This window comes from Talpa occidentalis, unplaced genomic scaffold (genome assembly GCF_014898055.3).
Source record: "Talpa occidentalis isolate TD23 unplaced genomic scaffold, MPIMG_talOcc4v2.1 talOcc4.5, whole genome shotgun sequence".
NCBI lineage: Eukaryota > Metazoa > Chordata > Mammalia > Eulipotyphla > Talpidae > Talpa > Talpa occidentalis.
In genome coordinates this window covers 131,530,755-131,674,933 of record NW_023604861.1, presented here as the reverse complement: position 1 = coordinate 131,674,933, position 144,179 = coordinate 131,530,755, and the positions used below count along the sequence as shown (strand labels likewise).

The 144,179-nt window shown below is 42.0% G+C and overlaps 1 long non-coding RNA gene across 3 annotated transcripts; it reads left to right on the top strand.

Moving 5' to 3' along the window:
• The first annotated feature begins 29,675 nt into the window (after positions 1–29,675).
• On the top strand, positions 29,676–127,934 carry LOC119259531 (uncharacterized). Of its 3 annotated transcripts, XR_005128481.2 has the most exons (6): positions 29,676–29,812; positions 32,355–32,494; positions 81,702–81,851; positions 121,350–121,482; positions 124,926–125,127; positions 125,644–127,934. It is a non-coding gene; the product is annotated as an uncharacterized LOC119259531 (long non-coding RNA). The 3 variants fall into 3 exon arrangements; XR_005128482.2 differs by lacking the exon at positions 81,702–81,851; XR_008554161.1 differs by lacking the exons at positions 121,350–121,482; positions 124,926–125,127; positions 125,644–127,934 and adding an exon at positions 92,518–94,601.
• The last annotated feature ends 16,245 nt before the right edge of the window (positions 127,935–144,179 follow it).

The window sequence follows — 144,179 nt, the reverse complement described above, 5'->3', positions numbered from 1 at the left end:
TATGAATTTGTATGCACGTGTGCATTGACATATACTTATGCACATGTGGATGTGTTATGAACTTAAACAACTCCAAGGTTTCTTCTAACCTTTCCAAAGGAAAATGGCATGTCCCTGAGGTTTAAACTGTGATCCCCTGTATTCTCACATTGGGCACATATTTTTTCAGGCTGAGGAGTAGCGTGTTCTGGCTATACCTCAGTAGACCCATTGTGCTGCTGACAGCTATTTGGAGGTCAAGTGGGTTCCTTTGAACAGCACCTGCATGTCTTTGAAGGTGCTATATTTTCCTCTTTTGATAATGAATGATTAAACATGTTTCCATGGAAAATATCCCAACACTACTACATCTCTTAAATGCCTTTTCTGAAGTCCTTACCTTTCTTCCATGTGGTTTTTCCCAGCCAAAATCCTCTTCCATCACAGCAACATATTTAAGATCATCTCACACAGTAGTCCCTTTTCTGGCTTCCAAAACTTGTGTTCAAGTTTAGGACGCTGATCTTGTCTCTTCTCTGATCAACTAAAATACAGGCTCCTGAAGAAAACAGAGCATCTCATCCATCTTCTTCTGCAGAACGTACAACATCTGGCATGAACTAAATTCAAAGTAACTGCTAAGAATTACTTATTGACTGATTCTTAAAACTCATTTTTCCAGAAAAAATAATATATTGAAACAGCTTCCTTTCTCTTCTAAATTGATAGAACTTACTATTAGTCCTTGATCTTGCAAACTTAGGGATGTTTGTCTGCATTTCCAAAGGGAGGCTGGGTGCTGCAGGAGGCCTTGATACCCCAGCCAGATAAGACACTGGCAAGCAGCTAAGCTAAAGGACCTCACACCGTGGGGCTGAAAATTCCTTGTGCCTCACACCGTGGGGCTGAAGATCTAATATTCCTTCATTTTTTGTTCTTGGTCATAAAGAGAGACAAAATTTCTCAAAAAGTACATTAGGCTATAAATTATATGTATCAGCAGACGGCAAGCAATTGGCACGGAAAATTACCTGTTTAGAAATTAGTTACTACACAATTCGGCCCAATTAACAATGGGAGACAATTTATTGTATATATCTGACAAGCAATCCAGCATAACAATTATAGTAAATCCTTCTTTTGTTTTTCAGAAGTTTCCTTTTTATTTAGAAATTTCTTAGGAAAGTTTTTTTTTTTTTTTTTAATAGAGGCATGTTATTTATTTATTTATTTGTTTGTTTTGTTTATACATGCACTGGGTACAGTCAGAAGCGCGGGAGGGTGAGAGAACTCACCAGAGCCAGAGCGGGGAGCAGAGCAGGCAGAAGGACCGAAGTACACTGCTGAGGGGAGCAGTGGGCGGCAGGAGAGGTCTGCGCGCCATGTGGGACCCTCCTCCAGTGGCCGGAGAGCAGCCGGGGATTGAACCGGCGCCACAGAGGCCGCGGGCAGCTTCGCAACCCAGCGCTCAACCGCTGCGCCACCGGGGAGGCCCCTTAGGAAAGTTTTTAAATGAAGTTAATTGTGTTAAGAAGTTTGTAGGTAGAAAAAGTTCTGATAGCTGAGCAGCAGCTGGTCTCCGGCTGAAGGCCATGTGAATAGAATAGTCTTTTGATGCTGAGGCTTTGGCTGATAGGGATGCACTGGCAGCTATCCATTGTCTTAGGTAATTGTCTAGCTGAAATAATAAGTTTTAGTGTTAGGTTTGGTTTTTTATCTATTAACCTTGAAGGTTACCATCTAGCTGGGACCTGTAGGAGCCAGTAGTCTATGGGAATATAATACACTAATTGTTTCTGCTTTACACATGATAATGTGTTTTTTTGATTACTAATAATGAATAAATAAAGACCTGCTGAGTCTCTCAGCAGAAGATACTAACACCTCACCAAGTGTCGGTGTCTCCTCATTCTACCTCATCCCCTTTCCTCAGCCCTTAAGTTTCAGCCCTTAACGTGTCGCCGAGGCCGTCTCATCCTTTCAGGAACCCCTGACATGACATTTTGCCGGAGGCTGGTCCCTGGCAGCTGGGCCCCACAAAAATAAATTGAAAACCACGTATAAAAATGAATCATCTATTTTTATTGAATACACTTTCAAGTTAAACATCTTTAATGCTTGGCATTCATTCCTGCTAACCTTAGAAACCAAAAATGGTTTATGCATTCAATTTATAACTTTCATTGAAAGGGAATCTATTTTTAATTTTCATTTTGATCATTTAAATATTTAAAGATGTTGCTTCTGTTCTCCAAATTTCTTTTAATCATTTTGGGTATGTCTGCATAGGGACTTTTGAGACGATGGCCATATTTATTAACAGTCTTCCAAAAGAAATGCATTTTCAACATGAAAAATGTATTTTCTAACCACTAGTTTTGACTTTGAATTCCATCAAAGGTATACGTGCATCTTGTGTTAATGTGCCATGAGGGTATTACTGAAAGAGATAGTGGTTGAAATGTGCCTTGATGTTTAGCCTCAGTGATATTGTTATAGAGCAACCCCGATATTAAACGGGTTCCTGGCTGTGGGTCCTCACCCGCGCACTTTAAAGGGACTTATGAATACTCTACTACAGACACACGCAAAAGGGTTAATAAAAGGTTTATTTACAAGAGAAAAAGAAATAAGGAAAATATACAACTCAGGGAGAAAATAGGGAAATAAAGTCTTTAATGCGTCCTACCCGATCCGACGACCTGGAAACCCAAAGTCACTCTCAGAGCTGGCCGGATGCTGCAAGCTGGCCAAGAGCCCAAAAATGGAGAGCCCCCCAAAGCCCACGTGTCTGCCTTTTGTATCCACCTGGCTGCTTAACCCCACCCTCAGGTCCCAGCCACCTTCCCTTTGGTGGTGATGGGATTTGGAGTTCCCAGTGTCTTTGGCTTTGACCTGGGGTGGGGGTGGAGTCCACAAAGCCTATATGGAATTTGCTTTGGGACATCCTTTTCCCCCTAACAATATCATGAATTGAGTTCTGCTTTAGCTTCTTGCTGCTGCTCAATCCATGTCCACTGCTTGGCACTCACCCTTCTCACAAGTGATAAAATGTATCTGCAAATGTTTTTGATGGTGATTAGTAAATTGAACTCTGGAGTCATCAGTTCAGTCTATCAAGTATCTTTGCTTCCAGCCTGATCTGAGTCCAAACTGACTTGACATAGACGTCAAACAGACTTGGGTTCCAGCTCTTTCATTTACTAGTTTTATGATTTGAACAATTTACTAAACTTCTTTGAGATTCAATTTCCTCATCTAAAAGAAAATCTGCTCTGCAGAGTTTATGTGTGAATAAGCGGTATTACATGTCTACTTCATAGAAGGGCAAGTGGTCACCATGAAAATGTCAAATTTCTCATAGGATGAGAACCTTGACATAAGGAGATGACATGTGGATGGATCCCCAGGGGGCCCTCAGTTTATCTTTCATATATCTCCTTCCCTTGTTTGTAAGTTTAGATACCTTCTTACTCCTAAAAGGACAACGCTGTGGCCTCCTGGATACTTAAAGCACTGATCTATTGGGGTTCTGCCTGTGATCAGTGAGTGAGACAACTAGACTCTGCCCGACTAATGGGGAATCACCATTGTTTTCCACAGAGAAGATACTGAGCAAAGAGACACCTGGGCCATGGATATTGTGACCATTTTCCATTCCCATCCATACCAGAAACACACTGTACTGTTTTTACCCCTGACTGGCCAGCATTATGTCTGGGGATAAGGTAGACATGAGACATATAGGTAGATGGGGATTTTGAGGGTGATGGGAAAAACACTCCGTCACATTTGAAACAGTCCTATCTCTGTATTACTTTAGAAGGAAGACTTGGATTTTATTGGTTGAAGAGAAGGATCCAAGTTCCTTCCATCCAGTAGGGAATTCTGCCTTGTCCTTGTTATGTTCATTGTTCTTAGAAGTAACAAGGTTGTTACTCAAGACATTTCTTCCACTGCCTGTTGTGGTGTTCCTTCTGGTGAAAACTGTCTTTGGCAGTCCCTTATTCTGAGTCTACTGCACTCAGGGAATGAGTATTCATTAAAATGCTCACTATAGTTGCTATTGCACAAAGGACATTACATACCTGATCTCACTCAATCCCCATAACAACCTTCTTGCAGGAGAGACATAAACTACCTTTCTGTGCATGAGAAAACTGAACCATAAGGTTTTGAGAGTTGGCCAAGACAGTACAATGAAAGAAGGCAAACAAAACTTTTCCCCCCAAATTTTGTTTATTTATTGCATGGAAGAACTGGGGTGTAGACTAAAGATGTGGGGGGTGAGAGGACTCACCAGAGACAGAGTGGGGAACAGAACAGGTGGATTTACTGAAATACACTGCTGAGGGGAGCAGCGGGTGAGACAGGAGAGGTCTGCTGCACCCTATGTGGGTCACCTCCCTAGCCAGGGATTGAACACAGGGTTTAGTGGTGATAGCACTGAGACATATTCCCTAGGCCACCAGAGAGGCCCCAAAGCAAAACTTTTAAACTGAGTTTGTGTGACTTCAATGTTCATGTTTTTATGTTATATAATGATGCTATTTGCTTCAGGGAAAAAAATGAGATTCTCTGAATGTTCATTCCTCCAACCAAGTGTGCTAGAATGACTTGTACTTTTGAAAGTCAGCTAAGTGAGCAGAACATTTCAAATGCAATATTTATTTGTTGTTGTGCTTTTTAAGTTGCTAAAGCATTAGTCATTGGTTTTGACCATATATCTATGTCATATTTTTATTTATCAATATCTGTGGAAAGTTTGGACAGAAAGCATTAAGAAAAAAATTCAGAAACTGCAGTGAGAAGAGTTAATACTTTGGAGCTAGATTCCATCCATTCCTATCATTAACAATTAGACTAGGGGGATTGCAATTGTATGGGGAATATAAAAATAAAATTTATTAATTAAAAAAAAACAATTAGACTGTAAGCTGGTTGCTCTGTTCATCTAAGTCTCAAGTTGTTCATATAAAAATTGGGACAGGAGGAATATCCCACATGGTTGTTATAAGGGATAAGAGATTATATAAGATATTATATAATATATATAGCCTATAATTATGTGTATATTATAATTATAATAATATATATAATTACATATAATATATAGATTATATAGAATATTTTATAAGATATTATTAAACAAGATAAGTAATATGATGACACAGAATCTGGCACCTTGAGGCATGTATTAAATGATAAAACTTATTATTTATCAACATAGTGGCATGTACATATGTATAAACAATATTCAAATACTATTCAACTTGTCCTTGTTTCCCACCAGACTCTGTGTTGTCTACCACTATGGTCTTAGCACAGTACCCAGCATCTAGTGGGGAACTGCGTATATATTAGTTGAATTGAATTGAAAAAAAGTAATAACTTAGAAGACTTAGATCAAGAGCTAGACTTTATTAGGCTATTTATCAATTTCAAGTATATCAAATTAAAAATAGGGGCTAGAAAATCCATAAGGTTCTTAGCATTCAACATGCAACACTTGAAAGTCCCTGAAATGAAATTTATAGGGCATTTTTGTTTAAGCATCAGTTAAGTCGCATTCAACCAAGTAAGAGGCATTCAGGGCATCATGTAAAACCAATTCTCCCTCCTTTGATTAATCTACTTAATGGCAAGGGAAAACATGATGACTTTTTCAAGAGTGAATTTGAGGTCACCCAGTGTATTAATATAACAAAACCAACCATCTGATGGATATATAATGAAATAGAGACAAAAATGCTGCTGAAAGCAATGATCCAAGGTGCTGAAGAGGGGGAATTCCAATTCATTAACCATCACTAATAAGATGTTAGCTGGCCAGCACAGCTGAGCAGAGCGCAGACCTATGCCTGCCTGACAGGGCTGAGCGAGGCTTTTGGAAACTCAAGAATGAGTGGAGATCAAGAGTATCTTCATATTTATTTTCTTCCAATTATGTTTTATGCTCCAGAATTTTATCCTAATTGTATAATTTTTAATTGTCTAATATGCACATGTTAGATAGTCTTTGAGATCAGAGATGATGTGAGTTATTGTATTATTCTTCACAGTTTTCATGTTGTAACACCAAAATGGGTGTGATTATTCCTATCTTATGAAATTTTGCTGAGGTTTGAATGAATCTGAAATGTCCCTGGTAGTTCAATGAATAAACTTACTGATATTCTTACTATTATTGCAATCATTAGTGCTTGAGGCTTGTTCCTTTCCATAAGTATGCCTTAAGAATTTACTAGAATAGTATACATTAAGGAGGCAAAATATGAGGGTGACCAAAAAGTAGAAATATCCACTAATGACGTTCTTATGTCTTTCCTACCTCCATACTTATTTAAGCTCTTCTGCTGCCTCGACTTTAAATAAATTTGGAAATTAAAATCCCTTAATTTATCTCCTCCCACGGGAAGGGTTTTTTTTTTCTTCGTAACTTGAATCACTGAAATGTTTAAGCCTTCCTACATTATTTTTAGTTTTTTAATTGAAGTAACATTGCAGTGTAATATTATATAAGTTTCAGGTGTGTATCATTGAAAATCAGCATGTGTCTATCCTATATTAAGTTTCACGCTAGAAATCCAGTTCTATCCTTCACCATACAATTGTCCCCTTCGACCTGCTTTACTCACCCCTTGATCCCTTTTCTTTCTGCTAACCACTAACTGGTCTGATAGTCTAAAAGTTTGCTTTTGTTAATACGTTTTTTTTGTTTTATCTATACACCATATGTGAATAAAATCATACAGTGTGTGTATTTCTTCATCTGACTTATTTTACTAAGGATAATACCTTCTAGGTTCATTCTGCAAAGAGCAGCATTTCTTCTTTATTGCAGCTGAGTGGCAGTGCACTGTGTATCTACTTACAGCATTTTCTTTATCCATTCTTCAGTTGATGGGCACTTTGGTTAGGGTACTTAATGCCATGTTTCCAGTTCTTGGCTATTATAAATAATGCTTCAATGAAAATAGGTACTCCTATCTTTCTTTGAATTAGTGTATTTATATTTTTCAAGTAAATACTCAAAAGTGGGTATTTTAATTTTTAAAGAAATCTCCATACTGCTGTCTATAATGGCTGCCCCAATTCACATTCCCACCATCAGTGGACAAGGGCTTCTTTCACTGAGAATCCTCTCCAACACTTGTTTCTTTTCCATAATCACCAGTCTCACAGATGTGAGATAATATCTCCTTGTGGTTTCAATTTGCATTTCCTAATAAGAGATGATGAATATTTTTCATGTGCCTGTTATTCATCTGTATGTGTTCTCTGGAGATGTGTTTATCCAGAGTTTCTATCCAACTTTTGATTGGGTCGTTTGTTTTTTTTATTGTTGAGCCATATGAGTTCTCTGTATATTTTAGATATTAACCCCTTGCTGAACATATAATATGCACATATTGCCTCACATTAGGGTCTTACACTATTTCTTGAGGAGAACATTTTCTAGTACATGAAACTTCCCCTAAAACAAGCTCCCCTGAAAGCAGAAGTATAATTACCTCTCCCTCATCTTTTTTTTTTTTTTTTTTTTATAGAGGCATGTTATTTATTTATTTGTTTGTTTTGTTTATACATGCACTGGGTACAGTCAGAAGCGCGGGAGGGTGAGAGAATTCACCAGAGCCAGAGCGGGGAGCAGAGCAGGCAGAAGGACTGAAGTACACTGCTGAGGGGAGCAGCGGGCGGCAGGAGAGGTCTGCGCGCCATGTGGGACCCTCCTTCAGTGGCCGGGGAGCAGCCGGGGATCGAACTGGCGCTGCAGAGGCCGGTTATCTTCGCAACCCAGCGCTCAACCGCTGCGCCACCGGGGAGGCCCCTCTCCCTCATCTTATCTGTACCCCTCTTGTGGATGAAATGAGGCTATAATGATCTCTGTCTGGCCAGGAGATAGTCCTGGCTTGTTCTATCACTGAGTTTCACACTGAGGTGTGTAGTAGAATAAATTTGCCATGAAAAGCAACATAGTACTGACATACTTTAAATTTTAGAGGTTCACAATTTTGCAAATCTCATCACCTAATCTGAGAGATGACATATTTAAGCACTTAGAACTATTTAAGAGATGCACATAAAAAGAGAAATATAAAAACGGAGCATGCAAAGACACTTTATGGAAAAAATACATATGGCGAAATAAACAAAAATTATGGGAAGAAATTGCTTTCTCTTTCATTACTTTTCCTCCTTTTATTGCAACTTGGTGCTCATGTTACACAAAGCATTTTGGGAAATTTATTTGCCATGTAGGTGTTATATCCATCACAAAGCATTACGCCTTTCTTTCTCTAGTATTTTTGATACCATGGCAACAGAACGTCATTCTTTAGTCTAGACTCTCACCACGGAAGAATGCATTCCTATTTTAATATATGAAATTCTGTTTAGAGAATGGTCCAGTCTCAAGGACACCAATGCATTTTCACACAGACCGTCTGTGTTATAGCATCACACCCACCTCCATCCCTAGAATCTGCCTGGGGAGCAGGACATTTTCAACTAACTCTTCCCTGGGGAAAGGATCTATAAATGCAAAGGGGCAAGAAGTAAAGACACAGTGAGTTACAGAAGTTGGAATAGGGACTGTGGCATATAAATGATTCAGCTTAGATTAATAAACTGAGACATTGAAGTCTTTTGAGTTGGAGTCTCTTTGGAATCAGCCTGCTCCTGCCCTTCCACAATGTCACCCTCTTGGTGATTTCAATTTGTTCTTTTGGTGCAGGCTCAAGCTTAATGTGCCTCCCTCCAGTGGAGTAAAACTCCATTGAGAAGCAGAATTTGGGGGTCGATTGTCACTCAGGGCTTTGGGGTTTCTGATGAACTGATGGCATAATATTCTCCAAGGCTTGTTTATTGCATTTTTTTTAATGTTATGATCTTCTATATAGAAAGTCTGGTATGTACTTCCTGGGATAAGGTCTGGCAGCATCTTTTATTCTTATCACATCAGACCATTGAAGTGAGTGTTTTGGAAGAGGTTTGTAATTCACGAATTAGTTGCCTGGCTCTCTTCTCTGGCTGCTTCCCAAGGCCCCCCCAATCCTATACCTGTACCCTTAGCCCTCGGCAGACTCCACTATCAATACCATTCTCTGTGATACCTGGTGGAGGGGAGGCTTCCTGGCAGCTTTAGGTGGAATTTTATTTATGTTACTGTTACTGTGCTTGTTTTTCCCATGTCCAATATTCCGTCTTGTAGCCCAGAGAGCTCTAACCACATTTGTTTAGTTGTACAGACCTGCGGTCTCCTTCAAATACCACAAATTGTAAAATAAGATGCAATTATCAGACACAGCAGGTGTCTGAAACCACGGCAGTTTCAGGGAACTGTACCTCCTCAACCCTCTCCCAGCCTCCTGCTTTCTCTATCAAACGGCGTCTCTGGTTCTCTCTGAACCTATTTAGTTCTTTTTTCTGTCCTGGTCTGTGTCCTCTACTTCATCATGATTCTTGATTTCTAATTGTTTCTCACTTTTTTTTTTTAAAGATTTATTTTTATACAAGAGCTGGGGTACAGGCCAGAGGCGTGGGAGGGTGAGAGGATTCACCAGAGGCAGAGTGGGGAGCAGAACAGGCAGACTGATGAAATACACTGCTGAGGGGAGCAGCGAGCATGACAGCAGAGGTCTGCTATGCCATGTGGACATCTCCCTGGCTGGCTGGGAATCGAAGCCACCTTGCAGAGGCTGTGGACAGCCTCACAGCGTTGCACTCAACCCGCTGCGTCTCTGAGGAGGCCCTGCCCTTGTCTTAACTTTATTCTTGGTCTCCTCTCTGTTTCAGACTCCAACACTAGCTAAGTACTTTCCAGCAATATCATTGTGTAAATTTCTGATAAAGACCCACTTGCACTTTGCCATCCTTGATTCAGGTGCCCATTCTTGAGTATCTTTCAGAGCACCACTTCCCATGCTTATATCTTCTCTATTAAACTATTCAAATGTTTTCACCATTTTAAAAATTGGACTGCATGTTTAATTATTTAATTTTTAAAGTTCTTTATATATTGTGGGTATAAGTCCTTTAGCAGAGACACGCTTAGAAAATATTTCTCTCAGTCTGTGACTTGTCTATTAATCTTCTTAGTTTTAGTCTTTTCAAAAGCAGAATTTAAATTTTTGAGCAGTTTAAGCTGTTTTTCATTGCCTATGCCCACAGCCTAGAAATCCATGCTTCTTAATTCATATTCATCTTTTGACTGTTTTAGGCTAGTCGGTAAACTGTTTTAGGCTAGGCTAGTCTGTTACTCCACCTTGGCCAGAAGCAGAAGTTCTCAATCATAGGCTTGCTGAGGGTAGAGAATACTTTTACAACCTGCACCTTCTACCATGTGTTGCAATTTATCTTGCACATGTTAAATATCCCCAATAAATGCTGTTGAGTAGCTGTAATTTGCTTAAAATGTGAAAAATAAAATAAATCTCCTCTCTCAACATTTTTTTTAAATCTACAGAAGCTTTCTCTTGAAAGCAGAGTGCAGTGAAATGAAAATTCAGTTCAGTTCAAAGCCCAGAATAATTGGAATTTATTTGACTGAGCTCTCGGTGATTACCCTCGAGGCAGACTTTTATAGTGACAAAGCATTTTGGTTTTTGTTTTATAATTAATGAATAAATATTATTGTTTTACTGCATAAAAATCAGTGATAAGCTTAACAACATTCATGGAAGTTTGTATTGCTAGTAATAAACAAATGGCTCTTAAATAAGTCTGGGTGTAATTTAAATTTTTTTGTTAGTAGTTTTCTTTTTCTAACTTGTTAACTCTTCAGATAAAAAATACTCATGAAAATAACTTTTTACTCATTAAAATTCACAAACACTCAGACACATTGACCTGCTTCATGAACTGAATAAGTTTATCATAGATCACATGTTAATCCTAAAGTCCATGTTCTAAACCAATCTTTTTATTTTTATTACTGTGACTAAGGACAGAAGCTTCAATTCTGATTTTTCTTTCTGGAATTTTCTTGGAAAGGATGGTATGAAATATCAGGTAATGCTTAAAAGACACATTGGTTTTCAGTTAACTGGGTTCAATAAAGGCATATGTTTCAAGTACCTGACAGAGGGTCTAGCATATAGAAGATGAACAAAACTGGAAATCTATTATTGTTGTTGTTATACTGATGTGGCCTGAACGACTGTATTAGACTTTAGTATACATTTTGCACCCACTTTGCACTGCCTCTCTGGCCTGGTTACCAGTGCTTTAAGCTCTAGAACTTTTCATCTTACCTCTCACTTCAGGGCCATCACACAAGCTGTCTCGTCTGAAAATTCTGTCTGTCTCTTCTGGTTAACTATTATCCTATTCTTCCTTTAGCTCTCAGATTAAGTGTTGCTTCTCAAAGCTACTGTCCTCTACCACATAGCCTAGGTCAGATTCTTTTATGTAACCACTCAAAGAATCATTTCCCTTAACTTAATTTGTAGTAATAGATCAACTAATGTAATTATCAGATTACGCTGTCTTGTCCACTAAGTTGCAAACTCTGTAAGAGCACACACCTGGTTTTTATGCACTGCCGTGCCCAGCATATGGTAGATCTCCACTAAACACTAACAGAAGTGAAAGAAAACAAGGCTTGTGATAAAAAGTTATGCATTTCTATATATCCCCAAAGCTACTCATGCGCGAACAGGCTTATCACTGTGTTATTTTGTGTAGCATCTGTGAGAGGATTTGCTGGGTAAAATGCATTCTCCAAACTAGTCTTATGTCAAGGAAGGGGTCCATGTGCACGTTCACTTAGATATGGGCTCCTTTGCAAAATCCCCCTTATCCAGGCTCTTTGACACCTGTCTTTTGTTTTCTGCCTCTCCTCACTGCCACTACAGCTTTTCCCTTTACTTTTTGCTTCTTTCTGGGCTTAGCCATTTGCTTGGATCCATGGGCTGCTCTCTGTCCAGTAAATCTGGTTTCTCTCACTTGGGACTGAATGCATCTAAGTTTCCCTGCTCATTGTCCATCACTGGCACCAGGATGGGCAGTAACACCAGCCTCCAGGATGCCCAGTGTCAAACTCTTCCAATCAAAGACATTGAGTTTAGAGTTAAGATTCCTTACATGTATTCATATTTTAATTACATAGCAGAGTCTAAAACCTTAAAAACTATCTTATGTGAAATAATTTAAATAAAGTGTACACTTTGAAATTTATTTTTTAACTCTATAATATTGTCACGATGGCAGTATAATCTATGTTTATAATTTGTCATAATCACAGTTGATGGACAGATTTTTGCACTTTTAATTCTCAGAAAGTTTAAACACTTTGAAATATATTCTCAGTGTACTTTTATAGATCGCTATTTTCAGGTTTTTTCTCATGTTTGAGAAACTTGACAGCACATTCTAAATCCAATTCTTCCTCTCTCTCTCTTTTTTAAATTAGATTATGGTAGGAAGTCTTGCTTCTCATTGAATTTTATTTTATAATTTATTTTGGAGGAAATAGAATGAGACATGGAGTGGGATTTAAACAACATTGAGTGAGAGGCAGAAGTTTGAAAATACTAGTGAAATTAAATTGTATTAGTCAATGGAAGCTGGTAAACTACTTGGATTTTTGTTTTATTTATAAATTAATATTCACATGATGAATAGTGCTTTTACTTGGAGTTGAACATGTGTTAGATGTTTAGAGTTAGCCAAGTGAAATTAGAACTATGCCTTTGCCTTGTAAACCTCATAATCTAGTTTGAATGTGGTTAACTTGTGAACAAGGGTGTGTTTCAGAGTTTTCTGTGAATTCCCTAAATCTGGGTGTGTTTCTCTCTCTCCAATTAATAATATTGTTTTACAGATATTTAAACCAATATATAAGAGCGTGGATCTTAAATGTTTTTACCATAAAAAATTTTAAAATGTACTATGTGAGATGATGGATATGAGTTAGCTGGGTTATGACAATCATTTCATAATGTATGTATTAATAAAAATATCATATCATCTACTTTAAGTATATATAATTTTATGTGTCAATTATGCTTTAATAAAGCTGAAAGATAAAAGAAAATGAGAGATAGACAGATAGGTCATGCTAAGAAGCATTAAGTTATTTCATCTTATGTGTGGTGAAGAGTGGATGGTGCAGTGATTTGAACAATGGTTTTATTAAAAAATAATGACGGTGAGTATGACAATAGCTAAGATTTAGAAAGCATGTACAATGCATGAAACTCTGTGTTAGTTGATGTACTTGAACATCAGCCATAATCTACCAATATCTCTATATACACACAAAGCTAATACTCTTTTTTTTAAAAAAAGATTTTATTTATACAAGAACTGGGGTACAGGTCAGAAGCTTGGGAGGGTGAGAGAATTCACCAGAGACAGAGCAGGGGAGCAGAACAGGCAGATGGACCGAAGACACTGCTGAGGGCAGCAGCGGATGAGGCAGGAGAGGTCTGCTGCGCCATGTGGGAAGCTCCCTGGCCAGCCAGGAATCGAACCTATGCTGCAGAGGCTGTGGACAGCTTCACAGCATGGTGCTCAACCCGCTGCGCCACCGGGGAGGCCCCAAAGCTAATATTCTTAATTATCTATTTTTACAAATGAAGAAACTGTGGCTTCAAAACATAATTTTCCTTAAGTCACATAGCCAATTAATGGCAAAGCCAGGCTTTGACTACCTCAACCTCCATGCCCTACAAAGCAAAAAAAGGAAATGCATCTCACTTGTATTCTGGTCACCTAAATAATTTGGAACTTTCAGAGAAGCAGTTGACTTTGAATGTTTTAGTTTTACTTTTATATTTTGGAAGAAAATACAGATGGAAACTTCCATGATTCATGTGATAAGTCCTCCCAAAATTGATAGAGACAATTGTGTGATACATGGTCACATATACTTAATAAAAGTGTGTGATCATTATGGCAATCACATCAGATGTCAGAATTGGTTATGAGCAAATAAATGAGTGTGGACATTAGACTTTGTGGTTTTTGCCCACTTGTTCAGACAAATCAACCATAATTTGTGAAAATTGCAAGATGGGGTCAGATTAATTGTATTAAGACAAAAACAAAATTGGAAACTATCTAGAGGTTCATTAATATAAATTGATTAAGTTCTGGTATTACTGTTCAATGAAATAATGTTCCACCAACAAAAGAGAGCTGTAAATAAATAAATGTTGACTTTAAAAAGGTAAAAATATATTAAGTGAAAAAAGCAAATCAGAAAATGTATTCACACATGCTTATATGTTGGTTTCTTTATGCAAGTTGTCTACACAGTAACTTCCTCTAGTGTACTCAAGAAGGGAGAAGGGAGCGTGGATGGTGTTTAAGTCATGTGATTGCCTACTATTGATATTTGATTTTGTTTCAACAACAAGCCCAACTTCATTTTATTTTTTTAATATTTTATTTTATATAATTCTTACATCATTTTTCATCTTTGCACAATGTGTGCATTTTCATTTTGCTTATAGTCTCACTCATAGCAGGAATTTAGAAAACCTAAATAAGAGACCAGGAAAAATACTAACCAATACAAAGTAAAAATCAAAATCAACAAGCAACTATAAGACCAATTTTATTTTTGTAATAGCAAATTTAAAGTTTTGCTTCCACCTAAAACTATACAAGTTCCTTTGGCATTTTCTGTAGTCTAAGACAAGTACAAAAGGAAGCTGAGAGATCTTTTCAATCCTCTGCCCAAGTGTTTATAGACTATTAAATAGAGACAGAAACAGTATAAATATTTACAAGCAAAACTCTTGCAGTCATATTATGGAGAAAAAAGACTTTTTTGTATGACTCATATTGAATTTGCTAAAGCATGAAATAAAAATGCAGGCTTTCTTTACAACCCACAAAGCAATGAAAACGCCATGGGAATGCATCTTTATAGTGATTTTGAAAGAGTGGTGTTACAGTGAGAAATCAGAGCGTGTTCTCCAGCAGTGGTTTAATTTTGTTTCTTTAAAGTAGTGATCAAGTTCACTAAGAAGCTCGGTAGATGCTCTAAGTTTAAGCCTCATGGAGAATTTTATTGAAATATTGATGCCAACAGACATAAGATTTATTTAAAATGAGAAAAAATTCCTATATTTTGATGGTGATTCATTCTGCTGAAATTATGGAAGTCCAGTTTATGATTATCCAATTTGTTCAATTAAAAAGAATTGTTCTAAATCTGAGTCTGGCTAATGAATGAAAACTTTGAAAACCACTTAGAAGGAATAATTGACTACTCTTAAAGTCCATGGAGCATCTCTCAAGACCCTCAGTGGACTACCATGCTGTAGGGGTTCAATTCTCTCACATTCTATATAAAACAGATAAAGTTTGCCTTCAAGTATCTAATAAAAACTCATGGTTAATAATGATGCTAGAAAATTATGATTTAGCTTGCTTTCAAATAATGTATTAACTTATTTAAATAATATAAAAATGAATGACATCTTTTGGTTATATTACTTAGCTAACTTCTTCATATCCAGTTAGGCTTCAGATAAGTAGGAAGCATAATTTTTTTTCTGTATACACACAAGATTTAAACTACTAGATTAAGAAGTCATATTTAACAGCCATCAATAAAAACCTACATCCAACTATTTGAGAATATACATTCTTCTCAAGCCCACACGGGTATTAACAAAAACGAACCAGATTACAGTTCTCTATTCCTGAAACCAAAAAATGCTAATATTTAAGACAGAGTTTAGAACAGTGTCAAAAGCTTCAGAGAAGGCAAATAAAATGAGATGGAAAAGTTTCCACTCACTCTCAATGCTATACTACTAAAAACTAATGACATACATTAGTGCTAAAATCCTTTAATTACCATTTATTACTTGTGGATTAAGAACCCCTTGAGCATCTTCAAAGGCTAGTCTTGGCATCATCAACACAATAGCACTCCGTGGGCAGTGGTTTCATTAAAATATCTACTAAAGATAAGTTATTATAGACCACGAAAATATTAGATGATTGAGATGGACTAAGAACCACCATTTACCAGACCCCCTCTATGTTCTAGACAATCTACATATTAACTAAATTCAACCTTACAACAACCTTATGTAGTAGGTATAATTTTACAGATGAGAAAATTATTGATATTCACATTTGAATTACTATTTTCAATGAAAGTGACATGTGAGTGAATTAAAGTTTTGTTCCAGCTCCGTTGGTCCCATGGCCCATGTTTTTTCCTCTGTCATTGTGCCTGAAGAATTCTCAGGTTCTATTAGATCACTCCTGTCTCTGGTACTCATTCCTGAGTATTAAGAAATGCAGCTAACAACTGCTGGGTTTGGGGGGGTTTGTTTTTTGGGTTTTTTTTTGAGAAATTATATGGCCTTCTGCTGTGTTGACCTGGAATGACCCTTGTTCATGCCACCTTCTCCATCAATCCAAACTCATTATAAACAAAACTGGGGCTTATTTTACAATGTAGACCCTGCCAGGCAATCTAAGTGTGGTGTTTGTTTTCATAAAGGCAATGATTATTGCCCTTAAATCAAGAATGCTTTATTGGTCTCTAAATCAAATGTTGGATGCTAAATTACTGATCTACCAAGTTAGAAGTCAAGAACAAACATCATTTTAAGAAGTTGTAAATTTTCCACTACTACCCAATTTTCCATAAACATTGGACCTTAACTTTCCTCTCTATTTTAGAGACAAGCCCTAATTCTTTTGCTATGTATGGGGAGAGTATTTAAGTTCCCAGATTCTGTTATTCTGAAAGAAGTTTCTAGCATTGACCTGACACTTGATTATATAATAAATTCTCTATTTTTGCCTACGCTAATTTAGAACAAAAATTTAACAAACAGCATCCTTTCATGATAAAAATTCTCAAAATGTATATAGAAAGGACATGCCTCAACAGAATAAATGCCACATATGACAAGGCCATAGCTATAATATTGAAAGCTTTTCCTTTATGATCAATAATAAAACAAAGCTGCCCATTCTCAGCACCCTGCCAACATAATGCTGGAAGCCCTATGCAGAGAATTCAGGCAAGAAAAGAAATAAAGGGTATTTACATCAAAAGGAAGAAGTAAAATTGTCTCTGTCTGCAGATTTTATTATCTTATATGTAGGAAGTCCTAAAAACACCACAAAAAATTAGAACTAATCAAAGAATTCAGTAATGTGGCAGGATACAAAATCAATGTGCAAAACTCAATTTTGTTTCCATATGCTAACACAATATTTGAGAAAGCTGTTTAAAGAACAGTCTCGTTCACAATAGCATCAACTATAATAAAATACTAAGGAATGAATTTAATCAGGGATCTGAAAGATATGAGTCTTGAAAACTAGACATGAACATGATGTTCTAGTCCCAGGAAAAATCTCATGTATTTGTAAAATTTAATAAAAATTTATTCTTCCCTCATCTTGATCTTTGTAGCTCATGTTTTATCTCCTCCTAGTGTGTCATTATTTCTTCTATAACTTTTGTCTATTTTGCTTTGTGTTTCTGTGAATACTGTGTCTTTAGTTGCAGGAATCAAAACTTACAGTGGGTGGGTAAAGCAGAAAGAGTTCCTAGGAGGGTGGCAGAGGACTGGGGACTTAGGCATCCACGTGGCAGGAGAGTCTTCAAATGCATAATGCAACGTTCCAGCAGGAGTCCATTGCTGCCACCTCCCGTGTGCACACTTAGGACCTGAGGACCATCCACTGGAAACTCTGGGGCATCTGTGTCCTAGAACCAATGACCTCCTTCCTGTGCTTGCCCCAAGGTCAGTTCATGTGTGCATCCCATCATCTGTTTCTTCTCCAAATCTTAGGTTGGTAAGATTGCTTAGTTGATTTCTGCAAAAGGCAAACCTATGAAGGAGTCTGAGAAATAAAACTTTGTGTTTTCCAGTCAGCTAGAAAAGCTCCAAGGGGATTGGAATGGATATTAAATCTGTCTATAGCATATCCATTAATTTATAATTAAATGTTTCATCACCATTTCCTTTTTCTCCATGGCTATATTTTTCTGATAACTATTCTTTATCTACTGGTTGTATATTCTGTTTCTCTCATTTTCTTCTTGTTTCTTCTACAACCTATATAGTGCTTGTCTTGGTTTCTTGTTGATTATCCTAAACAGGGTTCCTGGACAGTTGTTTGTAGGATCTGCTTGTGGTGAAGGGACAGAGATGTATTCATGGTCAGCAGGAGGTTCCCCATGGCCCAGTGTGGTATTTGTGAGTTCTTCAAGCCTTTGTTTCTTTCCACACACAGAGAGAGAAATCTGTAGGACTGTTGGAAAGATCGAGCTTCCCTATGCTCCTTGTGTGAGTTCTCACGGGTTTCTGCTCCCAATATTTCCTGATCAAACAGTGTGCAGTGTGGCTCCCCCTTCTAGCTGTGCAAGCAGGGACCAACTCTGCATCTCAGCACATCCTACCTGGAGCAGTGCACCTGGATGGCTCTTCCTGAGTCACCCAGCCTTGGATGTCAACTCTCCGCTGTGTCCCACAGCCCTGCTCAATACTGAACACTTGGGCCGCCCTTTAACCTTTTTTATGTGGTTATAGCTGTTCCATTAAAGATGTGTGCATGATTTATGAGAAGTGAGGGGAAGGATTGATTTCTCACTAACATTTTGAAAAACCACTCACTTCTTAAAACCCTTTCTTCTCTCTCCTTTGTGTTCCTCTTCACAACTGACTGCCTCTCATGCTCAACTTTCTAGATTTATTTTCTTTCCCCAATCTCCAGCTGTAGGATGAGAATCAGCTCCTGGAACATCTCTTCTCCATCGTGTTTACTTCCATTCCCAAGGCTCGGTGTATGCTGACGACTCCCAGGTTTGCCACTGCATTCCTAACCTCTGTACTGAGCTCTACTTCATCTGTCTGTTCAACATTGCTGCTTAGGTGTCTGCTAAGAATCTCAAATGTATCACGTCTCCAAGCTTCTACTATATGTCCCCCTAAACTTATAGCACCACCATTTTTACCTAATTATGCAGACCCAACCCTGGAATTCTCCTTGATTTATCTCTCTCTTTCTCCAACTCCACATCATTACTGTAATTCTGTTGATTCTGTCTTCAACATATATCTGGGGTCCTCCCACTTATCACTGGTTCCACACATAACCTTACTCCAATCCACCACAATATCTCCCTTGGCTACTACAGTGACCTTCTGGAAGACTTCTTTAGCCATTCTGCTCTGTTCCAATCTATTTTCCACAACCAAAGTGATCCAAATATCATGTGATTTTCTGTTGTTCCAATGACTATTAAACTATAACTCCCAGTCACTTTTCTATAAGATTCTTAAATCTAAGAAAGAGTCAAGAAGAGTAAGAAAAGAAAGGGGAGATTAAAAAGTACATGGAAAAATTGGGGGATAAAACAGAATAGAGCAAAAGAAGAGAGGAAAATGTAGATATAGCTAAAGATCCACCCCAGGTCTTGCTAGAGTTTGCGAGATGACTGATCTCTGCGCCGGAAACCTCCCTTGTGTGTGATGCTATCTTATGGAGGGCCGAGGATGCCTCGGAGACTGTCAGCAATTCAGGGATAGGGACCGCCCACTGACAGCTCATCTCAGCTCTGTTAATATTTCTTGGCTGGATGGATAAACAGTGTCCTCAGAAGGACGTGCCAGGGGAACATGTCCACTCCATGGAGGAAGAGGCAGAGGATGGTTGTGGAAGGCTTCATAGAGCAGGGAACATGTACGCCACATCTTGAAGGAACAGTAAGACTTTGCTAAGTGTGTGTGAGGTGCGTTTGGAGAAGGAAGCAGGAATGTGGTTATAATAAGTGCTCATGTGTTTGAGCACCACCACAACACAGCTTCACTTCAAAAAAACTTAGGTGGGTTTGCTCGCCAAGTTCTTACAACATACTGGGGAGGTATATTTAATTATGATGATCATTTCACTAAACAGAAACCAGGAGAGGTTCCCTCAGGGGCCCAAGATCAAGCAGATCCTAGTGGAAGAGGTGTCCGGCCAGCAGCTGCTTAGAACCATACTTTGTTCCATGTCTTCCTTCTGCCCTTCAGAGAGGAAAACATTCTATATGGAACAGTGATCCAAAGCGATGGTAATTTGGGGGACAGTCAGTTTGTGGTTGAAAAACTCAGACTGGAAATTCAAAATGTCTGTTTTTTTACACTAGTGTTATTGTTCCTCTTCTGTGCTGCCTCCAGCATAGAAAACAATATTTAAAAATCAATCAAAGAAAAGACCCAGGCCAATAACGATTATATGAGCATTGTGATTGATATTATTTACTCTAGCTAGATTAAAATGTTCCTTAGGAAAAAAATCTATAAAGACAACATGAGCTATTATATAAAGCTGTATGAGGCTTCCAGATAGTAAAATGGATGTCGTAAATTATTTCTGCCTCTGCGGAGAAGCTAAATCTCTTTCTTGTCAAGTTAGAGAACTTGAAAACAAGGCAACCAGGAGAGTTGTCCTAACAGAGAAAATGCACCAGTTCCCACTTTTTATGCCCCTCCTGGGTGCCTTCCTACACTGGGCCCAGCCTACCCTGGAGATCTCCAGGGAACTACGTGGGAGAGGGAAGTGCATGTGTTTTTCTGTTGTGCCTACAGAACCCTGACAGCACAACTGCGGAGTCTGGCACTCATCACCACGCTTTTCCTGAAGGTCACAATTGTCCAATTTTTACAGCAACCCTGTATTTTTTTTAATTTTATTTTTATATTCCCCATACAATTGCAACCCCCTTATTTTGACCCCAATCTCTCCTTTCCCCGCCTCCCCCCCTCCCCAGAGTGTGTCTCTGGTTCATAGTTGTTTGTTGATTTTGATTTTCACTTTCTTATAGTTATTCTTTTTCCTGGTCCCTTATTTAGGTTTTCTAGATTCCTGCTATGAGTGAGACCATCCGGTATTTTTCTTTTTCTTTCTGGCTTATTTCACTGAGCATGAGCCCTTCCAGCGCCATCCATGTTGCTGCAAATGGCATGAGTTTATCTTTTTTGAATGCTGAGTAATATTCCATGGTGTATATGGACCACATCTTCTTGATCCAGTCATCTGTTTTGGGGCATTTGGGAACAACCCTATATTTTTACAAATTTTTACAGCACTGCCCACCTCTACTTCCCTCACCTACCACTCTTCTCCGTGGAACCTAAGTGTGTGTGTGTGTGTGTGTGTGTGTGTGTTTCCATAGATCTTGCAGTGGTGTCTCCTCTTCTCTCCTGTTCCCCAAGGTAAATGTCATTGCACCTGGTGCCCAGGACTAAACTTTCCTCTCACTGGGGAAAGGAAAGGGTCTCTGTGTGTGGACAGCTGGACCTGGGCCTGAGCTCAAGTTTCCCCTGACCAGCTGTGTGGCCTTGGCCAAGTAAACTCCTCCGCGCCTCAATTTTCTCGTCTACAAAAAGAAATCAGACATTTTCCCCTCCTTCAAGGTTATGCTAAGGAGCAAATGAGACCTCTCATTTAGGAGTCAACAGATAAAATCAGCATCAGTTATTACTTAAAGATCTGTCTATACTGTACTCATCAAAGAAATCCTGCGTTCAATGCTGTTTGATGAGGCAGGTGAATAAAAGGAGATGAAGAAGTTTTGTGCACACCTGAGGCTGGGCAGACATGAACTTGATTTCCAGCATTAGAATTTTACTCAAATTATGCAAAGAAGGAAGCTGCCCTGGGAGGAGCTTTGTTTTCCATCAGTAAAGCAAAGAGGCTTATCCTGGCTGCCAGTGACTGCAACAACTATTCCCCAAGTCATTAAATTATCTTGCTGAAAGTCACAATGAAATGATCTTTCAATGTGAAGTATGAAGCTTCACAAAATGCTCTCAAAAATTCGAGGAAGTGCTTTCTCTTCTGAAGGGAGCGCATGACTGCCAAGTGGGAGGGTGCTTTTCTGGAGGCCACAGTGGCCCCTTCCCTGGGAAGGGGGCAGGCAGTGGTGCCTGAGTTGCAGACACTCTGGGGCAGTCCTGGGGGGCAGGTGAGTGGGTGGAGCGGAGGACATGGCAAGGTCGACAACATTTTGCCCTAAACTCTCCTCCTCCATGCTGTCCTCGGTCCCACCTCCAGGCTCCCCTCCTGCTGCCCACATTCTAACCCATCCTTCCAACCCATCATTGAAGAGCAGGCTAGAAGGTGAAACTCTTACCTGTTCCATGATTTTTGGCATTTTTCCAAGGGAACCAGAGGGACCTGCAGAATAAATCCCTTCAATGGGGTAATTGGAGGACAGGTGGCTCAAAAGTACAGACAACCCCCTCTTTGGCCCTCATGGCCACCCAGACAAAACCTTAAAAAGTGGTGTTACTGGTAGTGGTTTCCCCAACCATAATTAGGTCCTTTGCATCTCAAAGGCAATATCGTAGAGTTCTTTGGGCCTAGGGATGCTGACTCAGCCTAATAACATTTATACGAGACTGACGTATAAAACCAAAATGACCATTGAGTGATGTCTCGAAAAACAGGCTATCAGTTATACAAGATTTTCTTTTAGTCTTGATCAGGTTAAAATTTCTCAGTAATCAAGTGACATAACAAGTCCAACAAAAAATCATCTGGTTGTGTGGTATGTGTGAAACCAATTGTCCCATTCAGTAAGTGAGAGACTCCTGTTTGATGTGCTGTGTTATATTCTAAAGTTACACCAGAGACGAAGTCCAATGATAATAGTAACACAATAATAACCTGATAGACATGTATGTGATTACTTACGTAATATTCTGTATGCTGTTGCGTATATTGTATATTCTATTTTACATCTTCTATTTGACAAAGACAGCACTCGCCCAGTGTTCACTTTGTGTCAGAAACTGTTTTAAGTGCTTTATGAACATTAGCTCTTTTGCTTTTCATAAATGGCCCCATGAGGTCATTGTTATCATCTCTAGTTTTCAGATGAAGGACCTGGAGCAGAGGGCTTGGAGCCATCATTTCTGCATTTAAAGAGACTGCAGAGTTGACAGTGGGTGGCACAAGAAGCAAGTGTGTCTCACGCACCCATCACAGACGAGGGTGCGTGTTGGTGCTTTGAGAATCCATGCAGGGTGCCCAGCCATCCAGAAGGTGAGGTCCCCATGGAGGGCACCGGGACCCATGAGTGACTTCCAGAGGAGAGGGCAGGGAGCAGTGCAGCGCACAGGCCTGGAGAAGGTGGCAGAAGATTACCCTGGCGTGCCGCTGCAGAGATTGGCTGGAGCCAGCTTAGAAAGCCTCTTAAGCCATGTTGAGGTGTTTGGATTTTACACTGGGCTTACTAGGAAGACATTGGAGGGTTTTGAGCAGGATAGTAATATACAGTTTATGGTTTAGAAAAATCCTTCTGTCTGCGGCGTGTAGAGGGATTAGAGGGAGGTGGGCGGAGTGGGTGTGGAAGCAGGAGGAAGAGTCAGGAAGCTGCTGCAGAGGGACATAGTGGTGGCTGGAGCATGGTGGTGGCTGAAGAGATGTGGATGTGGTCACGTTCAGGCTACTTAGAAGGCAGAATAGATAGATTAGACCCATGAACTCAAAATTCGGAAACTTAAGCCACATTATCAGGAATTGCAGAAGCACCGAGCTTGGAGAGGCCTGGTCTGTGTTAGGGATTCATTTGCCTGGCAGAGTAGAGACCTGGGGTGCACCTGCAGGTGCCTCACTCCTTTCTCACCATCCTGGCATCACAGACACCTTGGGGGACGTAACCTTACCACCATTAATGCTCGAAATGTCTCTCTGCAAAGCACATGCCACGTCTTCACAGGGCGGTCCCTGCGGCAAGTTGGGAAGTGGAGAAATTGGGCAGGATCAGGGGAAATCTGAAAAGTTAAATGGTGTTCAATAGTGCTTGGCTCAAATTTCAAGGCCTCTGCTTATCCCATGGGGCTGCAGAATGTTGCTTGAAGGAAACCTTTAGAATTGTCTCCTAACACATGAGTGGAATGAAAGCTATGCACTTACTGTGCTCACATCTCTGTGTCCTAAACACACATCACGTGTACATATGTACTTGTTCACACACATACACGCACACACATACATTCATCTAAGTAATCTCCATGAGGGCAGAGCTCACACTGGTATGTTTATCTCATGCTTCATTGCTCCCTAAGCCCATCACGTTGGGGATGTGTTGAAATGAATAGCCATGCAGCAGCTTACATTATCCTCATTCCCTAGAGTTCTCAGTCACCTTTTCATGAAAGACGATCCCTTCTTTAAAAGAACTCACATAGCACACTGGTGGCATGGCTGATGCTGGCATTTTGCTTGGCAGTGACCACTTCAAGTCTAGGCATGTCTTTGCACCCCGCCCACTTTGTGGTACCAGCTGAAGGTGGTCCCGAATCCCTGTCTCATGGGCCCACTTGGCTTGATTCACCCCCGCTGCATGCACAGCCTCCGTGTCCTGACCTCCCTGCACGGAATCACAGATAATCTGACATGCTGCAGGTGACTGGTTTTTTCTTCCCTGGCTCCCTGTTTTGGTGGGGAAAGGTTAAGGCCCTCAGCTGTCATTCATCGCGTGTCAACTCTCAGAGAGGCTGGAGCCTGTCAGTCACCTCCCCCAGCCAGTGACATTTATCAGTCTGGATTCCTCAAAGGTTAGAGACCAATAATAGGAAATGTCTGTTTGCTTCATCCATAATGAGAGCTGTGTCTGCCGCAGCTAAAACTTGGGACACGCCACAGTCCATCCCACAGAGAGCCCAAGTTATCAAGAAGCCTTCAACTTAGAAGGACCCAGTGAATCAGGGGTTCTGTGAGGGGTAGGGAGACCCTTGAAGGCTGGGGATCATGAGATTTTGAGTCCTGAGTTCATGGCCACATGGTCTTATAAATATCAAAGAGAGTGGACAGAGTTGGCCTAGAGGTCAAGGATGACTTTTGCCTTTCCATGTGCTTGTGAAGTCCCTGCCTCTTCTGTGCCTCCAACACCCTTTATAAAATGAGGGTGTGATGCCAGATTAATAAGGTGCCATCCAGGTCTGGTTTTCTACTTCTGCTTTCAAAGGGCCTCAGGCATATTCAAAAGAAAGCCGTAGAGCATAGACCTCAAGGGTGGTGTGTTTTTTTGGCAGAGGTAGCTGAGAACACAGGTTTAGGCAGATATTGATTGGGAGGCTAATTTTTAACCCCAAGTTCTGAGAGAGAGTCCATCTCATCACGCAAGGTAAAAGGCATTAAAATAACTGGATGAGGCAGTCTCCCCATGCCAGGGTCCTGTAGTGGATGGATCGGGTGGCAGCCACAGGTGACATCTGTCTGGCAGGTGGGCAGCCATCACCTTCAGTGCCTGCTGATAGGTGGCAGCTCTGCTGTGTGCGATGCTGGGAGAGTGGAGAACTCAATCCTGGAGCCAAGACCAGAGCAGGAGCACATGGGACACTCACAAGCAGACCCTTTGCACGAGGAAGGCCTCTGGGGCTGAGATGTGGGTGTCCCGCTGGGCCCCAGCTCTGCCCATCCAGCCTCACCAATGCACTTCTCGTGTTTTCTCCCCACTGGCCCCATCACCTGATGCTTTCTCCTCACCTCTGCTCACTCAGAGATACTTCCTGATTCACCATCAGGTCATAGTTCTGATTCTTGCACGATGCCCTGCACAGAGGAATGTCTCAGGAGAAATGAACAATCTTCATGAAATAAATGACTTCTGAGACCACTTTCAACTATAGGAATCTGTGATCTTTAATTCTGAGAACAACAGACTAGTGTCGGAAAGACCACCACCCTGCTCTTCTGCATAGGGCAGGGTATTTATCCAAAGTCCCAGGGGAGTAGGCAGGGGTCAGAGTGTCCATCCCTGTGCACAAGCCTCTGGAGGTTGTGGTTGATGCCAGCTTGCTTTCACTCTCACCTGGTGGTCAGCAATTTAGCTATTACCTTCCTCATGATGCTCTTTTCCCTCTGAATGTAAGAGAACAGTTTGTTAAGCCCATAAGGTAACTAAAGGACATGGGAGAGCTTATCTGGTGATGCAGAAAGAGAGACCTTATCCCAGGCAGACTAAAAAGGAAGAACTGAAAAGTTCCAGAATAGTTGATCAGTGTCCCTAGACTTGGTTGTCTTGGTTCAATTGTGCTGAACTTTGAACTAAGGTAAAACAAACACACCTATTTCTAAATTATCTTTTTTTTTTTTTTCAGGTCAGATTTAAAATACTGATAGACAAATTCACACCATATTCTATATTTTAGGTATGAACACTTGCACTCTGTACAATTACAGGAAGAAGGAGAATATTTTGACATTCTATTCATGTCTTCTAACAGCAAAGGGATGAATTTTCAGGTCACTCAAAGAAATTCCTCTACGAGCTTGGGCTTCACAGAAATCAATGATAAGAATTTATTGGTAATGAACCACACTGCACCAGGGTGCTTTGATTTCATTTGACCCTCCATAACTAATCAGAAATATTTTCTATTCGGGTAATTGTGCTGAACTGGGGCACGCAGGGGGCCTGTTAAATATTGGTTATCTGGGAATTAAATGCTGGTTACCTAGTAGTGCTCTGTTTTTCAACAAGCTTCACAAACATTTGCATTTTAATGTGTCAATGAATCTCAATTAAATGCCTCTAGTCTGTTTAAAGACTGTTTCCAGCCACATTACCATCTCCTTGGAAGTACCAAAGTTACAACTGTGATAACCTTGAAAGAACTGCTGGTGAATCATGGTGTTGACTTAATTACAGAAAAAAAGACAAGAGGAGTGACCCCAGAGGGGGTTTTGTGGCCCAGCTTTCTGCAGTAATTTGAGAGAGAACAAGAGAATTTGTTCTCTTGGTTTTGAGAATTTTGAAAGACTTTGCTTTTTGTCTGGCAAGAGTAGTGAAGTAACATGAACTAAAATCTCTGCTACCCATCACGTTGAAATGAAGTAGAAAATCTTCACTATTCCACAATTAATTCGGTCCCAACGTCATGCTACCATCTCTGAACAATAGGTCGGAAGCAATTTTATTTTTACCAAATCAAGGCTGATCCAAAGTTGACAAAGAGCGAACTCTTTAAGACGACAGTTGAAATAAGCATGGAGAAAAGATAAAGATCCTGAAGTCTTCTGCCATCTCTCCATGCTTGGTGGTGATGAGCCTGGAGCATGGACACACCACATAAAGGGCAGAAAACACTTTTTAGGTCATTCCAGTTCTATGGCACTGAGGCGGGTGGGCACCAGCTTGCTTTTTTAACTGCTGTGTTCCTTGGAATGCAAGAAGACAAACATGTCAGACAAGGGGGGAATTGCAAGAAATATGGGAAAGACAAACTTGTTAATGCTTATGAGACACAGGGCAAGCTAGGAATTAGGCAGCTTTAGGGACACTGCAGGAGGGGACCTCGAAGAATTGAGAAAGGCTTCAGAGATAAGGGCAGCAAGAGGAGTGTAACCAATTCCACTAGGAAAAACAAACATCTCAGGCCAAGGACAACATTGTTAACGCTGGTCCTGGTTTCCTTCAGGTGGTAAAGGGAGGTAGAGATTGGGAAATGGAGAGTGGTTTAATTTATGGACACATTAGAAGGGGAGCTGTTTAACTTCAATGCAGGGATGCCCATCCAGAAGACTGGGCCATAAAGATAAAGATGTAACAAATGGGGAAAGACAGACCTGCTAGATAAGGAATGTGAAGATCCCCCACTCAGTAGCAAATTAAGTGAGACAGCTGAGAACTAACCAATCACCAAGAGACTAGTGGAGCTTTAGAATAATTAGGGAAAGAAGGTCTATATTCCCTGAGACACGACTCCACTTTGGCTTCCTTGCCCCTCCCAGGCCTGGTTCCCTGGTCTGGGAGTCTCACTTTATTTCTGTTCTTTTTCTCCTCAATAATCTTTTTCTTTCTCTAAACAAACCTGCCTCTTCTCGCTTGCTTGCCTGAGCGTCTGCGAAGTTCCTGCTGTGGCTTCGTGAGACACCAACCCATGGGCGTCTAGTGGCTGGGGCTCAGCACTGCCCTGCAGCCTGGGATCTGTTCCTGGCTGGGAGACTAGGCCTGACAATTCCAGTATCACTTATCTCAGAGCCCAGTCATTTGTAATTGCATCAGAAACTGCATGTCCGCACTTACCCTTTGCCTTCTCTGTGCAGGTACCAGACAGGAGAGGTGATCATTGGGGTATAATTTGGCTAGGTTAATAACTAAGCCCCCACTCCTGACCCAGCAGGCTGGTTTGGAGGCTGGAATAGATAAAGGAATTTGATGAGGCTGCCCTGGGGACAGGCCATAAAACTGACCACCAAGACCAGAAAAACCAGCCGAGCTCCAGGAACACAGACACTGAGGCCAGAACCTGTTTCTGTCAAAGGCCAGCACCTGAGACCAGGCATCCCTGCAGATAACTGGTGCAAACTGGTGCCCCAAGTTAGAAAGCCCGTGAAAACGGAGTATAAAAGAGAGCCTCAGATCCCTCTTAATGCACAGACCTCTCCCATCTCACCCACTGCTTCTCTTAGCAGACTATTTCAATAAATCTGCCTGTTCTGTTATCCATTTATTGCAGGGCAACCCCAATGTGAAATGGGGTGGCCTGACTGTGGGTCCTCACCCATGCACTTAAAAGGGACTTATAATGAGACTCAACTGCAGGCACACATGAAGGTTAATAAAGGGTTTATTTACAAAAAGGGGAAATGAAAAAAGGAATCACTTAGGGAGAAAGACAGAGAGAGAAATTGGTGAATGAATCCTTCCAGTTCCGTTGAGCTGGAACCCCAACATGCTGAAAGCCAGTGAAAAACCAAGGACCCCCAAGGCCCACATGTCTGGTTATATCCCAAGCCTGGCTGCTAACTCCACCCTCAGTTCCCAGCATCCTCCCTTCGGTGGGGATGACATTATGGGATTTGTAGTCCATGGTGTCTTGGGTCTCTTTGGTCTGGGGTGGGGGTGGGGACCATAAAACCTGTTCATGGAGTCTGTATGGGACATCCTCTCCCCCAACCAATTCTGTCTCTGGTGAATTCTTTCACCCACACACCTCTGGCCTCACCCTGCTCTTCTCTCCACAACAGTGATGTGTGGGCATGAACCAACTCTTCAACAGCAGGCCTTTTCAGCAGCAGGAGAAATTATCCATCTGCTATGCAACTCTTCACCAAAGTGAGCAGCTGACCAGGGCTATGTGATAAAACCCAAAGCCCACAGACCTCATCCTGGCAAGATTAAAGGGTACATTGAAAAACAGCAAGTGTTCTGCAGAGAGACTCAGAAACATCACCAGGGTGAATACGCTCCAGGCATCAGCCAAACCCCTCAGGCAAACTTACTCAACATACAATTTTCACCCCTTATCTAAAGAAGGAGGCACTGGTGCCTTTGTAAGTAAATAAGGGAGGGTGCCAAGGCTATGCATCCTTTAATATTTGGGGGAGGAAATAGCAGGCTGTGTGTAAGTGCCCCAGTCAAAGATAATTTAGCAGAAACATCCTGAGCCTCTCAAAGATGCATAATTCGAAAGCAAGTCTATGCATACATTAACAGGGAACATAACGCAAAGTGATCATGTCCTAGCTGGGAACACATTTACTTTCCTGCCATAAACAAGAAACCCGACCACTGCATCTAGACCCGGGGCAGGCGGAGCAGATGTGCATTCAGCCCTCAGAGGACCCCGCAAGAGAATGGAGCTTTGGGAAGGGGCTGGAGAAAAGGCGAGTAATAGGGAAAGGGGAGGTTCCAGTTCCCTACCCCACCCAAGGGAGGGTGGAGCTGAGGTGGGAGAGAGAGAAGCTGGGGAGGAGACTGGGAAAGGGAGGAAGCAGGATGGCGAGCAAGGAGGAGAGCTGGAGGAGGCACGAGGAGCAGAGACGTGTGAAGAAGCTGCTCTTGCTTCTTGGTCCTGGACTGGGTGACACAGACGTGGGTGAGACCTGTGGGGAGGTGACTATGATTCTGATTTTGCTCCTTCTGTCCCAGATGCGCTGAGCCCCTTCTGCCCTTTTCCTAATGCACCTCACCAGGAGGTGCCTTAGACTTGGGGCAGCTCTCACGCGCTCGGTGACCTTGCTCTGGGCAGCCCTGTTTGGCTGGACGTTTCCCACGAGGGGACCGGTAACTGGGTGCTTGATTTGGAAACTATTTTATGTACACTTTCCCTTCTTTTTAATGCACACTAATTGTATTAAAGTTCCTTTCCATCAAAGGTCTTACGCAGTAGAGTATGTTTTGTCTTGATGTGGCAGATAGCACACCCATTCAAGCAGGCAGGTTTGGGGGTTCTGGGGTGCCCCTCACCCTGCCCTGTAACAGATTGGATGTAGATAAAGAGGCCCAGCATCCTCTGGAGTCTTTCACTGAATACAAATCTGTGCTTGGCAAGTTGAACCTCCAGGTGGGATTTATAAAATTGGTTCGAAGTACTCCCAAATGATATATCTAGGTAGACAGATGACTTTCATTCTGAAATAAAATTCTAGAATAAAAATAAATGAATAAACCCAAATTCTCTAAGGGTTCGAGTGAGACCGCAACAAAACAAAAATGAATATAAGCGCTGGAAAACAAACCAACAAAAGAATCTATGAAGGTGCTGTGCCCTGTGTTGGTTTTCTATTGCCGATGTAATAAATCACCAGAAGTTTAGTGGGTTAAAATAATACAAGTTTATCATTTTACTGTCCTGCAGGTAACACGTCTGACACAGATCTCACTGCACTAAAACGAAAGGGCCCTGACGCTGTCTCCTCTCCTTGACCTGGGGGTGAGCAAGGGTGTTGGGGAGCATTGCTCTCCTGGTTCCTTCAAGATCTTGGCAGAGTCCCCAGCCCCTGGCTCCCTGTGTTTGCGGTACTGACATCTCTGCTTCCTTGAGGGCTGTTCCCAGCTTCCCAAGGCCTTTGTCCTCCTTGACTCATAGTTCTCCAACTTCAAAGCCAGCAAGCAGTCTGGGTGCCCTCCACACTCCACAACAGCCTGACCTGCCTTTTTGCTCTTTTCCATTTTGAAGGATCGAATGGTCAGGCTGGGCCCATGTGAGTAACACACGCTCACCTCGACTTCAGATCTGTGGGGTGAATTGCTTCCCAAGTGTCTTGTGCCAGGTAGGCTGACACAGTCACAGGCCCAGGGCCAGGTCTGGACAGCTTTGTCCCGCCATGTCATAATGAGAAAGTGGAGAGGGGGAATAAACAAACTGGAATCATTTATATAAATGTGATGGCATTAAACATTCTATCATCATTAACTGCTCTTTAAAATGAGATCTTCTTTTTCACCTGCTGAATGGTATCTTTCAAAAACAATCCTATGGAAAACATGTTTGCTGATAAAATATTAAAAAGCACTTTCCCAAAGATAGGAAGAAAGACAGGATACTATCAACTTTATTAACCACTTATTGACTGTCCTAGTGGACAAAGTGACAGAGGGAGAAATAGAACAGGGGCATGAGATTTGAAAAGAAGAAATTAAGCTATCATATTTCCAGGTAATATAATTGTTTTCTCAAGGACCCCAGACACAGCTATGAGAAAATCGTCAAAATTAATAATTGAGATTAATGATGTTATATGTTAATAAACATAAGTCAATTGTATTTTGTATGCCAGCTCATGGTTTTAAAAAATGTGGTTGCACAAAAATGAATCATTTGCAAGAGAAATTAGAAACCAGAAGTATCCAGGACTAAATGTAGTAATCAAACTATGTAAGGTATGTTTAGAAATGTTTATAAAGCAATTTTGGAAGAGTTTTTAAAATCCTAAGGAAAAAAATGGAGAGTCATATCTTATTTAAGAATGGGAAGGTTCAAGCTTATAGTGTGATCTATATGATCATATAGGTATATCTGTAAGTATTGATTTGCTCAGTATTATATATTATGATCCATATGAACAAAAGAATGCACTACAGCAATGAAAATAAGTCAACCATGGTTACATGCTTTGGAATACACCCTACAACTGCTTTCTTCTCTTGTCAATGATCCACCCTTCAGTGCCCCGAACCTTATTGCCTCATAAACAGAAGACAAGTGTATTTTTGATACCAGCCCATGAGACACACAATCAGAGTCTGGATAAGATCATCTCAAGGAGACGTCTGCCTGCCTTTGATGTTTGTGATTCCCTCTATCTGCTTATTTTTCTGAGAACATTAGAAAGAGTTTCATGTATGATTGCTCCTTGATTGTGTCCATTCTCCTGGCAGGTATTCTGCCGACAGATTTTATGTGATCGCGTTGCTTTATGTAATTAATCTGCCAGGCTCCTTGCCGGATGCATGGAGGCATAAACTTGACCAGCAGTGGACATTGAGACACGATGCATGTTACTAATTTCTCCTTGATCGTTATGAGACACTCACTGGTACCTAAGTTAGTGACTTTCAGACTACAGATACTGACCTTCGATGGAGGGAAAACCTACTGTGTTCTCCTATTTTCTTGAGGTCCTTGACCTTGACCATCATATTTATTTCCTAGTGACCTCTGGCCAATGAGCGCAGAAGAGCCGCTGTGACCTCGATGGGAGGATGTCTGGAGGAGCTCCTGGAGGTGACAGCCTTCCTGGAGTAAAACATTTTCCTCACTGCCTCAGAGATTTCAGAAAATGAAGCACAGAGGTAGGTGAGCTAGAATGTGTCTTGGGTATGTTTCCTTGTGCTTTGGAGCTATTTCAGGAGTCATTATCTCCATAGTTTTGGATTTTACCATTGCCAATTATTGACAATCTTTATTCCAGCCCGATAATTCAACTGATTTTAGTCTTGAGTGACAAAGTTCTCTGAAATTCAGTGCCCTGAGCCTGCGAGAACCTGACAGTCTCTGGGATCAGAATATGGGGCTTTGCTGCCCTCTACTGTGAGGTGGGGCTGATGCGCTACCCAGGAGGATGGCGGCCAGCAGCCAGGCCCTGTGGTACCTGCGGACAAAGCCTGGGAGGGTAGGGAGGGGAAAATGGTTCTTGTTCTGGACACGAGCACAAGTGGTAGAATCTTGCACATTCCCACAGTCACAGGCGGAGGAATTTCTTCAAACTTCCAGGGATTTAACAAAGAGTATGTCCTCTACTATCAAGCGCCATGAGATTTTTAAAATGTACTGAAATGCTCATTAAGAGTTCTTGTTTTTTTTTTTTTGTTTGTTTTTTTTAATAAGAAAATCTCAGTGCCCACCCGTTTCTCCTTGGTCTGCTTCTTAGACCCACTGTGACACTCTCTTGATTGGTTTCCTGGAAACCACTCAGACAAAAAGTTAGATACAGAAGACTAATTGTTGATGGCTTTTCGGAGCTATACCTACAAAGTTAGGTAGACAGAATTGGGCGAGAGAGAAGACAATAATGCAGTTACAGTGATGCCTCAGCCACTTCTGAGAGCTCTGTTGTTGAGATGGCCTTTCAGATTTGTTCCACACTGAGACAAGGGAGTTCGCTTTGTGCGCCTGGATGGGCATCAGTGCCCATGTGCCACCTGCTGTGAGGGGCATGACTCTGGACACAGCAATTCCCTGAAGTCAAGGGCCTCTCCCCAGCAGAGTCATATGCATGAATTACCAGCGGCTCGTATTTCCAGACGCCGAGACAAGTGTGTTTCAGCCCAAGAGCGGACCTGGGTGGCATTGCACTCCCTGAGGATTTCTGGTTAGGATATTACAGAATCTTAGGATTGTGTAACCCCTAGTTGGAGAAGGGTCACATTCCAGTTTGAGGAGCATATTCTCTACATAGATTTGGTGTTATTTGAGCAAAGCCTGGAGCAAAAGAGGTCTTTTCTCAAAGGGCTATCAGAGAAGAAGAGAAACCAGGCAGAGAGTGTGGAGACAGCAAGGGATAGGGTTAGAACATGCTAGAACTCTCTCAATAGCAAGATTCTAGACATATGGATAACTATTTGGAAGGGGAACGGCTGGCTGTCAGGGCGGTAAGATTATTTTTTTCTATTGAAGTAATGAAGATTAAGAGAGATTAAAATTGGGCCTCCCCAGTGGCGCAGCGGTTGAGCACTGGGTTGAGAAGCTGCCCGCAGCCTCTGCAGCGCCGGTTCGATCCCTGGCCGCTGGGCGAGGGTCCCACATGGCGCACAGACCTCCCCTGCTGCCCGCTGCTCCCCTCAGCAGTGTACTTCGTCAGTCTGCCTGTTCTGCTCCTGCTCTGACTCTGGTGAATTCTCTCACCCTCCTGCGCTTCTGACTGTACCCAGTGCTTGTATAAACAAATAAATAAATCTTAAAAAAAAACAGATTAAAATTATATTTCATGACAAGTCAGTGACTGACCCTAGTGACAACAAGTTCAGTCTAACCCTGGCCTCAATAACATCATAGCAGGTGCCTGCAGGTGACACCTGAGATCGCCTTTGTCATCTCTTTGAGATGATTTTCTTGAACTGCTAATGCTAACTCAAAGTAAGAAGTACTAATCAAGACTGAAAACACTGTGATGAAAATGAGTCTGCACAGGCCCTTCCGAGCCTGCTGCTCGCCGCCTCTGGGGACTTCCCACGTGTTCTTGGAGTTGGCTCTCGTCCCAGTGGGGAGGGGATGTTAGTTCAGAGAGGAGACACTTAAGCTGGAGTCACAGCAAACACCTGTTCTGTGCCCCCATGGACACTGTTTCAAGAATGGGGGGGCAGAGTTTCCTTTTCTCACCTCAGTCTTCCAAACCACCAGGCCCACTGGGCTTTCCAGCAGGTTGGTCACCACTGCCTTGCCTTCCATCACCATCAAGTACTATCCCGGGGTCTTTGGGGTTTCGGCTGGGTGGACGCACCACCTGCTCCCTCACTTTGCCGACCAGGTGGGCAGTCACGTGACCGTTTGCTGAGCGTGTGCTGAGACACGGAGGCCTGAACACTGGGAATTCTGACCCTTTATTTTCCTTCTGCTGGAATTTCTTGATTCCTTATTCCTTCTCCCTGGAGGGTGTTTACACACATGAAATTAACCCACTTATGTCTTTGTCTTTCTCTGCCAACGGAAGTCTGGACCGCCCTGGCTGCAGCTAGCTCTGGTTTTACATTGTCAGCAGTTTTCCCTTGTTCTTTGCATCCCAGCTCCATTTCTGCAAGTTCATCAGCCTATTTATTGCACTTTAGTTTCTCATCCTGCAAGAGTTATTAGCATTTATTGTACTTTTCTGTTCTGTCAGCAATTTCTCTAGTTGTTTCACAGACTTGCATTTCGTTTCTGGTCGAAGCCTGTCTCGGCTGCAGGAGCTGGTGGCTGCCCATCGACAGGAGGTGTGTTCACAAAGGTTTGGGAAGGCCTCCTTCTCTTTCTGTTCATTCCCAATTTTCTCTGTGTAGAAATGATTGTGCCTGGTTGATCTGAACGTTTGTTTCTGGAACCTCTGGCCTTCCTTAGATTTTTCTTTACAGTGATCCATTGTCATCTGAAGACAAAGTTTCTAATCTTCAACCTCTCCTCTTCACTGTGTTCCAGCGCATCATTCTTTTCCTGGTCATTTTTTTTTTAAAAACAGTGTTAATTTAAGTCCTGCCATCGTTAAGTTCAGGCATCAGAGAACTGCTCTTTCCCAGCATACAGTGTATCGATTTGCCATTGTTTTCATGCACACGTTTTGTTTCACTAAATTCTTTGGCTAGAATGATCACTTCTAGCCAACTTGCCTGTTCTTGTGATTTACAAAATTGTCCCTTCAAAAATATACCCTCCATACTTGAGGTTGTAAGCAGGAAAGCCCTTTGCAGATTTTCCTTTTCAGCCAAATGCAATTGCGATCTGCTGATACCTTCTTTGAAATGAGTGATCCTGCTTTCTTTCCCCCTCTAAATGCTTGAAAATCTGGACTTCGAGGGCAAGCTTGGTATTATCTATTTCTGCGTCTTCATATGTACCTTGTAAGGTTCCGTCTCCTTTTTTTCCATCTGCAAGTGACATTCAAGCTGTTCCTTTTCATGCCATGCCTTTCTGAGTCTGTCCTTTAAACTGTCTCATTCAGTTCCTTTTTCAATTGCTTTATGTGTCACTGACATTAGCTCTTCCTCAGGCTGGGCCCTTTTGGATGTAGCGTCGTTGTGTTTCTTGTTATTTTCTTTGACTTAATGACTGGCTGGGTCGGTTACTGGCGGTGGGAGGGTGAGGGGGACATAGCTTGGGTCCCTGACTGTAGTGTCCCTGTGGTTTTCCAGCCGTCAGGCCTGAAAGGAGATACTTGCAATGACTATCAAGTGCCACTAGGAGACAGTCTTTGCCTGTGGGAACAACTACCTAAACAACCAGTTACAGGCTTAGATCTGGGATATAACCCTGATCATTCCAAGAAGTGGGAATTGAAATATTCCAATGATGTATGAACTGAAGGATGCTGCTGCTGATTCTCTCCAAGTCAGGGTTCTAGTTCAGTCTCAGGATGACCACAGCCGCCGACCCTCACCTGCCTGTTACTTGAATAGAAACCCCTGCCTAGGCTCAGAGGTCTAGTCTCTGAGCTGTCCCTTTTATTTGTTGCTGAAGAAATCTCTTCTTTCCCATCTCATGGGGTAACACTATCAAGTTCGAGAAATACCAAAGGAGACAGGTATAGGGCACAACTCTTACCCTTGACATTATTTTTGAGATTAATCCCTATGACAAACTTCAGATTCTTTAATTTGGTCCCTACCCAACTGCTTAGGAGGAGTAGAGACTTGGGGTTCAAATCTCAGCTCTTCTATTTATTAGTAGCATGTACTTTGGGTAAATTTTTTACTCTCAGACTTGTTTTACTCATTTAAAGACATACACACTCACACTCTCAAGCTCCTCCCCATTTATTCATGGTAAATATAAGATCGGCATAGAAATGAACGTTAAAATTAGTCATTAAATGCTGTTTAATGTCTCAACATAAATGATACATACATAGACCATATCAAACTGAGGGTCTGCAGTGAGCCTTCCTAGATAATTTTGATAAGTCCTTGTAATACACATATAAAAGGAGATTAGTGACTTCAGTCATCACAACATGAACATATTTAGAGTCATAATCGAATATGCAAAGAAAGTGACTCTTCATTATTCCATTATTTCTCAAAAACTAATTTGATCTCTTGGTCATATTCCCATCTACTAATTCAGTCCACCTTGTAATTTCAACTGTCTCTTCAGAAACTCTGGTAAATGATCAAAATAAATTCTCAAGTTTTAGATGGTTCCTCTCTGGCACATGGCCGTGGTGCAGGGCTGTGCTTTTATGACCTGGGTGGATGCACCTGCGGTGTGATGTCAGTGAGGGGTGATAATAATGTGCTGCTGAGGCCAGGGTCCAGAAGGCCCTCCTTGAGTCTCACAAGTGTAATGAGAACTTAAGACCTACTCTCAGTAGCTTTCACATAATACACCGCAGTACATTAACTATAGCCACCACGCTGTGTATTCCATCCCCAGGATGTGTTGCTCTTCATTCTGGAAGCTTGTACCCTTTGTCCACTTTTACATGTGACTCCAGGCCCCAGCACCACCTCTGGTAACCATCCATTTGTTATCTGTTTCCATGAGTTCAGTGTGTTTTTGAGTCAACATGAAATTTGGATCAGCAGAATTTGTCTTTTTTCTGTCAGTCATATTCCACTGACCCTACTGCCCTTGATGTCCATCCATGTCACAATGGACAAGATTTCCTTCTCTTTTATGGCCCATTGTAGACAGAGACCACATTTTCTACATCTGAGGGACTCAGTGTCACTGATCATCAGGGAAAGGGAAATCAAAACACTGAGGTGTCGCCTGACAATAGAAAACAGAAGTTGGTGAGGCTGGGTGAAAAGGGAATCCTTGTGCACTCTTGGTTGGAATAAAAGTTTGTACAGGCACTGTGGTCCTCAAAAGCTGAAGATTCCTTAGAAATTAAAAATAGAATTTCCATATGATCCAGCACCAACTCTTATGGAAATATATCCAAAGGAAATGAAATCGCTAATTTTGAAACAATACTGGCACCTCCATGCTCATTGCAGCTTATTCACAGTAGTCAAGACATAGAAACACCCAGGAAGTGTTTTATCTTTTTTTTTAAATGTAGGCTTTTAATTTGGAATACTTGTAGGTCCACATGCAACTACAAGAGCTAATCCAGAAAGGGCCTGTGTACCCTTCACCCCACTGGTGCATTTGTTTTAACATCGTGAAAACCATTGCTTGTTGCCAAGGCACCTGGGCTGAAGTCTCACAACTTTGTGCAATTGGATAACATATCACTTTCATTGATTGGACAATGAGAGCTGCCCTTCTTTTATAAGTAGAACCCAAAGACCGCAGTAGAAGAATACACTGACTTGAATGACTAAATTGTACATTAAGACTTGCATGCGATATCTTTGTTTTCACTTGTCTTGGATAATTCAGAACATTGGCTGTTCATGGAGGCATGGAAAGGCATAGAACCTTTAGAGTAAGAATATGCTTGCCTGTGGTGTGACATACGATGACAACTCTTTGGAAATATTTTTGGAAATAAATGAAGAAACAAATTGGTGAGGGTCAGACATTCCCAGGACCAAAGGACCAATCAGCTGAACAGGTAGGAGTGCCTCTCTGTTGTCAGTCTGGTGGAGAGGAAGCTTTATTTCACCTAGTTATATGGGAAATATTTGGTTTTTCAATCCATCTTAATTTCATCAAAAGGGGCTTCTAGGAAAACCCATAATTCAATTTGTGCAAAAGCCATCTAAGAGTTGACTCTGAGCAAAAAATATAAGCATTGAGAATGTGCTACCCTAAATCAAAATTCATTCGGCATCTGAAGCTGACAGATTATAAATCAAGAATTAAACACTGGTCCGTAAATCCAAGCAAATGCACACCAACCTCAGAGTTCTCACAAACCAAACAGAAGCTTGGAAGGTAAACCTGCATAAATCACGTCTCTAAACCAAAGGGTGAAACAATGATTTTTCTTTTCCTATAGGGCCAGAGAAAGGAACTCTCTAAACCCCTATATGCAGATAAAAGTTCTGGTTTTTAAAAGTTCCAAGTTCTATATATATATATATATATATTTATGTATATATATTTGATATATTTATGTATGGAGGAAGCACTGCCTGAAATTAAGCAAGAAGAGTGAAATATGGTAATGAGCTCACAGGGACGCCGCCCAGCAGGCAGCTTCGCAGTTGGGTCATTTACAAGAATGTTTGAGAAAACACTCAGTGAGCCATCAGCGGCTCTTCGCCAAGGGATGGCAGGGGGCGAAATGCTCGCAGAATCTTGGAGAGGTGTTAGTCAAGGCAGCTGCCCAGTGGCCTACGAAGGGAAAGATCTCCTGCAGCTTGGGGATGAAGTCTCTGTTCCTGACAGACTCCACATTCCACCTCTCGGGAGCCTGGAGTGTTGGCCGTGCTGCCCCCAGCCCTTCTTGGCTCAGACTCCTCCGCCTCAGACTTTAGGGCTTTGGCATGTTAATATCACCTTTATAATGCAATTTTCTCTCCTTTTAGAAAATTTCTGACTTCTGATTTACTGCCCTGTGTTTTCACCACCCCTCATAAGACAGCCAGACCCACAGATCAATCTGCATATTGATTAAAGGCTGAAATCCACGTGCCCAGAGAACTCTAGTTTTGGTGAAAGGGCGCTGGGAATAGTCAGCCCAATAGCCAAATATTGCTTCATTTATTTGCCCTCCTTGGAAGGACTTTAAGGTTTTAGCATTTCACGGAATGCACAGTAGGAAGCAAGGCCCTTCCCAGGGCTTCCCAACTTGCGTTAATCTCTGATTCTGAGCTGATCTGTGCACAGAAGGATTTCTAACTCCGAATGGAAAATCTTGCAGAGCAGTCTTGGGGGCTCTTTGCAAGCCCCTGTGCTCCTTCCTTACATATCTGCTTGCATGTCCAGGTACAAGTCGCTTGCACTGTGTGAACCCCAGCTGCAGCTTGTCAGTGATTCTTCTCCGCTAAGTGGTTCCTTTGGAAGCAAAGTCATCAACAATAAGCAGGCACTTCTCCCAATTGCCCCCACTTGCAGCCGTTCCAGGCCCCCCTTAATTAGCCAGACTGTGAAGGGAATGTTTGTTAATGTTCTTCATTCTTGCTCCAAATATACAAGGAACGCTTTCGAGTGCCTGTTACTGTTTGGGGAGCTGGCGATACCGAAATGAACAAAACAGATGAAAAGTTAAGTCCCCCCCCACCCCCATCAACTGCTTTTCCTGATGAATCATTGCAGGGTAAATGGAATTAATCAGGCTTTTTTTTGCGCCACTAGCCTCTGTAGCTACCCCTGCAGTCCCGATTGTGTTGATGCAGAGGACACTTGGCTCATGGCTGATTGTGGACACCTGGAGTGTGGGGGTGAGCATGCATTAGTGTTCACACCTGAGCCTGGGGTCAGGGATATAAGGGCGGTATCATTCAGAGATGGGACAGCTATGAGAAGATGAGCTTGATGTTCCTGTGTATCTGGGACCCTGAGGGAGTATTAAAGCTTGAAAAATCCACTGAGGGCCCCAGAACTCCCTTTATCCATCTGTCTGGGTCCATCGTGGACCTGTCCGCTGCTTGCTGGTGCCTAGAATCATCTTGGGCTGACTGTCTCCTTCATAACTCCCCTCTCCTGTGCAAGGGCTACAGGGGCTTCCCCTCTCACCCCAAAACTCCAAAAGGTACTTGTATTGGGTAAAACTACATCATGGGCAGGGGATAAAGAAATAATTCAGAAAAGGAATGAAATAGCTCAAGTTCTACACACCAGATAGTGGCTGGATAAAAAGATGGCACTATAGAGACTGAAGCTTGGCAAGCAAAGTGGAAGGTGTGAGGATAGGACCCTGTTCTTCTAGAGATGCCAGCAGCGTCTGCTTCTGTAGATGAATTCTCAGCCCCTCTTCCCCACCCCACCCCTCACCCCACCTTAGGCTGAATCAGAGTCTTGACTGAACTAGAAACTGGGTGTGGAACTCAACACCTGCATTTTGAGGAGTCCTTCAGGCGATTCTAATTCACCCTAGAATTTGAGAACCACGGATATAGGCAAGGTTCTTCAAAAACCTTTCAATGGTGTAATTACAATCATAAGCCCAATTATTTGACAAAACTTGTCAGGTTCCAGAGGCAGAAGACCCTCTATTCAGGCAGATCCACACAGACACGCTTGAATTGGCAACTCAGCCAGTGATTGGGGAGTTTTTTCATTCAGAAAGTTGCTCTTTATGAATCGGCAGTTCCTGATACTCAGAGGCATGAGCTGACGCTGGTGAGGCGTCCAGACAGAACCATACCTGTCTCTGTTCTCCAGCGGCTGAGACGCAGCCTCGGCTTAGGCTGATCAAGGCGAAGCTATGAGCCTGGTTCTGAGGGAACAGAACAGATGCGAGAGGGCTGCTGAGAATCAATCAGCTGGTTAGATTTTGTCCCACTGCCTTGTGCTGGGCACCCACCTGGTGTGTAGGAGAGCAGATGGTGGAAGGACGAGGCGGTGCCTTTGACCCAGAAGCCACAGGGAATTTCAGACTCCCACATGTGAGAAAAACACCCAGCACCCTGGCTCTGAGCAGCTGCTGTGCACAGCCACAGGAGGACAAGCGGGCAGGGGTGGGTGCTCTCAGAAAGCTGCTCAGAAACTACACTGTTGGGCCAGGGGTTGGCAGGAAAGGTCACGTGAACCTGGGCCATGGGTAGGAAAATCCAGAGCATGTTGAGGGAGAGCTCTGCCTGCAGAGCGTCATGGTGGGGGAGGAGATGGAATGGCTGTCTGAGCCAAATGGAAATAGACGTTGGCTGGTAGCCCACAGACAAGACAGAGCATTATAGGGTTTTGGCAGGGGTGTGCTGAGATGAAGATGAAGGTACAAGACGTCAAGTACAAATAATTGTCTCTATGTCCCCCCTGTGCCGCACCGAGTTAATCTGGGCTTCCTAAAGCCGGCATGAGTCACTCAAGCTGTGAAATGGGTCCATTTGTCAGGAAGGGAGAGAGGTGACAACAGCTAAGAAAACGTAGAACAGCAGGCTTCCCAGTCGGAACCTGGCCCCCGAGAACGCTCCGTGTTCTGGTTGGAGATGAAAAATGCTTTCCCTGGACCATCCATCACCATCACCCACGGAGACAGCCCCTGCCCCCCAAAAGGGCACGTTTCTCCTGAAAGGAGAGGCCGTGGTGCCAGCCCTCGTGGGCACTTCTGGCTCATGGCCTGGGGCTCTGGGCCTCTCCGGGGGGACTGTGGCTTGGGTGGGAGACACGGAGGGCAGGGAGGCCACCGTGCAAGCTCCTGCCTGTCTCCTCCTTCTGAGCTCTGGGAGGGCCGGCAGCTCTCTGACCTTGGTCCTCCTGTCGCTCTCCAGCCCTGTGCTCACTTGCCTCTCATGGGATGTTTGTGGCAGGAATATGTGAGTCTAACAGTGGACCATGGGAAGCTGGCTTCCCCTTCTCTCTGTGAGAAGCATCCTCAGTCACCAGGTCACCACTTGATGGGAAATTGAGGAAACTGATCGCCAGAGAGGACGACTGCCTCCACCTCTCCAATAACAGCGTAACGGTGATAAGGCTCTTCTCTCCTGCAACCCACGGACTGCTCAGGGATGTTTTCAAATGGGGGCTCCAAAAAGAAATGCCTCTCTCAGATCTCTGGTAGTTATCATTTTATTAGGGAAGCCTTCTATGATCATCCTATTGGAAGAGTATCCCCAAATCTCACCTCGCATCCTGGCTTTCCTTACCTCTGCTCCTACCCAGTCTACTCCATTTTTCTTTATAGCACTGTCACTGATAGTCCACATATTTTTTTTTACAGTTTTATTTATTTATGCATATAAGAGCTGGGGTGCAGGCCAGAGGTGCGGGGGCGGGGGGCGGGTGAGAGGATTCACCAGCACAGAGTGGGGAACAGAACAGGCAGATTGACTGAAATACACTGCTGAGGGGAGCAGCAGGGAGACAGGAGAGGTCTGCTGTGCCATGTGGGTAGCTCCCTGGCCGGGGATCGAACTCATGCTGCAGTGGCTGCCAGTAGCTTCATAGTGTTGAGACTTAACCCTTTGCACCACCAGGGAGGCCCAGGACCCTAGTTTGGATACCATCCCCTACAAGCCCTTGGGTGGGTCATAAAATGGGCATGACGTGGGCAGCCCTTGATCAATGGATCCTGGACACATTGGCCCTTTGCAGCTGCTGCAGCCACACCACTTACCACTGTCCTTCCAGGATTTGTACATATTCTTTCCTCTGTGCCTGAGCTTAGGTTTTGCTACCTGCTGCAAGGAAATCTAAAACAACAGCGACTTAACTGTGATAAAGTACTATTTCCTGCTTGTGTGAAAAGTCTGAAAACAAGAAGGGGATCTGTAGGGAAGATGGAGGGGCTCAGGATCTTTTTCACCTCCCGCCACTAGCCTCTGTGGCCTCCACCTGAGGCTTTGTTTTCCGCCGCGGGTCCATTACCCACACGTGATGTGTGTTGTCAGAGGGGCGCTTGGGAGTGTGAGCATGGGGCAAGTGTGCCTGTGATTACGGACACCTGGCCGAGAGGCTGGAGCACAAGGGGTGTGCATACCTATAAATGCAGACATCGGGCAGAGAAGGAGAGACTGGAGAAGAAGAGAGGGAGGGAGAGAGAGCATGGAAGTTGCTGGGTCTGGAAGGCTTGATTGCTGCCTGCCTGCCTCCCTGCTTACTGGTCTGCCAGTATCTGGTCCCCTGCTTCAGCTTTAAAGGCCAGCCACATCTCCCCAAGGCTCCAAGATTCCTTATCCATTTGCCTGAATCAACATTGAACCCGCGTGCTCTCTGACTGGCTGCTCACGGGGTCCCACCATCCTGGAAATATGGCCCCTAAGATGGCCCTAATCACAGACAGCTTCCCAAATCCCAGCCAGCAGAGGGGGCGGAGCACTGCAGAGATGCCTGGAAAGTTGCACACGCCACTCAGTTCAGCTTCCTCCTTTTACTACCTGAAATCATCCAATAGCCACGCCCGGCAACAGGAGAGATGCTCAGCTCTGTGAATCTTACTCAGTTCATACCTGTTGGCTTTACCTCAAATCTGCCCACTTATCGCTGTCCTCTGGCCATTGTCTTCTGACCCAGGTCATCTGTTGGTTGTCATTGGTCCAGCTTCTCCTTGGTTCTCATTTCTGAATCTCATTCTCTTCTGATTCATCCTCTACATAAAAAGCCAGAGGAACCTTTTGAAATATAGAACTGATCATATCACTCTGTGTTTAAAATTTTAAATGGTGAAATATTGACTTCAGAGAAAAGAAATTCAAAAACCAAACACCTTCCAATGTTATCCAACGCCTTTCTTTTTGGCTCTACCCAATTTCCAACTTATCTTGCTCAAGTGTCTGGGAAGCAGCCGTATTGGCACATTTTTGGTCTTTTTAAGGGTGGAAGAAATAGGAGCTAAATGCTAAGTCCTTGACAGCTAGTTTCCCTGGGATAGAAAGAAAACACATGTGTTTTCTATCACTCTAGCAAAATTCAGCATTGTCCTCTCTTCAAACAAATGTGGAAACTACCTATTGGAGACCTTTGGTTTCCCAGGGCTTCCAGAAACCTGGCTCTTTGTAGGACTTCTTGGGATTTTGGAATCTAGCTGTTAGGAGAAATATTTCCCATCAGTTTATTCCCAAGACCTCTACACAGAGCTGCCCTGTCCCGGAATATGTGCTCATAGAAAGTAGAGGGAGGTCTCTTGTGTATTGATTTTTTACATACAAGTCTCTGGCATTATTTCAAATGAGTAAGGCACCTAAGGGACCAATGTGGAAGATACTTCTATCTGCCAACCTGCTATTTTTACCTGGGCCTCAGTTTCCCCACTTAATATGTCTCCCCCCACCCCTTAAAATGAAGGTGTTAGGCTAACATGACCTCAAATGTCCATTCCAGCACTGCTCACAAATGATCAGTTAATTCATTTAATACTTATATTTGAACCCCCTCAATGTGTCCAGAACTACTCTATGTGGTGAGGATATTATGTTGAAAAAGACAGATGGAGAACTTCTAATGGAGATTATAGTTGGCAATGTTGGGATCAAATAGTCACATACACAGATAAATAACACAGAACCAACTGGACAGAGATGACCCTGGGTAATTAGTAGAGGAGTGTATGGTGAACATGAAAGGAAGCCTCTCTGTGACATTAAGATTAAAAAATAGCCATGAAGAGAACAGACAGAAAGGGTGCCATGCAGGAACAAATCAAGAGCACTGGGCTTATTATGTCTGATGAAATGAAAAAGCTCTAAGGAGTGAGTTAAGGTTGATAGTTTTCCAGAGAAAGTGAAGAAGTTGGTCTGGGCCAGAATATGTAGGACATCTACACCAGGGTGTGAGGTTAATCCTCAGAGCTATTGAAAATTCCTGTAGGACTTTGAGCTTAGGATAGACAGGCCCCTATTTAAGTTTGGAAAATATCACTCTTTTTTTATAGAGTATGAATTACGAAAGAGTGGAAATAGAAGGGGAAGCTACTTAGGAGTTTTCTATAGTAGTCCGGGAGAGAGGAGGTGGCAGCATGGATTGGAATGGGGGTAGAGGATGGGCAAGAGTAACAGATAGGAAATGGGTGCATGGAGTGTTTGCAGAGAACAAATAAAAGAAAGGTAAAAAATATCAACTAGTGGGCCTCCCTGGTGGCACAGGGGTAAAAGTCTCAGTGCTATCAAGCTACACCAGTCACTGCAGCCTAAGTTGGATCCCCGGCCAGGGAGCTGACCCATGTGGCAGGGCAGACCTCTCCTGTCTCCCCGCTGCTCCCCTCAGCAGTGTATTTCAGTAGCTCTGCCTGTTCTGCTCCCCACTCTGTCTCTGGTGAGTCTTCTCACTCCCCACACCTCTGACCTACACCCCAATTCCTGTATTTTTCTTTAAAAAATATGTCAACTAGCTATGGAAAGGTCATTTTCTGAGATGATAAGGACTGGGTTTAAGAGAACAGAGTAAAGTTTGTTTCTTCATTTTTGCAACATAAAAACTTTAAGATACTCATTACATCTTTGTGTAGATGTCTCCTAAGCAATTGAGAGAGGTTGTTGCAGGGAACGTCAGTGGAGTCATTTGCAAATGGGTTGCTTTGCAAACTAAACTGGATAAGATCACATGGGGAGACAATGTAGGTAGGGAAAAGAACAGGTCCCTTTAATGAAACACACTCCTTCATTTAAAGATGTGCTAGGGGAAGCTAGTCCAGCACAATATACTGAAAATGGACAAGGAATGATGTAGGAGAAAACACAGGAAAAGGTGGTTTCACTAAATCAGTAGAGGAAATGAAAGTGTTCAAAGACAAGTCCATTTGTTCTGCATACTTCTGAGATATCAAGCAAGACAAATACTGTAAAGGAACTATTAGATTTGACAACATGGAGGTCATTGGTGACTTTGACAAAAGGAACCTCGTGGAAGGGTGAAACAGGATCCCAATCAGAAGAGATTAAGGATAGAAAATGAGGTGAGGAAGAAAGTGGAGAAAGCAGTAAAGTTCAACTATTGTGAATTGGAGCCGGGATAGAGTGGGGGTGTGAGGGTGAAAGACAGCTTGAGTTTTTTGAAGATGGGAGAAATTACAGCTTGACTTTACAGTGATGGAGAGCATGCTGTGGAGAACGAGAAATTGATGGTGTGGGAAAGAGAATAATCATGGAAGATAAATCTCAATTAGTCAAGTGGGATGAGATCCAGTCAGGGTGCTGCCCTTGGGTTGGATCTGGCTCACTCCTTCCAGGGCGACAGGAGGGAGTCAGATGGGAGGGCATGGAAGGTTGTGGCAAGACGAACAAATTTGTCTCTGGTAACTCATTTTTTAGTGAGCTCAGGGAGATGTAGGTGGGGAAGCAGGGATACGAGAGATAGTGAGGCGAACGCATCTGAGCAATAAGGAGACTAAAGGGCTCTCTCAAGTCTTCTCATTATTTATTTGCAGATAAAATCAACAAGGTATCCAGGACATAGCAGTCTGCCAGGCCCTTTGCATTACTATGCATGCATAATCATATTCTATATGATTATCCCTGTCACAGTCCAAACAGACAGAGGTTACCTCCCCTTTACAGAAATGCAGCCTCAGCCTGATTAAATAACAGGAAGAGCCTGACTTTCTTTTCAAAATCATTGCTTTTTAATTTTTTAAATTTATTTTTATTTTTAAATGTATTTTCTTACATCATTATTCGTTTTTGACAGTAAATGGTTGCTTTTTGGAAACCTATCAGCTTCGATGAGGCTGCTGTTAGTGTTACCAACTCATTTATCAATTCACTGCAGGAGGCATTTCTGACCAGCTACTAGGTGTGGGTTAGACTTCAGGGTACCCTTTATTACTACATTTCTCATGAAACTTTCCCTCTATTATGTTTGGAGAATCTAGGCTTTAGAAATAGAAGTGACAAGGAAATAGTCACTCTTTTCCAAGTGAAAATAGAAACAGGCAGAAATGTGAGCTGTTACCTTAGTGAGTCCAAGGAGTGTGGACATACTTCGTGGGGGCCAATGAGAACCTCAGGGAAGAGACCTCTAAGCTCTCAGTCTTAGTGGCCATTTGCTCACTGACTCTCCTTAACTACTTAGCGCCAAGTTTTCTTGGCCTTCACCACCAGATTCCCTACCCCTGCAAAACTAACTCACTCACCATAGTCTCCTGCTGATGAGATGAGTTTCTAATGGAACTCCAAGCTCAAATTCTTTATCCTCCATGATTTCACCTCTTCCCATCTATCATCTCAGCACCTCATTTCCTGCCCACTGCCACCCTACCCCTTCCACCTTATCCAAACTCTAGCCAGGACTTCTTGCCATTTTTGCATTCTGCCAAATTTTCTCTAGTTTTGGGTCATATATTGCTCCTCAACCTGAAGATCATTTCTTCTCAGTTCCATGTGGCTACTTTCTCTTTGTTCTTCAGAACTCAGCTTAGACGTTACATTTTCCTAGAATCCTTTCCTTGTTGATACTATCCCCTCCACCTACCCCTCATAGTCTCCCCTCTCTCTACCACTAAGCTCCACAGGACACCTACCTCTGCTTCAATCTTAACACCCCCAAATTGAGATCCTTTCTATTTCCACCTCTCTCATTGTACTGTCAATGATGACCAGCATATAATAAGAACTCCATATATGTCTGTGAAATAAAGAATAAATGATCAAATAAACAAATGAACACATTAATGGTCACAGTTCTTCCAAACTTGCATTGAATTCTTAGCCTCTATGCCTTTGAATATTCTATTCCATCTATTGAAATACTCTTCCCTTCTCTGTATTTTCCCAAGTTCACTTGAAACACTATTCTTCCTGAGACCCAGAAAATTTACAATGCACCCACACAAAGGCTTCTTAGAAAAACAGATCTCTTTTTTTCTTCAAAATTTTATTGACTTGCCATTCTTTTAAAAAATGTGGAAGTTTGGGAGTACAACTCCACACCTCAACCTGTCAAGCATCACTTTATTATAAACTAATCCTTCTGAATCATTTAGCTTGAGACCCTTGGAGAAAGTAGTTCTATTAAAGTGGCTTTGAACACTGAGTTTCAGTCCTTTTTGGGCTACTGTTGCAGAAGTTTAGATGTGCATTCCAGAAGGTCAAGGATCTTTTAAGTGTCAATATATACCTCCCATCCCCCACCAATCACTCCCCCGAGAATATTCTATTTTACAAAGCATTTTTTTTAAATAAACCTACACTTCTGGACCAATTCATCTGCAATTTGCTATACTTCATAGGGCTCAAAGCCCCCGCGTGCTTAAACTACTAGGAAAGATTTCTGGACACGTCAATAAAAGTATCCTAATGAACAACAGCTGCTAAGAACATGTCTTTAACTAAATTGATTCCAAATTTCCCTGCATGTTTCTGTGATTTTGCTTTTTAAATGGGCACCACTGACTTTAAGTTTGGCTATCTAAAAAAAGATGAAGGGGGAAAAAATCATGTGTTGTTTCAAAAAAATGTCATTTTCTTAGTTTTCTTCACCATTCTTTGTTTGAAGAGGTTAATGTGCATTTGTATCGATTACTTCACTTGTGCTTGTAATAGCTCTTTGGAGCCAAAGGAGGCAAGTTATCGATCTTCTCATTTTGAACTGGAAACAAAAAGAATGGCACAGTTGTCTGGATTGGGAATCAGGATTAGAACTCACATCTTCTGATTTTGAGGGTCATGTTTAGACCTTGGGCTTCATTACCTCTTAAAACAATACCAAACAATACCCACGTCCTAACAGAGAACACATATGATGAGACTGTCCTATACCCTGTTGCATGAATTTCATATTTAACATGGATAAATAACATTTGGTTCAAACTTTGTGTTCAATTATGAAATGAAATGACATCTGAAATTTTTGTCCTCCAAGAAGTAAGCTGCACCAATTTACTTAATCTTCGAAAAATAATCTTTGAAATCAGCTACTTACCATTTACTTATTTGCAACTTCAATTATATTTAAACTTTATACAAAAGGGATTTGTTTTCCTAATCATCAGTAAATAAAAAAAATGGTGTTTGGAAGAGGACCGTGATAGATGCTTCCATTTTGGGTTTAATAGCACAGCAGATGGCCTTTTTTTTTTTTTTTTTTTTTTAAACGGGAGGTTAGAAATCAAATTTTGGCTCTGCAGCCACATGAGTTCCCTTCTCTGATCTACTGCTCTGGACATCTGGGTTTCCTGTGGATTGTGTTCAATCAGCAGTGTTGAGGTTGTAAATATTTCACCATCCAGTTCCCTTCTTTTATTCTTACTGAATAAAAGATGGGAGATCCTGGGATATAACTCGTTGGAGAACCCTCCTCTGTCACCTCACATCCGTCACCTTCACCATTTGAAAAGGCAGTTTGTGTCATTGTTTTGCTAGAGAAAAGACAAATGCATAGTGGTGGGAGGTAGGATGGAGAGAGGGAAGGGTTGAATTAGGACCCAGAAATTGTTGAATAGAATAAAATGAAAAGCTGTTCCCAATTTGAAAAGTGAGTTGACGTCTGTTACTCTGGTATGCAGTAAAACATGTTTTTCATCTAAGACATAATAAAAGCTACAAGCATTTTACACTGTGCGTTAAGGCTGCATCTCTAAGGGAACATCTCTTCGTAGAGAGCACGTACAGAATTCTCTACTTGCTGATGCTTTTGAACATTTTATTATTACAGTAGATGAAATATCCCTGAGTCATGATAAATCCTAAATGAATTGACAAAACACCTTTCTAGAAATGATGGTTATGGGTATACTGGCAGTACTTTCTTTTTCAACTTGGCTTCTATAAATATAAAATTTCTGTTCAAGCTGAGTGTGGGATTGGACTTCATTGGGATGGTATTAATAGAGGAGCCAGCTTCTGTGTTGTTGCCAATGAGGAAGGGAACCCTAGGATTCAGGTAGATGGAAGGTTTTGAGATGACCCAGAAAGAGAGGTAGGAGCAGGGGCTTGTTCTTGATACTTACTGTAAATTAGGCAAACATGCTTGTGTTGAAGGGGGGGGGGTTGGGGAACCCATTCAACGCTGCTCCACTCTGGAGGGTTCCATTCTATTGTGGACATGAGTGGCATCCCTTGAGTTGGGCAACTGTAGTGACCTTGTTGAGAAAAAGGCAAAAATGTAAAACATCTCTGTGTGGTATAAGAAAGTGTAAATATCTAGGAATGTATTTTTTCTTTTGTCTCTGATACTCTCTTAGGAAAATGACTTCGCCTGTTCTCCAATCACTCTTCCTCACAAGTCCCTCTTCTTTATGAGGTGTCCTTGTCACCTGTTCCTTACATATGGGTGTCTTTCCTTCCCATTTGTCCTGCTTTCTCTTTCTGCGTGGTCTTCATGTTCAGTTTTAACTGCTCACTACACAATATGCCTTCACATTTTTATCTCAGACTTGCTTCTCCAAAAGGAGTCAACTCTGTATCCATCTGGTACAGAAACTATCTGGATAGCCAATGGGTCTATCCTCAATATTTCCTAAACTGAACAAATGGTCAATACCCTGCACCTGCTCTATCTCATGCCCATCCTAGTCAGTTGCCTCATGATCAGATTCGTGTAGGCTCCTGGCTCAGAGTAAATGCTTGGAGATTATCCTAATCTGTTTCTTTCCCTGTGCTCTGAATATCTGAGTGATGTGCTGCCAGAGGTAAGGGGCCTTTACTGTGTCTTGCCTAGGTTTTTGTAACTGCCCAGTTTTCCAGTCTACTTATGAGTGTCACACACAGTAGCACTTTGTATGTCGTGGCTGGGAATTAGCTGGCATCCAATTGTGTGAACCAATGGTGAAATTATGGTATCTGCATGGACTTCTGTGCCCTTGGCACTTTCCGAAGAACATTTGCCAATAATTAAGTGATAGTCACTCAGCATTTGCTTATTGAGCACCTGAGTAGACACATTCCCTCTTGAGCCCCCCATATGCTATATGCCTCACTATAACGTGTGGGAAAGACATATAAAATATATGCTTCATGTTAAGTGTAATGCATGTTAAAATACAAAATGAGTGCTTAAGTTGGGTCTATTATTTGGCAGTATGGACAGTGCTGTTATGAGCGCAGGAGTCCATAAATCTTTTCATATTAGAGTTTTCATATTCATGGGTAATAACCAGTAGAGGCATTGCTGGATCGTATGGGATTTCCATTTTTATTATTTTAAGAAACCTCCATACCATTTTCCTTAGAGTGTGCACCAAATTGCATTTCCACCAGCAGTGAAGGAGAGTTCCTTTTTCTCCACATCCTTGCCAACTTTTGCTGTTTCCGCTAAGTGCCCATTGACAGAGGACTGATACAGAAATTGTGGGATAGGTACTCAATGGAATACTACTCAGCGATCAGGAAAAAAAAAGAAAAAAAGAAAAATACCTTACGGCACAAAATGGGTGGACATTGAGGTGATTATGCTAAGTGAAATAAAACAGAAAGTGAAAGATATCAGATGATTTTGCTTATCTGTGGAATATGTTTCCTTTTTAAATTTATTTTTCTTGAATACAAAGGGGATCAAAAACCTGCAGGTGCTAAACAACTTTCATTGGACATAAAATAAAAATTAGAGAGTTTTTTCTCTGATGCTATCTTTGGTTGCCCGAAAGAGAAGTTCCCCTATGCAGATCATTTCTAACATAAAAGTGATAAATAGATGAGAGTGGTTTATTTAGTTTAGCAATATAAGTTTTTGAACTTAATGAAAACTGTATTTTATAAAGGAAATATAAACTGATTCAAGCAGACAATTTCCTAGGTCAAACCCCTGAAAAGATACATTTTCAAAGCGAAATACTGTCTGGCTGTTAGTAGAAAGCATATAATGGGCTTATGTGTGAAGTCTAGTTATTCTTATCCTCAACAAATTTTAAATTCCAGATGAAAGAGTAAATGAAAGAAGAAATCCTGAAGGTGAACTTAGAATGGTGGCATGTATAGTAGATTAACCGAGGATTGTTTTCTTGTTATCCTCAGATTTTAGTCTTTCATCATTTATTTGTGTTTGTCTTTTTAAAGTAATTGTTGACATATTTCTAGGAGAAATCTGCATGAGAATCTACATGGGAAATTAGAGTCCATGTGTTCCAAGGAATCAGATTCTGTTGGACAAAGTTTGAATTTTCTCTTTCACTGTTTTCTTTTATAAAGTAGCTCTTGTATGAAAAGTTAAACAAATGAACAAATAGACACATGACACCAGCAATAAACCAAAATAGAAATTCAGGTTAATTATATGACAAAGGCTTCCCTTTCGGCTAACAAGTACAAGAGTAATCTATATCCTATCAGTTATGATACATTTTTCCCACATACTCTTTCTACATAATCTTATGCATAATCTTAATAAACTCATGGTTTTAACCACTTTTTTTAATATTTGTTCTACATAGTAACTAGAACAACAGTTGTTAATATTTGTGGAGTGGTGTACTAGTCCAGGATCAGCCACTGCTGGCCTGAGGTCCTGCAGCTGGCTCTCTCAGTCTTTTAGAATTGATTGTACAAATCTTTTCAAAACTCAGCATTCAACAATATCACATGGGTAACATGAAACTGGCCGTGGTGGGAATATTTATACCGTGGAATCTGGAAAACACTACAAATCACGGTTTGCTTTTCAGAGCATTGGTTGCTAAACATTTATCATCAAGAGAAACATAAGAGATAACAAGTGTTGGTGAGGATGTGGGAAAAGGGAACTTTCATGCATGTTGGTGGGAATGCAAATTACTCTAACAAACAACCCCCAAACCTCAGCGGCTTAATAAAGCAGAGGTTTATTTTTCACTCTAGTAATTTTCAAGGTGGGGATTTGGCAGACAGCCTTTCATGCAGTGATTTAGGATCCAGGATCTTTCCGTTTGTGGACTGACCAATTCCAAGGTCTTAGTATCCTCTGTTGGGCTCTCTATATGCATCTAGCAGATGAAGGAATATATGGAAAACCATGCAAGAGGTTTTCGTCGGCCGTTCCTGAATTTTCTATACATTACATCTGTCTATTTTGGATTTTCAATCCATGGCTACATTAATCTGAAAGGAAGGGCATTAAAAGAAGTCTCAATTTGTGTTTTAGAGGAGAAAATAGTGGGAAGAACAACTCGCTGGCCTCTATCATGAGTATTTACAATGAACCAAGCACAGGCAGAGTTCAAAAAAGTTTGTCCACACCACAACCCTCGAGTGGGCACTGTTATTATTCATGTTTTAAGGATGAACAAAAGAGCCTTGTAGGGATTAAGTAATCTGCAAAGCCAGGCATCTGCTAAATGGCAGAGACAGGACCCATCCTCATAAGTTATCTACTGATGGGAGTTTCAGTGGTAACATGACTGACGAGAACCAGTCATCCTGGGACTGATCGTATAACATTATCAAGTGATGCCTGCCAAAGGCAGCTCCGAGGGGAACACTTAGCCCCTCTTCCAATGATAGGATTTCCCACTAGAAAAACTCAACATTATTAATTGCATAGTGCAGAAAGAAAGATAGATGAATGAGCAAACATGGCCAAAGGTTAAAACTACCCGACTGGCACTGGGAAGGCATTGAGCTTCTTGGAACATCCTATATTTAGTTTGGATTCTGGTCCCCTAATGCCTGCTTCCAAGATCATAATCCTGGTTATTACCATTCACTGAACCCAGAAAGTTATGAGAGAATCTGGAAGTTGCCTTGGAGATGTAGAACATGTATTGGAGAAGAAAGCAGAGGATGGGGACAGATTAGAAGATAAACTTTGTTGACATTGTGATGTCACAATGTCAAGACATCACAATGTCTTATCATGTCTATTTATGAAAGTCTTATCCAATGAAGACAGTTTAATGAATGACATCTGCCTTTTGAGTACTTGATGCACCAAAGACCTCTTGAAGTAAGGTTTCCGTATAGAAACTGATTCTTAGAGATGGGGAAAGGGTTGTAGTGACGCACAGGCAAAGGGTCATGGACGTCAGACTCTGCAGACCTCACTCTGCATACGATTCATCATGAACTGCTCCCACTAATACTGCTGATGCTCACTGAGTGCAGAGGTGACGATCCTGATTTTAAGTCTTTGGGACCATGTATTATCTAATTTAATTCTTGTAACAATTTTATGAGGTCAACGCTACGATGGAATATAGTATCATTCAGTTGGGTGAAATTTTAGCCTTTGCATTTTGCTCAGCAGAAAATGTGGGGACATGAACAGGTAAGGGGAATCAGAAAATTTGCCATGGGAAATCAGCCATGAGACCGTCTGATGCCCAAAAGGCCAGTGTGAACTCCGAGCGCTGCTGGACTCATCATGACCAGATGCCACAACGGATCATGACTGGTGAAAACGGATACCCCGGTCTTCAAGAAAAGCCTGCAAAAACAATATAAAGAGATCCTGGAGAACTTTCTTGCTCAGATGATTTTTCTTGTCTGGCCTGCTCCTTCCCTTAGCAGTGTGTTCAGTATCTCCACCTTTTCTGCCCTTCCCTGTCCCTGGTGACACCCTCGCTGCTCATGACAAGGAGAAACTGAGGCATTTAAGGATGATATATAACTTTCTAACAGTTAACACAGTTTATAAATGGAGGATTAAGTTCACATAAAGTATTAAACATATGCTTGATAGCTGAGTCACCTTGACCATGTTAACTAACTTGCATCACGTGGGGATGAAATGCCTATATTCTTAAAGGTTAAAAAAAATGAGACATGAAAATTACATATAACAGCACCCATCACATACATGTACATTGTCTGCTTCTCCTTCAGGATAAACACAAATGCAATGAGACTTTTGCAGAGGAAGTCATTGAACATGTTATTCCTGATAGAAGTCCTGGCATTTATGTGAAAAGAGAAAAGGACAAAAACAGAGAAGACAGAAAATATCATAATAACAATTCACAGCAAAGGAAGAAGAGAGCCCCAGAGATCAGCTATTGGAGCTGCCTCCAAGCCACAGACACACAGCCTCCTTCTCATCAGCACATCCCAACATGGGGTGACCCTGGGGCATAACCCCAGGAGGTGCTCTGTCAGGGCCCCTGGCCAGTTATCAATTTATTACTGATCAGCTACAAATTCACCCTTCACTATCACTTTCTCTTGCTTGGTAGGATAATGAGAACCTTTGTCAGATGTTGCAGGAGGAGTTTGTGTTTCTAGTGAGTTCTCAGCAGACTTCTGCATGCTTTGCTCTTGCGGGGTTCCTGGTGCCTGGCATTCTCTGTGCACCAACTTTCCAGTACTAGATACTGGAGCCTCCACAGCTCCTACAGCACCTGACTCCTGCAGTGTGGTGGTGGCCAACAGAACCCAACAGCCAACGCTTTTCTCAAGCAATCTTGGGGGCCTCCAGCAAGTTGCCTTCTCTGGCGCTCTGGAGAGCAGACTACAATGCACCACAGAGATTTCTCTGCCACCCTGTGAGTCACAATCAGCCCCCCCAACAAGAACTGGGTCTCATTCCTGGGCGTGTGCATGGAGGTCTCCTTGCATCCTCTATTTCAGTCCTTAGGATACATGATACTTCTTGAATCTGCTTGTCCATTCTATAGAATTCTCTATTTCTTACTAGCCAGTTCTCATTACTTCAATCCCCTGGTGTAGCTACTAATTCTCTGTATTCAAATTTCTCTCTTCAAGATAGTGTGGAAGTATGAGGGATGGTTACAAAAGGAAGAGGGGCTCTGTGGACTCTGATAGATTATTGGTGCTTTCGTGGTGGGAGTGGTACAACACCTCTAAAATGCATAGGGGTATAAGTAGTGTTGTAAATTAAAGTTACCCCAATAAGCATTAAAATAAATAAATAAAGTAAAACAAGTTACTGTGTGGCTCCCATCTGGTGGCTGGAACCTGAGTGTTGTAGACGCCCCATTGCATTTGGATGCACGGTGTTTAAAGAGGGTTCAGAACTCATCCTAGGCCAGTAGCAAACTCTTTAGTCTCAAAGCAGAGCCACAGGCAAGTTAACCCAAGACATTTCTAGAAGTTTCTTGACTTCCTCAGTCCACTAACATTCTATCTTCTTGGACAAAAGGAATTAATCGATTTCTGTTTCCCAGGATGATTCAATGTTCTTTGCCCAATTTTGTTTCAGCGCTACCCTATCTTGATCTGCTTTCTTGTTAGAAGGGAGGAAGTTCATTTTATAGAGCAGGAAATGTGCTAACCCAAATCTCAGCAGCTGCAGGGTATCGACCGTCCTCTGTGGGCCCCATAGTTCCAGTTGGCCATGTCTTTTGGCCACTGTGAAAATCTGGCTTTGCGTTTCAGTAAAATGTTGAAATTAAATTACTTTGAGTTAAGCTTGAAGTTGGAAAATTTTATCATACAGAGTGAGTAAATCACTGCAAAATGCTCTAAATATCTCCTAGTTTTACATTTCTATGGTGCTGAAATAATCCATATAGGTTTTCCTGGCTCCTGTAGTAGTGGACATGCCAGTGTAGTCTGATTAAATCATTGGAAAATGTAGGGAAAATTTCTCCTTTTGGAAATAATTCCATGGGGTCAGATTCTCATCATCAGAAATCTATAGGGTTTTTTTATATTTAGAAAAGCAAAGCAAAAATATCTAAAAATTATTTTACTCTTTAAATTGAAAGGAGAGAAACCCACATAGTCTCGAGGAATGACTACATAGAAAACAGGAAAATAGGATTATTTTTCAGATAATAACTTGGTAGTACTGGATGGGAGAAAGACTTAGCCTATTGTTTCTGAATAATCATGTCAATATAGCATTGAGTCACTACTGAAGAAATATGATGGTAACTCAATTAGGACAATTGCCACTTGATAGTGATCTTTCTTTAAATTGAGGATTGGAGCATAATTTAAATTTTGGAAAATTCCAGCTCTTCTGTCACTTTATGACTTGTTTCCCTCCAAAATATTTTCAATTAGAAAATTCCCCAAATTTATATATAATAGCTATGCCTTTCCCTATACCTACCCCATTCTCTGAATGCACAATTATCTGCTTTGGGGAAAAAAGAAACTCTTTCAGGTCACATTACCCCTAATAAGAATATTTTTAAACAATATAATATAAACACAGCCTAAATGTCAGTGTAAGGGTTATTTAGTGTGAGAGCATGGACTTACAAACCTCAAAAATGCCTGCAGAATAGCAGGATCCAACAATTCTAAGTTATTAAGAAAATGAATCTTCTGTTTACGAAAGAAAAAAAATGTTTGTAAAGGATTTTTTAGAAAGATTTAAATTTGAAATAATATAATTTTTTGAGTTTGAGGGTTTAAAAGGATAAACTCGATTATTCAGCACAGTTTATTCCCAAAATGGGTTTCTGATATTTGAGATTTTCATAATTAGTTTAAAGCATACCACTCAATTCCATTCGTCAGTAATATTATGTCAAAATAGCTACTGTTTTTTATTTTAATATTTACTGTAAAGTAAGTTCTTTATCCATATTATCTTGCTGAGTATAATTTCTATTTACTGGTTTGGCTGTTAAGGCCTGGAGAGGTTAAGAAATTATCCCCAAAACATACAGCTGGTAAGTGGTAAAAATGGGATTCGACACAGAAATATCTAAATAAATGCACATTTGCACAACCCCCCATTCCTTTTCCTTGATTCCATGGGCTTTTAGGAAATAGTGAGTGTGACCTGGTACTGTGAAGGAATTTGCTTATTCTCAGAAGGGTATTTAAATTTCAAAGTAATGAAATTAACATTGAAAGAGTTTTAATTACTCCACCTCTTTTTTAAAGCTTCTTTTGCAATGAGTTTGCCCAGTTTGCTAATGACACCAAAGTCTAGGCTATACTGAAAAAATCCAGCAAATCTCTCATTTTTTTTTCCAAAGGATCATTTCTAGTTCATCATTTTAAAAACTCGATACATGTTTTCATTTTAAGTCAAAAAATATTCCCATTTCAAGATGTATTGACTTTTCTAATGTAGCTTTGAGCCCTTCTTGAAACAGTCACTGCCTGGAAGCCTGAAGACACTTTAATGCAACTTCCAAATGGGTCTCACCCTAGTAGGGAGTAGTTTTGGCACCGGGAGAACTTGGCTCAGGAGGGTTCAGCAGGGTCCCAGATCAGGAAGTCAATTAACTTGGAAAGACACAACATCTGAAAATATAAATTATTAGTTCAGTTGCAGCTCTATGTGTTACATGTGTAGAAATGCAAAACCACATTTGTTCAAAGAATTTATCATAACTGCCACACTGGACAGGATGAAAACTTAGATAGGCTTACATAAACACATGAGTCACCTTTTATAAAATACCATTTTCCATGTAAGCAAGCTATTGATGAATGTGGAGGCTAAGACACTTTCTCTCTGGCTGTCATAAAGTTTTCTACAAATGATAAGAAAGAAGGTCTTTAAATGCAGTAAGTTCCAGAGGATCGCTTGTCACGGCGGGGAGCCAAGCCAAGGGGTCCCTGCTCTGCACTCCATGTCCTAATGCAAGATGTTTGCCAGAAAGCTCTCTCGGGTGAGTCATGGGTCTTGAAAGCTGCCTCCAGTTTAGGAAGAGAGAGTCCCAGCTTCCTCTCATGTCTTCTCAGGCTGGCACTGCTTCAATGTCTTTTATCTTAGAATTTGGAGGGATTTTTCCCTTCCTAAATCAGCATAGATAATGAGATGCAAAGTGGCTGTGTTTGGGGAATGTTCCCTTTGTGGGTGTTACTCCAGGTGACTCATGTTTCTGTCTCTTTCAAAACAAGTCATTAACTATAAGTATTCGTGCAATTAAGAAAGACTGGAAAGACTGGAAGTGTTTATTATACAGTCCGTTCTGGAATTAAAGACTGTCCAAAGTGCCACCCAAACATGGATATCAATTGCAGCCTTACCCCAAGGCTCATTCAGCCCCACCCTGACCTCCTGTCCTGGGAAGTCGACCCATATTAACTCTCTCCCCCAACCATCACCCCCAAGTTTTCCATCCTTTTCTTTGTCACCTCTCTGGTTAGGAGATGTTTGCCCCTGACCTTTCAAGGTTGTAATTATTTGTCAGTTTGCCTCCTTCCCTCAATGGACCATGAGAACCTCCAAAGGCGTGGGTGGACTTGACCTACACACATTTTTAAAAAATTCAGTCCCTAGTATGGACACTGCTGCAGAGATGGTGCTTAATAAACATTGTTGCAATATTAAAAACTTGATTACATACTTGGATATTTATTGGTAAAGACAAGATGATTTATGATACTCATTGGATACTACAGACTTCTTGAGTTAAGAATTCTGAATTTTGTTTGGGTAAAACATTTCTAATGAAGATAATCTTCAAGCTAAATGTCATTGCTTTTTCAAATATCTTTTTTTTATTCTAATAAAAATTGTCTCATATATGCTATGACAACTTAGCATAATAAAATTTTATGTGAACTTAAAATTGACAATTGCATGACATATCATGGAAAGATAAGTATTAGTATGTAAAGCTGTGTAATACACATAACTGTGAGCACATATGCACCAAAATTTTAACTGTTAGCTCAATGTGGTAGAATACAGTTGATTTTAATTTCACTTTCCTTCCATTATCTGCACATTCTTTTTTTTTCTATAATAGACTTATGTTACTCTTATAATAAATAAAAGGAAGTTAGCATGAAAATTCATATCTGAAAATATTTGACCTCTCACAGTATTGTATAATTAAAAAATTAGAGGAAAAAAATACATAATTAAAACCCTGCCAGCATTTTACCAATATCTTTATGGAAGGTATTCCTCAATTTTGTCATAAGAATCGTTGTATGAAATTACTGCAGATACAAATACTTATTATAATGATTGAACTCATGATGAAAAAAATGCTGAGTAGTGATTGATAACATTGCTAAAAATGCTTTTTACCATGAGCAATATAACAGAAGGTGACATTAATGGATGTATTACTTGATATACATTATTAGGACTATCTTAGACATTTTTAAATATTGTATTTTTCTCATAAAAGAAATTCATCATTGAAAATGTGAAATACGGAAAATTAGTCTAAGAGAAACAGAAGCACATATAGAAATGGGCAAACTTGTAGACACAGGGACAGTTACTATTAATATTGAACATGTGCCTTCTGTACTATATTCCATATACTTAAAAATAAAAATTAGCATCAGATCATATGCAAAACATGCTTTTTGTCAATTAGCATTAAATACTGAATTTTTTTACCATATGATCATATATAAAAATCTTCAGAAAAAAATGATAGGTTCACACAATATTTCTAGATACCACTGCTAGTTTAAACAGTATTTTTCTAGTTTAGACCTTTAGCTCCGATCCAAATTTTGTATTTTCTGTATTTTGTATTTTAAATTATGGTGGTAATTTGTGATCATTCTGCAAGCATATTTGAGAAATTATTAACAGTGATTACCTTTGGGAAGAAGAAATAGTGGAGGGTGAATGAAAAAGGGAGATGTTTTCTTTATAAAAATATATATATTTTCTATTGTGTTCAAATAGAACTAGTTTTGCAATGTCATTCCACATAAATCTTTGAAATGATCTGTGACTGTTTCCTTTCATTTGATACTTGGGGATACTTTCAATGTTCTTGCTCCATAGCTCCAAACTGATTTCAAGAAAATGGGGAAAGCCGCTTATTTTAGATACTTCAAGTTTACAGATATAAAATATATGTAGTGATTCCCATAATTACAACTTTTATCACTCAGATTGCAAATGCAATCTTTGTTCTCATATTATTTACTTGCATCTTTTCAATTTTTTCCCTAAAAATTTATTTACTGAAAAACACATAACAGCATAAAACAAAGCTTGTACCCACTAGAAATATATATATTTATTTAAAAAACCTCCCTTTTTCATTGACCCTCCACTGTTTCTCAAAAGTAATCACTGCTAATAATGTCTCAAATATCCTTGCAGAATGATCACAAATGACTATAATCATTTAAAAAATGAAGTAAATAAAATAAAATAAAAAATACAAAAATATAATTTTGTAAGGCCACATTATTTAATAAGAATTTAATCAATATCTCACATTTAGTTAATGTATTTTTCCAGTTGAATTATGCCTTTTGCTTGTGTGATGATATAGAAATAACATATAACATTTATTATTTATAGTTCATATTATATACTAGGCTATCTTTTTTATACTACATATCACTTTACATACATGTATATATGCATGTATATAGTATACACATATGTATATTTTATATGTGTGTGTATATATATATATATATATATATATATATATATATATAAAATCACTTCCTGGAATGCACTATCAAGTATTTATTCAACGGATTCAACTACATGAAGGGGAGGCTTACCATGGTAGAGCCAGAATATAAATATAGTGGACAAATGTACAGAACCAGGGCCAGTAGTTTTTTTAATCAAAACAGTATATTTGAGGGAGGAAGTATGCAAACATATTTTTTGCAAACTATTCCTGTGTCATCTATGATATTGTGTTTTTAGTTTCTTTAAAGTGGAAAAAGAAATTAAAGTCACCTGTTCAGTGACTTAACCACCCCCATGATTATCCCTCTGTAGTTTTAACCTAGATTTGTTCTCATTTGTTCAGACGTCTCTGCCTTTCAGTGGTGTTTTCCTGTTGACAACACATCTAGACCAACACTTTGCTTTGGCCAATGCTAGAGTAGGTAACAAGCATGGATACAAACTGGACAGACAATTTTTGGCTCACTTCTTGTAACTTAATGTGAGAGTTTGGGCTAGTTTGTGGAGGTCATGACACCATCGGGGGTGATGACATCATCACCTAAACTGTCCTTGGCCATCAGCTGATTGTAGCCACATAAACAAGCCCACCAAGATCAGCCAAGCCTGGCCAGTGGGACGATATGATATTTAGTACAAGTCAAATTAATGACTTGCAAAATAATTAGCTAAATTAATGGTTTTTGTTTTAAGGCATAAAAGTTGAAATGAGAAGTCATAAAACTTTTAAGGCATAAAAGTTAAGTGAGAAAAGTTAAATGAGATATAAACTTATATTCAACACACACACACACATAACTCAGAAAATGTCTTATTTCTGCCTCAACCAAATCTGATTCAACTGAAGTTTATTCAGTGTCTTTTCTTTATTTCTTAATAGAACAATAGTTTCTTTTTTATTTTTATTTTATATATTTTATATTTTTTAATATATTTTAATATATATTTTAAATATATTTTATATATTTTATATTTTATATATTTTATAATCTTTAATTACATTATATATATTAAATGACAAATACAACTACCAATAATAGGTTTGAGGAAGAGAAACAATGCATTTGAATGCTTTGAATTTTTCTTCAATTCTTTTTAAAATTTGTGTTAACTTTATTGAGGTAACATTGGTATACAGCACCATACATGATTCAAAGGTATGGTTTACCCCTCTTCAGATATCTGTGACCACAACATGCCCATCATTAAGACACCCACTGTTCTCCACATAGCCTATAGGACCCCCTCCATACTTTGCTTCCCATCCCTTCTTTCCCCTTCTGGTAACTTCAATTCTATAGTCATTTATCTGTTTTGATTTGGTTTTGTTACTCTTTTGTTTTCTCTGTATCCCACATGTGTGAAATCCTATGGCATTTGGCTGCCTCCTTTTGACTTACTTCACTCCTGTTTCAGTTGTCATAAATGGCAAGATTTCATCTTTTTTATAGTTAAGTAGCTTTTGATTGTATATATACCCCACATCTTCTTTATCAACTCATCTGCTCTTGGGTACTTGGATTATTTACATAAATTCGTTATTGTAAAGAGAGTTGTAATGAGCACAGGAGTGCATAGATCCCTTTGATTTAAGGCCTTTGTATTCTTTGGGTAGAGACCTAGAAGTGGAATTGCTAGATTATATGGTAAATCTATTATTTTATATTTTATTATATGCTGAAATAAAATATCCATAATCCAAAACAACAAATATGACCAACTTAAGAAATCCTGCACAAATTAGTTTTAGTAAGAACATGTATCACAAAGCTGCTTTAACTAAGAACACCAACATTTCACTGGCCATAATTTATTTTATTTACTTCATTTTTTAAACAATGATAGTTATTTGTGATCATTCTGCAAGGATATCTGAGAAATTATTAGCAGTGATAACTTTTGGGAAGAGGAAATAGTGGAGGGTGAATGAAAAAGAGCGTTTTTTTTAATAAATATATATTTTATGTTTCATTGAGTCATTTTGGGTCATATGTATCTTCCAAACAATGGCTCCACCATCATGCACACCAGGTCTCTAAAATTACCATGGAAAAAAGAAGTGAGAGAAAGGATGTTGTAAAGCTCTTAATATGACCCAGTTTTTTCTACATGAGAGCTGTGATTCAACTATTTGTCCAAAAAGGGGAAGCCAGATTGGGGGCCATCTGTCCAGTCTCTACCACAGTTATTAGACCTATTTTTTTCATTCCACAGACTTGAGTATGTCAAATTGCATTTAAATACAATGGAGAAGTTAAATGAGATTGAAGTCAGTAGCAGAGTGGTAACTTTCACAGAGATTGTACTGACAGTGGGGTATGGACGAAGCCAAAAGTCCAGCTGTGTTCTTATCTTCAGTTTGGTCCTTTAAGAAATTTGGACATATCTGTGGCCTTCTCTAGAGTTCAGATTCCTTTTTTATATTTGGAATAAGGAATTAATTAATTTCCAATTTTAAAAAGAGATCAGCAGATTGTTCTGGAATGTTCTGGGCTGATGTTGGTGATTAGGAAAGGACTGAGACAGGACCTTGGTTTGGCTCTGTGACCTTCCAGATCACCTTCTCATATATCTACTGACACCCTTTGTGAAAATTCAATCTTCTTATTTATTAAGAACAGATTTTTCTTTTCTTTACATATTTCTTCTCAACTTCAAAGCCATAAAAGAAGAGACTTATAAGCATGCCATATATATAATATGTTCTTAATTTCACTTATTCAGCATTCACAGTATTTTTTAGTGATTCTCAAAGTTTTTCAGTGATTCTGTTTAATTTATGTGCCTTTTATTGAGAATATACTTTATGACAGGCCCTATATATGATAGTGCAGCTATATAAAATAAATATGATGTTGAGGAACCAAGAGACAAAACCAGAAAAACCATCTATCCATTCATTTAACAAAGATTTAATGAAGTGCTATTTGTGAATCAGGCACTGCTCTTGTGATTTGCATCAGAGGAAACGTTTAAGTGAATGGATACATTAATCACATTAGAGAGTGAAGAAAAATAAATGCAAACAGTGAGGGAAAGCTCATTGATTGTGATTAGGTGAGAGTCTCATTGGTAATTGAACTTAAAAAAGTAAGACAAGCTTGCCAAACTCAATAGCCAGAGAGACCATTTAGTGAAAATATAGTCAGGATTTCTCTGGAAAGTATCAGGAAAAAAAGGCAACGAGAGAGGTGAGATATTTGTGGATAAGGGAACTTGGGCAAGGTGAATGCTTCAGGGTAGAGTCACTTCTTTCCTTAACGATTGCCCAGGTCCGCATGGAGATCTGCATACTCCTGGCTAAAGCTGGGTAAGCATTTGCTTTCAGATCACATTAGCTTGCTAGAGATGTGTGATGGTTCATTTTACATGTCAAGCTGACTGGGCTAAGGGATGCCCAGCAGATCAAGCAAAGATATCCTTGTGTGTCTGTGAAAGTGTTTTGGAAAAGTGAGAATTTGAATCAATAGACTGAGGAAAATTTCTCGAAGGAGTGGGCATCATCCAGTCTGCTAGGATATGTTGACCTGAACACAATGAAAAGGTAGAGGAAGGAAGAGTTTATCCCTTCTGCATGACATGACGCATCCATGTTGTCTGGCCCTCAAACCCCAGCATACTTGGTTCTCAAGATTTCAGACTCAGATCATGATGATTCCATTACCTTTCCCCATGGTCTTCCACTGTCATGTCTTTGGACTGGATCTAAATTACACCATTAGCTTATGTGGGTCTTCAGCTTGCAAGAAGATCTTGGGACTTCTCAGCTTCCAACTTCTCTTTTGCTTTCTCTTTCTCTTCCTCCTTCCTTTCTCCCTCCATATTGGTTCTGTTTCTCTGGAGAACCCTGAATAATACAGGCTGCCATAACAGTATACCACAGCCTGAGGTATTTAAACAACAGAAATTTATTTTCTCATGGTTCTGGTGACTAGAGATCCTACATCAAGGTATTGGCAGATTTGCATTCTTCTGAGTCTCTCTTGGCTTGCAGATAGCTACCTTTCCACTCTGTCCACACATGGTCATTCTACTATCTGTGCTTTCACATCCTAATCTCCTCTTCTTATAAGATCACCATTCATACTGGAGTGTGAAACACTTACATGGCCTCATTTTACATTAATTACCTCATGAAAAGACTTTCCATTTCCAAATACAGTCCCATTCTGAGATACTGGGTAACAGGACTTTAACATAAGGATTTGGGGGGCAGGGCATGATTCAGCTCATAACTCGTACATAAAATGAAATGTGCACATGAAGAGTGGGAGTTTTATTTGCTATTACGGTATGTAATGTTTTGGCAAAGGATGGGTCATTTGGACATCAAGGTATAGATTTTAAGAGAAATGAGAAACCAGTAGGAGTTTGTCAGGGTAAGATTTTTTTTTTTTTTAAAGACCGTTCTGGTTGCTGTGTAGAGAATGAATTCTCAGACTTCTGCAGAAATTTAGATCACTTGAATGGGAACATAACAAAGGAGATGATATGAAATACTTAGAAAGAGGATTTATTTTGAGGTCTATCTAGTATAACTAGCTAATAGATTTGCTGTAGATATTGGTAGGAAAAAAAGGAAACGAGAAAGACACAAAGGATTGAGCCACTGTGTAGAGTTGACAGGACCCAGCATGGGGCTCTTTCTTGCTAAGTGATCTCCAGGGAGTAACTGAATTTTTACAGCCTCTGTTTCATCATTTGTAAAGTGGAACTAATGACATTTATTATATATATAAATTAGGTCTAAGGGTCACATAAAATAATGCCTGTAAGTTGCTTTTCTGGGTGCTTGATACCCAGAGGTCAGTGGTGGTTATCAAGAGTCAGCTCTTCCAAGATGAGGAGATGTTTACAAAGCATTAGGAACTACCTGATGAGATGTTCAAGGAACAGACACTGATGAGGGGTGCTTGCCTCATGTTTGAACACAGAGAAATAAGTGTTGACTAGGATGAGAAAACCTCTCTTGGTAGGAGAATGTCAGGGTGAATGTGGAACACTTCAGCATGTCCTCATAGCCCTAGGGCAGGAAGCCCCAAAGCTTTAAATAACCTCACCAGAGTTAAGGAGGAATATTTTATCCTACATGAGAGAATCCCAACTCTGCTACTCCCTAGCAGACCTTGAACTTGTGAGATAAACTCTCTGAGCTACAGCTGTCTCATCAGTAAAATGGAGATTACACTCGCTGGTCCAGAACCTGGCGCCAGGTATATTTTTAAAATCTTACATCATTAGGTTTGAAAAAAATTCAATGTTACTTCAGAAGGAAATTTAAAATCTTGCAAATTAATGTTTCTAAAGTAAATCATACTTTTAAAATATTCATTCCTGAAAGCCTTGCTAGCGGTTCATTGAAATTTTTGAAAAATATTTAAAAAGGGGTAGAAGAAACTCACCATATTAATGCCAAACAAATATCAAATCATTGTGCCTGATGGTCTCTGTCTGTAATTTAAACTATCGTATATTACCTAGTCACCTGGGGACCATTATTCAAAATGAAATATTTCATCAGAAATATCTAAGGACACATAATAATGAAGTAATTTCATAAGGACCCAGAACTATTAAACTTTACAGACTTCACACTCAACCATCAGCCAGTGACCTATTTTGTTTCAACCAGTGACCTATTTTGTTTTCCCTTGGAAAAATGATTTGATTTCAGCTTCTCTGACAACTCTCACATGGGAGGATCTGAGGGTTAGTCCATTATCTTCAAAGGCTCACTTGGACCAGGTCCTCTCTGCCCCACTTGCCCTTGATCGGTGATAGCACCAGCCTCCGAAGGCAACCCTATGGCTTGTAGACCCTGATTCCATGGCTGGGGTCCTCCATTCCATCCCCTCTGGTTCCAGGCCAAATGTGAGTGGGGGCTTCCGGGCACCAGAGTAAGGTGGGAGCATGTAACACGAAGCAGACTGGAGGTCAAGTCTTATTTTCCTCTGCCTGCATGCTTGCTGCTCCCCTGGAAACCGCTGCAGGGAGGGTTCTCTCCCTCACCTAATCATTGCCCCCACCCCTCTTAGCTCAGTTCCCTATGGAGACCTGAATGCTCCTGGCTGAAGCTGGGAAAGCATTTTTCACACCTTAAATAAAATGTGCAGATTGAGGATGGAAGGATTATTTTCCATTACAATATGAAGCATTCTGGCCTTCTTCCCAGAGTTTATAATAGCCCTTGGAAAAAGCCTTCCCTGCTGAAGTATGGTCCTAGAAAATAGCAAGAAATGAGCTGACTGGTTAGGGAGGGGAGCCCATGCTGATGGGAAGATCAGAGCTCTGGCCTTGCTGCTCTCCTCGGTCAAGATTGCAAAGAGCTGTTCATATGTAGAGTCCAGCCACGTCTTTGTCCTCACACTCAGGGCCCCAAGAGATGGATGTCAGATGAGGTTTAACTTGGGGAGCCCAAAGGTCTGGAAGACAGCTAGACACAGCAGGGAAAATGGCCTCTAGCCCTTGGTCCTCTCCTTTTATATGTATTTGATACCAGTTCAATTCAACGCCCCTGGAGAATAACCACAGCAACAACCCAGAACCTCATGGAGTCCCACTATGACTCACTCCCACCATCCTTCCACAACGTGGTCTGAAGACCCAGGATTCTCCCATTTTCTGGTCCCTCGAGTCTTCCACTAGACCCTCTTCATTCATTCTGCAGACCATTCTGCCTGAACGACCAGGCAGAGAAGGGGTGCACCCACACACCCCTGGCCAGAACTTAGTCATGTGATCCATGCGACTTGTGGGCAGTCTGCAAAATTTACTATATAACCTGGCAAATAAGGAGAGGAAAACAGCCACTGGGGAGCACATTCTTTGCTCTATTTCACTAAGAATAAGTTTTAGTGTGGGTTGTCATCAGAACTCACATGGGGGGCATGAATGAAGGTTCTGAGAGAGGGTTGAGATGTAGAAAAATGAAGGAATCTTTGGGAACTAGGGGTTAGAAAATCCCCTCGTGTTTCATTACTGTTCACTGTCATACACAGTTTTTACAAAATCTTATAGAATGCCTTACCCTCATTATAACTATATGTTTACTTATTTATCTGCCCCCCCAAACTTGAGCATGAGGACAGTTTCCTACTAATTATTCCTAATGATTTCTAGCTCCTTCTATAGCACCTGAATTATCATAGATGTTGTATTATTTTTTCAAGTGAGAAACAAATTATCACAAACTTATGGCTTAGAAAAATGCCCATTTATCTCATTATTTCTGTGGGTCAAGTCTTGACTCTGCTGTGCAGTCTCACCAGGGACCAATTGTTACGTAGGTCAGGCTGTGTCTCCACTGAAGGTATTACTGGAGAACCTACTTCCAACTTGGCTCATGTGGTGATGGAATTCATCTCTTAGGACCGTAGGACAGTGGTCCTGGCTCTGACTGGCTGTCACCAAGGACAATCCACACTTCTGAGAGGTTACCTGCAGTTCCTTCTCATATGGTCTCCTTAGACCCTCTCTCCACAAGGTGGTTGACTCCTTCAAAGCTGGTATGGGAGAAGGTCTCCAGGGCCAGTCCTCTAGTGAGAGAGTCTTATATAGGCTGATGTAATCACAAGAGTGGCATATCCTCACTGTTACCACATTCTTGTCTATAGAAACAAGTCACAGATACCACCTGCACTCAAGGAGAGAACATGACACAAGGGTGTGGAGACCAGGAGGCAGCCATGGGGACCTCCTCAAAGTTGGTCCCCCATAGGAGCTGGACTCTGGTTGGTGACAAGATGACTAGGAGAGCAGGAAAGGACCACGAAGGAAGTGGCTGGCAGTGAAACAATGTGGAATTTCCTCTCAATCTTATTCTTATTTTTTATAAAATGGCAATAATGATACTTGACTCACAGGACAATGAGGTAATTTCAAAAAGAAAACCGAGGCGCAATACCTAATGAAAAACTAGCAGGAGTTGATGTCCAACACATCTTCCTTTTCTTTAGTTTGCTGACAGGCTTGGCAAGTGTTTTCCTCACTCTGGTGTTGTCACTTTCTCTGTGATATGGAGTTTCACTCCAGAATATGTTCTGGGGGTCACTTCCAAGAGGAAAACTCACATCATGGGACAAAAATGGTTTGACCTAACAGTGACTTGTACACAGTCTCCTCATAAAACTAAAAATTGAAAAAGAAATTGAAGTCAGAAGATAAGGGACTTCCCTCCTCTCATTTAATCATGGACTTAAGAGTGAAGCATGGATTTCTCCTGGGTCATCCAGTTGGAGACATATTGAAAGTTGGACATGAGAAGATTCGCCCTTTAAAAATTTGTATGAAATAATCAGAGATTAGATCATCTGGTTCATTTTATGTACCACTGTCTTTCTAACTTATTGCAGTCTTTGGGAAGAGCATGTTGACCTTTTTTTAAATTTTACCGAGGAACTGTTAATAGACTGTGCTTTCATTCAACAACAATAATAGCTCCAGCTTCACCAAAAATTAGGGAGAGGAATTTCTCACTTAAAAAATAAAATAGTGTGGAACTAAAAGCTACTTGTCTGGGCAATTTGTTTAAATCAGAATCAGTTACTATATTTAATTGCAGAGCAGAGACAGAAAGGAACAAATCGGCCTCAAGTCACCACTTGGGCTGATAACAAGGCTGGCTGAAGAAGCTCTGGGGTCACTGCACTCTCATCTGTGAGTTGCTTTCCATCCAACTCTTTTCTGGACTTCTCTTTCTCATGCTCAGAAATTCCTGCTCTCTCCCCAGCTCTCTTCCCTGCCCTGTCTGTCTGGCACACCCAGGAGAACCTAGGGGAATGGTGACAGGTCTACCATCCATTCTAACATTGTTCCCTTTCTCAAAACGAGGTGTTCAGAGGTTTGGAGAATGTCACCAACCCTCTAAATGAATATTCTGGGGTTTTGTCGTTGAGGAGGTGCTATCAACATTTCTGGGGTGTCTGAGGTGTTCAGTCCCCAGTTGAGCACCTTCACTCTCTTAGGCTGAATATGTACCTGGAGTTGTAGCTTTTTCTTGAATTCTAGAAGCCTGTCTACTCTGGAACTGGCCTGGATAAGGGAGCCTGCTGGGAAAGAGTCACGTATGCGTGAGCGAGCCCTACGAGACAGTGCAGCAGACTCATTGACAGCTGAGTTGAACTGGGCGTGAAGATTGTGTGTTCATTTCCCGGGGTTCCCATGACAAATCCACAACCACAAACTCAGCAGGTGAAATAATAGTAATCCATTGTCTCAGAGTTCTGGAGGCAGAAGTTTGAAACCAAGGTGTCCTTAGCACCATGTTTTTTCCCAAAGGCTCCAGGAGAGAATCCTTCCTTTCCTGCTTCTTCCAGTTTCTTGGTGCTTCTGGCTCCAGCTAGTCTTTGGCTTGCAACAATGTAAATCCACCCTCCAGATCTGTCTTCACATTTTCCTTCTCTGTCTGTGACTTTCCTTCTTTTTTATAAGCTCACTTGTCTTTGCATTTCGGATCCACACAGATAATCCATGATGACTTCAACTTGAGGTCTTTAATCACATCTGTAAGACCTTTTTATAATTAAGGTCATCTTTACAGGTTAGGGGTGGACATTTATTTTGGGAAGTCACCATTCAACCCAGTACTCATTGACGTGAGAACGTGCAATTCAATAATCCAGACCGTGAGCTAATCTGCTTAGAGATTTCATATAAAAACCTTTGCTGGGTGCTTGCCCTGTCCTTGACACTCCTGACTCCAAGGTTAAAAATGGTAAAGAAAAACCCAATACAGTTCAGCACCCCCATGGCTCCCAAATAACAGAAAAACAAAACACGATTTGCACCTCTCTGTCAAGGGACTGCCAATCGATGGAGAGATGAAGATGAGGAAACAGGATATTTGGTTCAGGGTGGGGAAGGTTAACAAAGACACGCAGCACTTGCACAGAAAACAAACTGGCAAAACAAGGAGAATAATTCTTAGACTCTTTGGAAAACATACCTGTGACCAGAGGGGTGAGGGAAGAGAAGGATAGGAAGTGGGAGGTGATGGGCTGAGGTTTGGTGGCAGGTGAGTGAAGCACGTGCACATATGGAGGTGTGAAGTGCTGCTCCCCAAGTTTATCTACTTATGAAGATGCTGGCAACTCAATTAAACATGAGGAAAGAAGAATATGGTGATGGATAGAGTTCAAATAACGCAATCCAGTGTTCAAATGGCTCTACTCCATCAACTCCTTTGTACAATGGTTATTTTTAAAAATTATTGTTACTTGAGAAAAAGAGTAGGATGCAATTGAAGGGGGAAATATTATAGAACAAGTACATTTGCTGCAGCAAAAATGCCCCTAATGATTGGAGTTGGGGAAGAAATGAAGTAACAAAAAATGTTCAAGTCACACTCTAAAATCAATCTCAACTACGCACTCTAAAACATATATTCAGATTCTACCCATTCCTAGAGATTCAGCAAGATTCACCTCTAGAAAATTCTTGCAAGCCACCTAAATCCATTGGTCATGCAGTTCTGAGTTCTCAGGCACTCCCCAAAATATGTTGCTGTTTCTAAGCCAGTTCCTTCCCTCCTCTCCTGTCTCAGTCTGGGGTAGCACTGTCTAATTCTTCAAACCCCAACTCTGCTGTCTCACATCTCCAGAACCTGCTACTGTCAGCATCTAGTCCAGAACACCAGGATTTCTTACTCAGAGCATCATGACCCCCCCTGCTTCGTCTCAATCCTTCTATGCTTATCCCTCTACTATCCAGTCTTAGCAAAGCAGTGATTGTGATCTCTTGAGGCATTGCCTATGTTATCCTTGCTGAAATCTCTCCAGTAGTTTTCTATTATGAAACAAAACTGAAATTCTCTACTCTGGCTTAAAAGTATCACCTTGTCCCTACCTACGTCTCTGAAATCACCCATCTTTACTCTTCCCCTTTGCAATCTACTGGGACTTTCTGTTGCTTGAACAAATGAAGCTGGTCTTTGCTTTTCCTGTCTAGAAATATTCTCCTTTTATCTTTATATATCTGTCTTAACAGGCTCAGCTCAAGCATCTCTTCCTTAGTGAGTCTTCCCTTGCTTCTCAGTCAACGTGATTCCATCCTCATTCACACTCTATCACTCACCCCTTATCATACCTCTTTCCTCTATTGTCCTCATTGCTCCTAATAGTCTTCACTTATTGTTGCTTGCTGTCTATCTCCTGCAATTGGAATATAAATTTCATGAGAACTGGTACCTTATTTGTATTTTTACCATCATATCTCATTGTGTAGGTCAGTTCCAAACATAGAGTAGATGTTGAACAAATATTTGCTCAGTGACCAGATAATGAATGCACAGCCTCTTATTCTTGATTGCTTAAACAGACTGCCTTTTAATAACAGAAACTCTATAAGAGATGCAACATTTTATTATTCTCTATACACAATTCAATTTTAAATGTGCATAAATACATATGTAACTGACTTTGGAACTATACAATGGTTTCTAGAGTTTCTGCTGAAAATCCTTTGGGTCTCTTGCATGATTTGGAGACTCTACCCCGGTCTATTGTCCTTTGTTGTTTATTCAATGATATAAGGCTCATTTGGTCTTTTCACAATACCTGAGCATCTACTCCGGGCTGGTCATCCTCTCCCACTGACTTGCTGACTCCTTGACTCCACCTCCAATCCCAGGCTCAGAGAAATCCCTCCCACAAATAGCTTCCAAGCTCTTGTCTGTAGAAACAAGAAACAAACAAGCGAATGACAGTTGTCTGGAAGAGCATCCTGTGCTTCACGGAAAGACTCCAATCTTGACCTTGTAGAAAATCTGCCAGTTTTCCTTAATGGCCACCATCATAACATTCTAAGCTACTTTGGAGTCTCTCTACTTATGGCCCAAAGAGGTCTTCTCCAGCTCTTTTGCTGTCAGTGCATCCCCGAAACCAACAAGGTCTGCGAGTGATGCCTCTTAGGAGACTGTGTTGGGATCACCTGGGTCAGACAGACTCTTTTCTCTCTGTTGAAGTAATCCTATCTGTGTGTGCTCAAGTTTTAAAGTTGACCCTCATTAATCATGATTCCAGTTCCCTCTGACATTCCAGAGCTGATTTACCCCCTTCTCCCCCCAGCAACAATCCATACAGACCCCCAAATAAGTTATTTATTCCTGAAATGACTTGATCTGGCATCACCCAGCTTTCTCTAACCTCCTGTGTATGAAAGAGAGAAATGAATGATTTGGGCAACATCAAAGTGTTGTTTTACTTTCCATATAGTCATTAACTTTAAATGTTCCCAAACTAATAGTCCAAGACATTGTAAAGAGGTAATAAGTTCAAAGGAACATGAAACATAAAGCAGAACTCCAGAGTCATTTGAAAATATTTTCTCTAAATGTGTGCAAGCTTTCAAGGCTGCTAGGCAAAGGAACCTGGATCGGCATTTTGGCTGGTGCTGAAAAGAATTTTCCCCAAGCGGAGTGTGAGCGAGTTGCCGGGCCAACCTCTTTCAGAGCAGAAGCATGTCTTTCGAGAAGCTGCTGTTCCAGAGAGCTGCTCAGAGTTGGCACGTTCTTCCCTCAATTAAAGGTCAATTTGTCTCTTTCTTTACATCTCTCTTCCCTTGTTTGGATCTGGGAGCTCCAGGTCGCTTAGGGAGTGTTGGTCCGCTGCTCTGCAAAACCCGGTGTCTCTGTAGAAGAGAAAACGACACATGGATTAAGTTACATAAACTGAAGATCCAAGTTCCTGCTACAATATGTCTAGTTGTGGAGTCAATCAGAGTGTGGGGTAGCAGGTCAGACCCCTATATGTTGCCCTGATGCTAAACACTTGCATTTTTTTTTTCCTAGCAGACAAAGCACATCCTTTGAGAAAGTCACAGAATGGATTTTTCCATGAGACAGTTTGCCTAGGAAGCTTTTGTGGAGATGAAGTTTCACTCCTGTGATGTTCACCTTGAGATTCTCCACCTTTTCCATTACTTGAGAACCTGGATTTTGTATTCTAGCCTTATATCGTGGGCAGAGATTCGCAGCCTAAGAGAGCACAGGTTACTTTCATTTTGAATAAACACCAGTGAAATTCAAGGCTATTTTTTGATTGTTATTTTTTTTATTGTTATATATTTTCTTCTCCTCTTTCATCACGTCTAGGTATTTTTATTTACTCATAAACACAAAAAGGCAACTGTGTCTTGTTCTACTTTTTGCTCATTATTCCATAGGTCTTACCACTGTGCACTGACATTTTCGTAAGTTATTTTGATGTTCTTTTAATGATTACCTAAGTTTCCACTGAATGCATAGCTTAGAATTTTCTCAGCCACTTACCTATTACTGCATATTTAAATTGTTTCTAAACTTTCACTATTAGTGACAACTCAGCAATAGACATTTTTAAGCATGACCTTTTTTTCCTTCAAGGAAAGTATGTTGTTAAGATGGAAACTTAATAATGGGATTATCAGGTTGATGAATATAACTGTTTTTATGGCTTTTGATAGTAGTGTTTATAGACTTTAGAGAAAGCTTTGTTTGGTTACTATATTTACCTGGCACTGTTCAGCTTTCATTTCTACACATCATATCCATATTGGACCCAGCAAAGAGGAAAATATTAGGCATCCCAGAGACATCAAACTGTAGTTGGCACTGACCACAAATTATGAAAACTGAATTCACACTGAAAATTATGTGCAGACACAACCTAATATGGATCTTGTTTTCATTGGGTTTTATCATCTATCTTTTCCTTAAAAATATTATATAATAAAAGGAAATATAAGACTTATTACAACATTTTTTGAAATTTGGGAAAAATGAAAATAAAAATTGCTGCCATCTGGATAGGACATCATTCATATTTTGGAATAATTCTGATTATTTTTCTACTTATGTATTTTACAAGCAAAAATAGAATCAGACAGGATAGGCTAGATTTTGATTTTCTTTTTTTTTTAAAAAGATTTATTTATTTATACAAGAACCGAGGTACAGGCCAGATGAACAGGAGGGTGAGAGGATTCACCAGAGACAGAGTGGGGAACAGAACAGGCAGACTGATGAAATATAATGCTGAGGGAAGCAGCAGGTGAGACAGGAGAGGTCTGCTGTGCCATGTGGAACCCTCGCCAGCCGGCCAGGATCGAACGGCGCTTCAGAGGCTGCAGACAGCTTCGCAACAGCGCGGTTGCTCAACCGCCTGCGCCACCAGGGGAGGCCCTAGATTTTGATTTTCTGTTATTCACTAAATAATATGATATGCAATCAACATTTTTGCCACATTATGAACTCTAACTCTGTCAGTTTGTCATATGAATATGCAGAGTTACCCGATTAGTTATGTAACTCATTTGCACTTTTTCTCTGTCACAGTGTTGTAGTAACAGTTGCTATCCTAGTAGTTATGTCTAACTATAAAACTATGATAATATTCTAAAAATAATTTTAAAAGAATTTCTGGATTAAAATGCAAGCCTATTTCTAAGGGTTGTGGGGAATAATCAAGAGTTTCCCTCCTCTTTCCCTCTCCGCTGACCTGCAAAGTGTGTGAGATCGTCTTATTTCTAGACACTGGCTAACGTGACCCAACGTTGTTTTTAAAACACAATTCCAAATTTGAGAACTGACGGTGATGTTGCTTGACTGTAATTTGACTTTTGTGATCATCTGTGAATTTAACCAAGAGTCTTCTCATATCTAGCACACACATTTTATGAAATGTATTCGTATCCTTTACCTGTTTTCATCTTAACTTTTCTTCTATTTAAACTTTTAAATAACCACAGAGCAGATCAGTCTTTGAGTTGCTGGCCACCTGAGTGCCACATAATGTGCCACATACTGTGGGTTTGGGGCACCCCAAACTTTCCAGCCTATTTCCTACTGGGATTCTGGCCCTGAACCCTATCAACTGCTCTGTGATTCTCCGACTTAGTGCATGAATTAGTAATGGGTTTGAGATGGAGACTGCAGAAAATTTTGAATTTATCCCGGAGAGTGGCAAAGTACAGTAAGCACTCACTTCATCATGAATAGAGTCTTGGAAACTATGACATTAAGGGGAAGGACTATAACTGAACCAGGTCTTCAAATAAGCTTGTTGCATTCACTGCTGGCCAGGAATTGTTTTTTTCTCTCATCAATGTCATACCTAAATGACATAGAATTAATTGATGCTATTCAAGAACGTCTGTGCCCATATAGGGTGTGGCAGGTGATGAGACCTGAGATTAAACTTGTACTCGATCATAAAAGACCTTGAATGCCAGGAATTTTAGGCTCCTTTTGCTCGGCCATGGGGAGCTATGGAGGAGTTTTGAGCGCGAGTGGAAGGGAAGGTGTGTTTTCGAGAATCCCCAGCAGGTGGTGCCCTTGTAACACGTCTTCTGCCTTCCAGCATCTCTTGCAAGTTTGCACTTTGCAGGTCAACTCCACGTGTGAAAATGTCCTTTTCCAGAGCATTCGAGCTAGAATAATCCAGATATTCAAGCTCGGAAGATCTAGATGACCTAGCTCTAGAGCAGACTGGAATGGGTTTTCCTAAAAGTTGAAAGAACTCGGGCATAGCCGTTCCTTCCTTTCATATTATTCATTCCACACTCCCAACCCCGTCTGCTTTTTATTCCCGTGCACCCCTGTGCCTCCCAGAACGCGGGGCAGCCGCGTGCATCGTCTGCTCCAGAGCTCGGAGACGAATATGCTGGAGCCGACAGAGCCTGGACGAAGACCCACGCTCCTCAGCTCCAGTTCAGTGTCTTCTCATGACTTCGACTGTTTCTTCAACCAGCAGCTGCTGTTTGTGAATAATTATTCCTGGTCTATTTGATGAAGTTGTTAGAGTGGGAGAAGTGGACGCTGCGAGAGGCCGGCGTGGGGAGGCGGTGCACGGAGCCATCCTGGAGACTCTCCTCGCTGCCACCTGCTGCAGGGAGCAGCGCCACGTCCTGAGACCTTCTCGGTGACACCTCAGTGCTGGCTGGGGCCGGGAGGTGCTGGTTGCTGCTTGTCTCGAGATGCACGGGCGAGCTCAACAATTCCTCCGTTATTCTAAGAAGTGTTTCTAGATGTGTGCTATTTATTGTCCCTTGATTCCATTTATTTGCAACATGGACACTTACATTAAAAAAAAAAAAAAGAAAAAAAAAGGAAAGAAAAAAAGGAAAAAAAAGAAAGAAAAACAGAAAAGAAAGAAACAAAGAAACAACAAAAAAAACCAAGATTCAGGACAAATTATGAGAGCCCAAATGTTTCTCGGTGCACACTCCGTGGGTCCCCGCAGAAAGACAGCGAGGCACATGTTTGTAGTTGGAATCTGGCAGCGGAGACCCTGAGCGCCGATGGTCAAGATGTTCTGGTTCAGAAGTTAGAAAATAAATAATTCCTGAGAGGAAGGATTCTTCAGCTCCGGGCAGCTGATACGGCAATAAAATAAATAGGCAGTAAAACACACTTCCTGTTGTGAGAGTTCACATTTCATATTGGCAAAGCGCATCTCTTAAACTCAGTCCCAGGCTTCCATAAATAAACCTGGCACCTTTTTAAACACTTTTCCATCTGCTTCAGAACGAGGAGTGCATTATTGAACACACCTCGGGGAGTCCCAGAAACGGGGAGAGACTACTTGGGAGGAACACACCAGGCCGCTGGCGCGGGCCCAGGGCGGCCCCGGGGAGCTGTGCGCCCCCACCCCGTAACCAGACCCCGGGCGGCCCCCACCCCGGCTCCCACACGGGGTGTCGAGGTAGGAGCTGTGCCCCAGGAGAGGACCCGAGCCTGGGTCTGGGCAGAGGTGGGAGATGGGCAGGTTCTGTGCCTCGTACCTGGCCCGGTCACACCCGCCCCCGCCCCTTGCTCCAAGACGCTCTCCAGTGCCCAAGGTGGCAGAGCCCAGAGGCAGGGTGCGGTGGGCAGACGACCTTGGCCGTCTACTTGGTGGTGCAAAGTCTGGATCCGTGTCACAGAGATTCCCATCCTAGTTTTGCTATGAACTGTGCGATCTGCACCAGGCCGGGAGGGAGAGCACTGTGACCTCCCAGCCGGGGAAGACACAGTGAGACCAGACCCTGGAGGGAGCCTCCCTGGTGGCCTACGGATAGAGTCCCAGCGCTATCACCACTGCAGCACGAGTTCGATCCCCAGCCAGGGAGGTGACCCGCATGGCGCAGCAGACCTCTCCTGTCTCCCCAGGGCTCCCCTCAGCAGTGTGTTTCAGTAGGTCTGCCTATTCTGCTCCCCACTCTGTCTCTGGTGCGTCCTCTCACCCCCTGCACCTCTGGCCTACCCCAATTTTACAGAAAACAAACAAACAAACAAACAAACAAATAAATAAATAAATAAAATACTTTGAAAAATAAGGTGGGGGTGGTGAGAAGGGACGGGGCTGTGGGGGCCTAGGTGGTGGGAGAGCACAGGTGACGACACCTGAGTAGAGAAATCCTGTACTGTTGGAACAATAGCAAGAACATAAAACAATGGCTCTTCATTACAAAAATAAAAGTAACTAAGTAAAAATTGGACCGCTTTCTCTGTGTGAGGTGGGGCCAGTTCCTTAGGACACTGTCCCTGTATTTTCAATTCTGAGATGCCAGCAGCCTCACAGCTGGCCCCCTCTCCCAGCTGTGATCAGGGTTTCATTTATTTGTGTGCCTGTCCCAGGTGCAGCCACCTGTGGCCTTTAGATTTGATATTTGGTAGCATTTCTGATCTTCTGTGTAGAGTAAGTTAAAGTAGTAAAACCTGCTTTGAAGTTGACTGAAGGGTTGAGGATTAAAATTTCCCTTAGGAAAGTGATATTGAATAATTTTCTCAAATGACAAGCGTAGACATTAAGTGATCCCTCTTTCTCCCAGCCACCTATCCTGCCCTTGGTTCATGAAAATTATCAGGGCAGGTCTAATCATAAGAAAAAAAAAAATACCATTTGTGGATGGTTTCCTTGGCTGCAAGCACTGCACCAGTTGATTGCATGGGGTCGGCTTCAGATAAAATGGCGGCACAGAACGAGTGTTTGGGCTGCAGGTTTCAAAATGGGATGTTTCAAAATAAAAAAAAGTCATTCCTCTATGTTTTCACACTTTGTCTTCACTTTGAGTTCTACTAGAAAAACTAAGATATAAATGTTGCATTCTCCCAAATAACTGTGGAAAGCCATGTTCATCGTCAGGAGCCAGCTTCCATCGGCTTCTACGGAAAGCACTAAGATAAACATTGCCTTCAATCCCCTATATTTGTGTGCAAAGCCAATTTCCTGCAATACGAAGAAACCTCTGTTTAAAAGAAGACATTTAGAGCATGAGTACTACAAAATGATGTCACTGCAGACTCAGGACAGGTTATGCCTTTACATTTCATTTAGCTCTTCAAATTTTACTAAAATTGAAAAGTGAGTAGGAAATTCTGTGGCCTCTCAGGGACACTCCAGGAGATGAGATCTGGGTTCCTGTTGTCCTGCGGGCCCCTCTTTGCCTCCAGAACTAGGTTCTCCTTGAGGCTGAATGTCCCCATCTGTCCCCATCTAAGATCCCTTGTAGCCTCGAGACACAGACCCTTTTCACCTTACCTGGCTGGGCATGGTGCTCCTTTGCCTCTGTCCTCATAACCCAAAATACCTGGAATTACATTTTTACACCTTTCATGATGTCACTGGAATCGTGAAATAGCCCTGAGTCTATTCTCAGGCGTTTGCTTCAGCAAACCCAGTCACTGTGCCACTCCAGATGTCCGAGCCAGGCATGCATGAGAGCCCAGGACCTCCCTGAGCAGTTGGCCAGGGACTCCAGACTGGCCTCTGGGACCAGCAGGGCATCTCCCCAGAGGCTGCAGCCAAGCGCTGTCAGGTTGGCCTCTCTCCTCTGTGATCCCATCATGCTTTGCATCCATTCTGCCCCAGGGTGAAGTCTTAGTCACACACTGACTTCCCCAAACAGGCCTTTCAGCTACTTGCAGACCCAGATGTGCCGAATGCATCTGCATCCCAAGACCTGACGGGTAGCTGGCACCAGGGAGCAGTAGTTCAGTGAGGGCCTGGACACAAGCTTTCCTTTGGGGACAAGGACTTTCTTGGGACAGGCATCCTAGGGTCCCCACTGCTTGAGTGTGTGTGTGTGCATGTGTTTATGTGTGTGTGAGAACTTGACTGTGAGGCTTACCTGGCATCCTTGCTTCCTGATGCATGAGTCCAGCAGAGCTCTGGTTTAGAGTCCATTATCCTATATGGTGTTTATGTAGCTACTCAGGATTTGCTTTTTATTTTACTAAGTATTGACATCATATGTCCTGGGAAAGACTTATCACTCTCTTTGAGAAGTTGCAGGGATTATTCCTTTTTATAGTCCTGAATCCCCCATTATCTCCCTTCAATTTGCTTCTGGAACCATGCTCCAATTATCCTACCAGCTCCCTCTTTAACCACTTGCCTTTGTCTTTTTTTTTTTTCCATGAGATTTTCTTTAAGGATAAACACCTCATATCCCCACTATCTTCTTTAGAAGATCTTTTTGATTCACTTGGTTATTTCAAGATTTGAGTCATCTTGGCAATTCCACCATTTTTCCAGATCTTAAGATCTTTTGATTTATGACCAGGCTTCATCAGGCACAGTGCTCTCCAGCCAGCTGATCAATCCAAACTCATCTGCAAAGCTTGTTCTGCAAAGGCCAAGTTGTTCCTACGTATCTGCTTCCCTTTGGGGTTGTAGGGATCATGCTATGGGACCCTGCCAGCCACATCCATTGTGATTGGTGAGCCTATGTTAGCCTTTCTGCAGTTGTTCACCTGCCAGGCTTCAGGTATGCAGAGGGTGGAGACAATGAACACCCCAGAGCATTCAAAATCTTCGAAGGCCAACGTGAGGGCAAGTTTGGAGGTCAGACTCACGCCTCAAGCTGTCGGACACAAAGCCTGTGTTATGCCAACATCTGTCCCAAACTTCAAGCAACCCCATCCACAGCCTGTAACATACACAGTATCAGCCCTTTTGATCCAAGAACTGCATCAAATCATTTCGACCCTTTAAGGAAGATATGTAACCCAGGTCAAGTGGAGCCAGATGACTTTTTTTATTACCAGAGCATAAAGCAATATTAAATAATTTCATGAGTTGTAGCCAGAACATCTGTTATTAAACATTAGAAATCTGATTTACTCAATTCTTGCAAACTGGCACTCAGCCCTCTCTAAAGCAATCCTGGCTTTGGGGGCAGGAAGGTGTGATTTGCCAGCTTTCTCTTTGAACTTACTGTCCTTTCCATGTGTCACAGGAATGTTCATCTCCTATCCGAGACATCGGATGAGGGACAAGGACTTCCCTGGGCAGAGGGTGGCTGAGCTAGTCAAATGCTCTGCTGTTTCAAGGGACAGAGCTGCATACCCAGAGCCTGAGCCCCCAGAAGGCATTCAGATCATCACAGGTAAGGAGGCTGTAAAAACCACCCACAGACTTGAAAAGACTTTGTATCCAAGCCACCGCTTCCAAATTGACTTAATTTTTCCTTCAGTTACCACTCCTGCAGTTTGAGGGAGCACACTCTTCCATTTCATATGCAACCAATCCTTTGGGAAAAACTCCCACTCAAAACCTTCATGCATCATTGAAGGAGCATTTTCTAAGAAATGTGGACATCTGGTCCTTGGGGTTGCACCAGCATTTTGTGTAGATCAAAGTCATAAATGGAAGTCATGGTGTCTACGGGTGAGATTCCAGCCTTCAATCACCCAGTTAGAGTGTGCGTAGGTGCTGGGGCAAGCAAAAGAAAGAGGAGAATCTAGTTTGCAATATAAAAGCTTCCCCAAAATTATCACCAGTCACCCATGCATTTCTATCCCTACATTTGCACATTCACTCACTAATTATTTTTAAATTACGTACCCGTGTTACTCTTCGAAGGATTGAGAGATGGGTGATAACAATATAAAGAAAGGGCAATCCATTCGCTCAAAGAAGTTGACAGATGGATAAGAAAAGTAAGACATTGGCAAAAGCTATAAGCTGTGAGTCACAGAGAGAGGACAATGGAAAGTTAAAGTGGAAAGAAAGAAAACATCCGCTAGAAGCTTCCAGGAAGGGTTTCATAAAGGATATGGCATTTGGGCTGGGCGGTAAGAAGGCTGGGATGTTGGAGTTGCAGAAGGAGAGGCAGTGGCAACTGGAAGAGGAAGACAGGGCTGGGCGCAAGGGGCGGGTGTAGGATGACACGAGTCATGTGTGAGCACAGGCAGATCCTGTGCTGGACCCACGGGCATAACGGATGACAGAGGTGGGCCATGGGCTGAGGCTGTACCTTGAAGGTCTTTAAGCAAAGGCATGTTCGGGGGATGAGCGTTCTGTGCAGACAAACAGAACCGTGATTTAGGAAGATCCATGTAGATTATGAGGAAGTTGACAGTGGGGGCACCGGAGACAAGGCAGGTGAGAATTTAACAAAATCTTGCACTGGAGCAGTTGGGCGCAGGAGGGGGCACAGGGAAGACTGAGCCCAGGGGGTTGAAGACCTCAGGGTGACATGTGTTGAAAGGGGTGTGGGGTTCTCGCCCCAGACACTGGCATGAGCTTCATTTTTTTCCTCTCCCTCGGAAATACGTGGAGTCAGTCCGCAGCTTCTCCTGTGCCTCCAGCAATGTGCATGTGGAGCTGTCATGGAAAGCTTGGTGGGAGGGGGGTCCTCTCTCCCAGCTCGTGGGAAGAAGGGAAATAGATGTGGAAGTACTTCACACAGTGGAGAAACGCTCAGAAGTTCCCTGGTGAGGTGACTGCGTGGATGAGTCAGGTAGAGAGAAGGATCTCAAGTTTTTGAACCAGGATGACTCCGAAGGTGGAGGATTGTGCTGGGAAATGAAGAGGGGGAGTATTGGGAACAGAAGGGTCACCCCTCACCCGGTACCTCAAAATAAACTCCAGATGGAGCAGAGATTTCACTGTAAATGTGAAACCGCTGAAGATATTTTATATTGTAGCAGCTGAAAAATTCTATTTGAGAATTCCAGGGAAGGTAGAAACCAAAAAGGAAAATACTGATGCATTTCACTGCATTAGAAGTTATTACTTCTTTATGGACACTAACAATAAACAAGTTTGGAAGAAAAATAGCAAATAGGGAAACATGTTTGCCAATCACATGATTGACATGCAGTTGATCTCTGTATACTTAATTGTACAGACAGGCAATAACTTAAACGAGAAGCCAAATAGAAAAATAGGCAAAGAGGGCCTCCCTGGTGGCGCAGGCAGTTGAGCACCGTACTATGAAGCTGTCCGCAGCCTCTGCCACGTGGGTTTGATCCCAGCCCCCCCGGGGATAAACCCACATGGCGCAGCAAACCTCTCCTGTCTTGCCCGCTGCTCCCCTCAGCAGTGTACTTCGTGATTCTGCCTGTTCTGTTCCCCACTCTGTCTCTGGTGAATCCTCTCACCCTCCTGCACATCTGGCTTGTACCCCAGTTCTTGTATAAATAAATAAATCTTTACAGAAAAAGAAAAATAGGCAAAGAATGTGAATAGTAATTTTCTAAAGAAATACAAATAATCAGTATACAAAAGGAAACCAATTATCTCAATCAAAGATACTTCTTAAATAATCATATCTTTCTTTTTTACCTACTAGATAGGTTATTCAACTAAAAAAGATTAAAAGTACAGTTTTTATGAATGATTGGGTAATAATCACTCTTATGTACTGATGGGGTAGGGATGAATTATAAAATATAACAGTCTTTCTTGGGATGGATTTGATAATATACATCATATGTAAAAATGACAGATCCAGTGACCTATCAAATGCGCTTCTGAGAATTCACTCTAAAGAGATAAATATAAAAAAATTAGTGAATATAAATGTGCATTGTAATATGGCTTACATTGGTAAAAAAATAGAAACAACCATATATACAAAAGATTAGCTAAATAAAATCCCTTAGCTACTGCATTAACAGCTTAGACCTGGAGGATTGTAATTAACCATTTTTCCAAAGTGAGTATGCAGGAGAAGGAGCAGGTAGAAATGACGAGGAGAGGGAAGGAATGAGGGAGCAGATGTTGGGGCAAGGCCCTAGGAAGGTTGACATCATGGGACTCGAAGGAGAAGGGAGGGTCTTGCTCTGGCCTGAAATAGGGGCAGGGCTTCCTCCAAGGATGGAGAGAAGGTGTGAGGAGCTCTACAAACTTCTGCTATGGAAAGAGAAGCAAAAGGACTCCCTCTCATAGGACCTCAATCTTAACGGAAAAGATGTCCTGGTTGTTCCTAGAAAATGATCTAACAGAGTCTGGTAAAGAATTCTAAAAGAATTGAGGTGTTTTTCAACAGCTTTTGGAGAGCATGCAGGGTGTTATTGATTGTCTAGGTGTGAACAAAAGAACAACGTCATGTCCAGCTTGAGTAGGTGGTAGCATGGTGTAAAAATGGTAAGTTAGGGTAAAGCTTGGATATTTGCTAATAATGGAATAGACTCTTGACTTTTTCAGCCTTATTCTGAAACTTCAATTTTTTGGGAGGGGCAAACCAGCTTTGGCATCATAAATCAGCTTCCATGGAAGACCAGCTGAAATGATACAAGAACCTAGGTTGGCTGCCATGTGGACAGCTGTCCGCCATTGTGATTGGCTCTTGAATCATATGAAGAGCATCTTGGGATGTTCTTCCTCTCCCTCTCATTTTTACCTGCCCCTACTCCCACATATTCACTTTAGAAATGGTTAATTACAATCCTCCAGTCCCAATGGCCAACACAACGTGAGAAAGAGGTCACACACATACTGTCATCATTTCCTCTGAGATTCTATATCCTGAATATTTTCACAGATTTGACTGTTTAAACCATTCTTTTTAATAAAATTAAGAACAAACCTATGACCAGCCCTCACATAAGACTCAAATAAGCATGAAATAAACTTAATAGGTTCATGGGTTGTTCCATTCCTCATTTCAGCAGCGCTTGCCATGTGCCATGCTCTGTAGAAGATGACCTGATTAGCTTGGCTTTCTTTCTCCAGGCTTGGTTTACTAAGTGAGGTCTCCAAGTGCTTGAGTGAGGGCAGATGAAGGAGAGGAGCACAAATAGCCCCCAGATGTCAACTGATTCCACATGACAGAGTCTGGCTTTGCATGGCCGTGAGTGTGTCCTGCCGACATGAGGCCAAGCGGTGCCAACACGGACATGTTCAGAAAAGCAGCAAGCCCAGGAGGTCATTTCCCTGGGCCTGGTCTTCTTGCCCTCCAACAGAGCTGCCTTTTTTACTCCTGATTTGGAGGCTATTTATAGTACAACCCAGGGAGCCAACTCATGCCTCTACTTTCTTTAGAAATATTAAAATCCATATCCTCAAGGAGGCAGAAAGAGAGTTAGTTTAAAAACAAGTCAAACATTTGATCTCGATTGTGCAAGACTCCTCCTCCTTCGTGAGTGCTCGTCTCAGGGATGGTGCAAAGGAAGGCGTCTGCAGGGGACAGAAGTGGGCCTGTTGTCTACAGTGTCTCATCTGGAAATAAGAGAGCCCAAGAAGTGACAGCAGCACCCTGGGGGACCACCTGCAGTGTAACTAAAGTTTTTATAAGAGAGGAAATCAAGAGGGAAAGAATGACCCATTAGTGGGAGGAGATGAATGCTCAGGCCAAATTTGCCCATAACCCCACTGGAGGATTCCTGGCATAAAGAGGGCAAAAAAAGCAACAGGAGTTGTGCAATACCCACGACATGCAAAATGAAGATTCAAAGTATTCAGTCCACTTCCATAATTGTCCAATTCTGTGGCATGTCATCGATGCACCAGCCTAGCCCTTCATTCCGACTATATGAAAACCATGCCTTGTTTGACTCACACAGACAGTTCCCTCTTTTTTTTTTTCTTCAAACACATTCCCTCTGGACAATCTCATTCATTCCTGTAGCACATCCCCCACAGGTGGGATGATAAAAACTAACAGACTCAGTGTGCTTATGGAGCTTTCCTCCCTTCCTAAAAGTCTGTACCTGAAAATCTCAGAGATACCTAAGCACCGTGTTCCAAAACCACACCCATCATGTTCTCCCACAGCCAGTATATTCTCCTTCCTGGTATCTCTCCATCAATGATCACCAAACTCCATATTTCAGATTCCAAAATATCTTTACTAAATCCAGAGTTATTGTCCTAAAAGCTAGATCATATCAGGCCTGTGGAGAAGAATCAAATACATCTCCCGACCTGGAATGATGAGCTAACTGAAGTCACAGAGCTCTGTAGATTGTCCTTGTTCTCTTACTTGCTCTTCCTGAGGTATTCAATGCCTTTGGCCACTACCTCCTTCCTGGAGCGTCTTCCGTAACTCCTGTAACCTCCTATTCCTCACTCCCCCTGTATGTCAGCTTCTTGTTTAGGCTCTTCCTCCTTCTTCCCCTTAGTGGTAGTCTTCCAAAATAGAGATGTTATCTAAACTTCCTCACCACTCCACATTAGAGTGCATAAGAAACAACCTGGAAACTTCTTATTCGGTAGATCCAGGATTTGTATTTTTAACAAGCTCTCCAGCTGATTCTAAATGGTCTGTGTAGAACTATTTGGTATGCAGTTTGTGATATAAACAAATGCAAGGTGGCATTATATTTGTAGACATTATATATACTATGTATAGTCATTATATATACTATAACATAGTTCTCCTAGTAGGACCAAGGGGCCATGAGTGATTAGATGTTCACCAGACCTACCTCCTCTGTTTCTAAGACATTTAGCTTTGTGGCAGTTGTATGTAACCATGTGAGCTATGCCGAGTTCTAGCCTTTGAGTACAAGTAAGATGTCCATTAAAAACCTTCCATTTGTACCTCTCCATCCTCTTTGCCTCTTCCAGTTGGCTGAATCAATGGCAACCTTGGAAGTCATTTGCTGAAAATGTAGAGGTTCTGTCATCTGAATCATTAACATACTGCATGGAGAAGGGATTCCCTGCTGACCTGGTCATTCCTCCCAGGACAGTTTAATATGGAAACTAACTTACATTATTCCAAGTCATTGAAAGCAAGGACCTATTTGTTACAGCAGCTGACATTTTACTAACTAATACAGTTAGGTGAAAGATAGCAGTAAGTCAGCCATTCTCTGGCACATTTCAAGAGCACTTGACTGGTCACTGTGAAACTGTTTGGTCCAGGACACTTTATGCCATAGATACCTTTCACAATCTGGTGAATCCTATGGGTACTTTTGTGAAGAAGAAAAAAAAATAATTAATTTATTTTTGTGTCCAGAATTTCTTAATTTTTGTAAAGAGCAGAGGGACAAAAGTATAACTTCACCAATAATCCAACCATCCCAGGGCTGCCATGGTTAGGAATTCAGTACATTTTATTCCCAGAATTTCAAAAGAAACTAATTTGTTTGAAATAGTCACCATAATTATAAAAAATGAAATGTATGAGATTATTATTAACATTTTATAGAGCACAACTTACTTAAATCATAAGTGAATGGGAAGTAGATTTTATTTTCTATAAGCATATCAATATGAAGTCTGGCAAGGTTGCTTGCCTTGAATAAAAATATTGAACTGGGGGGCTTCCCTGATGGCACAAGGGGTTAAGATGCAACCTATGAAGCTATCTGCAGCCACTGTGGCACAAGTTCAATCCCCGGCCAGGGAGTTACCCACATGGCACAGCAGACCTCTTTTGACTCGTCTGCTGCTCCTCTCAGCAGTGCATTTCAGTTGATCTGCCTGTTCTGTCCCTCACTCTGTCTCTGGTGAATCCTCTCACACACAACCCCCCACACCTCTGGCCTGTACCCTAGTTCTTTTATGCATAAATAAATCAATCTTTTTTAAAAAAAGAATATTGAGGGTCTCCCCTGGTGGCGCAGTGGTTGAGCTCTGGGCTGCAAGGCTGCCCGCAGCCTCTGCAGTGCCGGTTCATTCCCCGGCTGCCAGCGAGGGGCCCACAAAAAAAAAAATATTGAACTGTGAATGGTCTTTGTCAAAGCAACACACATGTCAAGTTGGGCATGTAGTCAATGTTGATTTTTTGTTTTGATGGTTACAAGTGTATAAATTCCAATTCACAAAGACATTCGAGGCATTTGGCATGAAAGCTTCCATAGATGATTCTACAAGGCCAGGATAGTCTACTATCAACTAACATCAGAACTCTCCAGGGACATTTAGAGTTAGACTGCAACATAGTAAGATCTTTAGTTTTGTTATCAATGAGCTCATATTTGGCTAGTTTAACATGTTTGATACAGTTTATATCAGAAATTTTTCAGTAACACATAATGCAAATGACTCATTCCTTTCCACATATTGATCGACAAACAACTGTAGAGAGAGAATGCACTGCAGATGTTTGGGTAACCAGTAGTTGGTGACTAGATGATACTCGAAAGTTACCTGGCAACATTGCCCAAGAAGACTGCAATCACATGTGATCATTGATAGGTCTAATAACTACCATAGTATAAAGAATTTTGAAATACCTGCAACAATGGTAATGCAATAGTGCAGTATATGATTTCTCTCTCTTTTTTAAAGATTTATTATTTTATGCATACAAGAACTGGGGTACAGGCCAGAGGTGTGGGGAGGGGGTGAGATGACTCACCAGAGACAGAGTGGGGAACAGAACAGGCGGATCTATGAAATACTCTGCTGAGGGGAGCAGTTGGCAAGACAGGAGAGGTCTGCACCATGTGGGTCAGCTCCCTCGCTGACTGGGGCTTGAACTCGTGCTGCAGAGGCTGTGGATAGCTTCACAGTGCTGTGCATAATCCCTTGTGCCACCAGGTAGGCCCAGATTTCTCTTGATGAGAATTGCAAAGACTGCTAATACTCTTCTGGCCTGTCACCCAAGGAAGGGATAAATTTCATTTAAGCTATTGAGTGAAAATAAAGGTGAAAATTTTTTCAGCCATGTTCAAGTATCCATGGATCCTACCCATGAATTGGTAAAGTGTATTCCACCTTCCCCTCCCCTTCACCCCACCCTGCTCTAGTCCTTTATGATACTATTATGTTCTTACAAAGGCTCAGGCTGCGAGTGTGGATGTGCCTTCATGTGGTCAAACATATGGCCCGAAAAGGTAAAATGAAACACTCTGCCCTTTCCTCCAAATCAAGGGGTGTCCTTTACATATCCCTGCCCTATACACTGTGGCAGACACCCCACCGGAGGGCCACACCATTACAACCCACACTCTGAGCCAGACCACGCTGATTTAGTCTTGCCAGACTTTGGGCAAGCATCAGTCTTTGCCTTTTCTTATTTGTTCCGTGGTGGGATTGGCCCTTTTTAAAAGCTTTTTCTTAGCCCATTTCTTCCTTGAAAGCAGTTTTGTTTGCTTATAATTTTATATGAATACCATATATTGATAAAGTAGAGGGCACTATATAAATATAAAGTGGGATTAACCTATGTAGAAACACACACGTGCACATACACAGTACAGACACACAAACACAAGAGTAACTTGCAAAGCAGATGCTCCTGGAAAACACCTCCAAGATCATGAGCTTCCAGAAGAACAGACATGAGTCTCAGACATCTGTGAATCTCTGGGAATTGACCTGACTTAATGAATGATCCAGAAATATCGGTGAATGTTGAAGTGAAATGAAGCCTGCTGGGTTAGGGATGAATTTCAACTATCAGGGTTAGATAAATATCTTCTAATAAATGGCAAAAGTTGTTTGTAACCAAAGGAGTGTTAGTTGAGTGCAGTCTTTCAGTCATCCTGTAAATGTGGGGAAGTTTATTAAACTCTCTAGCTTGCTTGATTGGCAAAATAAGGATCGTATTTACTTCTTAAAAATATCAAGATTAAACTAGCACATGAAAAGTGTTCAGAGAATAGTATTTGGCACATAGTATGCCCTTTGAAAAGGTAGCTAGTATAATTATTACTAGAAATAGTAGTACTCATAGTAGTAATTTTATCACTATAAGGAGTGCCAAGGAGTATTGGATTGCTTGGAATCTAATGTTCTACAGTAAACTCTTTATCTTGTGGTTTATTAAGCTCTTTCATGGCCAGTGAGTGAATTATCATGTTGAGTTAGTCTAAGTTTCCTTACGTTTCAAGTTCTCCTCTAATTTCACTTTGTAATTAACTGCAAATTTGGAAACAAGATAATGCAAGACCATTTGGATTGGGTAAAAAATAGTATTAAGTAGATGGGTCTGTGCGTCCGTAAATGCATCTATTTCTCTGATTGACTCTTATGATAACTATATTCTAGCTGTATGGAAAGATTTGCTTTCTAGATAAATGGATGTATCCACCCAAAAGCAAATGTCCACCCACTGCTATATGTTTGCATTTGTACTGGTGTCACCTTTCTTTTATTGTCTTTATCACGATTACCTCTCCATCCTCAACCCTGGTCATAAGGCAACAAATTCTCTCAAAACACCCCAAGGTCATGTTTGGAAAACAGTGAATTCAGTGAGTTCAGTTATTGGCCACTTCACTAGTCTATGATTTATGTACATGACAAACTCATGGTATGTTTAGAGACGAGCAGGGTTGATTAGACACCACAAAGGCATTTCTTTTATGCTTCAGATGCCAACGAATGGAAAAGGAAAGGTATTTCTCCTTGTCAGCACATGGACATGCCTCATGTGATTGCTGGATGCTCTGGAGGGCAGAGGCAGGGCTGTGGCTGAGGCGTATCAGCGCTGCGTGCGAAGCTGTATCGGTGCTGTGCACGCAACCACACTGGCGCTGTGAGTGCCGCTCCTGTTTCAGTGGAAAAGCAAATTCCAGAACGCTTAGCTCTGCAGGTGGTTGTGTCATTCTTGATGTATTTCTTGCTGTCTAACCAGTTGGTAATAGAAAGTTTATAAATCTAATCCTATGGTGGAGACAAGTTGGATGGGAGATTTTGTGTTTAGGAAGAATATGCCTGTGGGACTTTTAAACAGAACAGTATTGAGTTGTTTGTGTCACTGTTTTATGGTTCTGGATAGTCCTTTCTAGCTGGACAAGATTTTAAGATTTACAGTAACATTAGGCTAAAGAATGGTGTATTTTAAACACACTCGCATGTCACCCTCCAGCTGAGGGAGACTTACCAAGGTTCCTACTGCTTTGGCTGAAGCAGCTTCCCTTCTGCTTCTTGAACAAGCTTGTCCTTGGGAATAAGCTTCCTAGGAAGAGGGTCACCCTTCTTAATGCACATCAACTGTAGGGCCCACCAAGAAGCAGATCCTATAGCACAGGGGCCTCTGCTATGAAGAAGTAGGGGACACGGGGGAGTTCAAGCAGCTTGTGGTGAAAAATGCTGAGCTCAGGCCTCAGCACCATTGCTGAGTAAACCAGGAATTCACCTCGGGCAGCAGCTGAACCCTTTGGGCATGAGTGCAGTAGCTATGAAGCACACGCCTCAGGCCTCCCTCAAGGAGGAGACATCTATGAGCGCTGTGAGCACTCATGCCAAGCCCACCCTCTTCCTGGATGCTCACAATGCAGCCGGACACAGCAGGTATAGAATGGGGGTGTCTTCCTGTTTCACCTCTGAAACTGTCACCCCCCATCCCCCAAATAATCACTTTTGTCCTACTCTTCATGACCTGGTAATTTAATCACCCAAGAATCTTGGCTAACCCCAAACCATTTTGCCTTCCTTCCTTTTCTCAAAGAAAAAAGTCTGCTTCCTTTTTTCACAATAATTCCAACCAATAGTCATCAATTGAATACTGATTTGAAGGGCATTTGAGAGACAAAAATGATAAAAACTCCAAAGGAGTTCACATTCTAGTGAATTAGACAGAAGCCCTCAAAACTGGTGCCATGTGGAGGAAAAGCAGGAAAATAGTCAGGGGCCTGTGATGAGGGGGGTGAGGACACTACTTGGAGATGTGGCTGGAGTTGGGCCAAGAGTGACAAGTGAGGTGTCAGTGCACAGGAGAGTGGGGAACACCCTCCGTACAGAGGAACTCCAAACAGATCAGTGGAGACCAGAGTAAGAGCAGGAGAATGTAAATCAACAGACTGTAGCTATGGAAACAGGAATTGTATTGGGGGCCTCTCACTCACAGACACCCCACTTATTGATGGTCCCTGGAGGTTGCATGTCTGTTTGTAACTTTTCTCTCCGTTTATTTGTCACAGTAGGAAGCAGTGTCCTTTGTTACCTGAAGTAGAAACAGGATCCTCAAGGGTCTTGGAAGGCCTGATCTGTAAGAGAGTCTTCATTCTGCAGAAGGCAAAGCAGCCATGGCTTCATCCCACAGGCACGCGGCTACTCTTAGTTATCTGTTTTCCTCACACGAGGTCCCAGAAGGGATGGACCACTACGTGGATCACAATGGTGGGGAAAAGCCTCACAGCTTTTCTGGGGTCTATTGGCTCACCAACATTGATGAAGTGAACCCCAACTTTTCAGTTTACTCTTAGGCCATGGACTTGAGAGCACACATTTTCGCATGGATTTTTGCTAGTTAAATGATTACTGACTCAAGCAAGTCTGGACTTTTGCTAATACATTTACCACGAATGGAGCCTTTTGTCTTTTTTTTCCAGTAGGTTCTTGAAGTCACTTTCAAGACTTTCAGGCCGTGTGAGCTTTGAGCTTGGAAAGAAAGTCTCATTTCTTTTCTCTGGAGAAATGTAGCAATTTTTGGAATAAATAAGCAAAGGCATTGTTGCAGACAATCCTGTCCTGTGGTTGAAAATGGCCTCTGATTTGGTCAAGAAAACGCTTTGCAACTGTGACACACATCACGTTCTTCAGTCAGCTGGCGGTGCTAGTACTGACACACAATCAGCAATAAAGAGCTGTGGACTAAGTGATTGCTTAACTGATGGCGATGGGATTATCCAAGGGTTTTCCAAAACCACTCCTTCATTACAAATGCCCCAAAGACTAAAGCCCCCCTTCAATGTCCTCTGAGGGCCACTGTCGGTCATCATGTCCCCTGTATTGTTAGGGAGTTGAGATTCGGGACTCTTTGTTGTTCAGTCTGATTAGAGAGGTATTTGCGTTGTCCTTGCCAAAGAGTTGTGTTTCAGTCCACTGGTTTGCTTGGTTTTGGCAAGTCCTGTTTGATATTTCTCAATTACAAACTAATGACTCATATTGAAGCATCTCCTGATTTAAAATTAGCACAGCAGATTGGATTTGTTAAATCGAAGAGAGCTGGGAAAGCAAAGTCAGTCCATCATAGTCAGGAACAGTCTCTGTAGCGCCTGGTACCCTGGAAAACCTGAAGGAAGGCAGAGGGACCAGAAATAGAAAAGGGTGTTTCATCCATGTGGAATGTGAGATTTAGCCTGAGGTGGGCGGGTGTGCTTTGTAAGATTCTGTGGCACCACCCCTGTGCTCGTCAAAGTAGCCTTAAATTATACAGTAGTAACAAATGAATCCCAGAAATCTCTGGGCTTAATAGAACTAAGGCATATTTCTCTGCTCAGTGGCCTGTTCTGCACAAATCAGAGGGTCCCTCTAACCAACCCAAGGGGCCCTGGGGACAGAGCTTCTCTTCTCTGGTCTTGGTGGCAGCAAAAATAGAGCTTAGGTAATTTCACATGGGATTGTCGTCATTTCAGCCAAGAAATGACAATTGCTACTTCTGCTCATATTTCTTTGATCAGAACCAGCCACACAATTCTCTTCAGTTGAAAAGAGAGTAAATGCAATTTCCCATGCACTTGGGAGGAAGAAAAGATCAAATGTTGGTGAAGACGGGCAATGCCAACATCTGCCCCTGGCCACCGTGCAATTGCTTCCCTCTTGTTCCTACATGGAAAGCATGATCCTCCTGCCCACAGTGGGAAACCCAAAGTCTCCCTCAATCATCACAGGTATGTCAGTATCCAGGGCCACAAGAACAGGAATGATGGTCTCTACGTGGGAGTGAGACATTTCTTTTCTTGATCCAAACACTCCGTACTAAAAAGACAACATGCATAATGTAGTGACCATTGGGGTCTCTTTTTATTTTTTTGAGTTTGAAGTCTGTTTTATCTGATATAAGTATAGCTGTTCCTGCTTTCTTTTTTGGCCCATTTGCTTGTAGGATTGTTTTCCATCCTTTGACTTTGAGCCTATTTTTATCTTCTGTAGCTAAATGTGTTTCCTGGAGACAGCAAAAGGTTGGGTTTTGTTTCTTAATCCAGGCTGCAACTCTGTGTCTTTTTATTGAAGAGTTTAGTCCATTTACATTTAGAGTTAATATTGATATGTTAGCATCGGTATTTGCCATTGTTTTTGTCTTTCCTTTGATTTTATTTATTTATTCTTTTAATAACTTTTTTTTTTTTTTTGGTCTTCTTTCGTTGTTATTCGTCCCTCTGAGGTTCTGGCTTTAGGATTCCTTGTAGTATTTTTTGGAGTGGGGGTTTAGTCTTAATGAAATTCTGGAGTTTCTCTTTGTCTGGGAAGGTCCATATTCTTTCTTCATGGAGGAAAGAGAGCTTTGCGGGATAGAGTATTCTTGATTGGCATCTGTTTTCTTGGAGTCTGTTGACTATGTCCCTCCACTCTCTCCTTGCCCGTAGTGTTTCTTCAGAGAAGTCTGATGTCAGCCTGATTGGTTTTCCTTTCAATGTAAAGAACTAGACATAAGACCTGAAACCATAAAATACATAGAAGGAAATATAGGTGAAACACTACGGGATTTGCACATCAAAGACTCTTTACAGACACATCACCCAAAGCAGTGATAGTGAAGGCAAAGATAAACAGCTGGGACTACATCAAATTAAAGAGCTTCTGCACAGCAAAAGAGACAATAACAAAAACAAAGAGAAACCCCACCAACTGGGAGAACATTTTTGCACCCAACACTAATGATAAAGGACTGATCACAAAAATTTGCAAAGAGCTGATGAGACTCAACAACAACAAAGAAAATAATCCAGTCAAAAAATGGGCAGAAGAGCTAAAAAGAAACTTCTCTGAAGAGGAAATGCAAATGGCAAACAGGCATATGAAAAAATGTTCAACATCACTTGCAATCAGGGAAATGCAAATCAAAACTACCATGAGATACCATCTCACACCAGTGAGAATGGCACATATTAAAAAAACTAGCAACAACAAATGTTGGCGAGGGTGTGGAGAAAAAGGAACTCTCCTGCACTGTTGGTGGGAGTGCAAACTGGTCCAACCACTGTGGAGAGCTGTGTGGAGATTTCTGAACCTACTAAACATAGAGCTTCCATATGATCCAGCAATTCCACTCCTAGGTATTTACCCAAAGGACACAGAAACATCAATTCCAAAGAGCACCTGCACCCCTATGTTTATAGCAGCACTGTTTACAATAGCTAAGCTTTGGAATCAACCCAAATGCCCAAAAATAGATGACTGGATCAAGAAGATGTGGTCCATATACAGCATGGAATATTACTCAGCAATCAAAAAAGATAAACACATGCAATTTGCAGCAACATGGATGGCGCTGGAAGGGATCATGCTCAGCGAAATAAGCCAAAAAGAAAAAGAAAAATACCGGATAGTCTCACTCATAGCAGGAATCTAGAAAACTTAAATAAGGGACCAGGAAAATGATTATAAGAAAGTGAAAATCAAAATCAACAAAAAACTATGAACCAGAGACACTTTTTGGGGGGTGGGGGGCGGGAGGGGAAGGATTGGGGTCAGAATGGGGCATTTGCAATTGTATGGGGGAATATAAAAATAAAAAAAAAATAAAAAAAAAATAAAATAAAAATCAGGAAAGACTTCCTAAAAAAAAAAATAAATAAAAAGACAACATGCAGTAGCGAGATGGGGTAGGATTGCTGTGGTACACGCTGCTATGCAGGAAGAGGAAGAATGAGAACAAGTGTTCATCAGCCCTTGAACTGACAGTCTGAGCTCCAGCAGGGCCCCCTCGCTGAAGGAGACCCTCCCTTAATGTGGCCCTAATTCTGTTCTTGGCAGGTGGTGCTCCCTCATTCCTTTTTTCTCTTTGATCCCTGGCTTTGCCCTCTGGGAGGGTCTTCTTTTTCCATTTTTATGCTTCCTGGCCACTTCCGGTGGGGCTGAGTGACATACCCTCTTTGTGAGCTGAATGACTTTCTCAGATTCGTTCTTCCCATTGTTCCTGCATCTCAACTAGTCAACTCTTTCCTGAGATCATTTCTTTCTTATAATCCTTTGCCAACTGCTGCCACTTCAACAAAATACATTTGCGTGGAATGTCATGAGTCATTATTTCTTTTTTTTACCACCTCCAATATTACTGTCCTCAGGGGACACTCCCTTCATTTGAGGGACAGGCCAATGGTAACATATTTGAAGTTTTCTAGTTCCTCACTCTTGGTACAACCATATAGTAGCCATATTGGATTCAGTTCTGTAGCAGTGGCTACTTAACCTTACAGTCTTACTAGCTGGTTACATCAGATGTCTCTTTCTCTGCTTATGCTAGACGCTAGTAACTAGCTACTTATTCATTATTGTGCATATACTGTTATCATTCAAGGCATACACATTAGTGTTTTACATGTATACACTTGGTGCCTAATACAGGATTGCACACAATTGCTCGGGAAGTCTGTAAGGGAGAGGAATGTGGCCTGCCTTCTCTGGGGGTATGTAATCTGCTGGCCCTTAGCCACAGCCACAGGGCCTTCCTTCTTCAGACACCCTCGTGGAGAATAGGTTATTAAAGCCATAAACCCAAGGTCATAAATAACATACTCAAGTCCCAATAAATCTATTTCATATGAAGCATGTTATTTTTGACAACAGGCCCAATTCCTCTGGAAATCACGTAGTAATGAATATGGGAGGTATCTTCCATGGAATCACATAATGGCTCCACAGAAGGCTCTTGTCAGTCCTCACTTACAGCGTCACACATGAGCCAATCAGATACTACAGCCTTGGTGGCTTCAGCCCTCACGACCAAAAGTTCATTTTCTTGCTCTCTCCTGGGGCAGGAATTCCTACTGCCCAGAAGCCATTTGTCTTGAAGGTCTCATTTTCAGCATCAGCCTAGGAATAAAGGCGATGTCACTGCAGCCCTGAGCAAGATTGAGATAAATCAGGGGTGTTGTGTGGGTGGTTTTTTTCTTCTTGTCCTTTGGGACTTCCTTACCCTGGTGACCCCATAATTGTGGTGTGTGTGGAGGGCGGGAGGGGAAGCTGCTAAAAAATGCTAGGTTTCCCATGGCTGAGGAATACAGGCTCATTTACTGTGTCTAGGATGTGAGCACATCAGGGGTCCACAGCACAGGGAACTGAGCTCAGTGGGAGTGGGGGAGGCGTGGGCTTCCTGAGTGGACCCACCCCCAGTCTGTGTTATCTTTGTGGACATAATTCTAGATGCAATTCACTGGAATGAATTACACACAGTTGATCTTAGAAAAAATGACTGTTAAATAATGCCAACTCCATAATCAGGACACAGCGCTAGACGTTCCTAATTTAATATATTTTGAATTGTGATGGACTGTTTCTCTAGTCACTCATTGATTAGCTCAGTAAAGTGACAGGTGTTTACCAAGCAGACATTTTGTGCCTGGACTACAGATACCTTGATCAAGGCTATTTGAGGGTACGGGATGGAAAGCACTGGGTAAATAATTCTCTGCAGAAATGATTTGAGTCACCCAAATCAACATTTTAGCAGCACCTGGTACCACAGTGGAATGCCATATCATGAGGGAAATGTGCTGGCTAGCAGAGCTATCTTCTCCCCAGACACTCCTAGAAATCTAGAACTTGGGCCTGGCCTCGTGGTCCCAGGACAAGTCCATTCACTCAAATGGGACAGTTGGCCCAAATTGGTCTTTGACACTGGAGGTGGGGAGGGTCTTTGGATTTGGAAGGGAAACTGAGAAAATCCAGGAAGCCACTCTAGGGGATGAGGCTGCCAGTGTGTGGGGACTCTGAGAGATAATTAGGCTATGAGGGTGGATGCCTCCATATGGGATATCCAATGGGATCAGTGCCCTTACAAGAAGAGACATTAGAACCTGTGCTTGGCCCTCACAGGCACTTAATCTGCAGCACCTGATCTTGAACTTCCAGCCTCTAGAACATGAGAAAGTGATGTTTGTTATTTAAGCCACTCAGCCTATGAGAAGATGATCTAAGACTCACATCCTCATATTAACCCAATTCCTTCCCAGTGATTCCACCTCCTAGTACTATGAAAATGGGGGTTAGGATTTCAATGTATGAATTTTGGAAAACCAACAACATTCATGCAAAGCACTCAGTTTCTCAGGACAGATTGAGACTAATAAGTACGAAGGTTGCTGGGAAAGTAGAGGGGTCAGAAGAAGGCCCATGCATTTGATTTCTTTCGGCGGATATCAGGAAAGCTTCTTCATCTGTCTGCCTGTGGGAAAGCCTGTGCTTCCCTCCTCACCCCCACCCCACCCCTACCGGGGGGACTCTGCTGGGAGCTCAGTTCATCCAGACTAGCTTGTCACTAACTTGCTGCCACTCCTAATCTCAGAGGACAGTGTAGCCTAAGCTCTGGGGTGAGGTAGTGAAGGAGGAGTGGGCGCTACAGAGATCAGGGATATGGGGAGCAGTTAAATTGGGAGAAGGAGCAAAGGACATAGACCCAAACCATCATGGTGGGAAAAGAGACTGGGTTTGGGAACCATGAAGAAGATAATATGACTCAAGCTACAGGGGTGCTCGGGGTGGGGGGTTGAGGAGTATTTGCAGGGGAGAAAGATACTGGAGTGAAGTAGGTGTCTGGATATAACCTTCTTATGCCAAAGTTGGCCTCGAGATTGAGCTCACCCCAGGGGCTGCCTCATGGCAGAGAAGACTGGAAGAAGCCATCTCTTTAGCACTTCTTGATTTTGCAGTAGGAAGTTTGAGAGAAAATCACTAGGAAATTAAGAGGAATGTTTTGCACACTTGTAGAGAAGGGGCCACTGTTTTGGAATAGAAACATTTCATTATAATAAGTCTGCACAGAGAAACAGATGGAAGAAGATAAGTATCAGGCTCTTGCCTCCAATTCTGACAGCCAAGAGAGAAGGAAATTTGAGCTGTTAGTGATGGAAGCTTCCTCAAATCCAGGCAGGCACTAAGTTTTTGTGGTTGAATTACTTCCCTTTTTATCAGAGCTTCCATTCCCTAGAATGCAAAGGTTTTGGAAGAGAAACCCCCTTTTAAAGGAAATGAAAGGAAACTATCATTTTTTATTGAATTGAAAGGAAACTATCATTTTTTATTGAATGACTCTGCCAAACTTATTTGCATTTAATGTACAGAAAAGCCTGGAGGCGAGGATTATTACCATCTCTGCTTTTATAAGAAGCAGCTCCAACTTTGAGGTGACTTATCTCCTATCATCCAACTTTGCAAGGATCTGGCACAGAGTCCTCCCGATGCCTGGATCCTCTTTCAGCATTTGCACCCTTACTCTTGCCAAGTTGAAAGACACCATGGAAGAAGAGGGAAAAGGGCACACCACTGTGGGTAAAGCTTCAAGTTGAAGCTGTTCATCAAAACTCAAGACCATAACCTTACCTGTTGTCAACTCACCAGGTGTTGGAAGTACCAGTGTACAAGCAGGAGACCTGGGGTCCTATCCTGTCCCTTAGCCTCCCCAACAGGAACTTCAGTGTCCTAATAGTTGGCCCCTAATAGCCATCGTGTGGATTTTCAGCAAATGTAAAAGATGGCTGGGCTCAGAACCTCTTATGGTGCCTTTGAACTCCAAGCCCTCATGGCCCCTGTAAATAATTCAATACACGTCTGTGCATGTGCTCATGTCTATGCTGAGGGGTGGGAGAGAGTTGCAATGACGTGCAATGACGAAGACAATGAGGGTTGATGGTTTGATTCCAATGTTCTGGACATGCAAAATTCTGCATTCACGTTCCACATTGAACACTGAATTTGGAAATATGAATGAATGAAAGAGCATAAGGACAGGTGTGAAAGAGGACACTTATTAATTCCTAAGACTATCAAGTAGCATATGGCCCACTGCACTTGCCGTCCATGTTTTTATTATGATAGACACTCTGTGATGCAGAGGTGAAGGCTGGAGCTTCATCAACTATCTTGGGGTGCAAAGGTAAAGGCAACACCCTGAGTAATATGGAGGGATCGAGTCTGATTCCTAAAGGACTGTGGCACTATCAGACCAAACTGTGTCCCTGCCCACCCACATGGAACGTGGGTTCAGTGTGCAGCGCCAGCCTGTTCCTTACCTGTCCCTAAATTGAACCAAGTGTTGCCTCATATGACTCCCCACCAGACTATGCTCTCCCAGAAGCTAGTACCTGCAAGACTAGATAGGGGTCTGCTACCCAATACCTTCTGCTGAATAAGTGAGTGAATAACTGAATTAATGGTGGTTTTTTGAGAACAGTATCAGGGGCACGTTAGCACGAGAGGTGTCCTAGCAGATGGAATCCCATGAACTCAAATAGTTGCAGAGAATATAGCACTTTGGGTGCATTTGGGGCCAAACTCATGCTTTGAGGGATCTTCTATGTTCAAGCCAGATCCTTCCTCACCAGCCCAGAGGACACACACCAGCGATGGATGATGATATTGACTCATTCTGGAATGTGCAGATCAAGGGAGGCCAATCAGGGGCTGGGGACTAGTGATTGATGAGAAGGCACCTGCCACCCTTCCCCTCTGCATCTGCCCGGGGCTAGTCCATGCTGCTCCAGCCCTCTCCGACCATGCGAGATGGTCTCACAGGCACCCTTCTTCCTCCCCTCGGGAAGGCCGGGGTCAGGGTTTGCTTGTGGCTGCCCTTCCACGCTGCGTTTCCCAGGGGCCTTAGTCAGCCTGCGTGGGTGGTGTTGACCTCCTCTTCTGCCTACCACTCCAGGAAGCCATCAGTTTAGTGAAACATGATGGCACAGAGACAGCCGCTACAGATGGAGTGTTTTCTTTCCCTCACACCCCGTTCCCCTTCAACCCTGGTCATTTTGGCCTTTTCCTCCAAATTTCTTGCCATAGACCTCTCACCATGTGTCTCTTTCTCCCCGGCTGCTCCCTGAGTGTGAGAATGTCTTTGGGGGATCTTAGAGGGATGGCGAGTCCTCTCCTTTCCTTGTGACAGCTGAGATGCAAGACCCCTCTTTCCACTTATTAGCCATGTGACGCCCAGGACTCCTGGCCGTGTGTCACCTCAGTGCAGCATCATAAAATGGGTTTGCCTTTACAGCAGGTTAAATGTGAGGTATACAATGTATGGCAGCGGATTGAAAGGTCTGAGAGACTGTATCTCATGAGAAGAGGGTAAGTAAGGTGTTGTCATTATGGTCAGGTACAGGAATGAAGCTGCCACAGGGCCAGGTATACCGGAGCCTGTTTGCTACCTCTCCCCACTGTAGTGCTGCCTCATCACCTCTCCCTACTCTCCCTCCCTCCTCCTCAGCTATTCCTTTCCATTTAGCCATGCTCAAGGGTCCTTGGAGGGCTGGCCCCTGCAGGCTTTGCACTGAATGCATATAAGACAGACCAGTGAAACCCAGGGCCCTGGAGCCACCCCTCCCCATACAGCCCCCCCCCACATGGTAATGGCCTGAGGGGCTCCAGGGTGGAGGTGAACCAGAGGCAATGGAATGAACTACTGATCTTAAAGCTTCTCAAGCTGCAGTGATTTTATGGTCCCACCTTTTCCCCAGACAATTCTCCAGTTATTTTCCTATCTTTGGTGCCTCACAGAGCAGAGTTCTTCTGACTTATACCCAACAGGGACTGAGGACAAGGCCATATGCTCCACCCAAAGGTGCTCTCTGGGTCTCTAGTGCTATTCTGGTCATGGCTCCAGCAGAGTGGATTTTGAATCCTTCTGTGAATGGTGGACTCTGGCCCATAGGCCATGTGGGAGAAATTGGTATTACCAGATGACAGAGTTGGGGGAAAGCAGGAAGGGGACAAAGCACACCCTCAACCATGCTCTCTCTTTCCCAGTCTGGATGGAGCTCTCAGAGACCCAGAGAGGCCACGCATGTGGGGGCTTCATCCGCTTTGTCCTTCAAGGCAGTCCATGTTAAGAAAACTTTGTCTACAGCTTCCTTGTTTTCACTTTTCCACCAACGAAAAGGTGACCTATAGCTGAAATACATCCAAGAGATTCTGAAGTCAAATGTGAGGACATCTGCTTTCTGTGTTCCCTGAAATCCAAGTCCTCTCCCATCTTAGACTGAAATGGGTGGGAAGTGGGGGAAATAAAAGGGCTCTTTGGTAGGGAAGTCCCTGGCTTGTAGCCCCTAAAATGCTGACCTTACAGCTTTATTCTGGACATCTCTTTTCTTTTTTGATATGTTTCCAATTCCTCAAGGTATTTTCATCAAATAAATTGTGAAAAAACACTTTACAACTTTTAACCACTCAATATTGACTCCTTTATGTGTTTGAAGACAAATGTTTTAAATCAAGGTTTTGAGTGGATAATGGTTTGTAGAGTCACCTTTTCCCCACTTGCCTTTCACAAAACCATCCTCAATTTCCTATGAAAAGCTGGGAAAGTAAACATCAGCATATTCATTTAATTTCCCTTTGGCTGACCAGATCTCACTCATTTTTTTTCTTAAGTGAGTAGAAGAATCTTTGATTCCCCCTGACAACTCTACTATCTTTCTATTTCTCTGACATCATCACTAAAGTTTCCCTTTGGCCCTCTCGGTTTATATTGTTACATATTTCAATTTGTCTCTACTGATATTTTAGCTCCCCTTCTGAGTGTTTTTCTGATAGTTCTGATAGTTTGTGTGATTATTGATGATAATGATAATAATGGAAGAGAAGAATTTGTTTTGTTCCATTTAAACTCTGCTTTCAACCTAGCAGTACATGTAGACTTGTTGGTTCAATAGCATATTCACTCAGTACTGCATAAATTTACATGACACTAAAGTAAATCTGAGTTGCTGTAATTGGACATTTATTCAGCCTCCTGATTCTTCCTCCAGGTCCTCGTTGTACTGCTCCATTGACCTTTTCAGAAAGTAGAGGTTTCTCACATTCCTGGAAGGACCAAGCCTGTCTTCTAGAAGACTAAACCATTTCTAGGAACCAACTCTTCTCTCAGATTCTCTTCTGTAGTTAAAGTGTTAGATACAACAGTCTCTGAGTTTCCTTGAAACAATGACGGGTGAATCACGATTATAATACGATAAGTGAGCTAATGTAAAGGTGAACCGAGGAGTAATCAAGCTCGAGAGGATCCTGGCTTTAGAGTCATGGATGGTTTGGGGGAAGGAGTATTAGGAAACAGAGAAAGATTAAAATTTTAAGCTAGATATTAGAGTATTTCTCAAGACATTACTCTTTCTCTATTCTCACCACCCTTGAATGTGTCCTTGGAATCTAGTGCTGTAATTCTCCTGTGTTCTTTAATTGAAAGTGTATGGTGTAAGCAGGTCCAGCCCCACTACTAGGGGTTATCCTATGACTTGCCATGTCTTGACAGGAGTCTTTGTTACTGTCACAGAGATGACTCCAAGGGAGTTTCGCTTCCTTGGCTTTTGCAGATCTGGACTCTGTAAGGAGAATAAAGAATTAATTAGTAAAAGACAAAGTCCAAGTTTTGTAATGTGGGCAAATGTCCACCTGAATGTAGGAAAAACCTACATTCCCTCTGTTAAGAACAGTCTGCTCTCACTGAAGGAAGATTTGAGTTGCAGAATTCCAAAACAAGTCTGAAGATGCTCTAATCTTCCTTCAGCCTTATTCAGCTGGATTCCCCTGATGCTCATGTTGGATCTACTATAGATTCATGATAAGAGGCAAATATTGACTGCTCTTTACCAGCTCATTAGCTGAAGATCCTCAGTGGAGGAAGTCGGATTATGTACACTGGTCATGAACCAACATCTGCACTATCTTTTGGCTCTCGGCTGCCATATAGCCAGAGATTTTCTATCTTCCATGAATCTGAAAATTTAGAATATTTACCACATTTAGAGTATTGAAAAAATAGGGCCATACTTAGTCATTTCTGTCCTGAAAAAATGACTAGCGCAGAGCTTTGCAGGAAACTCAGGTTCATGTGTCGGTTTTGATGATAATGATGATGTTACTGATGAAGATAAATGATACAAAGTAGTAAAGTGTTTTTCAAATAGGTTCAATCTATAGAAAGTTAAATAAAGCTAACTATCTTGCTGTATTTAAAGCTTAAAATCATATTAGGGCAATACAACGTTTCAGGGCTGGAAACTGAACCTATGGAGAGTAGAGACTTTTATTTATCTCTGCATTTCCAGCCCCTTGTAGAAAGGCCTAGGAAGAAATGCAGGCTTCATATCATTGTTGTGCGCTGACTTGATGCACTGAGGACGTCATAGCAACGCAGCAGGCCACACTTACATGACAGGAAGTTTGTGCATAGAAACACACACAAGACGCTATTAACTTTCATTTCAATGTGAACAATTTCCCCCAAATTAGTCAACCATATTGCAGAGCTCTTGAGAAGCAATCAAGAACAGATTCATGTTCCTACTTTCTTGGAAACTGCAGTTTTAGAAATATACACCAAATAGGAAAAGAAGAAGTCAAACTATCACTATTTGCAGACGATATGATAATATACGTAGAGAACCCCAAAAACTCCACAGAAAAACTAATTCAACTAATCAATCAGTTCAGTAAAGTGGCAGGATACAAAATCAACATGCAAAAGTCAGTAGTCTTCCTATACACAAACAATAAATCTGAAAAAGAAGAAATCAAAAAAACCATCCCTTTTATTATTGAAACAAAAAAAATCAAATATTTGGGAATAAATCTAACAAAAGAGGTAAAGGACCTATACAAAGAAAACTATAAAACACTGTTAAAAGAAATAGAAGACACAAAGAAATGGAAAGACATCCCCTGCTCATGGATTGGAAGAATAAACATTATTAAAATGGCCATCCTACCAAAAGCAATATACAGATTCAATGCTATTCCAATCAAAATTTCAACGTCATTCTTCAAAGAAATAGAACAATTATTGATGAAATTCATATGGAATCACAAAAAACCCCGAATAGCCAAAGCTCTCCTGAAAAAAAAAAAAGAAGGTAATGGAGGAATCACACTCCCAGACTTCAAACTATACTACAAAGCCATAATCATCAAAACTGCATGGTATTGGAACAAGAACAGACATACAGACCAATGGAATCGAATAGAAAATCCAGAAATAAACCCACAGATTTATGGTCAATTAATCTTTGACAAAGGAGCAAAGACTATGCTTTGGAGCAAAGAAAGTTTGTTCAATAAATGGTGCTGGGAAAACTGGGTCGCTACATGCAAAAGAATGAAGCTTGACCACTACCTCACACCATACACAAAAATCAGCTCAAAATGGATTAAAGAACTAGACATAAGACATGAAACCATAAAATATATAGAAGGAAATATAGGCGAAACACTACGTGATTTCACATCAAAGACATCTTTACTGACACATCACCCAAAGCAGTGATAGTGAAGGCAAAGATAAACAGCTGGGACTACATCAAATTAAAGAGCATCTGCACAGCAAAAGAGACAATAACAAAAACAAAGAGAAACCCCACCAACTGGGAGAACATTTTTGCACCCAACACTAATGATAAAGGACTGATCACAAAAATCTGCAAAGAGCTGATGAGACTCAACAACAACAAAGAAAATAATCCAGTCAAAAAATGGGCAGAAGAGCTAAAAAGAAACTTCTCTGAAGAAGAAATGCAAATGGCCAACAGGCATATGAAAAAATGTTCAACATCACTTGTAATCAGGCAAATGCAAATCAAAACTACCATGAGATACCATCTTACACCAGTGAGAATGGCACATATTAAAAAAACTAGCAACAACAAATGTTGGCGAGGGTGTGGAGAAAAAGGAACTCTTCTGCACTGTTGGTGGGAGTGCAAACTGGTCCAACCACTATGGAGAGCTGTGTGGAGATTTCTGGACCTACTAAACATAGAGCTTCCATATGATCCAGCAATTCCACTCCTAGGTATTTACCCAAAGGACACAGAAACATCAATCCCAAAGAACACCTGCACCCCTATGTTTATAGCAGCACTGTTTACAATAGCTAAGCTTTGGAAACAACCCAAATGCCCAAAAATAGATGACTGGATCAAGAAGATGTGGTCCATATACAGCATGGAATATTACTCAGCATTCAAAAAAGATAAACACATGCAATTTGCAGCAACATGGATGGCGCTGGAAGGGATCATGCTCAGCGAAATAAGCCAGAAAGAAAAAGAAAAATACCGGATGGTCTCACTCATAGCAGGAATCTAGAAAACTTAAATAAGGGACCAGGAAAATGAATAACTATAAGAAAGTGAAAATCAGAATCAACAAAAAACTATGAACCAGAAACACTTTTTGGGGGGTGGGGGGCGGGAGGGGAGGGATTGGGGTCAGAATGGGGGGGTTGCAATTGTATGGGGAATATAAAAATAGAATTTATTATTTAAAAAAAAAGAAATATACACAAACAGTAAACTCATTAGCAAATAAATAAACAAGATAAATGCAGGTATTTGAAAATGCTCTAAAAAAGAAAAGAACTGGTGAGTCTCCCTGGTGGCCTAGGGGTTAAATCTCATGCACTCACCACTATAGCCTGAGTTCCATCCCCAGCCACGGAGCTACCCACATGGCGCAGCAGGCTTCTCCTGTCTCAGAGCTGCGCCCCTCAGCAGCGTATTTCAGTAGATCCGCCTGTTTTGCTTCTCACGCTGTCTCTGGTGAATCCTCTCACTCCCTGCACCTCTGGCCTGCACCCCAGTTCTTCTACACACACACACACACACACACACACACACACACACACACACACAAAGGAACAAAGATGTGGTATTAATAGCAGTGGCTACCAAGGGAGGGGTTATTTAGCTACTGGAGGCTTTTGAGCAGGGAAACTTAGGGTTGAGACCACAATGACTGGAAAGAGGAAAGCGTGCATTAGCTTGTTTCATCCTCACAATTATCCTATTAGGTAGGGATTACTCCCATTTTATATGGAAGGGGTCAAGCGCCAGAGAGAAGTCTGCCTTTGTCATACACCAGTAAGTGGCCAAACAAGAATTTGTTTCAGATCTACTCGATTCCAAAACCTTTCTTTGTAAACATTATTTCACCCTGAACTCTCCTACAATGGAGAAAGTATAGGGAACAAGTATCTATGTATCTGAAGTCTTTTTTTTTTTTTAAAGATTTATTTATTTATTTATACTTTATTTATATAAGCACGGGGTACAGTCAGAAGCGCGGGAGGGTGAGAGAATTCACCAGAGTCAGAGCAGAGAGCAGAGCAGGCAGACTGACAAAGTACATTGGTGAGGGGTGCAGCGGGTGGCAAGAGAGGTCTGCGCGCCATGTGGGACCCTCACCCAGTGGCCAGGGATCGAACCAGCACTGCAGAGGCTGCGGGCAGCTTCGCAAGCCAGCGCTCAACCGCTGCGCCACCAGGGAGGCCCTGAAGTCATTTTTTTATCAATGTATTTCCAGATGTAGTAGTACCATCTACCTACGTGGTCTTTTGATACCTTTTTGTTAGATGTCTGGGATCTAACAAAAACCATATATGTTTGAGCCATATAACACAAACCATCTTAAGCAATTTAGATTTACTATTCTTTCTAAGTTCCAATAAGGTGACCATTAAGAGCATAATATACAGATCGATTGGAGAAAGAAATTGTCAAGAAAGCCAGTCTCTAGAAAGCAATTTAGATTCACCTTAAAAAATTAGATGTGGAAATACCATTTGAACTCACAGTCTTACTCTTGGGCATCATCCAAAGAGCATGAAACCATCAACTCAAAAATTCTATGTTCTGCAATGCTCCTTGTAGCATTACTTAAAATAGCTACAAAAAGAAAACAACCTAAGAGCCTGCTGAAAGAGGGTGGACTGAAGATGTTTATCCCAGGGTGGAATCCTCTTCAGCCATAAAGTCAAAGTGATACTATTTACAGCAAAATGGGAGATGTCTGAGGCAATGATGTACAATTTCAAAAGTCAGAATGACAAAGACAACTATTGGATGTTTGCACAGCAGACAATTTGACAAAGCAAAATACTACAAATACTGGCAGGCACTAATAAACAAAATGAAGCTTCTGGGGTTAAAAAGGGTCAAAGAGGTATAAGGGACAGAAAAATGAAATCAATCAAATTAACAAATGGTTAAAAACAAAAACATGAAATTCAGTCTCAGTGTCAACTTTAGCACGGGTATTCAATTCACAACCTCAGTTAAACTGCTTTTCCTATTTGAACTTCCGTTTCAGTCCCTGAATATGGATACAATCATCACACTGCTTATTTCAGGACAATTCTAAGACTCAAACGTCATCGCCAATGTGATAATGTCTAGCAAAATATAAAGATAAGTGATTTTGACTGTATCAATTATTTTGACAATCATTAAGAAAATATAAAATACCAGCCTTCGCATTCTTTTTCTTACCAAGGCCAAGATTTTTATGGGGTAGAAGCTGAAAAACGCTGGAAACATATCAACTTAGCCAAGACTGCCATCCAAAACAACTCTGCCAAAAGAACTTTGCAATTGAATTATCAGTCATGCCCAGGGAACACTTGCCTTAATTATCAAAATAATTGACCCTGGAGTTGCTATTTGGTTGTAAGTAGCTGAATTCTTTCCATAATTTTCTTGTGTGTTGGCCTAGTGTAGATTTGTTGTGATTCTTACTTTTTGGATAAATATCTTATCTCCATCAAGATATTTGTCTTAGAAGAGAGTTTGTGCTGGATCTGTTGCTGAGATCTTGGCATTTGCTTTCCTCAGCTCCTCCCTGCTGTAAGTTCCTATTTTTTTATGCTCTTTAAATACTTACTTACAGTACATACTTTACTAGAAATGATACAAACCACAATATCCCTACTTTTGTATGTTTTATATACTTTTGCGACAAAGGAGCTACCTTCGCACAAATGAGCTACTTTTCCTCATTCATCTTTGCCACAAATCAGAAAGGTAGTTCTTCCTCATTTTAAAGATAACAAGAAGCCAGAGAGGTTCAGTGATGGGTTGATGGCACCTCAGTGAAGCGTGGCATCAGACCCAAGAGTGCCCCAGCTTCTGCATCCCGGTCCCACACAAACTGATGTTGAAAGAGCTTGGCCCTTGCTGGATTTTAAACAGACATTATTACATTAATATCTTTAAGTATCTTAATTAGATCTTGCAGAAAGGAAAAGAAATTATTCGGTGACCAAAACAGCCTGAGGATTCCAACTCGAAAGAGTGAGTCTGTTTCAGATCATTACATAGGGTGGCGGCTCCTTTGGCCTGGAAACTTCAACATCAACGATGAACCATGTGTCGCAGAGGACGCCGGGATGAAGCCCCCAGTCTAGGAGGAACTGGGGCTGCACGTGGTCTGTGCACCCAACACCTACAGCAAACACTCCCACGGCCACCAGTGTTGGATTCAATTCAACATTAAATTCATCATCTTTAGCAAGGAAAGAGAACAGCAAACAGTTGCTCTCTCATGGCTAAACACCCCTCGAATTTGCTGGCCTTTGATTTATTGGAAGAAACCTGCTGGGAAGAACATACTGTGTAGCTGATTAATGTCAGCTTCTGTCATCAGTTTCCACTTAGATTCTTGGCCAGCCCTGACATCTCCTCCCTTAAGGATCCAGAAGAATTTGAGGGCTGATCCAAGTGCTTTGCTGGCATGGGATTTGCAGAATGCGGTGTTTGCAAAGTAAGGAAGATGAATGGAGGCGGAATCCCATGTCCTCTGCTGGACTTGTTCCTTTAATTCATTTCTCCAGAGGCCCCGTCCATGCCAGGACCACACCAGCAAGGGGACTGGGGAAAGTGTGTTCCCAGGCTCCGGTACAGATGTCTTGCATTTCCTGTGCTGCTTTATGTGCTGCCTCCTCCGTGCTTGTCAAACAGGGCAGGGGCCCGAGGAGGAACGCAGAGTATGCTCCCCGTCCAGACCCTCCCTGGGGCCTGGGCTCCTCGGGCTTGGGACAGAGCCCGTGGAAGGGTGGGCACCCGAGGGGCAGGCCCGACGCACTGCTTGCTGCCTGGGGCCAGGCACTCGTGTCTGTGTCCCACACGGTTATGCAACCCTCCCCTCCAGTGATAAACTGTAATTCAATGACGGTGCAGTCAAAGCAGCAGATGTGTGTGTGTGTGTGTGTGTGTTTTCTTGGTTTTCTGTTGGAAGAAAAGCCCACTACCCGATTTCTCACAAGTACGGTTACCATTTTCCTACCCTTCTAGAGTTCCAAAGGTCTAGAAAGTGAAAAGCTCCTTCCTGAATACTTGCCTGTGCAGGGGGAAAATGAAAGGAAAGAGAGAAAAGAGAGAGAGAGAGAGAAGGAAGGAGGGAGAGGGAGGGAGGGAAGACAAGATTTCAACTGAGAGATAAAAATATCCACTCACATTTAACAAATAAACATCACAAAACCCACTGGCATCTAATCACACTCAATTGACTCTGCCACAGTTTTCAAGAGTTAGGAATTTGTGGCAAGATGGGTTAGACATTCCTGGCACGGGGTGTCATGTGCTTTGCCGTCAGGAGCTGAAAAGCAGGCCCTGCAGCAAAGACTTGGGGCAGGTGAGCGGGGATTGCTGGGACCTCTCTGCCACTCCTCCCAGCCCCCATATTACAACCTCAGGCAGTCTCTCCCCTGGGCTGGTTTAGCTCTCCTCGCAGCACCATCTCTGCAGTCATGGGCTAATCCGCGGTGACTCGGCTTCCCTGGTGAGCCTGGATCGCAGCGGGTCCGACGGCTGTGCCAGCTTTAGTGTGCGAATATTTGAAGTCCTTTAAGATACTTTTTTTGTTTTATAATTTTATTAACAAGAAAAAAAAATCTATTTCTCTAAGTCATAGAATTAAAGTCCTAATACAGGGTGAAAAGAGGTTCATTGACAGGGTTCTTGACTTTTGGCACCTTCTGAATGTCCTTCTTGCAACATTTATCGCTTCACTATGACTGAGCCTGTGGCTATGCGCCCCAGGGCCCTCCTCTGACTTGAACATTACTCGAACAGCTTCAGCTTCTTCCCTTATCTTTTAACCAATCAATCACAAAGAATGAGCCACTACTTCTAGGCGCTATCCTTCGAAATAAAATAGGGATACGACCTTTATCCCTGTTCACTGTAGTATCAGTTGCTGTTCTATCTACATTTCAGGCAGTGAGCAATTGAATTATTGCAAATTGCAAGAGGTAGGTAGTATTTCTTTCCCTTTACATGTATAGAGCTACGGAAAGGTTGAGCATGTGGTCACAAGTCCGGTAGGTGGTAAGTGGGAGAGCGAGGATGTGGACCCGTGCAATGTGATCCAAGACAAGGTCACCCTCTTAAACTAACTTGCACCCCCCAAAGAAATCATGCTTATGTCAAAGAGCTTGTTCTGTATGATCCTTCTCCACATACAAGAGGGAGAAGACCCTTTGACGAGGGTCTGGATGTCTAATGAAGAATGAAACAGCAGAAGACCAATCTCAATAGGAGTGCAGTTCTTCATTGGGAGAGAACAAGGAGGAAACAATGTTTGCAAAGGCTTCCCGCTGGATGGAGGAAAGAAAACATGTTCCTAAGGACAAAGTCAGATCAGAAAGACATTCCAGGTGGTGGAAGAAACTTGCTTTGCCCCTGGATTAGAACATGGCCCGTGCCACCTCCTAAGAAAGGCTCCTCCTCTAACGCCACTGCCTTGGCTTTCCTTGGGCCCTGCGCACTGGATGGTCACCTTGGTGGAGAAAGGAGGAGAGAGCTTCTCCTGAAATCATCCTTAAACGTGATTCGGGGAGGGCCGGGCCTCAGCACCTGGGGCAGCCAGGTGTTTCTTATCCTCACTGGCCTGAGTCCTTGGAACTTCATGAGAACAAGCTTCCCCTAGGAAGAGTAGTTGGGGCAGAAGTGCCTCAAAAAAAAAAAAAAAATACAATAAGCTTGCACAGATTCTCTGTCATCACCCATACCTGCCAGGAACAGAAGGCCCTCTTGGCCCAATTTAGAGCTAGTTTGGAGACCAAAGGGCCAGGAATTATGAAAATGGAGACAGGATGCTATAGGATCCCTGTTGCCTCAGATTCACAGCACCATCCAGCTGCTACCACATGCACGGTGAGCTCCAAAATGTGGGGAACATGCCTGCCATACCCACTCAGGTGTCTCCAGCCAGCATCCTGCCATCCATGCTCAGTAAATACCTGGTAAATCAATGACAGAGTGTCTGTGTTGGCGAGCACTGAGTGAGTACATTTGTGTGGATGCTCTTGAAAAGCAACGACAGGATTCCAGAGCTTTTAGAAAGGAGATAGGATGACCGAAAGGCTGCTGATCTAAAGTGAGGAAAGCTGCGTCCAGAGACTGGCTCTCTCCTAGGTGACAAAAATCACTTCTGGAGACACTGAATAAGTTGTGTTGGACAGTTAAAACCCCAACCTAGGTAAGATTTACTGCACTTAATTCTTTTTTTAAAAAATATTTTATTTTATATAATTCTTACATCATTTTTCATTTTTGCACAATGTATACAATTTTCATTTTGGTTATATTCCCCAAACAATTGCACCCCTTTTATTTTGCTCTTAATCCTTCCTCTCCCTGACCCCCCACCATAGTGCATCTCTGGTTTATAGTTGCTTGTTGGTTTTGATTTTTACTTTGTATTAATTAGTCTTTTTCCTGGTCCCTTATTTAGGTTTTCTAAATTCCTGCTATGAGTGAGACCATCCGGTATTTTTCTTTTTCTTTCTGACTTATTTCGCTGAGCATGATCCCTTCTAGCTCCATCCATGTTGCTGCAAACTACATGTGTTTATCTTTCTTGATTGCTGTAGGGTAAAGAAAATATCAGGCTTTTCTGCCCTTCCGCCATCAGGATAGATGATGGATCCTTGTCCTGAATGCATGCCTGATGGCGGGCACCTGGAGTAGGGTGTGGGCATAGGTAGATGGGATTCAGCTGAGCTAAGACTGTGCTTTTAAGGGCAGCGTCATGATGACGCCAGCAGCAGCAGTAGAAGCCGAAGCTGAAAGAGAAGCCGAGAAGCAGCAGAACGAACTCCAGAGACCTGCAAAAAACCACTGAGGACTCTGACTCCTCCTTTACCCGGTCTGCATGGGATCAGAAAACCTGCACTGTGTCCAGTCCAGCCCCTTACAATTGCTGAGTAATATTCCATGGTGTATATGTACCAATCTTCTTGATCCAGTCATCTATTTTTGGGCATTTGGGTTGTTTCCATAGCTTAGCTGTTGTAAATAGTGCAGCTATAAACATCAGGGTGCAGGTGCCCTTTGGAATTAATGTTTCTGTGTCCTTTGGGTAAATACCTAGGAGTTGAATTGCTGGATCATATGGAAGCTCTATGTTTAGTAGGTCCAGAAATCTCCACACAGCTCTCCACAGTGGTTGGACTAGTTTGCACTCCCACCAGCAGTGCAGGAGAGTTCCTTTTTCTCCACAACCTTGCCAGCATTTGTTGTTGCTAGATTTTTTAATATGTGCCATTCTCACTGGTGTGAGATGGTATCTCATGGTAGTTTTGATTTGCATTTCCCTGATGACAAGTGATGTTGAACATTTTTTCACATGCCTGTTGGCCATTTGCATTTCCTCTTTGGGGAAGTTTTTTTTTAGCTCTTCTACCCATTTTTTGACTGGATTGTTTACTTTGGTTTTGATGAGTCTCATCAGCTCTTTACTACACTTAATTCTTAACGCTCTTTTTCCACATGCTCGGAACTCAGGTGGGAATCTATTTTGCTGTAAATTAAACTCTAGAATCTTCACCAGGTTGTAGTTATAAATGACTAAATTTGAAACATTCTCACATGTGACCAAGATCAACTAAGTGTGATGTTATCTTTGCTGGCAGGTGGTTAAATTTGAATGACCCAATAAACAGAAAGCTCATTTTCCTAGTGATAAACTGCCCCCTTGCTGTCTCATAGTATTTGCTGTAAGAAAGAATTTCCCCCAAAGGACACTAGCTGTTGAGAAATATTAAAGCAAACATTAGCCACCTCAGAATAACTAGTCAGAGTACATTAAGATCCTGGATTAGAAACTAGTTTGTTTCAGTCATCTGTAAATAATTGAGGTGGAAGGGGTGGTTTGGGGAAACTTGAAATTTTGAATGTGGTCTGAATGTTAAATTTACTTAAATGGGGACGGGAGAAATGATGGAAACTTTTCTGAAACAGATCACCAGAATATATAGTGTATAGAGCAGGGCCTTGGTTTTAGAAATATAGTTAACAGAGTAATAAATGATTACAATGAATAAGTGTAAAAATAAATATCTTATATGTAAATAGCATAATTACATATATAGCTATATACAGATTTATCGAGCTGATGTTGATGGTAGAACTCTTTCAGGTCATAGAAATGTCATGATTCTATTTGTTTCACTGACTGGGGGCTCCCATTTGCACTCACCCCCAGCTCCAGGGGCATCTGTTGTGCTCTTACTGTGCCAGGAATAATATGTCAGTCACACGCCACGGTCCATGTGAACATTTCCTTGCCCCTTCTACCACCCCATTCAAGACTCCTGAAGCTTTCTAGATTCTCCCCGTCAACCTCCTGCATTGTTCTGTGGGTCTTTGTCCAGCTCCTCCCCGGACACATTCGACTCTGCCCAGCAGTGCGTGAGCTGACACAGACCCTTGGTGTGACAGAGAAAGTGGATTCGAATCAGTATAGTCAAGTTTAAGGTCCACCCTGTACTTCCAGTTTATTCTGGGGTCTGGAGGAAGTTAGTTACAGTCGCTATAGTCTTATGTTCATATAATGATAACAATCCCACTTTGACCCAGTTTATGAAGTTGTTGCAAGAAAATGGATGCTAACATGTGTCGGGATGGTGATGCAAGGTGGTTGCATAAGAGGGGGAGGATCACTGCAAATGTTGAAGGAGCACTGAAGCCATGCTCACAGATTTATGGGGACCTTTCCCCACTTTATATCTCGGATTCCGGGTGTTTAGGCTGGGTATTCAGAGGAGGCGAGAGAACCAGATGTCCTGGCATCGTCTGCAGAATTATGTCTGTTGGTGTGTTCGCCCGGCTTGAATATCCCCACTTTTCATCAGACTCTCAGAAAGGAACTTGATCCCAGGAAAGCGAAGGAGGCTGAGTCACATGAGCTTGCTGTTTCTTCTTGGTCTGACAATTGGTGCCTCTAAGAACTTTGGTCCAACATATTCTTGTAAAAGATGCAGAAGAACATTTTGCAAGACCAGAAAGGGACCACAGATGATGAAACTGCAGCCTGGAAGAGTGAGGTCACGTGCCAGATGTGATCAGCTGGCAGGTGATTCTGAGAGCCCAGCATGAGCCTTGTAAGAAGGGTAATTACAGTCACAGATCATTTCTCCTAAGATGTTAAGTAGGGTGGGGTGGTCAAAAGGAATTGGAGAAAAGTCCTGCCTTATAAATAGAGGGCATTTCCTCTTTTTTTTTTTAAAGCTCTTGATCTTGACTGTAATTTTATAATTTCCTGCCTATAGGCACTGTGCTCAAAGCCAAGGACTCAGACACAGAAAGTTTTGGGGGGCCCAATAACTGGAGAGACAGCCTTGCAGTCAACTGACTACAAAACCAATGAGAATGTAGAGCCTTGAGGCAGATTCAACTGGGCCTTTGCTTTAAGTATTGAACTCAATGGGCTGAAGGAAGGTCCCAGATTCTTTGCGGAGCCTGCATCCAGGCGTGTCCCCAAAGCATCCACTGTTGAGTCATACGCATATGTGAGCTTAATTAGTCCCTGCAACATTCCTGCAAACTGGATGTATAATCTCCACTTCAAGGAGGAGAGTGGAGGACCAGGTGGTTCAGAGTAGGGTAACCTGCTTTTGGTTACCAGAGACAGTTTTGGAGACAGAAATGAAGCCAAGCAGCTTCGTCTCTCTGATCTGGGGGACCCAGGCCCTTCCTCCTCGTCCATCCAGGCTTCGATGCTGTTGCCCAACAAGACTCTGTCCTGGGAACAGCACAGGGCCTCACTTCTGTCCAGCTCCTACTAATTCTGGGTACTGATCCTGCTCTAGAATAAGATTCCAGACAAGAGGAGCTAATGAGGATGTGGGACACTCCGCAAAAGCCTCACTGTCCCTGGGTTCACTTTGGAAGTTGTTTTTTCAGATGAGGGTAAAAGCAGACAGACTCAGAGCTACCGGCATAAAATGAAGGTGGGGCTGCCTGTAGGCGTCTCACCTGCTTCTCAGCCAGGCCAGCAGCTCAATGCCCCTTCTTACTCCATGTTGAGCACCTGATCCACAGCTGATGCTGGGTCCTCTGCAGGCGCCAGGGTGGCCTCTGGGAGCAGCCGTGTCCACATGGGCAGACCGACTTCTGCACCCACATCCACCAGGCCACACCTGAGGCCGGAGCAGAGGATGCGAGAACAGAGTGTGACTTTAAGGATCCCACAGCTGAAGGGACGAGGTGTTAAAGAGGCGCTCACAGTAAGTGGCAGGAGCATGAAGCCCAGGTTTCTTGGCCCGCAGTCAGCACGGTCTGTGCTCTGACCTCAACCCACCTCTCCGCCTGCGCACCCATCGCTCGCCGCTACTCCTGCTGCCCGGGCTGAGAGCGGGGCTTTCCCTCTGCTCTCACCAGTCTCTCCTCCTGGCATGGCTCCGTCCATCCCTCACCCGCTGCCTCTAATGCTACTCTGACCCTGGGACCAGCTTCAACTTCACCCTTCCCGAAGGGACCCCCGCCTCAAATGAGCTCAGTAGGGGGCCCACCCTCCCAGGCTCTCCTGAGACAAGGGGGGAGGTGGGAGGGGCGAAGGCCAAGGCTTCAGACCCATGTGCCTTGGAGAGTCAGGCTGGGCAGCTCAGGGGCCACAGACCAAAGTTTGCCTGTTGACCAAGGAGGAAACCAGGAGCAGGAAGCAAAGGGTCCACATGAGCTGGGAAGGGGACTGGGGAGACTCTGGGTGCTAGCTCCCAGCACAGAGCTCTGTCTCCTTTTCTGGAAACCACTGGCCACCCCATAGGAAGTGACTGCAAAGGGTGGCATTATGCTTTGACAGGCAACTGTGGGATTAATACAGGTTTTCTGTTGCTAATCAGTGTGATCTCACTCACTTGCATGGGATGCACGTTCATCCAGGCCTGTTCAAATTTCTTCCCCCACCATGTGGAGAGCCTGAAGTTGTCTTTAAGTGAGTGGGCACAAGGAATGGGCAGGTTTCCCAGCCTCTCCCTAGCACTGTCTTAAAGCCTCTGTTGAGGTGGCTGGGAAGGGTCTCACAGGAGAAGGTTGAGAAGGGTGCAGAGGCCCCTCTACCGCTCCCAGACACTTGTCCTTTTGTCTGCTTTGCATGAGTGTGCCTCAGTTTCCCCAAATCTCTTTGGATACAGAATTGAGTTAGATGTACTATAAATCCTGACACCTCCTTCTCACCTGGAATGGAGGCTCTAAGAAGTAATGAATTCTTTATTTTGGCATCAACCTCCAAATGGCTAGTTTTCTCATTAAAACCAGAGAATGGACAATTTTGAAGAGATTATTTCCCTCAAAGATAGTAATCTGCAATTTAATATTACAATAGCATTTGTTGAAGTCAGTGGTTCAAACAGCTGCTCAGAGAAATTATTAATTTCCTGCAGTGGGCTGTGATCAGGAACTCACTGGCCAGAAAGCCATTATTTTTTAAGATGTGCATTATGCCTAGAAGACTGGTGTAGAGACACAAGAGCATTGTAAGTGGCAGCGCTTAACTCGGGGCTGTGTTGAAGAGGAGTTGGCTTTATTGTGTGGCAGAAACACATGCCGAGTGATCAGAGGCCACGCAGAGGCACAAATAGTAAAACACATATTGCATTTTAGGTCAAGGATTACCCTGGGCCCTTTCTTGGCTGACTCTGCTCTGCTCCATCTGGAAGGTAAAAGCGATGAGCATTAGGGTCCTTCGAGTGTCTGTGTTCTACTCATCTACTCCTGTTTTCTTCCAGTGAGTTAAAGTGTCTCAGCCTTGGTGCTGATATATTTGGGGTCAGATATTCTAGATTGTTCTGTGCACGATTAGCAGCACTTCTTGCCTTGACCCACCAGGTAACAGTATCACACTTCACTAGTGCAAGCAAAAGTGTCTTCAGACCTCCTGGGGGTCAGAAGGTAGGGGTAAAATCACCCTGGTTTAGGGAGATGTGTATCTGTAATGGAGTTCCTTCCAGAACCAAGGGATGGACCCAGGGACCTTGCAACTATGTTTGCTCTCTAACACCCTCAACTTAATCTAAAGTGAATGAATTTCATTGTTGATTCATTTTAGTTCCAAACTGATTTCCAAATGAAAAATGAGAAATTGCTTCATGCCATTCCTCTTTGCCATTTATAATGAGTAATGGACAATTTTTAAACTTCCTCATAACTTATGGGAATAAAAAATGTACAATATTTCATCCCTACAAGGTAACTATTTGGCTTCAATAAGATAAAGCTTAACAGTCTGCCTTAGAGTGTACCGTGCCGAAGGAAATAGATGGCAGGGCATAGTTGCCTTTGAGATGACTATAGAATAGCTACTTGATACGTTCTGCCTGGATACTCTCACCCTGATATTTTACTTTCATGTCTCTCCTAACTACATTCAGTCCCTTTAAAAAAATATGTTGGACCTCCCTGGTGGTGCAGGAGGTTGAGTGCCGCACTGTGAAGCTGTCCAAAGCCTCTGCAGCGCTGGTTCGATCCCAGCCAGCCGGCAAGGGTCCCACATGGCGCGGCAGACCTCTCCTGTCTCACCCGCTGCTCCCCTCAGCAGTGTATTTCATCAGTCTGCCTATTCTGTTCCCTGCTCTGTTTCTGGTGAATCCTCTCAACCTCAAGCGAATCTGGACTTACCTCGGTTCTTGTATAAATAAATAAATAAAAATCTTAAAAAAAATATGTTTAGATGAAAGCTATTCTCTCGATAGAGACACTGGTTCCTTCCTCACCACAACACTAACCACCATTCTATATTGCCTCTCTCTCAGCCCTAATGAGTAGTCTAAATATGGATTTCTGATTTGCTCCTGTTTGTTTGCTTTTTTATCTGAGGTGACATTGGTACACAATGGGCTTCTGATTTATTTATTTTATTTTCATTTTTTTTAAAGATTTATTTTTATTTATTTATGCATATAAGAACTGAGGTGCAGGCCAGAGGTGTGAGGTGGGTGGGGGTGTGGGGGGCGGTGTGGTGAGAGGATTCACCAGAGACAGATTTGGGAGCAGAACAGGCAGATCTACTGAAACACACTGCTGAGGGGAGCGGCGGGCGAGACTGGAGAGGTCTGCTGAGCCATGTGGGTAGTTCCCTGGCTGGGGATCCAACTCACGATGCAGTGCTAAGACTTAACCTCTTGCACTACCAGGGAGTCCCCTGGGCTTCTGATTTAGACAGACCCAGACTCCAGTAACAATTTTGACCTTCACAACTTACGTGCCCTTGTGTAGAATGCTTAGCTTTCCTTGGTTCAAATTCCTTCTCTCTGAAGTGGGTTTGCAATGTCTACTTTCTGGAGCTGTGAGGAGTTAATGAAATGATGAATAAGAAAGCCCCAAACATTTACCTTGTGTGAGTGCACAGTTTGTTTTATCCATAAGGTCATCAAACCACTGCAGGATGGACCAGGTCTGCGAGGCTCTGCCTTCAGCATAAACATGTCCAGCCACAGTTACTGAGATACCAGTCTAATGTCACCTCATCTCACTGCTTTACTTAGACATACACCTGAACTCTTACGCCACTTGTTTGGAAGAACAAAAATTGTCAAGCAGTGTCGCAAGTGGGGCCACCTAGAATAGCTGGAGGGACCCCACTGGGTCAAGCATTCCTTTTTCAAGATCTGGCCAGCTGTGTAGCCAGCTGAAGTTGACGTGGAAGCAAATGTCTACTTTGTGGTGGGAGATGCTCCTTAGTAGGCTAAGGTCAAAGGCCTTCCCTGTGTGAATATAACTAAAGGCTATTCACTTGAGCTTCCATTACCTACTGGCCTAGCATTTGTCTGGATTCTAAAGGAACACCAGAGGGGATTTTTAAGCTGGAACATTATGAAGATGACAAATGCACTACATGGAGCTGATTCCTCATGCTGAGTGAGACACACATCATTCAGAAAATGGGACTTAGGGCATAGCCCATAAAACACCAGAAATTCTGACGTGAGCTTTGAGGTTCTACTTATTGCAATTCCTATGGGAACCGTAAGCCAGAGGGTTAGAAGACCTAGAACTTGTCCAATGCGGACACTTCTTACTTATCCTAAGTTCTTCTCTGTCTGTAGTGTGACTTAGTCTTTCCTTGTTACTATTTGTAGAAAACCTCAATTTTTCACTCATGTTATTGAACCCATTTTTCCCCCTAGGAGCTGTCTTTATTGGTTGGATTCCACAGAGATTTTCTCCCTTCAAACAACTCTACACAAGGCTCATACCCCATAATGGTTTGCCTCAGAATGGCCTCTTTTTTATTTCAATTCTGTAATTTTCTCTCAAATCTGGCTACTCTGTTTTCTGACGGAATCTCTCCCTTTCTTTATCTCTAAGAACAATGCTCACTGAAGAGCAGCAATGACTCCCTATCTCTGTGACTACTTCTCTCAGTTTCTTCTTAAGCATTTATGACTGGGTTGGAATTAGATCACCTTCAATTCCAATAACATTTTATGCAACATGCTTAAAAAGAGATAAAATCACATTGCATTACGGAAAGCTTCCTACTAAGTGCCAGGTTATGTCAGCAAGATTCCCCAAGCAACCCCCCACGTCCCTTACCCCAAAGGGCCAGAACAGGACATTCTGCTCACCCAGCCGTCCCCCCTCCCCTTGCTCTCCTGTTATTGTTTGCTTCTAGACTACTCCCTGTCCCAAGGGAGCCTGATCATTCGAGTTAGTTTGCCTTCTCTGCTGTCCTTGGAAAGCCTCTTCCCTCTGCTAGCAGTTTCAGGGATCAATTGTTCTTTGGCAGAGAAAGAGGCTCCATGACAATGAAGAGTTTCCATTTCTTCCTGCAGCTGCTGACTGGAGAGAGCAAGCCAGACTGTGCACCTTCCCACAGGAGAGGAAGTAGCTGAGCCCTGGAGACTAAACAGACCAGCTCCCCCAAACACCTGAGCAGAAGATGGGGCTGGGGACACCTTTTTCCAGGTGGGTGCATCAGCTGAAAGCAGGTACACACCCCGGTATCACGCTGCATAGCCCGCTGTGTCTGAATACAAGCAAGAGCAGTGAACTCATTTACTGATAAACCAATCAGTCTGTAAAGTTCTGAGGAACATCTGACACCATACAGAAGAAAGCATAACTTTAACTTCAATGAAGTTAAAAAGAAGAAAACATAACCCATTATTGATTCATTGTCAACATTTTGTGTTCTCATATCAAGGTATGTCCCATTTGTTTTCAGAGCTTTGAAGCAGATATGGAAGAGTTTTGCAATACTCTTCTTTTCTAGATATTTTATCGATTGCTCTCTCCATCAGACAGTAACTTCATATCAACTAAGGTATAAAAATCCCAATTTAATTTACATGTGCCATGACAGAGAGTTAAAATGAAATGTGCCTTCTGTGAAGGGAGAGTTACCTGACCTCTCTTCTGTTTCCTAAGTACTTCATCTGCCTCTTCTGCTTTCACTGTTTTTTTCTAGAACATTCCTGATCAAGGGTATGGGATAGTCTGTGACCCAGTGAACTCCCAACTAAATGGGGAGATACAAGCACTTCCCAGGCTCTGAAGCACCTCTCTTTTCTTCCTTTGGGGTAAAGATGCTTAAAGACTACACCTGATGAAAAGGAAAGGAAATCCTGACATAGCTATCACTTCTCAGCCACAGGTTATTTTCCTTCCCCAACCTCGCTCTCATAAACACACAAATACTCACTTAAAGCAGTCTTACATTCCAGAAGTGAAGACAATCTTAAGACAGGAAAGTCTGAACATTCCAAATCCAGTTACCTTTGCCCTGATTGCTGTATAACTGTTGATGAATCATTGTTCTTTAAAAAAAAAAAATTGGGGTGAGCATCTCAATGATTAATGAAGGTTTTCAAGACTGGCAGGGGCCTTACCCAGATGCTAATAAAATTTTCCACCTACGTCTTGGGTTTAGAATGAGAATAGTGGAGGAAGAGAAAAAAAATGTGCAAAAGCCTGCAGATTTTTTAAAACTCACTGCCTTTGGACACATTAAGGATTTGTGTAATCATGGTGATTACTATTATTCACTTGACTGTTTTTCAACTCCTAAATCAAACTTTTCCTTTTGAATTTGGATGTCATCTTTTGATATCCAGAAAAGGGTTGCAAAATAGAAATCCTATCTTGCAGAGTGCCATCAGTTATATTTTCAAAGGGTGATTGGTAGCATGCCAGTCTTACTCCTCCATTACAAATGACTGCCGACCCTGAGAGTCTCCTGAATCTGCAAGTAATGCCCTCTCTCCTGGACCCAGGCTGGGCATAGTCACTTGACGGCAATTACAACATTGATGTCCAATCATGTGGCAAGAAAGATATCAAATGACATCGCCTTCGTAGAGGAGAGTTCCTCCACCCCTTTGTGAGGACAACGAGAGGCCCAGATGCTGTGATTCTTCCCCAGCTGATGATAAGACACACAGCAAAGACAGCAAAGCTGGTCTTCCCCACCCCATCACTTTCTCTTTTTGTCCCCAATTCTTTCCTATCTCCCTAACCTTCACATTTTCCTCATTTATCATTTCTTTTTTTTTTTTTAGGCATTTTTTAAAAAAATTATTTATGCATGCAAGAACTGGGGGACAGGCCAGAGGTGTAGGGGTGGTGAGAGGATTCACCAGAGACAGAGTAGGGAGCAGAACAGGCAGACTGACTCAAACACACTGCTGGAGGGAGCAGTGGGCAAGACAGGAGAGGTCTGCTGCATGATGAGGGTCACCTCCTTGGCTGGAGATTGAACTCATGCTGCAGAGGCTGTGGATTGCTTCATAGTGCGGTGCTTGACCACTTGCACCACCAGAAAGGCCCCTCACTTATCATTTCTTAAGAAAAACCACTTTATTTAAAGTGAATCACTCTCTTTCACCTTTGATGGAAGTTTGCTTATTGTAGTAAGGTCAACTAGCTGAAACCCAAAATCTGGTCCCCTGGTTTCTCTGAGCACAGAATTAGACCCCAGCTCCTGTTGTGACCACGTTGATTGAGTTCTTGTCAATTAATTTATTTGTGCCTCTCCCAGTTCTGGCCTTTTCACCTTGAAGCCTGGCCAGGCCAGGACATGTAATTTCTGTGTTATGGTTACAGAACTGCTGCCATCCTGGCATCCTTGAATGACCACCTGGACCTCTGGCCTGGAGCCACGCTGCTCCATGAAGTGATTCAGAAATAAATTGCTGTTGTGCCAAATGCCAATGATATGGGCTTCTTTGTTACCTCAGCCTAATAATCTACATCAAGAGCTAGACTTTAGTGCTTGCTTCAGATGAATTTTAATTTTATTACTGTGTCATCTGAAATTTTTAAGATACAATCAGATTCTTCTGGTAGTAGGAACATAACCATTGGGAGAAACTCCAGGGTTGAAAATTTGTGCCCATCAAAGAATAATCACCAATAAAATACCAGCCACACAGAGATAGTGCATTTAGTATTAAGTTGACTGCAATCATTAATCTCCCCTCAGTTGAATCAGCTGAAAGTTAAGGCAGTTATATCCTTTCTGACCATTGCTGACCTGGGGTGTGGCTTGGTACAGGGAGGCATTGCCAGCTCACTCAGGTGAGGGGCCTTGTATGAAAACATTACTTTCTGATTCCATTTCTGAGGAGCAGGGCCCATGGGCCTGGGGCTTGGGGCCCTGGGCTTGGGACACACTACGGACCCTGATGTCAAGGTGATCTGTGAGCACCTGGGCTGCCATAAGGAACAGGGTCTTTCAGAGTTTCCCATCAGATCACAGATATGGTGTCTAGACCTGGAACACCATATTGAAATGCAGACCATGAAAGGGAATGCCAACATGCACTGGCAAATGTGCCGTGAGTTCTGGGAAGCTGGCTGGCAAGGAGAGCTAGGGGACAAAATCAGACCAGGAAAAATGAGGCTCCTGATGATGCAGAGCTAGATCCTGGGCAATTCCTGTAGACATAGAGTCTATTTCATGTGTTGTCATGAAAAGACAATTATTTTAAGGTAATCACTGTTTACCTGATGTCTTAATTGGGCATATTGAAGAATCAAATTTTGTTGTTCTTTGCCCAAGATCAAACTTGGAAAATTGAGCTCATCCCTAGCTTTCTCCTGTCTTTCCATTTTTCCTTCTCTCTTTTCCCCTCCCTCTCTCCCTTCATCCTTTCTTCCTTCTGTCTTATTTGCTGGACACAAATTATATAACAGAAATGCATGCAAAGCACTGAAGTTCAAAGAATATGTAAGAATTCTACCTGTCCCCAAGGGGTCCACAGTCTCATGGAGAAGAATGACCCAGATGAAGACAATAACACAATTTGGTATGTTGCAAAGAATTAGGTGGTAAGAAGGCAAAGAGCAAACATGTCTAAATCCCACTTTGGACTATTTCTAGATTCTTGACATGTGTCTCTCCATTTTAGATGTCAGCACCTCTGGCTCTGGATGTCCTGTGACTCTGAGGTGGACCAAAGGAATGTATCAGACCCTTATGGAAACCTCTAAGAAAATTCTCAAGAATCCAGCCCCTGAAGTGTTTGTCTTGGGAACCCTCCTTAGGTCCCTGGGAGAGATCCGCCTCCTCCCTTCGAGTGTGTCCTTTGTGAGTTTGGTAACACAGCCAAGGTCAGTCTGGTGTTTCTCACTTTACAAATTCTCTCATCTGTCAAGAGATGCTAAAGGCATAGCTCACAATCAAATGTACCCCCAAGGCCATCAACATTTAAAAATTGGCCATTGTTTACCAAGTTCTGTCAACCAGAATTGGGTATTTCTTGAATTTGTTTGTTTGAGGAAAGAGTTATTTTGCTCTCTCTAACCACCCGCCTTGCAGAAAGAGAGAAAGTGTTTAAACAAACAAATTTCACAAAATATTCCTCTTCCTTTAGTTAGGGGGAAACATAAAATCAACTTGGTCAATAGAATGAAGAAACTACAAACACAGAAAGTTGCTTTAACTGAACACATATGCTCCAAAACTCGCTTTACAGATAGCCTGTGAGGATGTTAATCTGTTCTAGTGATGTTTTACAATCTATAAAACAATTTTAAAGAAATGTTATCTTATTTAATTCTTTCCACCACCTTATTTAGTTCTTTCCATCACCTGGTAAGGTGATTAAAATTGCTTGCATTTTGTAGATGACAACTGTGGTGTTTAGAGGAGTTCCCAAAACATCCAAGCGTGCCCAGCCAGAAGGGAAGAGACTGAATTTAGTCTGTGTGACTCCATCCTCCATGAATTTTCTACACATCCTGTGTCCTCTAGCTACAACTCTCTCGTCCTCCGTGTAGAAAGGCAGTGAGGCTGAGGTCAGAGGCACACATGTGGACCATGAAACTTGAATCTCAGTCTTGTTCATGTTCCTTCTGTGTGAACTTTGGAACTGAGTTGTCCAAAATGAATTTTAATCCTCGGTTAAGATTGCTGTGTGCCGAATAGTCCACACTTAACACCAATGCAAGCTCACCACCAAGGGAAAAAACCCAACTATCAGAAAACACTGGAAGAAAAACTCTGAATAGACTGGCTTTCATTTCTAAAGATGTTTTGGAGATGGAAGAAGGTACTGCTTTCTAAAAGACTCTGTTACCTCTCCTGCTCCAGAGAACATGAAGAAATTTTGGTTTTGTGACTGTTTGAGATGTAGAACTCACTCTTCATAGAAACTCCAACCCCCATCTCCCTGTTCTTTGTAAGCAGTCTAACAACTTAGAATCCAAAGAAAAACATTAAAACAGCAACAGATTATTTTAATTTGGGGTTTCTCAACCTCAGCACTACTGGCATTTGGGGAATGGATCATTCTTTGTTGTGGGGGCTGTCTTGTGCAGTGTAGGATGTTTAGTGTCCTTGGCTTCTACCCACTAGATTCCAGTAGCACCCCCAGTTGTGACAACAAAAAATGTCTGCAGACATTGCCAATGTCCCCCTGGGTGCAAAATTACCCCCTGCAGAGAACCACTGCTTTAATGGTTCTCAAGAGAGAGCACACATCCTTGCTTTTTTGTTCTTTCTCTTAATGATCTGGAAGACATTAAAAACATCACATGCTTTAACCATTGTTCAGGAAACAGATTCTGGGTTCGTTGGCTTTCATCTGGTCCCGCCCCTCTGCTAAGGTAATCAATCAATAGTTAACTTCTTTAATTGTTAGAGGATGGCAAGTTTGTTTTCATTTGCAGACTTTGAGAAAACATGTATGTCCATAAGCTGTGGAATGGACATATGTGAGTCCTGAGACCATTTTCTAATTATGTGAAGTTAATCTCTCTGGTTATCCATCACCTTATCTAACCCTTTGAAGACTTGTTGCAAGAATTAAATGAGATAATAACACACACATGTCACATATAGGGTTGTCAGAATTTGTAGACAAAAATACAGGATAGTCAGTTAAATCTGAATTTAAGATAAACAACATTTTTTGTTTGGTATGTCCTATACAACATTTAGTGCCTTTAATCATATACAAAGTGTTCAGTTTTATTACTGGAATTTCCAACTAGGGCATCAATTGAGAAAACCATGCACAGCTCTTGCCTTTAAAGTAAATGGTCCTGGATCTATGTAAAATAAAATGGGCGTTTCTCAAAATATTAATACCATGTGATCCAGCAATTCCACTCCTAAGATCTACCCAGAGAATACAAAAACACAAATTCAAAGATATATGTGCTTTCCCATGTTCATCGGGCACTATTTACAATAGTAAATTTATTAAAACAACTAGATGCCCAACGATAGTGAGTAGATTAAAAAGATGTGGAATATATATTTGCTATATATAAATCTATAATATATAATATCCATGGTATGTAATATCTATTATACATACACACAACATGGACTATTACTCAGATAAAAAAGATGAAATCTTGTCATTTGAGAAAATATGGATGGAATTGGAGGCGTTTATGCTAAGCAAAACAAGTCTGAAGAAGAAAGACAAATACTGGATGATTTCATTCATATGTAGAATATTGTAAGGGCAGGACTGGACCAGTGCAGGTTTTCTGATCCCATGCAAACCGGGTAAAGGAGCAGTCAGAGTCCTTAGTGGCTTTTGCAGGTCTTTTATTGGGGTTCACCAGGCATATGGCAGGCAGGGGTGCTGGGGGCAAATCCTCACTCTATCTGGGCTCTCTGGCGTTCTCTGCTTCTGCTGCTGCTGGTGTCCCCGTGACGCCGCCCTTAAAAGCACAGTCTTAGCCCAGCTGAATCCCATCTACCTATGCCCACACCCTACTCCAGTTGCCCGCCATCAGGCATGCATTCAGGACTTCAAGGATCTATCATCTATCCTGATGGCAGGAGGGCAGAAAAGCCTGATATTTTTCCTTACCCTACAAATATACAGAAACAAAACAAAGGAATGGACAAAATTAAACCAAAACAAACCCTAGAAATTTGGCTGCAGAATTGAGGTTACCAGGGGGAAGGATATGGGATTGGGGGCTAAAGCAGGGAGGGGACCCAGTGGATTATGATGGAGGATTTTGGTGCTTTGGTGATAGCTGCGTTGCAGTGACATACATCTGAAGAGGTGTAAACCTATACTTCTGAATCACTTACAGTGTTGTCATTACTTCAATAGAAAAAATAAATAAACAAAAAAGTGCAGTGGATTTTTAAGTCAACAAAGACAAAGGGACATTTGAGGTCTTCCTGAAGAACCAGTTATAAATATATCAGATTTTTCAGTGTTTGATTTTCGCTTGGTTATTCAGGAGTTCTACTAGTCAAATGACATAACTTCTCCTTTATATTGCTCCTATGTGATTGTTCCATACCTGTGAGGATATATGGATAAATAATTAGGAAATAAACTTCTGCATATTTTGAGATATGACTGAAATTGTAATCCAGATCGTCAGAAAGAATTGGGTTCAAATCCCCATCACCTACGAAGAGGAGCTTGTAAGAGTCCCACCTCTCTTATTTGCTCCCAGTTTCATTGTCTGCAGAATGGTATCACCTACTCAACAGGCTTTTGGGGGGTGTAGAGGAATGAGGTCATTTCTGTGAGTTAGTTTTCTTCCTTTTTTTTACTTTCCATTCCATCCTTTCTCTAGCCTAGGTTAAACAATTTTGATTTTTAAAATGCCCTTAAAAAGAAATAATTGGCTACAACTGAAGGATAGAATAAGTGGAAAATCATCACTCACTAGTTAAAATATAATTAGGGAGAACTGAAAGCTTGTTAATCAATTTTCAGTGAAAGAACTTGAACTCTTGAGTAGGTCACATTCAGCTTAAATCTTGTGGCATTCATTTACCACATGGTTAACCACAAGGTGCTAAACTTTTCTGAGCTGGTTTCATTCTTTCATAATGTCCACAAAATATTTACTTCTCATTATTTTGTGAGAATCAAATAGATATTAATGTTCTTGGTAAACTATACATCAGCATACAAATGTTGGTCAGAAATATTACTCTTTTTTTTTAATGAAAGGAATCATAACGCTTACTTTAGGGAATCATGTCAACCTGTTAACAATGCTTTGACTGTGTACTGTGACTTACACTATAGAGGACACATAGATGCCTGAATAATATTCATTCTCCATCTCTGCTTTGTTCACAAGTGTCTGACTTTATCAGCGCAGCCATATGTACAGCTGAAAGACTACATTTTAAAGCCTACTTTGCAACTGTAAGTGACCAATGAGAAAAAAATCAAGGTCAAAAAAGGCATGAAAGGGGTAGACAGATCTTCCTAGAAAGTTCTGGAGCTGCCTCAGCTGAATGATGTGAGAATCTTTGCTTCTCCCTCTTCCCTTCTGCTCTCTAGAATGTAGGTAAAACTACAGCTTATAACTTATGACTTACAACTTTTGACCATGAAGGAAAGTTGAGAATGGATGCTCTATGCTAAGAAAGTGGACAATAAAAAGAGACTAAGATTTCAATGACCTCAGAGTGAGCACAACACCACCAAACTATTTTTTCTGATAAACTTTCTACCTGATGAAAGCGTTTGTATTTTGTCGATCTGTGCAGCCAAAGTTATTCTTAAACAATGCGCTAAGAAAAGTCAAGGACTATTACATGCATTCTCTTAATTGCACACAAGGTTTACTCAAATTCACTGAAAATGTGATCTATATAAAACCTGCACTTGGATGTTTAGAGAAGTTTTATTTGTCATTGCCAAAACCAAAATGTTCTTTGGTGGGTGAATGGATAAATAAACACAAGATGTTCTTCAGTTAGGTGAATGGATAAATAAACTGGTACATTCAGATTCTGGAACATTATTCAGCACTAAAAAGAAATGAACAAGCCATGAAAAGCCATGGAGAAAATGTCCATGCATACTGCGAAATGAAAGGAGGCAATCTGAAAAATTTCTTACTGGAAGATTCCAAAGATATAACATTATGGAAAAGCAAAACTGTGGAGATGATAGAAATACCCGTGGTTGTTGGGGGTAGGGAGCAGGGAGGAGTGAATTTCAGAAGACGGGGGAATTTTAGGAGAGTAAACTTACTCTATATGATACCGTACTGATGACAATGTGTCCAAACCCATAGAATGGACAGTTCCAGTAGTGAACTACTAGTTCACTGCTAGTTCACCCTAGTAGTGAACCCTAATGTAAATGATGGACTCTGGGTGATGATGGTGTGTCAGTGTAGATTCATCAAGTGTTAATCATGTACCAATCTGGCGGAGGAGAGGCAGGGATACAGCTGCTAAAGGGGGAGGGCAGGGATACAGCTACTTTCGTAATCCCACAACCCTTCCATCGCTTTTCTGTCAGACTCCACATATCTCAACCTCTGTTAGCCTAATTTCATGGTGTGCAGTGTAAAAACCAGCAGGGTTATGTGGATTAAGCTTCCTTCCCACAAAACCCTAGCCAGACTTATTGTTCACTACAAAGGTGATTAAAAGAAACTCTAGTGCCTTCCTGGTGGTGCAAGGGGTTAAGTCTCAGTGCTATCAAGCTATCACCAGCCACTGAGGCATGAGTTCGAATCCAGCCAAGGAGCTGACACACATGGCGCAGCAGACCTCTCCTCCCTCACCCGCTGCTCCCCTCAGCAGTGTATTTCTAGTAGATTTGCCTGTTCTGCTCCCCACTCAGTCTCTGGTGAATCCTCTCATCCCCCTGCACCTCTGACCTACACCCCAGTTCTTGTATGAATAAATAAGTAAAAATAAATGTTAAAAAAAAAGAAACTGCAGACAAGTTCAGATGTAGGAACATGTTCTCTCCTGAGACCATGTGGCCCAGGAAAAGGAGTACATCAGGAATTGGGGCTTGTTCAGATGCCCAGAGGAGGGCTCCCCACTCTCTGAGCTTGGAAATGTCACTTTCATTTACTGAAACTGTTTCTTAATTTGGAAGTGATCAGAGGTTGCATGAGGTGATCTCTTGTTTCTAAAATCCATTGTGCATGCAGGACAAGTTGAAACCTCGGGCAGAGAGTTAGCCTTGAAGCACGGAGCCCACGCCCTTGTTTTCAGTCTCTGGGAAGTGGTCCTTCCACGCCATGCCTTGGAGGGTGTTACAGGAGTAAAGTGTTTTGAATGTGAGGGGAAAATGCTCTTTTTCTATGTTTATCTGATGCTTATCAGCCAACGTGGTGCTGCCCTGTGTGTTATATTCACAGGAGCTACTAGAATAGCAACAACATTCATGTTCTCAGTTTTCAGGGGAGAATGAATCCAAGGGAATGAGTGTCTTCTCAAAATTGCCAAACCAACTGCTGGGGAGCCTGGGTTTGGACCTTATTGTGTTCTTTGATCCAATTATCTTTATTAATTCATCTCTGTTTCTGTTATTGAAGATCAGAAATGTAAGTTCAAGAAACTACTATGACGATCAGAGGTTTATTGTTATATATTATACTCAGGGTGAGTGTGTGTGTAAATAAGTAGTTCACAACAATTCTTGCACTATAGATGTGCCAGCATTATTACTCCTTGTAAAAATATAGGAAATTGAATCTCTGACTTCTAGAAATTATATTAACCTAAAGTTTGCTCTCTCCACATATGTGAAATACTTATGTGAGTATATAAAAATTCATATAAATGTGAATGTCTGAATTATAACTATATACGTAGTCATTTGTGAGTATGTTATTCACATACTATTTTTTTTCAGTTTTTTTGCCATTTATTCCTCTCACAGAAGACCTGCTAGTAAGTACTAGCACTCACCCTGAGTATAATATATAACAATAAACCTCTGATCATCATAGTAGTTTCTTGAACTTACATTTCTGATCTTCAATAACAGAAACAGAGATGAATTAATAAAGTACTAGGGGTAGGGTAGATAAGACATCTCCCTCACCAACCCCTTGCTCACAAATTTCACAGTCTGAGGGGTGATTCAAATGTGAATTGGAATAACTAAAGCACAAGGAATGAAGTATTTTTGACAGGATAATATAGACAAAATATAACTGGAGTTTAGAAGAAGATTTGGTCCTTTTATTCTTTCTTGTGAAGGCAGGGAATCCCTGACAGACAAAGATAACAAAGAGAGCAGTTTTCCCAGTAGAAGGTCACCATGAGAAGCCCCCCAGTATCTATTCCTCTCCTGGTATCATGGAGTCCCAAATGACATCATCTGTTGGCAAACACGTAAGAAAAGGTTTCTGCTGACCTCTCAGGACGGAACCAGAGCATGCTAGTTCATTGGGAGCCTGAATGTGTCTTGTTTTAGTTGTGGGCAGGTCAAAAGTTTCAAATCTTAGCATCACCTATGTTGAAGGCCCAAGACTGGCTGCTCTTTCTGGAATCTACTAGATCTCTTGATTCTGTAGGTGGAGAGAGAAAATATTGCCTTATAAAAAGTTAAAGAATGAATATTTGCATCATTGAATATTGAAAACCTTACCAGTGGAGACTCCTTTTTCCATGTGCTTTATGAAGAGACACACTCAGATTCACCAGAGATCTTCAGGCTGTAGCTTGCACTCAAGCCCCCACTTCTGCCTTTCATACCCCCTCAGTTATCTCCTTTACCCACCTTCTCAGTCCTCCTTGAGGACTTTTTGGTTCTTCCCCAAAGCTCTCCCTTCATTTGCTCCTAACTGTATATATCACTCATTTGGCACGAATCTTTTTAAAATTATACCATGATTTACCTTTTTCTAAGATGACTGGCTACCTCAACCCTACTTTTGTGTTCTTTGAGGGTAAGGGATGCACCTTCAAGAACTGAGCATAAAGGGAAGTTTATTTGCTTTCCTTTAAGTGACACACACTTAGCATATTAATTTATCTGAACAAAGGGATAATGAAGTGCAATATTTGCATACTGTCAGGACCTCTCTAAGGCCATCCCTTAAAACCCAAGCCACATCATATCAAACCTATTGAAATGTACCTACATCTCAATGAAATATTATGTACTTATGCATATTTATTTATATGTGGATACCCCGACAGCCATATATGTGTGTGTATAGATATGAATTTACTTCTATGTCACTGAGTAACAGTATTCTGTTTTCTAAGTATTAAATTGATTGTGTTGATTTCAATTTTTCAGTTTTTGATTTTGGAGCCAATGCTTCTTTGGGGACATACATTTTTCCATGGACTCTAGACCACGTGATGGGGTTTGAGCACCAGGACTAGAGATCTTGATGGGCACAGATGGCACATGCTGGGTGATGGGTGCTGGGTGCGTGCTGGGTGGATACAGGACGGCTCCCAGTTCACTGCTGGGAAGAGACTCTGTGTTCCTGCCCAGCAGCACAGTCTCACTGGAGAAAGGACACCTTTTGGGAATGTGGTTGTGTTGACACAGACATTAGGTTACATCCCTCCCTGCTGTTTCCACTTGTCCTGATTTTCCCCAGTGTCCTCTTTTCTCTGAGATTTTCCAGGATTTTTCACACCACTTAGGAGATTTGAAGATGGAAATTTTGAGTAGAATGTGTTCACTCGTTTTCATGTTATGCAAGAGTGAAAACAAAAAAGCCTCAAACTCAATTTAGGATGGAGTGGGACGGGGTGGGTGCGCCCATGCACGAAAAAAACTCCAAACAGCTAAATTGCAAAAAGCGAAACTTTCCTTGAGTTTAATTTTTGGTGTGCGAGATTCTCTGGAGGGATTTTGGAAAAAATGACGGAATTTTAAAGCAAATGAGAAACACCATTGACAGGGAACCTCACTAACGTGGACTCGAAGTGAACGCTCCATCCGTGTGTACATTGACCAATGAGGGAAGTGCTGGGACCGGGAGTCACTGCTAAGGGCTCCGTAGGTAGCAAGCAGAGATCTTAGGAATTTTATTTCCAACTCTTCCATCCCACATGCCCACTCTTTTCAATGCTCCTGTAACTTATACAATTCTGTCACTATTTTCATTTTGGTGGTTCAAAATAATATTCCAGACTTGGTTAAATCTTTAAGACAGAGTTATAAAATTTCCTATTTGAGGGAAAAGAGCCTTTAAAGTTCAGCCCATGGAGGACAGTGCAGAATGGCCTGTGACAGTTGCTAAGTGACCCCGTATAAATTAGATGCAGGTGGAACTATATGGAAATTTCCTCCATACCACTCTGCCTTCCCTTCACATCTGCTGGTGGATGCTGAGGAAATTATCTCGTACTTTCAGTTATTACCCTTCCACATTTGCTTTTGTGCATTCATACAAGCATCCCCCCCTTTTCATAAAACGTCTACTGCTTTTCTATTATGAGGTCATCTCTGAGTTAAATGATGAGAAGAAACAAAAGTCAGAAACGGGCCTGTCTGGTCTCTTATTTAATCAGGTAACTATTCCAAGAAAATGTGAATGATAATAAAACTGAACGAGGCATGTGAGACAAGATTGGTGGGAGCTCAGAAGAGCTGTGTGTGGGTGAACAGTGAGAACCTTCCTTTCAGAGAACAAGGAGTCCCTGGGTCAGCCAGGTCAGAGAAGTCACCTGGAGCTGAGAGCAGGAACTTGACCCAGTTCTGGAAGGAGCAGCAGCAGTTGCACCATAATTGAGGTTTGCATTAGTCTTGGGGCCTCAGTTTCCTCATCTGCAAGGGGACAGCCATCCATGTGGAAGTACTGAAAGTCAAATTGAAGTGTGTGTTGTCAAGCCACGAGTGCAGTCCCTGATCCGGTGGCTTAGTAATTAGTAGGATGTTTGTTATTTTCATTTTAGCTGGAACAAGCCTGAAGAATAAAATAGATCTGTGTGTAAATCAGAATGTTCTAATGATATTTTTGTATTATCTAACAATATTTTTGTACATGCATTAGGAACACAGATATTCACCCACTCATTCCACTACTATGGTGAGTGGAGAGCTGAATATGAGTGGCTGGTCCTCTCGTCGTTATTTCCCCAATGCTGGAAGCTCCAGAGACACCAAGAACAGCACCAACATCCCACAAGTCATGTGACCAGCATTACACACAGTCACATGACCAGCATTACACACAGCCATGTGATCTACATTCCACAGAGTCACACAATATTTGTTTGTTTCCCAATTGTGTTAGTAGAAAGTGACTGCTCTTAAAATGTGTATAAAATTACCACAGTTCACTGAAAAATGAATTCCCTCCCCAAAACCAGAAATTCTAGAAGATAATGATGTTTCATTCCTTATCCTGATGATAAATAAGCTGGTGGAGTAGGGAAAAAGACTATGATATTTTATTTCCAAAACAAATATGAAGGCTGGGCTGGTATCACAGAGAAGGGTAATCAGAAATGACTCAGTGTTGTAAAAGGACATGATGAAGGGGAAGAGAGAGAGCAAGAGAGAGAGGGGAAGAGAGAGAGAGAGAGAGAGAAGGTGACTGAATGTGTTTTTAATTAGCAACTGCAGTGGGGGTGAGATCTTAACTGCTGGAATTGGCCATTCCGCGATGTGGTCAGGGGAAAGAAATCAGGTTTCCCCTTTGCCTGAGGGCAAAACATTGGCAGTTCCTCATAGAGGCAGAGTGCAGGCTCAGGTTCTTGAAATCCAAGGCAGTGCTGGCACGTTGGCTTGGAGTTTATCTAGATCAGAGGTGAGAGGTTGAGGTCAGTATGGAATCTGGCGTTTGCAATGTTCCTTACAGTGTCCGTTCAGAGTGAAGGGTCCTTGAGTGTTCCAGAGGAAGGATCCAGGATGATGATGTGATTATGACATATCCAATCATCCAAACAACAAGCAAATCAAAACAGCTTGGATACCGACTCTAGGGGGGAATGGGCTGTGACATTTGCATCAGATTAGTCTCCCCTCTTCCCATCCTTTCCCTCCCTGCCTTCCTTGTTCCTGACATGCTCATATTGTAAGATCTATATTTAAAGGTGTGTGAAATATATATGCAAAGTTTAATGAATGATTCCAGAGGATAGATCTTGTGAAGTTAGCACCCAGATCAAGCAGTAGAGCATTTCTGGAACCCCCAAGCCGGCCACCACCTCTGTCCAATCACCCCCTTCTCATCCACTGGGCTCAGCAGATGCTGACCAAGGTCAGGAACATTCTGTTTCCCTGAGGACCTTCCATGACATTAGTGCCTAGTTTATTTTTCAGCAGCATGTAAATGATGTTCATTTATTTTCTTTTTAGTTTAGAATCCCCTGACAACGCAGATGGTAAAAGCGTTCTTCTGCTGGTGCACAGTTGTATTCCTGTTAGAAAGCAGACCCAAGGATAGCTCAGAATGCCCAAACTGGCACACTCTAAAGGGGCCCAGCCATCCATGGGCACAAAGAAAAAGCATACTCTTAGTAGGAAAGAGCTTTAATAGAAATATTGTGCATCCAGAGAGACAAGAAGAAAGGACAATAGTTTCCTAATAAAGCATGCAAGGTTCCCATCCCCTCGTGGGTAAATGTCCCAAAGAGGGGCCACATGGGTCCCAAAGCTTGCCACAACTCTAAGGCACAATCTGTGGGGAACCATAGAAAAGGGGGTGAAAGGAGCAAAATCAAAGTACAAACCAAGATAATGCCTGCCGATGTCAGCCTCCCAGTGCGTCAGTCACCCACGTGTCTCTCTCAAGGGCCTCTACATCGCTCTCTCTGCGTGTCTGCTCCTCGTCCTGGTCCAGAAGCCGCATGTCTCCTCTTCCATGCTCCCCTCCCGAGCCCCCCACCTGCGTGTTCCACAGCTGGCCCTGGCTGCTCAGTTCTGCTATTCACCAGGTGAGGCAGGGAACGGCCCCCCCTTTCTATAGAGATGTCTCTGTCACATCCACAGTCTGTGTTACTGTGACGCTGCTCACACATGTCCTATCCGTGCACATGTAGGAGAGATTCTCTGCTATGCACACCTAGCAGGAAAAAGCCTGGATCTAGGACACAGAAATCTTCAACTTCAGGAAATACTGCCCGACCACTTCCCCTGATTTTAACATTTTACACTCCAGCCAACAGTGAATGAGAGTTTCCAGTATTTCACATCTTACTGAAGTTGGTATTGTCCAATATTTAAAAATTTTGACACTCTAATTTGCATCATACTCTCAATATTCATTTTTTAAAAATATTTATTTTTATTTTTGCATATAAGAACTGGGGTGTAGGCCAGAGGTGCAAGGGGTGAGAGGATTCACCAGAGACAGAGTGGGGAGCAGAACAGGCAGATCTACTGCTGAAGGGAGCAGCAGGCAAGACAGGAGAGGTCTGCTGCACCATGTGGGTCAGCTCCCTGGCCAGGGATTGAACTCAGGCTGCAGTGGCTGGCGACAGCCTGACTGTGCTGAGACTTTAACCCCTGCACCACAGGGAGGTCCAATATTCATTTTCTTTATTACCAGATCTTATACACCTTTTCATATGGTTAGGGCCAGTTTGGAAGGACAAATTCAGATCTTTTGACCATTTTTTAAATTAGGTGCTCTGTAGTTTTCTTGAGAATGTATATAATTCTTTACACATTCTCTCTGACAGTTGCATGTGCTCTGCATACTTTTTCTATTCTACAGCTTGAATTTTTCACTCTTTGTATGTTTCTTTTTACTTACTAACTTTGATGTCATAGGAGTTCTTATTTTAATATAGCTCAATTACTACTCTTCTTTTATTACTAAATAAATTTCATTTTTTTTTATTTCTAAGAACCTAAAGATATTTTTTTGAAATGCTAACCTAAAACATTTCTATGGGTTTATCCCTCTCAGATAGATCTTTAAACAAAAGACAATATATTGTGTATATAAAGTGTGGTAGAAATAGGATTTCATTTTTCCATACAGTCAGTCAATTAGTCAGGCACCATTTATTGAAGACACCAAATTTACCTTAATGAAATAAAGTAGTATACTTTAGTAGTTCAGGGTTCATATGCACATGATTCTGTTTCTGAATTTTATTGTTTGCTATTGGCCTGTTGGCTCACTTTTCACCAAAGCCACATTGTCCATATTAGTATAACTTCACAAAAATATTGATTTTCCTTAAAGCATATATGTTCAAACTGTTATTTTTCTAGTGTCTCAGTTACTCTTACTCCTTTGCTTACCCACATATGTTTTAGAAGCAGTTTCTCAAGTCACACTAACACTCACACACCCCCTTCTTTAAGGGTTTTAATTGACATTACATTGAATCTATAAACCAATTTGGGAAGAATAAGCATCTTTCGAATATTAAATCTTCCAAATATTTAAACACAATCTAATGTTTCACGTTAAGTCTTCCGCCACATCTAAGTCTCATTTCTTTTTCCATGAAAGTCCTGTACAACTTTGAAAGGTAACTTTTCAGGTATTTCATATATTTTGCTGTTATTATAAATTAAATGACCTAACATTTAGCTTTTCGATATATTAATTGTAAGTAAATATATGCTTGATTTCAGCAAATTGTCTTTGTTACAACTTATCTGAAGATTCTTTTGGGGTTCTACATATATAATTATTTCATCAGCAAATGATAGTTCTGTTTCTTCTTGTCTAGTCCTTCACATTTGAAAGTCTTTCTCTTGCTCTACCATGATGTTGATGATCTTCAGTACAATGTTAAAAAATAGCATTAATGGCAGACATCCTTGTCTTGGTAAGAAGTTCAGGAGGAGATCTGGAAACCATTGATTATGCCATAGGTAGCAAGGTTTGTATTTATATAAACCCTTTTAAAAATTTATAATGTCCTCTTCAAATTCTACTGATAAGTTTTTTTAAATAATAAATCTTTCATGTTGAATTGTACCTACTGCTTGTGTATGTGCCTTAAGGAACTGCTGTTTTTATCAATTTCTCAGAGCATTAAACTCTCCCTCCAGAACTATGGATTAGTTTATTTTAATACTTTTATCAATTTTAGTAAAATATATTTTGAAGCTCTACTATTAAAATTTTATAAATTTAGAATTGTGATAAATTTTTAGTGAATGAAAAATGTTTTTTTGTGAAGTGACCTTACTTATATTTTATATACATTGCCTTATGCCTTAGCTATTAGTGCAGCTATTCTAGTTTCTTTAGTCAATATTGCTTTTCAACTTTTTACTTTGTCATTTGTATCCTTATGGTTAATAAATATTTTTTTGTAAATAGCTTGCACATGGATTCTTTCACACTGTCTAATAATATTTACCTTTCAATGAGAACAGTTATTCTACTATGTTATACATTTGGATTTATATCTTTCATCTAATTTTGTTTTTTCTATTTGTTCTCCTATCTCAAGGTTTATTTTTCCCCTAGTCTCACATTATGGAAGAATGTGTTACTTTTTTGTCATTTACTTTTTTTACTTCTAGTGAATACACACTTTGTTTCTATGATTTTAGTAAACCATCACAATCAGTGCTTAAATGCTGAACTCTTGAAAGCCTGAAGTCGATGGTATTTTTACTCTCTTCCTTCACAATGCTCATATTTTGGATTCATGGACTCCAGTTACCTGTTTCATAACTTACAAGTTTAATTTTGTCTTGTAAACTCCACAGATCCTATTACAAGTTTTACACAGGCAGTGTTTGTTTAAATATATACACGTATTTTTACTTTCTCTGTTTTCTTTCCATCTTACATCTCAGAACTTCCACCTGGCACCACTTTCCCTCTCCCTAAAATAACATTTTTTTCAGAATTTCCTTAGTGAAGATCATCTGGTATGAAATCTGTTTTAATTTGCTTGAAAATGGCTTCATCTTTCCCTCATTCTTGAGAGATGTGTTTTCTGGGTAGAAAATTTTAGCATGGCTGTTCCACTTCCACTGTTTTCCTAAACACACACACACACACACACACACACACACACAGAGAGAGAGAGAGAGAGAGAGAGAGAGAGAGAGGGAGGGAGGGAGGGAGAGGATGTTATTACCCCGTCATTCACTGTCCTTTGGTTTCCATTGTTGCCTTTACAAGTCAGTTGCTCATCTGCCACTTGTTCAGACATCAAGCATCCCCCCTCCTCCCTTCAGCTTTTTATCTCTTTGTGGTGTTTAGTAATTTTTCTATCACATGTTTAGGCTGGATTTTCTTTAACAGATCCTGTTTTAGTCTCACTGAATTTCTTAAATTTATATATCAGCATCTTTGTCAGTTCTAGAACGTTCTAAAGTACATTATCTTTAGATAGAGCCTTTTAGCTGTTCTTCTGGAAGCCTGCTTGGAAATTTTTCGCTTAATACTCTATATTTCACTACTTCTCAAGCACATTTTGTGTCTCTGTCTCTCTGTGTTACAATCGGGATAATTTTTCTCAACTTGTCTTACAATTTTTTAATTACTTTGAACTCTTTCTAACCTGTCATTGAACTTGATCATTGAATTTTCAATTTCAAATACTATTAGTTCCTAGACCCTATTTTTTGCCAAATTTCTATGCCGTATTTTGATTTACTCTTCTACTGATATTTGCAAGATTTTTTTATGAATTCAGTTAAAGTAGAGATAACAATTCTGGTATCATAGGTTTTTGTGAAACTCTTGTAATTGATTATTTGCCATTTTTTAATGATTTATTTATTTATGTATTCAAGAACTGGGGCACAGGCCAGAGACATGGGGGGGGTAAGAGGATTCACCAGAGACAGAGTGGGAAACAGAACAGGCAGACTGACTGAAATACACTGCTGAGGGGAGCCGCAGGTGAGACAGGAGAGGTCTGCTGCGCCATGGGGGTAGCCCCCTTGCCGGGCATCGAACTTGTGCAGCAGAGGCTGGGGATAGCCCCATAAGTTGTGTCCCAACCCTTTGCGCCACCAGGGAGGCCCTACTTGCTATTTTTTTAAATGGAGGTGACTGAGTTTATAATAAAAAGTAAGTGTGGCAATCTCCAAAAAAGCTGGTCGCCTCCTAGGCACCAAGAACTGTGTTCCCATAGCGTTGCTGTTACTCCAATCCCTGCTCACTCAGGGGTGCAATTGTAATCAATAAGTACAAATTGATGTGCCTGCCAAAAGCAAATGAACAGACAAAACCAGGCAAAAACAATGCCTTACATTCTGAGGACAGAATGTGGTTACCAGGGGAGGTAAGGGGTGGAAAGAGTAGAGAATGTTGCAAGGTTTACCTCAATTTTAGAAAAGAAAATTTACATGGCCCCTTTCCCTGCCTCCTCTTTGTCCTTCCCATCACCCCTCATCCATTGACCCTCAGCCTTCATGTATTTTTTTTTAATGTGATGACTTTGCAAATTGTTCTTCCACTCTATAGTTTGGCACCTATCTTAATTAAGCTTGGCATTAGAGAATCTTCCTTTGACGTGTTTGCTTTCCTGCTGCCTGAATGGCTGCACTGCAGATTGCAAAGGACGACGGGCAGGGCCGGCCCCTGAGCTGGGTGGCTCTGGACCAACCGAGCTGTTATCTGTGCTGTGAAGGATGCTGACGCTTTTCCCGGGGGACTCCCAGGGACTCAATCCTGCTGAGTGTGTGCTCTCAGCACTGGGGCAGGTGTGCACTTGTGACTGGCTGTCCATGGGAGCCAGACCCTCCCTTGTGGGAGCACCTCCCTGAGATGTATTCCCAGCTGCCTTTTCCTTGGTTCTGTTGGTGAGTAGAGACCTGGAGAAGCTCTGCTCGCCCACGAGTGCAAGATGAGAGAGAAATGATAATATTTCTTTCTCCATAGGGAACTTCCAGCATCTCTGAGGAAACAGAATTTCCTTTGATCACAGGAGAGCAGCAGAGGATATTAACCACAGAGTGTCCAAGACCGAGAGGTTTCTGTGTATCAGTCTTCACGGGGGTCAAAGAGCCTGATCGGGAGAACAGCCTGGATATTGGGGGTGTGTTGTGTGCAGGTCACCAGCACACAAGCCTTGGGCTCAGCAGCAGAGCTCTAAGTTTTGGTGGGTTGCGCTGTGGGGACCCCCACATCCTCCCAGAGGTACAGGGAGAATTGACAAGTCTGGAAGCTATAAACGGAGCAGATACCAGGGCTGCTTGCAAAGGTCAATGTTTGCAAGGCCAGAAGATGGATGTGTGTGCGTCTGGCAAGCAAGAGCACACATCGTATCCAAAGAAGACGGCCCTTTGGTGTCATTTCGGATGGTGAGAAAGTGGAAGTGTGTGATGGGAGGTGGAGAAGGCCAACAAGGCGTCCCGTGGGAAGCAGGAGCAGAAGGACAGTGACAAGTCACCTACAGTGACAAGTCTGCATCGGATCCCTCCAGGAGCTGCTTCCAGTGTCACCTAAGAGTTAACATCCTAAATGTGCCTCCCTTGGGGAGTTAGAGGGCAAATCTGCAGGAATAATCAATCTCTCAGAGTCAAACTTAGGCCTCTGTTTCAAAGGGAACCCCTAGGCCAAGCCTGATGGGGCCAAATAAACCCCCCCCCCCGGGGCTGGATGGGATCTGTCACTGCCGGTTTGGTTTGAGTCCTCACTTCTTAAGGAAAGGAAATCTGTTCAAAATCAGCATCCAAGGCGATGTTTCACCCTTATTTCAAACAGTCACTTTGCTTCCTTCCTTTCTCTCTTTTTTTTCTTCTCCTCCTTCTTCTTTTTCTCCTTTCATCTGCTTCTCCTCCTCATTCTTTTGAGAAAATAAGAGTTTTGCTGCCTTTCTCATGTCTCCTAGCACTGAATTAATAGCCCCAGACCCAGATTGCCTACAGGGCAGTGAGCAGGAGGAAGACAAAGCTGTTCCTCTTGGCGGGAGCGGGTGGGAGGGGGAGAAAAGGCTGTTTGGTTGGCCTAGGACAGAAAGGATAAAGCTGGAAATGATTTGCTTGGAGTGACTCTAAGTGTCAAAGTCTCTCTCACACACCATACTGCAGAAATGATAACCAAACTCTTTTCAAATTTACTCTTGGAACTTCCACCCCAAGAGACAGCTGCTGACAGCAGTGTTGGGGTCCTGGGACCATAGAGCCGAGCCTGGCCACTGGAATCTTATCATTTCTTGGAAGAAGAGGACAGAACCTTCCCCAGACTCCACTACAGAGGTGGCCAGAGATGAACACCAGCCAGATGAGATGCGCTGACACTGGCTCTGGGCCGCGCAGAGGGAGGTTGATGGCCATTTGGACCACAGTGGAGCCTGCTCGCCATCGAGACACGTGTCGATTGCCAGTCAAGATGTCATCTCAGACTTGACCCTCTGACCCTGAGAACAGGTCCCTCGTTAAAGCTGAAGACAGACTCCTCTGGCTTTGTGGAAGTAGCACCCTGAAGCATAAACACACCTCCTTCCCCCAGACGCTTGGAGCTCTGTTTACAGATTAAATCTCAGGATGTGTATATTCGATGTGCTTATTCCAGGATATTAATGGCCAGATGAACTTGCCTGGTGATGGCTCTGTCACATTAATGTCTGATGGACGGTTCCGATGTGAAAGGTGCGTGGGACCTGCTGGGGACTCTGCGTGTGCGCGTTGGAGGCGGCAAGGCTGGAATGCGGACTTGTTTAGAGCAGACCCAAATGGAGTGGATTTAACCCTGCAGGAGGCGAGTCATCCGAAACACCACAGCCCCGGAGGGCAGGGGCTTGATAAATAGAATAAAATGTACAAAATATTTACCTTGTGATTCACGATCTGCTTAGGGCAGCTGAGCAGCATTTTTAGAGAGCTTTGTGAGTTTTAAGCATCATTTTGAAATAGTTGATTCGGAGGTCAACCATTGCAGGACTCGGCAGGTTGCTTAAGGGGGCTTATATCTTCCAGGGGGGCCTGGGTCATCTGCCTGGAGAGCATTCCCACAGCAGGCGAGGGGTAGCAAAGTGAGGGAGCAAGCTCTTGGACTTGTTGAGCCTGAAGTCAACATCCACTCTGCCCATTCCTGAGCCAGGGGTGGAGAAAGAGAGGATCTGGTTCTGGAGATTGTGAACTCTCTGGGAGGTGAGGTCAACCCATAGGAACAAATACAGAACCAAACAGAACAATTAGCCTGATGTCAGGGGTGTGGAACAACATCTAGTCAGACACTGAAAGGCCAGCGAGACTCGCCAATGTTCTCCTTCCACTCTGGCTGTCTTGGCAGCTTCAGGCGGTGAGCCTGAGGTGACCCAACTTGAGAACTTAGCGAGGCATCGCACCGTGTGTGGGAGGCCTGGGTGTCTTGCTACACATCACCTGGAGCTAACATGTATAGTGCGAGGAGCAGCTGAAAAAAAAAAAAAGAGTGGAGGGGCCAGGAGATAGCTTTCCCTCTCTACCCTGTAGCCGTTAGCTAGTGCGCCAATTTTTGCCCTCCATCCTTGCCACGCCGCCTACCTACAACCAAATTCTCACTTAAGCATCAAAAAGTCACCTCTTCTAGCACCTGGATAAGAACATGGTTAACTGCTGGTCTCATGAGGA